The following is a 127,603-nucleotide window of genomic DNA, read 5'->3' on the forward strand; positions in this document are numbered from 1 at the left end:
CTGAGCCTACGTGTGCCCCTCTAGGATTCTTGCTGGTTGTATGTCCCAGCCCACCTCCCTGGGGCCAGGGTATGTAGATTTTAGATGTCTGAAGTCTTCTTAGCTTCAATCTTCCTGAATGGTTTACATCTGCATTTCTATAGAGTTGATTTCTGCTTGGGGGAGGGAGACTTGGGGCTATTAAGAAAAACTGGGCATGCTTTTCTGCCTCTTTATCTTCTTTTTTAGGAAATGTATTTTCCTGCCCTTTTAATATTTCCTTCTCTGGGGAGCTGACTTCCCACAATCTAAACTATAGGTAGAAAAAGGGGGCTGATTTCCTCTCTTTCCTAATATTATCTTATGCACTTTGTAAAATAATGCCTTTTCTTCTTGGCTAATTCCTTTTGTTCCAGAATTGGGTTATTGGGGGAAGAAAAGATTTGGGTGATACGCACTAAAGCAAATGAGGAATGGAGAATGAAACTCTCTGCGCTAAATGACTTTTTTGATGCTGAAATCAGGCTCACTGCTGTTTCTTGTACTTTATTTGAATAAGAAAGGCACGGACAAAAGAAACATGATTATTATGTTTACCTTGGTTAAAGTCACAAACCACGCTTTGACAAAGAGGAAAGGAAGAATTACTCTTTTGAGTCATTTTGCCCTTGCTTGAATGGAGTAGAAAATGGTTTTCTAGAAATATTCATCCATGTTAGTTTGTCATTTCGAGAACAAGAAATGTAACATCTTAAAGAGAGACAAATGTATTATTTCACAAGCTTTCAGATGTGTGACTCTCTTCTCTGCAAAAACACAGTCTGTAATAAATGTGTTGGTCATTAACATTTTATGTGTAACTCATGCTCCAAACTTTCAACCACTCGGTCCGATTCCTGCAATGAACTAAAGCAGGGGTGTCAAACTCAATTTCATTGAGGGCCGCATCAGCATTGCGGTGGGGCCAGGTGGGCATGGCCAGGGTGAGCGTGGCCTCCTGGGTGGGCGTGGCTGGAGTGTGTATGGCCTACTGGCATCATTGGCATCAAGGGTGCTTATGGGGGCCTGGGCAGGAGTGGGACAGATCTGGGGGTCTCTGGCAAAAGGAGGGTCTCTGGGCCAGGGCCAAGGCAGGGGCCGTTCCCTCACTGTTTCCAGGATGGCTTCGGGGGCCACATGAAACCTCTTTGTGGGCTGGATCCGGTCCCCGGGCCTTGTGTTTGACATGTCTGAACTACAGCATCAGATACATTCAATGCATAAAATTAAATGAATAGATACTAGGCTTTCATAAGCCAAGTTCAACTGTCAAGCATATTTTCTGTAGCAAGCACCAGATGCTTCTGTTTTGGTAGATGAGGGATGGTGCTTATTAGTTATTGCACACACAAGTTGGAGTCCTGGAAGGCAAGAAAATGAAGACAAGCTGAATGTCAGCCCAGATTGAAATGGCACGTTAAGAAACTAAGAATTTTAAATGCTGTCTTGGTGCTTATCAGCTGCTCAATGTTGAGTTTGTACATTTGAACATTAACTACCATGGTTGGATGATAGGCTGTTGTGCTAAAATTTGCCCTCTTAAGTTTTCAAACCTTTTTTTTTAACCCCATTCTTAGGATGCTATAGAATTACTTCCAATTTTCTTTTGGTGATTACTTGAGCTGGTTGGAGAATTCTAGGAGTTGAAGTCTACACATATTAAGAGTCGCCATGGGTGAGAAATTCTGCTTTAGAAGTCCACAGTGCTGCAGGATGCTGCAGGCATTATTTATTATGTAAGCTTTCTTGAATCCCCATCTGGGCGGATGTTCCCCAAGGTGTCGTCTCCTGGAATGTGACTGACATCTGGGAAGGTCTCTGTGTTAGTGCATTCTTGTTTAATAAAAAGCATGACTCCAGCTTGATGATCAAGGAGCTGGTGTGCTTTTGGGGAATGCTTCTGGATTGGGCTCTCCTTGATGTCCTGGCAGGAGGCAATGTCGAATAGTACTACTCATTAGTTTTAGATTATAGAATAATTGTAGAATAATCCCTAGATTATTTGTCAAATTCTCTCCAAAAGAAGAGATATACTAATGTGTGGGGTGTGTGTGTGTGTGTGTGTGTGTATTACTAAAAGTTTCATTGTTATGATTTTAAGTGCATGAAACAGTGTATCATAGGGCAATACTTTCTGAACCAAGGTGCATCAAATGTATTTATAAAATATGTCCAAAATCCTGGACCCATGACCCACAAACAAAGGAAATTTGGGAAAGTTGTGGTTACTACTGATTACTGCTGTGCTGCTGGGTTGCTGCTACTGGGTTGCTGCAGTCACGTGATCATTATCTTCAATGTTGTGTGACAGTTTCCCAGGCAGTCTTGCAATCCCTCACTTCTTCCCCCATCCAGCAATAGGGAAGGAAAGGGAGGAGAGGAGAGGGGAGGAAAGAAGAGATCTGATGCCCCATCAAATTTCTATAGGGAAACTCACTGGGGAAGTCAGATGACACTCCTGCTCGTTCTGCTTTTTTTTTTTTTTTGCCTGCCCTTGATCATTCTATTTCTTTGTTTAGGTAAAGAAATATCTCTGAAGCAATGACTCAACAGGGCATAGGTTGTCCAGTTTTCTTTAAAACTTAGTATGTCTTACATCCAGGTCATCTGAGATAATGTCTGTTTCTGAATGATCCTCCCTATTCATCAGGGTCATCTGAGAAGATTTGTTAAGAGGTTAGTGCAAGTTTATCTTGTGGCTGTGATTCAGCATTCTCTGTAAACAGCCCAGGTTTCTGGAATGTACTCCTTGCTGGGTAGAGGGAATAAATCTTTCGTTAGTTTTTTTAAAGTCCTTAATGTGTGCATTTATGCTGGTTTTTCATTTGGTTAAGATGTGACTTTATTTTGAACTTTTGTGGTTTTAACATTATTTCACATTTTTATTGTAAATCATTGAATGACACTGGAAATTGGTGGAGTAAAAAGGGCTGTAAATAAATCAATTATGAAAAGGAAAAATAAAGCAATTGGAGATCATGAGATTTGGTAGTTTCCCACAATACAGTCCTTGCATCAATGTTCAGGCAAGTTGATCTTTAGTTGGCTTGGTGGTTAGTTCAGATGGCCTTTATGGCCTCCTGGTTTCACCTGTGATAAACGGTTCACAGGGGTTACAGAATATAATTAGATCTTCTAGGAAGGAGCAAGAGTCCACACCTGTCCCATAAGATTTTGAAAAGGGTTGCCATTCCATGTAACTCAGACTGGACATTTGTCACACAACTTACGAAGAATCAAGAAAGTGGAATTCCTCTGCAAAATTGGGATAATAAGGGATTTTAACAAAAGCAGCTGTTATAATTTAGAGAGCTCAGCTAATGGTCAGCCCTTTGAGGAAAGCTGGATATATGTGCCATGTATTTTAGACTAACTTTTCTTATTGACTATTAGCAGTTCCCTTACAAATCAGACCTGTAGCAAAATACTTTTGTTCTCAGGCAGATGGATGTTTGAGAATAAAACTCTTCTTCATTCCCGTGAATAGGTCTTTTTCCTAGTAGGTGAGGAATAGATTAATTAACAGGGGTGTCAAACTGCCAGCCCACGGGCCAGACGTGTCATCCAGAAGCTGCGCCCACCCCATTGCTGGCAATGGCAAAACTGTCCGGATATGTTGCGTGGTGTCACGTGACGTTGCAAGTTTGACATGTCTGGATTAATACATTGAATAGATTGAACTGAAGATACGTTCATTCTGCGGCAAAAAGACACATTTCAGAATCCACAGAATATACATTTGTTGCTATTGGTTCCTAACTTTGCTTGAACAATCTGACTGCAATTAGGCCAATGAATATTTTAATTGATAATAAAAATATTCATTGGCCTAATTGGTCCTTCTTAGTCAAGTCTTGACTTGTGCTTAATCTGGTGGCGGAAAACAATTTTTTGTTGTAAGAGAATCAGTTGATTTCAAGTTCATTTTTCTGAATGATCAAAAATGGAGAATGATCAGACTGGACTATTTTAGCACGTATTCCACCACCTCATTAAAAAGTGTTTTTTCCTGATGATTACATTTTAACCTCATTTCAGTTTTAATATGCTCATTAATCTTTTCAAGACCAGCACATTCAAGGTCTACCAGGCTACCACTATGGCTATGCTAGTGTAGGTGCTAGTAATGCAGCAGGGTTTTGGTTCTGCATGTTGTGTATGCTGCTTAGGGTAGGTGACAATAGCTAGTGAGCTAAATGGCTGATTTGGTGGATTTGAGAGAATTTGATCAGCCTCTCTCTAAGTGATGATTTGCAGTATTTCTGTGGACCTAGTAGACATATCTGCCATTGTGAAAAATGAGTCTCTTGTGTTTTTCTTCTACCATAAGTTTGGGCATTATTTTAGAAGCCTTGGGGGGGGGGTTTCCCCAAAACTCTTTTCTACCAGTGTGATAATTTTGTGAAAGGTTTATCCTTCAACCTTCTCTCATTTAGCAAATGAAGACTTCAATAGCAGCAAGATCAGAGGGTTCACATTGTCAAGGTTGTACCCAACCCCACTGATAAATTAAGTACCATCTTGCCGATTCACTGAAGCTTCAAAATTATTCTACACTATCTTGAAACTTGCAAGAAGTGAAGATACATCTGCACAGCAAATACCTGGGGAAAAACATCATAGGGAATTGTTCCAGCTAAAAAGAAATCACTGATATTTTTTGGCTGAGTTAATTTTCCTCCTGTCTTTGTTTTCCAAAGCCAGTGAAACTACAGATTCTCCAGGAATGCATGAAATCCAAAGCCATTACATCATGCAATGAAACCTCTAGGAACATGTCCAGCAAGAGTTGAAAATCTTGTTTTACAAAGATAAAAACAATTGGGTTACTTAGTAAAAATATTTGTTGTGGGATACTTCAGTATGGCTAACATTACAAAAAATTGTATACATGAACTGACAGCTGTTTTATTTTATTCAACAATCTTGTAGCTTTACTTGGTTTAGACAATTTTCAGAAATTAGATATCACAGTGGGGTGGCCATGGATAAATCAAACTACATAGTTTTGCTCTTTAATTGTAGCACAAGCTGTTTTGGTGTAGCATTATAAATCAGATGCAGAATGAGTCTAAGGAAGGCTAATTTAAGGAAGAATTACCACACTAAATAATGCCTTATTGTTGTTAGGACAGCCAACTCCAATGCTGTTGAAGCACGACTCCCATGCAAAGCACATAAATAGCATCAAAATTTCACAAAACAGGTTGTTGAACTCATTTGTCCAATGGGTTTATGCCATCCACTTTATGCTTATTCTGCATGTTTCAGGATAAAAAGTAATTCTATCAACACTTGAGCAGAAGTTTCACAGAGCTGTTCAACTGACAGAATTTTAAAAAATAGCTAAATTTCAGGTGCAGAGGTCATTTCCCACCAATAGTCTTCTACACAGCATCCAGGCATCCCTATAAAGATGGCATAATACCAGTACAGGAAGTCCTTGACTTATGACCACAATTGAGCTCAACATTTCTGTTGCTAAGTGAGACATTTATTAAGTTTTGCCTCATGACCTTTCTTGCCACAGTTAAGTGAATCACTGCAATTGGTAGGCTAGTAACATGGTTCCATTTACTTTGCTTGTCAGAAGGTTGCAAAATGGGATCACCATGACACTGCAACCGTCATAAATGAGTCAGATGCCAAGTGTCTGAATTTTGATCACATGACCAGGGGGATGCTGCAACAGTCATATGAAGAACGGTTGTAAGTCTCTTTTTTTGGTGCTGTTCTAACTTAGAACAGTCACTAAACAAATTGTTGTAGTATGACTACCTGTATTAATAATTTCTAAACATTGTGTAAACATCACTGTACCTTGAATTTTATAATAATGAAATATTTTTAAAAAGTGGTGTAATGCCTATTCCCGTTACTATTACTTCAGCCTCACAGTAGCTAGATTGATGTCTGTGGAAGGCATTCTAAATTATAGTCAGTTATCCCAAATCAAACTTATCACTTATGCAGATACTTTAGGCAGAAATTACACAGGCATCTCCAGATGCTTTGATTATCACTCTGGAATCTTCCTTAGCTTCACCTAATACATTTCCATCATTCACAAATGATGTCTTTTGTCTTTCTGTGGTGGTACACTGGGTGATGGTGAGCTGAAGCATGCCCATCTGTTTAACACTGACCATAATTTGTGCTGCCCTTCAACTAAATTTGGATGTTGTGAGAAAGGTATCTTTCAGATCACCTTTGCAACAACAGATGGCAGAGAAGATGAACCAAAAAGAGACACCTAACTTGATGAAACCAAGCCAATTTTCTGCGGATCTTGTTGATTTTACTAAACACCAGAAAGCAGAATAGAATAGAATATTTGGCCAAGTGTGATTAGACACACAAAGATTTGTCTCCGGTGCATAAGCTCTCAGTGTACATGCAAAACAACAGAATAATCATAATCATAATAATGATACCAATAAGAGAAGGTAGTAGAAAAGATGAGAAGGATAATAGCAATACAGCCATACTACATGGCTAAACATGCTTAGACAGTATTGTGAGAATGAGGTGTTCAGCAGTGGTGGCATGGGAGAAATCACTGTGTCTGTGTTTGGCATGCAATGCCCTGTTGTGGGGTCCCAAGAGGAGGAACTGAAACAGTTTATGTCCAGGATGTGAGGGGTCTGTAGATATTTTCTCAGCCCTCCTTCTGACCTGTGCAATACACAGGTCCTCAATGGAAGGCAGGCTGGTTGCAATTGTTTTTTTGCAGTCCTAACTATCCATTGAAGTCTGTGTCTCTCCTGTTTGGTTGCTGTGCCAAACCAGACAATTATAGAAGAACAAATGACAGACTCAAGAATTCCTCTGTAGAAAAGGAATGTATGTAATGAAAATATACAGTAACATAGTTGATAAAGGTGAAACCAAGCTTAATCAGTACCTTTGATGCAGATATAACATAAATGAATTTTTGTGGAAAAAAATAATTTCAATATTATGTTGAAAAAAATTGATGGTGGAAGAAGACACATTTGTTTAAAATTGCAGGAAGGCTAGGTACAACATAGGAAGTTACGTCATGCTGAGTCAAAGCCCTAGTTCCTTTAACTAAGCAAGGATTTTTCTCTCCACTACTTAGAGGTAGGCGCAGGACTTGAATCATTATTATGTAGAGAATATAACTACAACTAAATCTTGTCTCTTCTCTAAAGAGATTCAAGGTGCTGGTAATGACCTATAAAGCTCTAAATGGCTTGGGTCCGGATTATCTAAGGGAACACCTTCTGCCGGCATCAACTTCCCATCGTCCTGTGCGCTCCCACAGGGAGGGCCTTCTCAGGGTGCCGGCGGTTAAGGAGTGCTGGCGGGTGATCCCCAGAGGGAGGGCATTCTCTGTGGGCGCGCCTGCCCTTTGGAATGATTTACCGGTGGAACTTTGGACCACTCCCGATCTGCGTTCATTTCGCCGGGACCTGAAAACCTGGTTTTTCGATTTATCAGGCCTGGACTGAAGGGGTTTTAGCTTTTAATATTGTTTTAATTATTGGGCTTAATTAATTTAATCTATTTTAATTTTATATTATCTTTATATTGTATTTTATGCTGCCCTGTAAACCGCCCTGAGTCCTTCGGGAATAGGGCGGTATAAAAATTTAAATAAATAAATAAATAAATAAATAAATAAATAAATAAATAAATAAATAAAGAAAGAAAGAAAGAAAGAAAGAAAGAAAGAAAGAAAGACTGGAAGGTGCTTGCAAATCCACTTCCTATGTGGCTACTAGCTAACTAAAATGACAGAAGCACATGCAGCATTTTTTTTCCACTTCTATGCATCCAGAATATGAGGTGGCTACGAATCACTATATGACATGGGCATCCGTCGTTTTAACCATTGCTATGCCAATCTTTTTGCAACACAGACAACAAGGTCTTGTGTTCTTTAGAAAATAAATTGTCTTAAGTTTCTGGCTTCCTGCTCTTCTGTAAAGGATAAGCAGGAAACTACTTGTCTCTTGAAATAGGAGGTGTGGTCAGGGGAAATCAAATTTGGTAAGAAAAAAAAAGGCAGCAGTTTAGCTGTGGAGTTGGAAAGAGTATTACAGGTAGTCCTCAACGTATGACAGCAATTGAGCCCAAAATTGATGTTACTAAATAGGAAATTTGTTAAGTTAGTTTTCCCTCATTTTATGACATTTTTTGCCAGGTTGTTAAGTGAATCACTGCAGTTGTTAAGGTACTAACACAATTGTTACGTGAATCTGGCTTCTCCCTTGATTTTGCTTGTCAGAAGGTCGCTAAAGGAAATCATGTGACCCTGGGACACTGCAAGCGTCATAAATATGAACCAGTGGCCAAGCATCCAAATTTTGATCACATGACCATAGGGGTGCTGCAATGGTTGTGTGAAAAATGATAATGTCACTTTTTTCAATGTGCTGTAACTTCAGTCACTAAACTAACCGTTGTAAATCGAGGACTACCTGTACTGTATATTGAAATAATTAAATGGACCTCTTAAGAACATTTTTTCTAAAGGAGCAGTTAAATGCACTTCTTAAGATGTTTTTTCTTTCTTTTAAATCAGCTAAAAACTGTTGATAAGTAATAACTAAATAAAGGCTATTGACTTGGGACCTCTTGTGGGTCAACCTTGAAACTCACACCTTCAACACTGTCCAGCAGGGGGATACAAACTATCACAGTACTGTAGGGATTTTGGAGTGCTTTCTTCATCCATTGTTTTCTGCTAGCAACAAGAATGACATACTTCAATTCCTAGGCACACCCTTTCCTGGTGCTTAGGAAAAGATTAAGGCTCAAGGCAAGAGTTCAAAATGGGAGCGGTGCCGCTGGGAGAAATAATTACCTACAGATTATTAACATGTGTTGTCTGCTATTATTTTCTTGCTAATTTCAGATTTAAAATTGCATTAATGGAAATTTGCTGCTAATACATTTTTGCTGCATTGTTCTGAGATATTTCTGAGGACAGATCTGAAATTGAAAACAAACTTGTCTTTTCATAGCCAAAAAGGATTTACTTTTAAAATGTTACTTGCCCATAAAAAAGCTTCTGCTTTAGCTTGGAAGCATGCATGGTTAATACAATAATCTACGCAAGATACAATGAGCAATCTCCAATATAGTAGTCACATTTATTTCTTATGGCACAAAAACTGTTTTCTGGGAATACAGCCACATCTTTCAGATTGAAAGTGTAGCCATGGCATTTTATTTTATGAGCACTTCTCAGTGGCAGCTCAAGGAGATGATATTCAGGCTGCAAACCAATATGGGAAGGGCGCTGACTTTAGGATTACTGCCTTCTCCAACCTGCTGATTGATGAGTTTTATGTGGAATCCTTCATGCTCCGAACTTGGTGGTTGGTTATTTGAACCAAGTTCAGAGAGTACCAAGGTCTCCACAGTTCAACTCTAACTACATCTGATGACATCTGATGACTTTTAGTCCAAGTCATCTGGAGAGTATCAGGTTCAGAAAGAATTCTGCCTACTTCTTGGTAGGCCAATGGAAGATAAACTGTCATGGAAATAAACCAGTGGACTAATTGGTATATAATCATACTTGTGGGATTGTGGCTAAAATAGGGTTAATATGCTGGACATACAGGAGCACATTTACACAGTGTCCCTTTCATCTACAGCCATATGCCCACTGAAGGGGAAACTTTACACCAGAATCAAAACTGGTGCTAAGCATTTCTGAATTCAATGGGAAGGAAGAGAAGAAAATTGTTGTCTCCATATTGATGGTGGCAGTATCCATATTGCAAGGACTAAGTTCAGAATACAAAATAACTCAACACAAGTTACTGCATGCATCACTAATATGTACAGCACTGAAGGATGACAATATGTTATGAAAATATGTTATGGCAGAGTTGTATCTCATGTTATGGAGGCTGAAAGGAAACATTGCAGAAAAGGCATTTTGCACACAAAGGTCACTTCCTCACGATGAGTTCCAGTATCTTTTAGCAACATCATACATTGCTAATGCAATACAAGTTCCTATTATATTACTGCAAATATGGTTGGATGACACTAGAAGTTGCTAAAATCATGAGTGAGGAAATGTAAAAAAGAGTCAATATGAATGAAGCAGCTGTACAACAGCATTAAATGCAAGTACATTGGCAGCACTTTTGCGTCTGGAGAACCTTTTCATATACTTTGGCTTAGGAGTTCAGACACTAAACTCCACTCTGGGCACTAGGACATAATACCTCATCTTGGTAAACAATACACTCTTTGCAACATATAACAGTGATTATCATTTTCCAAGTCTCTCTCTTGTTCCTTTCCTTATATGCAAATTTTATGCTTGTACTGTTGGCAGGAATGTCTTTGATGTTGACAGATACAGACAGATGTCTCTTATCCCAGAGTTCCTAACCTTTCTGGCTTTGCAGCCAGGAAGGAAAGGGAGCAGCAGGGAAATGTGCAAACAGGCCGAGCACACCCATGCTGTGCACACTGACACCTGCACGCATGCACAAACAAGCTGCTGGTGCCCATGTGACGCTGGCGGTACTGCTAGCATCCCTGCGCATGCCCAATTGGGGCCACTAGTGCCAGCGTGGGGGTGCTACCATGAGTGGGGTGGGGCTCGCCAGCTATTCCCGGAGCCTGGTGGCCAACTGGCAGACCATAGGTTGGGGACCCCTGTCTTATCCTGAAAGAGCAAATATAACGCTAAGTCATAATGCAGTTTGTCAGAATTGGTGTAGCTGTGTGGATCCAGCCACTCTGATTTAGAAACCACAGTTTATTACTAGCTATGCATCTATGGTTTGTTCACAAGCATACTTTAAAAGCAAACTATTGTCTCTGTATAATATATAAAGTAAGCTATATTGTGGCTGTGCTTCTTAGGTTTCTTGGTTTTTGCCCTCTGCCAGAAAGAAGCTGTACGCAGACTACCCTGTTATGCTTGCACTTTCCTTTTCTTTGTCCCTATCTCAAGAGAGAGAAAAAATCAATCAGAAAGAAAGAGGAAAAAAGAGAGAGAGAGTCATAGGTGCATATATATCATTGTAATTCATCAGAGCCCTGAGGGGGTAGTTTATCTATATCAGAGGCCCCCAACCTTTTGGGCACCAGGGAGAGAGGTTTTTCTGCAGACCAGAGGGGGCCTGGTTTCATGTACTGTCTGCATGCTGTGGATGGGGCTTTGCTTGTTTGCGCGGACCAGTTTCTGGCATGCTGTGGCTGGTGCCGGTCTATGGATGGGGTGGGGGTGGGGAACCCTGATCTATATCATAGATTGCATTTGAGGACTAGGAATGTATCTTTTTTTTCTTACATTGTACTGTTACTATGAGTAGGATAGATAATGCATAAGCAAATCTTTAGCCCGCACCAAATAAAATTACACAGAGAGAATTAAAGGAACAATGGTTCCATGAACGACTTCCAGAGCAAAAGCTGTGTTAAGATGCAAACTGGGGATGGGGAAAGCAAGTTGCGACTGCAACCTAGAACGGAGAAATAGTGCAAAATTGTTCTGATTGCTGTCTTTATGACAGCAACCAACTTGATCTTTTTTTTGAACTTTATTAACTACACTTAAGCATCCACACACCTTCCCCCCCCCCCCCCGCCGCCCCATCGCCTCTCCTTGATGCTAGGAAGATAAGAATGCCACCATTTTATAGTGCAAAATGTGGGGGCTTTTGTGTAGAAAGAACAAAGGTCTTCACCATTTTTTAAAAGGGAACTTCTGAGTCAGAAACTGTTGCAGCTGGTTCAGGGAGAGAGAGAGAGAGAGAGAGAGTGGGTGGAGAAGAAGCCAGGCAGACCCTGACTCATCAAAAGCAGCTTCTCGGAGCTTGGGGGCTCCAAAGGAAATGAAATCACTTCTAGAAGGACGAAGGCGGGGGGGGGGGGAAGCGAGGGTCCAGGAGGCAAAACTCAAGGTGAGGTGTTTTTTTCCCCTCCTTTTCAATAAATAGTTGAGAAGAGGGGAACGGCACAAGTTGAAGAAAACCATACACTTGGGGTGGGGTGGGGAAGCAAGGGGAGGTGGGGGGCCTCCCCCATCGAGAGAAAAGTCGCGCATCAGGCCCGGGACTAAAGGAAGAGCGGGACAAAAGCGGCAGCCCCGATAACCTATCAACGACTCTTGTCCTTTTTCCTTTGGACCGCGGCCCCTTCCTTTCTTTAGAACAAAAAAGCTTTCGTCCAACTCGCCCGCCGAGGAAACGTGAATAGGATCGGGCGCTGCTGCGCTAGCGCGAAGCGCAGCCCAAGGGGACTTTTGCTTCTGCGCCAGGATGCCCAGGCCGCCTCAGCCGCGCTGCCTTCCTAAAGACTCCCGAGACTCGAGAGCGCGCAGGATTCCCCCGCACTTCGGAAGGAGCCAGTTAGGGCAGTAGGGCGAACTCTTTAACAGCCTAAACCAGCGTTTCCCAACCTTAGGAACTTGAAGATGCGTGGACTTCAACTCCCAGAATTCCCCAGCCAGCGTAGCTGGCTGGGGAATTCTGGGAGTTGAAGTCCACGCATCTTCAAGTTCCTAAGGTTGGGAAACGCTGGCCTAAACCAGCGGCGAGCCGGCATCCTTGGAAGAGCGGAAGCTTCGGTCCCGCTCGGCGCGCAATCCCCCGCCCCCATTCCGTCGCCGGCCTCCCCGCTTGCCACATTCCCCGAAGAGTGAGCTCAGCTGTTAGCTCAGCGCAGCCTCTCTCCTTTTATGGTCAAACGCTCGGGCAGGGGGAAGGCTCTTTTCGGCGGGAGCGGGGCTCCAGCGGCTCGGCTTTCCTCCGCCCCCGTCCCCCGCTTCGCTCAACTCCCCTCTTGGCAAGCCCAGGCTGCTTAGCAAAAGTTGCGCTCGGGCCAGCCAGGCAGAGAGACGCCTGGCCACGGGCAGCCGCCGCCGCCGCCGCCGCCAGAGGCTGCGATTTTTTTTTTTCTTCCGTGGAGACGCAGCGCGCGCCTTCTAGTCCCGCCGAATCCCGGAGCGGTCTTCGGCCCCTGGAAGGGTAAGGAGTCGCCTTTGCCCTGCGCCTCGCGCCTCCATCGCTTTGCCTCGCGGCGCTTCCCAACGCCTGCTTTGCCTCGGGCTGGAGGGCGCGAGCGGTCCCCATTTTTTTTTTCCTCGGGGGGCCCTGATTGGTCATTCCCGGGTGGCGCGGGGGAGGGGTGGGTGGGTGGGGGGGGAAAGAGGTGAAGCCGTCCACTTTGCCCTGGATGGCGGCTGTGCGTGCGTGACGTGCGTGCCTCCCCGTCGCGTGCAACAAGCTAGGCGAAGATTCTACGAGAGGTGCGTTTGTGCAGCCCTGGGGGGGGGGGGGAACCGCGAATCCTTGAGAGTTTCGGGGGGGGAGGGCGAGCGCTTTACTCTGAGACCGGCGAGGCTGGTGGGGCCGAAAGAGCAGGGCAGGATTCTCAGGAAAAGCGCCTCCTCTGGGGAAAGGTTGACAAATTGCGGGGCGCCCTCTTTGGACTTTCCTGCGACCCCCTCCCCTGCTATCCCCCGCGGCCGACTCCCCTTCTTTGTCTTGGAAAGTCCCGCCAGTTGGTGAAAGCTGAGCCGCGCGCCGAGAATGGTTGCCTGCTTGAAGCTAAAACAAGCCGGAGGGGGGTGGTTGCAACCCCGCGCCCCCGAGCGCTTTTCCAGATGTGTTAAGATAGCGGAAAGAAGCTGCAAGTTCTTGTCCGGACGGCAGCTCTTGCGTGACTTGTGTGTTCTTCCTAGAAAGACGTGTTATTGTTGGTGCTTGCTGAAGCTTTCCCGGATTGTTTCTTTTATCTTTTTTTGGGTCGAATTTTTACAGCCTTCCCAATGGAAAAAATAATAGTAAAAAAATAAGTTGGGCTGAGTGACTTTATCTACATAAATGGTAAATACTGATATCCTCTGCAGTCTTAATATATAACTTTCGTTTTTGCCCAGAACCATTTTGCAGTCTCTCTCTTTTACATGATGAGCAATGAGAAGAAGTGGAGAGGAGAAAAAGGGAGCAAGCAGATGAAGAATTCAGGCAACATGTTCACAGTGCTATTATTTATTACGACCCTCTTTCCGCTGAGGACCATATGTGACGCTCCGGCTGCTTACATAATTAACACTTTTTATATATCAGAATTGAGAATTCAGATGTACAACTATAATCCTACCTCCACATTTTTCTCATTAATCCTAACTAGATCTACTGACCCTAGATGATCTGGCCTCTGCTATTCCCAAGTTGATTTGAGGCAACAAAGGTCAATTGTTTGATCTCTTCAGGCATACTTCTGGGAACAGCCCAGCCCACAATCTACATATGGCAGAGCGACTCTTAGAGCATTGGTAAACATCCTGCTTGACTGTGTCTGCGACTGTCTGTGTCTACAAGAACCAGAGGTTGGTCATGCATCCAACCAGAGACATAATCCGTGACACATATGGTGTGTTGTGGTTGATAGATCACAGGTTACAATTCTTGTCTAGGAAGCAGACTCCAACCTGGATATGTCTGAGCCCTGAAGGCGTCCTAAATTCTAGTAATGGAATTGGCTTGCATTTCCAGAACTGAACATATTACTTGGGAAGCTGTAGTAATGCCGCTGGGGTGTGTGTGAAAGTCCTAATAATAAGCAGGCATACACAGAATGAAGGCTACTGCTAAGCTTGTAAGCCGCCCTGAGTCTTCGGAGAAGGGCGGGATATAAATGGAATTAAAATAAATAAAAAATAAATACTGTAAATAGAGCTGCTACCGGAAAGGAACTGAAGCTAGGAAGTTGTGCAAAAACATTTCAGCTTTAAAAAAAACAAATCCTTCACCCTTTTCCTAAGCCCTTAGCTAATTGCATATCGAACATTTCCCAATCTAAAGAAAAGCCATGCTATTATTGGTTTTTTAAATACCATTCGTCCTCCCAGAGAAGCCCAGAGCAATGCACAAATTTAAAATGATCCCTAATAAAACATCCCACCGGTGTTAGAAGAACTGTAACGCTACAAAGATCAAAATGAAATGCATTTGTAAAAGTGATATATGCTTGTGTAGCAAGCTATGTGGTAAGACTGTGTAATTCTGGAGCAGTTGTGCAATAAAGGACAACATGATTGTACAAGCAAGTAGGCTATGACTCTTCAAGTGGAGTGGCGGTCAAAAGTAGAATGCTTTTATGTAGCACAGCGTTTCCCAACCTTAGGAACTTGAAGATGCGTGGACTTCAACTCCCAGAATTCTCCAGCCAGCATAGCTGGCTAGGGAATTCTGGGAGTTGAAGTCCACGCATCTTCAAGTTCCTAAGGTTGGGAAACGCTGATGTAGCAGACCCACTGGAAATCTTAACAGTTACTTTATAATATGGAGTTTGGTGAAGATATTAGACTCATTCTTTATATTGGGTGGAGTTGCTTATTATGCGTATGTATTCAGCGGTTGACCACTAGATACTTGAAACTGCACTGAAGCAGGATGGGTGGTCCAATTACTCCTAGCATGGTGTCTTTTGGAGTTTTTCTGACAGTTAACTCCACAGTCCCTTATTACTGGTCATCCTGATTGGGGCTAAAATAAAATCCAACATTTTTGAATGGGGAAGACTGGTATTGCTGAAACATTAAGGACACTTTGCAGTGTCAAATCAATATAAATTTTGGAACTGATGAGACAATGTTTCTAACACTTCATAAGCTGGATATAAAGCCATTTAATATTTAAAGGAGAACTCCCCTGTCAAGATGGTTTTTGCTGTTGCGGTTTTGCTGCTATACTTCCAAAAATGAGAGAAATCCTTTGAACTGAGGATATATTGATATATTTAATTAGAAACTATTTTAACAGTTGTATGCATTTAAAAATTACACAGACTGGCTGCAGGACTCTGTTGGCCCTTCTCACTTTTTCCCCCCTGAATCTTTCTTGCAATTTCACTTTCTTTGCCAACAAATGAAACAAAAGGTATAGGATTAGTAGTGAGCAATTAGCAATGAACATTTGGTGGGAGTGGTGAGGATAGAAGGAAGATAATGTTGTAAGTTACTGAAAAGAAGAATTTGTGTAATATGCTTACAAAGCCAATTAGGGAAAGGGAGGTGTAATGCTATTGTTATATCTTCACTAAGGGCCACTGAGGTTGCCTTTTCCCATAATTTTTGTATATCAGTATTTAGAAAGTTTTTTCTTGTTCAAAGAAGTAGCATTTTGTCTTTACAGCCTACCTAAAGGATCGATATAATTGCAGATATGGTGTACTCCTGATTTACTGGACCTTTGTTTAAAGGGTTTTGGATGCAACACATAAAATTTGTTAATCATTTTATGCATAATGCTATTTTTCACGTGCATAACATCCCATTCACCTTTTAATTCAGATGTAATGGTATCTCTTCCTCCATCACACCACAAAATCAAGGGTAACATAATGACAATGAAAATTAAATAGAGTAGCATTTGTATAGCTTGTATGTTGGACCAACTCTTGTGAAGGGGAATTTTTGTCTGTCTTCTAAGCATTTTGATAGAGTTAGTTTAGTGTAATTCTCCATGGAAGGAATTCTTCAAAGAGGTGGAAACCTTTGAGGATTTATTTTTCATTTACTTTAAAAAAAGGATGAATGGATGATGGAGAGCTTCATTTTTCAATCTTGGCATGATAGGAAGTAATAATATTTTTGCACAAATCCTAAGCAATTTAAAATGAGCTGCACATGCAGTTTGCACTGATTTGAAGGCAGTTTGTATTCCTAAAAAGTACTCAATTGCCTCTCACTCTTTTAAACCCAAAGCTTTAATCTGGTTGACCAAAAGCCATTAGGTAGTCATTGAAAATTTTGTGGCCACCCTGCCAAATAGCTTGTTCTAGAGCCTAGAGATACAGTAACTGGTTGAGACTTGCTCATATGAGAAATATTCTCCCTTGCCTGTTACTTGCCCATATGAACATTATAACTCACTCTTTCCGCTGGCTTTTGTTTGGTTTCTTAAGCACAATTGGACTCCTTCTATCAGTTGACCTTGGAAATGAAGTGTCTCTCGAGAGACAATTGCAAAATGTAGTGTTTGACTTAGTGCTGGTGAAGGCAAGAAAGGGAATAAGATGGGCAGGGCAGCTGCAATTGGAAAGTGGCTTGTTGGCGGGGAGAGCGAAGGAGTTGGAACAGCTGCTCATACCGGGACAGCTGACTCCATAGTCTTTGTATCAATGTTGAGCTTTTCCATTTTTATTTGATCCGATTCCGCCATCTCTTGGAAAAATTGGTCAAATATAGTCAGAAAAGTTGGTAAAGCAGAACCTTGTGTTTGTTTAATGTAACTCAGGAAAAAAACAACAATGTGGACTTTAATAACGAGCTCTTATGTCATGAAGTAGGATGAAGAAGGAAATGTTTACAGGTGAGGAAAAGGCCTTAGGACTTGAAGAGGAACTGCTTCTAATGCCTTTCTTGGCGTTAGACAGGAACTAATATGAGCTACTCAGATACAAAGGCAAAAGCCAGAACAAGCAGGTTCCCATATGTCAAATCCTAGGAAGGACAGTGGAATGGTAACTATTCTGAGTTTTGAAGTCTAATACTCATGATTATAGTCATACGCTTCACCTTTTATATTGCTTTTGGATCAGCCTTGAACCCAGCTGAACCTATAAGAAAAGTCATCTGGCTCAGCATGAGAACTGATCGAATTTGGGTTGGAATATAACAACAGCATCGTTAATATTTTCCTCCATTCTGTATATCTGGAGCAGAGTGTTAAAGATACCTTCTTGCATCTTCATAGGACCTCATATCGATACGGTTCTTGAGGGTCCAGTTCTAATGGTGTGGTAGACTGCATTTTCATCCTTTTGACCAGCTGTACCAGTAAAATGAGAAATCTGCGGTTCTTAATGAATTAAAGTGGTCTCAAATGTGTGTTAATGAAGCCCTTGGTAGCAAGATGTGGTCTGTCTATTTCTGGGTATATTTATTTAACAAATTTATATAGCCATCCTTGCATCAGTGGAATTCTGGATGGCGAATAAAAGATAAAACATAATACACGATCAATCAAAAAAGTGATGTCGGGGCCACAGTAAGAACACCTTACCAAAATGTATTCCCTTCCACACATGCTGGTCTCCATTGACATCTGGAAAGCAAAATATTCACAGCCCATCCAAACCCAGGGGAAAAGTTGCTCCATAAGGCAGGTACCAGGGCAGAGAAGGCATGCCTCCCGCTAGCAGGTGACATTGCTTCACTGAGCTTGTCCCCTCTACTGGATGTAGTGCGATGGACAGAAACTCTTGTGGTTAGACAGTCTTGCAAGTAATCTGGCCCCATGCTATATAAGGCTTTTAGCACTTTGAATTGCATTCCAAAGCCTACTGCAAGAATCAGTGCAGCTCAAGTGTTAACTGCTGCACATGGTGAATTCACTACACATGTAGTAGCATTCTGGACCAGCCCAAACTTCTGAATGCTCTTTAAGGGCAGCCCCATGTAGAGTGCATTGCAGTAGTCCATTTGAGAGGTGATTCAGGTACAAGTGACCCTGAGCAGTGCCTCCCAATCTAGGAATGAATAGAATTGGCACACAAGGTTACAAAGGCTTTCCCAGCCATAGCTGCCCCTTCTCTTTGAGCAGGACCCCCAGCTTATACACCAATTCTGTCTGGAGGAGTGTTACCTATCCAGAGTTAACAGTGAAACGTTACTAAATGAGGCAAAAGACCCACAATCCCACAGCCACTCTTGTCAGGGATCAGGTGAAGGCTGTTCTCCCTCCTCCAGACCTCCACAGCCTCCAGCCACTGGGAGAGCACCTTGATGACATCACCTGGACACTGATATGTATGAACACATAAAACATACTGATAAAAAAAAACTTTTTTTGTTAAGTGCAGGCCTTTAAATAAACACCCTTCCCAGCACAGTTGCTGTGCTTTAAACTGCAGGGGCAAGCATTTAATGTTTTAAAAGAGGATTCGTGTTTTTATTAATTTAAATTGGTCTGGTAAGGCTGTGCTTTAACTGCCTGGGAACAGTTGCCTGGCCTATTGAAAAGCAACCTTTTTTTTTTTTTAAAAAAAAAGAAAACTAAAAAAAAAATATATTACCCCGTGCCAGGGTTGCAGCTGATAATTGGCTGCTCCCCTGTGCGTGCCTTGGCTTCAGCAGCAGAAAAGCCCAACAGCAAGGCGTGCATCCTCTAGGGCAGGGGTCGGCAACCTCGGCTCTTTTATGACTCGTGGACTTCAACTCCCAGAATTCCTGAGCCAGCTATGCTGGCTCAGGAATTCTGGGAGTTGAAGTCCACGAGTCATAAAAGAGCCGAGGTTGCCGACCCCTGCTCTAGGGCAATCTCTGGGCTGCTCAGTCTGGGGCGGGAAGACTTGTGACTCCAGGAACGTATCGGCACGGCTGGCTGGCTGGGTCTAGGAGCTGCTTCCTGTGTGGGCGGGTGGGGGAGTGGCAGCATCGATAGCTGAGAGGCAAGGATGCTGCCCGAGAACACTTGTGACGGGAAGGATCAGGAGGAGGAGGAGGGGGCAACGAGGCTGCTGCCCATGGATATCGGGGGCTCCAGAGGCTGCCTCACAGATGCCAACGCCATGGAGACAGACAGGTTTCCTTTTGTTCTTATCCTATCCGTTGCCAAATTGCCTTTGTGTTAACCAGCGATAGCCAGTGCCTTGAGGTGACGTGAAACAAGGGACAGCAAGCAAGAGAGAAGAGTGTGAAAGGGCATGAAGGAAGATAGCAGGAGGTGGACAATTCTATTATCTGCCTTAAAATGGGTAGAAATTGCAGAGTGTCATCCTCTTCACCCTCTTCCGTAATACACAGATTCCTATTCTCTCAGGCACGTAGCGGCATTGACTGAAGCATGTCTCTTAAGAGTGGAACCTACCCTTTCAGGCATGTGGTTTCTTCTGTGGCATTTATCCATCTTTCCCCATGTGAAAGAGCTTTGGTTGTTCCCAAAATATATGCAGAGAGGAAGTTCAGGCCTGGCTGTTCTCTCACCCTAATCGGCTGAGGCTTATCTACACTTTGGACCTTGTTTATTTGTTCCTTGCATCCTGCTTGCCTCTGCCTTTTCATTTTTAACAGCCCGCCCCCCTTTCCCTTTCCACCTTAAATACTCTCATCCATCCTTCCGTGCACCAGACTCCATGCCACTCCTGCCTTGTTTGTGACTGATGGGAGGGTTTTTCTTTCTTTCCCTCCTTATCTAGGTCCTGTGTCACTCTCAGAAAGATGGCCTCATCCGGTGCCCCAGGAACCCGCATGACCTCTACTGTCAGCATCAACATCTCCACTCCAAGTTTCTACAGCCCTCAGAAGAAATTTGCACCCGTTGTTGCTCCCAAGCCCAAAGTGAACCCTTTCAAGGCTGCTGGATCAATCCCTGAAAATGCTTCAGAGCAGAGGCTGCCCCCGGCTGCAGGAGCATGTGCCCAGATAGGAAAAGTGGGGGAGATCCCCATAGCTGTGACTCTTCCCCCAGCAGAAGGCAAGTTGTCTTTGTTGTCTTTCTTCTATTGGGAAAAGTGAAGGATGCTCAGTCAAAGGACAAGATGGAAAAGTGGCGGTGGTGGGAGGGGTCGTGGCGGTGGCAAGGAGGAAGTGTCTCACAATCACATCAAAGTTGTAGCTGCCGGGTTAGAAGAGGGTGTGGATCTCTCTAAAAAAAAAAGTGGAATAATCTCTCTGAAGGTGTGGCTGCCAGAACTTTGCTGAGTGAAGAATGAGAAAGCAATCTCAAACAGGGCTGACGCTCCATGATTTACCTCTGAATCATCTGGAATATTATATCCCTTAATGGAACAATGCTAGACTTGCGGGAGGAGCATCAGATAACTATCCTGCTGGGGATGAAGGCAACTGTCTTCCTTAGAAATTTAACAAGTGGCCTTGGGCTAGCTGTGGATTCTTAATTTGACTGTCTCTCCTCCTTGCTCGCAGTGGTAATAAATGAATATAGTCAGGGGTGATGTAATGATGAGGCATTTATTGGTAGGAAGAGTTCTACCACAGGTTTCAAAAATTAGTTTAAGATTCTGGTTCTGGAATGCTGCCAAGAGACGCTTGAGTTATAGAAGCCTTCCTACTTCTAGATTGCAACTATTTGGTACAAACTGCTTGTACTTGTAGACAGAGATTAATTACTGCCTAGGTCAGCAGTCTGCCCCATTCCCCAAATCATCAGGACCAAATTGCTAAAATGTGGTTGCAGAACGGTCCTGTAAGCTCTCCCTGTTTAGGGAAAAAGTTAAGCCTTAAAACAGATGTATTAAGGGAGGTTAAATACATCTGTATTTTGGATTTACTTCCCCGAGCCTCCTCAAAAGCCTTTGGGTATACTTTCTTCAGCCTTCAGATGTGGATGCAGTAATGGTGGTAGTGGGAATCTCCCCTGAATTTTTAAATTTATACTTGAAACCAAGTTCATATTTGGAGAGCAAAAGTCCAGAGCCAGTTTTACTTAAATAAGACATTTTAATTTACTGATCCTTTTCTGTTTGTATATCTTCCTCTGTTTTCCTCTGTTATAGGTAGTCCTCAACTTATGACCACAATTGAGCCCAAAATTTCCATTGCTAAGCAAGACCGCTGCTCAGAGAGTTTTGCCCCATTTTACAACCTTTCTTGCCACAATTCTTCAGTGAATCACGGCAGTTGTTAAGTTAGCAACTTAGTTGTTGAGTGAATCTGGCTTCTCCATTGACTTTGCTTGTCAGAGGTTTGCAGAAGGTGATCACGTGACCCTGGGACTCTACAACTGGCATGAATACGTGCCAGTTGCCGAGTGTCTGAATTTTGATCATGTGACCGCTGTAAAACAAAAAGTCACTTTTTTCAGTGCCATTGTGACTTTGGTCACTAAACGAATGGTTGCACGTATTGTTAACTAAGACATTTTCTTTGTTTTCTTTCTTTCCTTCAGTTTAGACAAGGATATTCTTGTCTAACAGAGGGCTTTTTAGTCTGTCTTTGTTTTTTTTTTAAAAAAAAAATACCTTTCAGTAGGATACTGTCTTCATTATTTGGTTTCAGATACCCTTGGAATTCAAGTTGCTTATTTTTGCCCTAGTAAAGTTGGCAGACTCCCAACAGCATGTCCTTGACTCTATAGCTGGGTAGTAGTAAAATTCTTTTCTCAGCTATAAATAAGAAGTATACATAGACTTTCATCTCATCTGAGGGAACCTAAGGAAAACGTGTGTTGAATTGCTTTTGCTTTCTTCCTCAGCTCAGCTGTTGAGAGGCACTTCTGGGGCTCTGAACAGTCTTCAAATACACACATGCACACATACATATACATACATACACATACATAAAACATGGGAATTTTTAAACAAAGTTATAATAGAAAAGACTGGGATGACTTGGTCACAATATATAATTAAGTGTGATCAAAACTAGATTTATCTGAAACTTTTAACTGATTTTTTTCCCTAATGCATTGTGTAATGTTTACAAACATTAAAAGTGGCTTCTTGATTGGCTTCTTCATTATCAAAAATAAATGCCTGATTGCTATTTACTAATATAATTGAATATGCCAGAATAATATTTGATCCTTGAGATGTTACAGCTCTTATGGCTTCTCAGTTAGTGCACCTGCTCCATTTGAAACCCTGGGGCCCTTATCCCAAATCTAGCTTTTGCATAATTTTTGCCTCTTCAACCTAAGGCAGATATAAGTATTGCATGAATATGTTTGTTTTTCTTATTCATACTCTGTTATTGCTGATGGGACTTCTCTGGAAACACATTGACATTTTAATTATAAAATACCCTTGGGATATCTGGATGTGAAAAAAGTCAATAGCCATATTAGTAATTAATGATCTGATTATCTTTCTAATTGGTGAATAGTTGAAATCCAAGGGACAGTTGCTCCTCAGTCCCAATTTTCTTTAATGGGAGTTAGGAAGGGCAGAGAGAAATATTGTCAACTTGGAGCAAGAACAATAGTGCTTTATGGATACAGAACTCGGGCATCTGTGAAGGCTAGAGAAGCAAAGGAAACTAGATACAGAAGTGGTTAATGTTTCCGTAATGGGGATGACCTAGCATTTGCACACAATGATAAGCCAAATAAAGAATCAACCATGGCTTATGAACTTAGCACTACTAAGAGAGTATTATTCATGATTAAGGTATAATTCTGGCTTATAATTACATGAGCAAGAAGACTAGACTTGATAGTTTCCAGGTTAGTAGTAAATTCGCTTCCTAGTCTAGAAATGGTCAAAAATTCATTAGTTTGACTTAGCAGAATCGGTTCTGTTCATTCATGACTAGAAATATTTGGTCCTTAAAAAACATCTGGTTTTGATCCCTGATGGGGGGGGGAGTAAGTAATATAACAACATAATTATATGAATGCTAGAAAGAATACCACTTCTAGTGCAGAAGAGTTAGTTGACGTCTTGAGTCACATTTCAGCCATAGTTTGGATAATCTATAAATTAAATGTTAAACTTCTTGCTGGACTGCAGTGGGAACTTTACAATATTTGAGGGGCTGCCACAAAGAAGAGGGGGTCAACCTATTCTCCAAAGCACCGAAAGGCAAGACAAGAAACAATGGATGGCAACTAACCAAGGAGAGAAACAACCTAGAACTAAGGAAAAGTTTCCTAATGGTGAGAGCAATCAACCAGTGGAACAATATGCCTTCAGAAGTTGTGAGTGCTATCATCACTGGAGGCTTTCAAAAAGAGACTGGGCAATTATTTATCTGAAATGGTATATGTCAGTAAGTGTGAAGAGGTCTCCTTGAACTAACAAGAAGTTGCACAGACAATGAAGGGTACTGAGAGCAGTAATAGTCACACAGTAACCACAAGAGACACTGAGGTGTGATAAACAGAAAAATATTTTACTTTGTGGTTGAAAAACAAAGCACGGTCAAAAATAAACAGTCCAGGTCATACACAATAGTAACAGTCCAAGTAGTAATCCAAATACAAAGTCTTCTTTCCCGTCCAGAGGTCAAAAACACAGTTGTTCAGGTTTAACACAGTAGTAAACCAACAATAGCAGTAACAGAGTAACTAACAGTGAAAAAACAGCGAGAGCAGAGAGAGAGAAGCTACGTTCCTAGCTCCCTCTTATGGCCATCCAAAAACTTACACACCCATTGGCCAATTAGCACCTTAAAGTTACAACATCATGGTTTATATATTTCCAACCCAACTAGATAGGCTATCACCATATGCCTAACATTATAGGGTCTCCTGCTTGAGCAGGGGGGTGGACTAAAAGACCTCCAATGTCCCTTCCAATTCTATTATTCTATATTTCTCTGCTCACTTGCAAGTTACTTGCATTCAGACAATTAGGAGAGTGGAGAAAATTCTATTTTACAGACTCTTATCCTATCTTTGTTTCTAAGCAATTCTAAAATCACTTGGTCCTAAACAAATGCCATGACTTTAGTTCCTGGTCAACTGGCATAGAATTAGGCCATGCAACAGGGTTGATTTTCTATAGCCCATCAGCATTATATTCAAATAGTAGACATGTTAAAAAAAGATATACATAGGCAAACCACATTTTTCAAAAAAAGTATAATTCTAGAAAAAAAAAACCCAACAAGAAGCATCACAATTTAATGAAATAAATACCTACACCTGCCGGAAGAAATTTTGCCCACTACTGGAAAAAAAATACAATTCTGACAATATCTGGTTGGGAATGTGGAGAATATGCAGCAATGGCAAAACTAAGGGTGTATATTCACAACAGAACCTTAACCAAATTTAAGCAAGAATGGTTCCCATACATATAATATACATCATACAGCATGGCAAATACAAACACTTACAGCAGGGGTGTCAAACTCAATTTCATTGAGGGCTGCATCAGCATTGCGATTGCCCTCAAAGGGCCAGGTGTGTATGGCCAGGATGGGCGTGGCCTACTGGGTGGGCGTGGCTAGAGTGCGTATGGCCTACTGGGTGGGCATGGACAGCTCTACAACGTTGGCATCAAGGGTGCCTATGGGGGCCTGGGCAGGAGTGGGACAGATCTGAGGGTCTCTGGCAGAAGGAGGGTCTCTGGGCCAGGGCCAAGGCAGCGGGGGCCGTTCCCTCACTGTTTCCAGGATGGCTTCGCGGGCCACATGAAACCACTTCGCGGGCCGGATCTGGCCCCCGGGCCTTGTGTTTGACATGTCTGACTTACAGTTTAGCTTCTGTTCGGACCATATATTTTATAAAAGCTGTAAATTAGCAGAAGCACAAAAAAGGGGGAAATTAGAAACCAAATAATCTTTTTCTTTTTTTCCTTTCTTTCCCTCCCCCCCCTTTTCTCTTTATCTTCTTTTATCTACTGGCATTTTAATTGTCAAATTTGCTTTGTTTATCTTCATTACATTGGTATGCCACTTGGTTTGGATTTTCGTCCTGCAGAGTGTTGAATTGATTTCATGCAGTATACCTCCTACATCGTTTAGCATTCAGAATAGGCAAATTCATCTTCCTTTGTTCTCAATCCTTTCATCCCTAGAGAACAGATTGGGATTAGTTAATGCCTGGCAACAGGCTGCTTCGGAGGCGCTCGACCGCGTTGTCCCTTTGCGGCCTCTGACCCGGCGCAAGTCCCGACTCGCTCCTTGGTTCTCCAAGGACCTGCGGGAGATGAAGCGCCAGAGAAGGGGCCTAGAGAGCATTTGGAGAGCCAGTCGGTCTGAGTCTGACCGAACACAGTTAAGATCCTTTTCTAGATCCTATCTTGTGGCAATGAGGGTGGCAAAGCGCGCCTACTTCTCCACCCTCATTGCGTCCGCAGATAATCGCCCGGCCGCCCTATTTAGAGTGGTCCGCTCCCTTTTAAGTCAAGAGACGGGAGAGGACCCCCTACATGGACGGGCTGAGGAATTTAGTAAATATCTGGTGGACAAAATTGCTCAGATTCGGGCTGGTCTGGACTCTGACTGGGCAGTATCTAACGAGAGGAAATCGATGAAGTTGGCCAAGTACATCTGGGAAGAGTTCGATCCTGTGACTCCGGATGAAGTGGACAAGATCATGGGGAAACTAAGTGCCGCCACATGTTTGTTGGACCCGTGTCCCTCCTGGCTAGTCTATGCTTCTCGGGAGGTTACACGAGGCTGGCTCCTAGCAGTTATCAATGCCTCACTGAGTGAAGGGTACTTCCCTGCTGCCTTGAAAGAGGCGGTGGTAAGGCCCCTCCTCAAGAAACCGGCACTGGACCCAGCTGTTTTAAACAACTTCCGTCCTGTCTCCAACCTTCGCTTCCTTGCGAAGGTCGTTGAGAGTGTGGTGGCGCGACAGCTCCCTTTGAACCTGGAGGAAGCTGAATATCTAGATCCGTACCAATCGGGTTTCAGACCGGGGCACAGCACGGAGACGGCATTGGTCGCGCTGGTGAATGATCTCTGGCGGGCCCGAGATAGAGGTTATTCTTCTGTCCTGGTCCTATTAGATCTATCAGCGGCTTTTGATACCATCGACCATGGTATCTTACTGCGTCGTCTTGAGGGGCTGGGAGTGGGAGGCACCGTTCTGCGTTGGTTCTCCTCCTACCTCTCGGACCGTTCGCAGACGGTGTTGGCAGGAGGGCAGAGGTCAAGCCCTAGGCCTCTTAATTGTGGAGTGCCTCAGGGTTCGGTGCTCTCGCCCCTCCTGTTCAACATCTATATGAAGCCGCTGGGAGAGATCATCCGTAGCTTCGGGGTGAAATATCATCAATATGCTGATGATACCCAGCTATTCATCTCCACCCCGAACCAACCCAGTGATGCCCTTGATGTGATGTCCCGTTGTCTGGAAGCGGTACAGATTTGGATGGGAGAAAACAGGCTTCGACTCAACCCGGCCAAGACTGAGTGGCTGTACATACCGTCATCTCGTTTAGTCCAAGAGGTTCCATCTCTGACTATAGGAGGAGAGATGTTACCTCCCATTGATAAAGCACGCAATCTGGGCGTCCTCCTAGATTCACGACTCAGTTTTGAAGATCACATTGGAACCGTGGCTAGGGGGGCATTTGCCCAGATTCGTCTTATATACCAATTGCGCCCCTTTTTGGACCGAGATGCCCTACGTACAGTCACCCACGCACTCGTTACCTCCCGTATTGATTACTGTAATGCTCTCTACATGGGGCTGCCCTTGAAGACCACCCGGAGGCTTCAGCTGGTGCAGAATGCAGCTGCACGGGTTGTGATGGGAGCTTCCCGATACTCCCATATTACACCCCTCCTGCGTGAGCTGCATTGGCTACCAGTTGCCCTCCGGGTGAGATTTAAGGTGCTGGTACTTACCTTTAAAGCCCTACATGGCTTAGGTCCGGGATACTTGCAGGACCATCTGCTGCCGGGAACAAATTCCCATCGTCCAGTACGCTCACACAGAGAAGGCCTCCTCAGGGTACCGTCAGCTAGGCAATGTCGGCTGGCGACCCCCAGGGGGAGGGCCTTCTCTGTGGGAGCACCAACCCTATGGAATCAGCTCCCCCCTGAGCTTCGGATAGCCCAAAACCTCCAATCCTTTCGCCGCGGCCTCAAAACACACCTGTTCCACCAAGCTGACCTAGACTGACAGGCATTTCAATTAATTTATATTTAGTATTTTTAATTCATTTTAAAATTCTCTAATTTTTATTGCACTGATGTTCTCAATTTTCATTTTATCTTGATTTATGTGCTTATTATATGTTTTATTGTGAGCCGCCCTGAGTCCTTCAGGAGATAGGGCGGGATATAAATCCCATCAATAAATAAATAAATAAATAAATTAAATCTGGCAATTCAGCATCTGTACTTAATTGCAAGAGTGCCTAGAATTCAGAATTTTTCTTGGCCAGTTTTATTTGAATAGTGGTATTACGGCTGTTCAGAGGATAGGCCTCTCAGCATTTTGGTATCTGAGAATTTATAGAATAGCAGCTACTAAACACGACTGGAAAATAGCTAAACCTTTGAGTTCCTCTTAATACCTTGATCAGAAACTGTGAAAAAAAAAGTATTGTATCCCCTGATATTTGAAGTAGTTTCAGCTTTTCCCTGAGCTTGGTAATATCTTTTCTGTTATTTTGATTTTGGGTGAGGGAGGGGTTATGAAGATAATCAATACAGGCTGTAAGTCTGTGAAAGGCCATCAATTAAATCTTACTTTACTCAACTGCTAAGTAAAAATTGGCCTTGTTGCACTTGTAAATTTGAACATCTGGTTTATTATTTGTGATATTTATAATCTCAGTTCTATCAGATTCTTGTTGAGGTGCACACGTTAATAGAATACTGCCTGCTTTCAAAAAATATTGGGGTGTTCTATTAATTTGTGAGCCCTACCCAGGATTTGTTGGGATTGGAGCAGTTTATAAATGTTGCAAATATTACATGAGGTGGTAAAGGAATCAGAATTGAGACCTGAAGTCACTTGCCCATCGGTAGTGACAAAAAGCATGCACAACCCTAGCAAGAACATTTGTCACTGTGGGTAGATCCAACATAGTTGAAAGCTTCTGTTTGTTTTGATATGGGGACAATTTTGTGCTTTATATGTCAGCAAAAATTTAACTTGCCTAAAAAAGAAACCATATATTGCCTTGTTTCTTCCCAAACAGGAAGAAATGTTGCTTGGGCAAAAAAGTCTTTCTTAGCTCAGTTCTGCAACCTCATTTCCTCCAAAAAGTGAGATAGGCAGCTGGTAACCAACATCTGGAACTTGGACTCTTTTCCTCTGGAGTCATCATTAGTCCTTGTCCTCCTCCTATGCATTGACTTAGCTGTTTTTTCTCCCAGGAGAGACAATGCACAAAATTTCTGTGGTGGGCTCTTCCTTGGCTTTACTTCAGGAAGATAATAATATTATTGCATAATAAATAGGAGAACTACCTTCACTATTGAAGGAAGCAAGAGTTTGTGTGTGGGTTATACATGTGTGCGTGCATGTGTGTGTGCACACGTGCACACACACACACACACACGTATGTACCTACGTATATATGTATGTATCCCACTATTTTATAAATGACTCAAGGTGGCGAACACAGCCAGTACTCCTTCCTCCTCCTGTTTTCCCCACAACAAAAGCCCTGTGAGATGAGTTGGGCCAAGAGAATGTGACTGTCTAAGGCAGACATGTCAAACACAAGGCCCGGGGGCCGCATCCGGCCCGCAAAGTGGTTTCATGCGGCCCGCGAAGCCATCCTGGAAACAGTGAGGGAACGGCCCCCACTGCCTTGGCCCTGGCCCAGAGACCCTCCTCCTGCCAGAGACCCTCAGATCTGTCCCACTCCTGCCCAGGCCCCCCATAGGCACCCTTGATGCGAATGATGTAGAGCTGGCCACGCCCACACAGTAGGCCATACGCACTCTAGCCGCGCCCACACAGTAGGCCACACCCACCCTGGCCACACCCACCCGGCCCCCTGAGGGCAACCGCAATGCTGATGCGGCCCTCAATGAAATTGAGTTTGACACCCCTGGCTCTAAGGTCACCCAATAAGGCGGGACTAGAACTCATAGTCTCCTAGTTTCTAGCTTGGTTCTTTAACGCTCTGCAACTTCTTTGTTTACATAAATGAATATGAATTTGTCTACCCCTCTAATTTTTGCTATCATTAAACTTTAGCCCTATTTTTTAAGCCATTGTTTAAGTTGCCGATGAGGCCTTTCAATAGGAAATATTATGTAAGAAGATGGGAAGGAAAAAATAGCTAAGATAGCACTTAGGACTATAATAATAATAATAATAATAATAATAATAATAATAATAATAATAATAATAATAATAATAATAATAATAATAATAATAATTTTATTTGTATACCGCCCTTCTCCCGAAGGACTCAGGGCGGTGAACAGGGCAATAAATAGTAAAATACAGAAATACAAAAATTAAGAATGGATTAAATAGAGCCCAGTATTTCAGAACAATAAGTTAAAATACATTTAAAACATTAAAACAATAATAAAACCCAAACCCATCAGGCCAGGCCAGCTTGTTCAAACAGGTAGGTCTTTAGATCCCGTCGGAAGGAGCGAATCCCTATACAGTGCTTTACAGCCCTCTCTTAGCGGTTTACAGAGTCAGCATATTGACCCCCAACAATCTGGGTCCTCATTTTACCGACCTTGGAAGGATGGACAGCTGAGTCAACCGTGAGCCGGTGAAAATCAAACTGGCGAACTGCTGGCAGCTGGCAGTCAGCAGAAGAGGCCTGCAGTACTGCATTCTAACCACTACATCACCACTATCTTAAGATAGTATATATTCCTTTTTTTCTAATGAAGATAGACTGCCCATGGCCAGAATCTTTGTATTTGTTCATTCGTATTTACCATTTTCCCACCATTTCTCAAGGGAACTTGCTTTGGTTTGGGGAGATATGTGTGGAAATTGAACCCATCTCAATTGGTAGGTAATAGAAGCGCAACATTTCAGATCTAACTATAGGCCAGTACTTAGAGGATGGCAGAGTTCCACATTTCTGAGATAGCATTGATTAGCATTGACGAGACAACGTTTTGTCTGCATTTTAGAATTTAAAGAGTAGCAGCAGTTCCCTACTAGTTTATATGTCCAACTTAATAAATCATAAATATATATGAGTTTATGGTATTCAGAATATCTAGAAAATAGCAGGTTAGAAAGGCTGGTCTATGGTGTATGTTGCAATTTTCTTTGCAAAAGATGTTAAATGAATCTGGCTTCCCCATTGACCTTGCTTGTCAGAAGGTCACAAAAGATGATCACATGATCCCAGGACACTACAACTATCATACATACAAACCAATTCCCAAGCATCTGAATTTTGATCATGTGACCATGGGGATTTTGCAAGTGTGAAAAATGGTCATGTCACTTTTTGCAGTGAGATTGTAACTTTGAAGAGTCACTAAATGAACTTTTGTAAGTCAAAGCCTACCTGTAATTTTGTTAAGATGCTTAAAAATAGTTGGATTTCAAGCATATGGAAATATAGCACAGTTGCCTAAACCGGGGGTGTCAAACTCGCAATGTCATGTGACATGTCGCCATTGCTGGCAATGGGGTGGCCGCGGTTTTGGTGTGACGCATCTGGCCCATGGGCCGCCAGTTTGACACCCCTGGCCTAAACTAAGTAAAACTGTAACAGAACATAATAATAAAAAAACAAAAATACCTTTATATGAATTAACATTCTTGAAAAATTTGTTTTGAAAGTATAAACCCAGTTTTGGCAAGCATTTGACTTTTTAAATCCTGTAGTACTCTTGTGCTATTGTCAAGATCTGATTTTTCAAAGGAACATAAGTGTACAGTATATCTATGTTCTTTGTGTGTAATATGCTATCAGTTCCGGGATGCAGAAATCCGGATGACATCGATGGCAGTAGAATATTAAAAAAAAAACAACCCAATAACAACTCCTTCTTTATTCCCATCTAGAGGTAATCTGGATTTTTGCAGCTTGCAAATTAATGGTTTTTTTTAAAATCAGAGGTGAATTGCTTTCCTGTTACATATATTTTGTAATTCTGAACTATATTTATAACATTATATTGGTCAAATGTTTCTCAAATAACATATTATTACACGTGAAGATATGGTTCAATATAAAATTGCCGAAAGTGGATCAGCCTTCCCCAGCTATGTACTTTCTAAATCTGCTGGATCAAAACTTCCTGGATAACCTGATCATTTGGAGGGATTGTTTCATAATTATGGGAGTTGAAGTCCAATAGAACTGCTTGACATTCTTTGTTGTTATCACTCTAGGGCAGGGGTAGGCAACCTCGGCTCTTTTATGACTCATGGACTTCAACTCCCAGAATTCCTGAGTCAGCTGACTCAGGAATTCTGGGAGTTGAAGTCCATGAGTCATAAAAGAGCCGAGGTTGCCTACTCCTGCTCTAGGGTATATGCTTCTGCTACCAAGGGGGAATGCAACCCTTTTTGGTGTCACTATGCTAATCCTCCATGATTTTTGTTCTCTACAGAATTTCCTTTGCCACCACCGCCGCCTCCGGGAGAAGAGATAGTGGTGGTCTCAAACAATGCATTCCCTCCCCCACCTCCTCCTTTTGAGGAACCATTTCCCCCTGCTCCAGAAGAAGGGGTCTTTCCTTCCCCTCCTCCTCCTATGCTGGAGGAAGAACCCATGTCTCTGAGTGGCTTGCCTGTTTCTCAGGTGAGTCCTCACGTAAGATAATGGAAAGACATATTGGGGAACTATTTTTCCATAGTTATCTTTGTTCCTACTGTGCTTTAGATATTTGAGCTCCAGTGTGTGCTAGGGCAGAATCTAATAAATGAGGAGAAAGTCCCAAGGATGTCTAAATGGACATGTCTGTTAAAATGAAGTGAGAAAGGAAGGGGATATATTTGTGAGCAAAGCATGTGCTCCTGCCAATATTCCTTGTGTTCTGCCATAATTAAAAGGGAGTTTTAATTGCAATTCTGCATGATTTTTTAAATGTCTTTGGTTAAGTTTGTACGCTGTGCAGATAGACATTCTCTAGTTTATAGTAGTGGTGTGGAGTTTTCTTCAACCACACATATTTCTGAGACTTGTAGGGAAAAGAAAAAAACTTATGTTGAAAGATCGTCTCCCAAGCAGTAGCAGTTGTAATCACCTTTCAAGCATCTGAGATTTCATCTGGTTTTGGCTACGTCCTGCAAGCACGTCTTGAAAACACTGGTGTTTGTCTAAAATGGAGTTTTGACTCTGTGGAAGTGATGTGAATTCAGAATGAATTGTTATTAGGACCCTCCTTGGCAATCTTTCCCTTTTGTTCTGTGGTTGTGTAGTTGTATTGACTAGAATTGACTGACATGGTGGTTTATGGGTTTAGTAACCTCCCTCAACATGTATCTTCTTTTCTTTTCTATACTGGAAGGAGAAGGACCGTGGAAAGATGAGCAGCATTGATCTGGAGATTAATTCTTTGTCTTCAATGCTGGAGGACATGGAGAAGAATGACCCTTTCAAAACCCGGGTGAGCTGCAGTACAGGATGGCTTTTCCAAACGCTTTAAACTGAGCTAGTCAGTGAACAGAGGCCCAGCATGACTAAAGAGTTTTCAAAAAGCATTCTTTAAAAAGGAAAGAAAAGTATTTTAAGGAGAACGTGAGCTAGGGTACTTTGTTTGATAGGCTACCTTTCTGTGTGAATATATTTTTTTATATAATAGAATGTTTATACAAGAGTCATCTGTAATCAGAGATGGCCATGCCATCGCTTGACTAACTCTGTAAAAATTAAGTGCAAGTCCTTGGGTTTTGTGGCAAGCAATGGATCAGGTTTCCTACACTTGACTTTGAGATGAAAAATCTCTGTGAGGGAAAAAAAAGACATTCAAACTAAATCTCAGTCTGGAGTAGCTATACGTATGCTTATTGAGTAGAAAAGAAGACTTGGGCGATAATGTCTGGGCTAGTGTGTGGCTGTCACCCCTTTCTCTGTTCTTCCTCTGGATGCTGAAGCTAGGCTAGACTATCAGAGTCTGAGTGGGATGGAAATGGAGATTATTACGTTGACTTTTTCTCATCATTACCTTTCAGCTATCTTCAGGGCCGATAGTTCCAGCAAATATAGGCTCCGCTTCTAGAAGTTCTTTAGAAACTGTAACTCCAACTAAAGACAGTCCAGTTCCTATTACCCAGGCTGCATCCGGTCCAGGTGGAAACTCTGTGGCCAAACAGCCAGAGGAAACTGTTCCTGTTCCTCTACCGTGGGTAGCCATGAAGCAGCGTAAAGACTTGCCATCATCAGTATCACCCGCTCCTCCCCCAGCTCCATCAGTTCCTAAATTCACTACATCTCTTCCTGCCACGGGTCCAAGATTTGTACCTAAACCAGCTCCTGGGCCTCCTCCAACTTTGCCAAAACAGCCTGCTTCATTTCCTGCACAGTCTCATTTCCCAACCCCTTCGGGCACAGGCTCGGCTCCGAAGCCACAGCTTCCCACTTTCACTTACGCACAGCAGCGAGAAAAACCGCAAGTCCAGGAGAAGCCATATCCTACTGGCCAGCCATCTGCCCCACGAGAAATGGTGAGGATGCAAACCTGTACGTGAGTAAAGAATAGCATACAAAAAAACCCCCAGGATATCCTGTTTTTTCTTACTCCAAATGCATAGGGAATATGGGGCTGATATCACCTGAATTGCATTTTGGAGGCGATTGATTAAGCAAAATAGGTTTATTTAGTTTATTGGAGGTGTAACACATTTATTTTGCTTTATGTCTTAAGGAAAAAAGCCCCCAAGTCCTGATGGTTTACCGCCAAATATTTTTTAGTATAGGTGGGTGGGTTCTGGAAAAAAAATGAGGGGGAATTGACAACCCTTGAACTGTGGATTGTCTGCCTCTGTTTCATACAGAGACCTCAAATCAGACATGCTTTTAAGTACTTTAGCTTTTAAAACAGGAAAAAGAAGCCTTAATCGGATTTCAGAATTTGGCATCAGTGCATTTTTACAGAACCAAGCCTAAATGAGTTCTTTATTCTTGTCTCAATGGCAGGTACATTCCTATACATGATATACCTTATGGATATATACCTTATAGTATTACAGAAAAGCCATTGGCAAGAAGTTTTTTTTAAAAAAAAATCCAGAGAATAACTATGCATATTATACATGCATGTGCATTTATTTCTGTATTTTAGTTTTATATGTTTATAATATAACTTTTCCTTAAAGTATATATTTTCTAGTTTTCGTGGTTAGGAGGTGAAGGAGAATGAATGATTGTTTCCATCGCCATGTCAAAGCTATTTGCATTAGTGGAAATGCAGTCCTAATAATTTTCACCTGAAAATTTACTAATTAAACGCCACTGATCCAATAAAAATAATCTCTCCCTTTTAAAAAACAGCAACAACAAAAAGCTGGTCAATGGCACAGAGAATTTGTTCACTGATCAACAGTGTTAAAGGGAGCATGAATTGATCTTGAATATATGCTCCAGCATGTGAGGCGCTTACAAGTTGGAGATTTGCACTTATCTCAGATTATCTTCTTTATTTGTCCAGCGCAACCCCGTATCTCTTCCAAATGCTGGATCAGATCCACCAAGGAACAGCTCTGCTCTGACCATGAAGGAAGTAGAGGAACTGGAGATGTTAACCCAGAGGCTCATGAAGGACATGGATCATCCACCCCATGCTGAAGCCTCCACTTCTGGTCTGTGGGAGGATGTGAATTTTAGCAGGGGTGGGGGGTGGGTGTAGGAGAGAGCGGGAAAACAATCTATTTGCTCCTTTTCTTTCTTTTAGCAACAGTTTTAATACATTAGAGGTGGGAAATTTTCTAACTTTTGGGTCTCCAGGAAACCTTTCAAAAAAAAGGCCCACTTTTGCAATCATGCAAGAGTAGATAAAGTTTAGACTAGAGGGATGAATACTGTACTTATGTAAATATCTTCTCAGACTCTCCCCTCCCCTTTCTTCCCATTGAAGAATTGTGTGGTTTGTGCAGTAAGGCACTATCTCGGACTCAGCCTGCAGTCAGGGCCTTGGACAAGCTCTTCCACGTCGAATGTTTCACCTGTTTCAAATGTGAGAGACAGTTGCAGGGGCAACAGTTCTACAATGTGGATGAAAAGCCTTTCTGTGAAGAATGTTACGCGGTGAGCAAAAATGGTGGGGGAAGGATAAAGTAGCCCATCATGGAGTCTAGGGACAGGGCAGAATGCTTATTTGTCCTAGCAGCGCGTGGCCTGTTTTCATGGACTCATTTTGAGGAATTATACTGTCGGCTGATGAGAGCCACCTGTGTAAATTGTGTGGTGACCTTTTTTGCTAGCTTGACGCGCCTTGATCGGTTGTTTATTGTTATGAGAGCAAGCATTTTCCAGATAAATAAAAATACAGAGTTTGGCTATGTTGGCTGGAAGTTGTAGTCAGCTTAACTGAAGGACATCAGATTATGAAAAACAGTTTTCACAAAGTTCCTTTGGTATGGCCAGCCAAAGTGATGGAATCTTTGGGCCCAAAAAGTATGTTTGGTGTGAGCTAACTTGAGTACTAATCTGAGAAACTGTCACATTTTTTCCCCTCTGTGCTCCCACTTAGCTCTTAGTTTTAGATATCACAAGATGGGTCACATGAGAAGCTCAACCACAGGGAATGGCCAAGTCTGTGTAAATGTTTAATCTGAATTGTATCTTGTATGTAGTCAAGTACATACAAAGATGTGTGCATGCTCAGGTTAACTCTGAATAACCATTCAATTTCACCTGATAGAAAATTACTTTCACAAGAGGAGGCTATAGGAGAAAATTTCAAGGGAGTTTTTAAATCAGATGAATAAGAAAGTCAGTGCATTGCCCTGGCATATGGGAGATTAACGTTACTAAAATAATCTAAGGTTACGTTGAACTGGGCTTATTTTCTTAACAGTTTCTCTTCTTGACTGTTAATCTGGTTGAATTAAGTTGGCTAATTTTGATGGCTGTGTCCTACCAGAGAAAGAAGTAATGCTGTCAACTGGAGCAGATGTGCTTCCTTTCTGATCTGCTTTTTATTCTTCAGGGCACCCTAGAGAAATGCTGTGTGTGTAAGCAAACAATCACAGACAGGATGTTGCGGGCTACTGGTAATTCCTACCATCCTCAATGTTTCACATGTGTGGTGTGCCACAAACCCTTGGAAGGGGCATCCTTCATTGTGGATAAAGCCAACCAGCCACATTGTGTTGATGATTATCACAGGTATGTCCCTTGAGTTTTATGTTCTCCTCTCTGGCCATGCTGATCCTCTGTGCCCTCAAGCTTGGATTTGACCGAAAGGCTGAAACTGAGCTTCTGAATCTCTTGTACTTTCTCTTATGCACTTGCAGAAAATATGCTCCTCGCTGTTCAGTATGTGCTGAGCCCATCATGCCAGAGCCTGGGAAGGATGAGACTGTTCGTGTGGTGGCCCTGGAGAAGAATTTCCACATGAAATGTTACAAGTGTGAGGTGAGCACCTTTTGCCTTTTCCCTCCCCATTTCTCCTTGACGTTAACATTTTAGTCTGCCTTGCTCATTTCTTTTCCTGTTAACCTTTCAGGATTGTGGGAAGCCCCTGTCCATTGAAGCAGATGACAATGGTTGCTTCCCTCTGGATGGCCATGTGCTGTGTAGGAAATGTCACACCACACGTGTCAAAGCTGCGGCCTGAGGACCTTGAATCAGGAGATGCCCTCAGTGTATTCCTCCCATCCAAAGCAGTAGACCTGATCTTTTGTATGCTTTTTCTTATGACTCCTTCTTAAGATCATGAACGCATGTTGCCTGTCTGGCAGTATCCCTCCCTTTTCACTAAGGGCTCCTCCACTACTACTACTACTACTATTCTTCTTCTTCTTCTTCTTCTTCTTCTTCTTCTTCTTCTTCTTCTTCTTCTTCTTCTTCTTCTTCTTCTTCTTCTTCTTCTTTTTTTTTTTTTTTTTTTAAAAAAAAATGTATCCCTTACAATACAAGGTCTTAAGTCCTCACTTTCTGGCTTGGAAACTTACCTTGCTATAAGCTTTTTGGTCTTACTGAGTAATAAAGTAGTCCTGGAACAAAAGGCTGGATTCTTCCAACCTGCTCTTTCTTTGAGGAGCTTTGCCCTGTCCTCTGTTCAAATGTGGAATGTAAATTACTATTTTATATCTTATTTTAGAGACAGAATATACATTTCACAGCTGGCTTGTTTTCTGTACTGGACTCACTTGCCAAGATGCTTCTCTGTGTCAGCAAGAGAACTTTTTGTTCCTGAGTTAATGGACCAGTTTTCTCCCATGTGTTTCCCAAATCAAGGTGGTCCCTCTTTTTGTGTTTGTTGAACGTGTGATACTTTAGCCTAGTCACTTCTGTAGTGCACACTATTCAAAGGGCTACTTATTTGTTTACAATGGGCTTTTGGGAGTTTATTGTGGAGCTGGCATAGTAATGTAATCAGGAGTTGTCCTTCCCTCAATCATTGTTTTGCATCAATAAAGTTGTGCAGTTTTTTCCCCTGTTGTCATTCAATCATTGATTGATTTATATTCCACCTTTATTATTTTTATACAGTGGCAAATATATCTAATGTTCCTTCTTCCTCCTATTTTCCCCACAACAACAACCCTGTAAGGTGAGTTGGGCAGAGAGAGAGCGACTGGCCCAAAGTCAACCAGAGTTCTTGTGTTAACAATACCAGCCAGTCATCTTTTCTTTCAAACTATCAGTAGTCTTCTGCCTTAAAGATCATGTACAGCAGCAGCCCCCAACCCTTTGGGCACCAGGGACCGGTTCTGTGGAGAAAGGTTTTTCCACATACTGGAGAGGGTGTGGTTTTGCATGCTGCTGTTCTGTACCAGCCTACTACCGGCCCTGCAGATAAGGCAGGGACAACCCCTTTTACAAGAAGGCAAGAGGCTGGAAGTAAGCCTGCCAAATTTATGGACACAAAAGCAAACAGAGCAAAACAAGACATAAACCATGAAACAGGAGCTATTCAAGCAGTTGCCTTCAGCAAAACAGCCCTCCCATGCATTACCCGGCCGCCCTGTTTAGGGCAGATAATCGCCCGGCCGCCCTGTTTAGGGTGATTCGCTCACTTCTTAATCAGGAGGTGAGGGAGGATCCCTTGCAGGGTCGTGCCGAGGAATTTAGTCAACATCTGTCGGATAAAATCGCTCGGATTCGGACCGGTTTGGACTCCAACTGGGCAGAGTCTGGCGATCAGGACACGAGCGGTCTTGTCAATGTTATCTGGGAAGAGTTTGATTCTGTGACCCCTGATGAAGTGGACAGGATTATGGGGAGGCTGAGCTCCTCCACATGTTTGTTGGACCCGTGCACTTCCTGGCTGGTTTATGCAGCTAGGGAGAGGACACGAGGCTGGCTCCAGGCGGTTATATCTGCTTCTTTGAGTGAGGGTTATTTCCCCACCGTCTTGAAGGAGGCGGTGGTGAGACCTCTCCTCAAGAAGCCTGCCTTGGACCCAGCTGTATTGAACAACTTTCGTCCAGTCTCCAACCTTCGCTTTCTTGCGAAGGTTGTTGAGAGTGTGGTGGCGCATCAGCTCCCTTTGGTCCTGGATGAAGCGGATTATTTGGACCCCTACCAATCGGGTTTCAGGCCCGGGTACAGCACGGAGACGGCATTGGTCGCTCTGGTGAATGATCTCTGGAGGGCTCGGGACAGGGGATATTCCTCTGTCCTAGTCCTATTAGACCTCTCGGCGGCTTTCGATACCATCGACCATGGTATCTTGCTGCGGCGTCTCAGGGGATTGGGAGTGGGAGGCACAGTTCTTCGGTGGTTCTCCTCCTATCTCCTGGGACGTTCGCAGTCGGTGTTGGCAGGGGGGCAGAGATCGGCCCCTAGGTCTCTCGTTTGTGGAGTTCCTCAGGGGTCGGTTCTCTCACCTCTCCTGTTCAACATCTATATGAAACCGCTGGGTGAGATCATTCGTGGTTTTGGAGTTGGGTATCATCAATATGCCGATGATACCCAACTTTTCTTTTCGACCCCAAACCACCCCAGTGATGCCCTCGCTGTGATGTCCCGTTGCCTGGAGGCGGTTCGGGTCTGGATGGGGAGGAACAGACTTCAACTCAACCCTGACAAGACTGAGTGGCTGTGCATTCCGGCATCCCGGGACATTCAAAATGTTCCATCTCTTTCTATGGGGGGTGAGCTCTTACCCCCCGTGGATAGGGCTCGCAACTTGGGAGTCCTCCTAGATTCACGGCTTACCCTGGAAGATCATGTGGTGGCCGTGACTAGGGGGGCTTTCGCCCAGGTTCGCCTGGTGCGCCAGTTGCGGCCCTATCTGGACCGGGATGCCCTGTGCACGGTCACTCATGCACTCGTGACCTCTCGCCTTGACTACTGTAATGCTCTCTACATGGGGCTTCCCTTGAAGACCACTCGGAGGCTCCAACTGGTACAGAATGCGGCCGCGAGAGTTGTCTTGGGAGTTTCCCGGTACTCCCATGTTACACCTTTGCTCCGCGAGCTGCATTGGTTACCAGTTGTCTTCCGGGTGAGGTTCAAGGTCTTAGTTATGATCTTTAAGTCCCTACATGGCATGGGTCCGGGTTACCTCGGGGACCACCTGCTGCCGGCTTCAACTCCCCTCCGCCCTGTGCGTTCCCACAGAGAGGGCCTCCTCAGGGTGCCTCCGGTCAGGGAATGCCGACTGGCAGCCCCCAGGGGGAGAGCCTTCTCTGTGGGTGCCCCGGCTTTGTGGAACCAACTGCCGGTGGAGCTCCGGATGGCATCAGACCTCCGAACTTTCCGTCGTGGCCTGAAGACCCATTTATTTGAATTAGCCGGTCTGGCCTGACGGGGGAGCTGGGTTTTAAATTGTTGTTTTAGAATTGTAGTACTGTTTTTTAACTGGGCATTGATTTAATCTTTGTTTTAACTTTTGGATTGTATTGTATTGTTATTTATATGCCCTGTGAACCCCCCTGAGTCCCTAGGGAGAAGGGCGGTATACAAATTAAATAAAACTAAACTAAACTAAACTACCCTTTTAAACAGTTCAGGGCGTGGCTTCTCTCTGCCTCCTTCCGAGGTGCCCCATTGCCTTCCTCTGTTTACTCCTGATTGACTGCCTCCTGCGTCGGGCGTTCTTGAACAGGGCCAGCTGTGGGTCATCTTCATCCACGCTGTCAGGCTCACACAGCTGGGTCTCCGTCGTGACCAGGTGGGAGAGGCCTGGCTGAGGGCTCTCATCAGCAAGCTCTCCAACCCCCTCAGCAACCTCTCCAACACCCCCCTCCTCCTCCTCTGAATCGTCCGACCCAACTGCCAAACCCACAGGCTGACCCTGAATCACAACAGCTGCCTGCATACCACAGCTGGCACTTTGCATGGACCAGTTGCTAGGATGCCGTGGACCAGTGCCGGTCAACGGACCAGGGGTTGGGGACCTGTGATGTAGAAGAAAGAAAGTAGGCTTCCTCTTTTAGTTTTGACTTTGCAGACAGAAGGGCCTATGCATTCACTCTTTGACTTCACTTCTTTTATTCAGTTAGAACAGGAGTGCAAGATACAGTATATTTGGACTTTTCCAGCTTTTCCATGTGATGGAACCTTCACCAATGCATTTCTCTCCGGATGGTATGTTCTGCTTACTCTGGACAGACTGGACATCCACAAAAATTATACACAAAGTCATAAACTTAACCACCAAATAATTTGGTCTTTCAACTTCATGTACTACAGTTTGGGAAGATAGCAGAGTTGGTGGAGGTGCCCAGAAACAACAATTACTGCTGTTGTAGCATTTAGCTTTGGGCGCTATTCTGGATGCATTTTTGAGATCACAGTTCTAATCACAAGACATCCTCAAAAAATTTTGATGGGAAAATATGGGAGGGATTTCAAATAAACAAGAACAATTGGAATTCCATATTTATGAGTGACATTGGTAAGGAAGGCCTCTAGGACTGCATCTGCCTGCTGACTTTTCTCTGGAGCCTTGGGCTTGGAATAGCTATGCAGAAAGAAAGCATGCTTAAATATGTGAGCAGTGTGAATGGAATTAAATAAAAAAACTTCTTACCAATGTCATTGTTTCTTACTGCAAAGCCTTTGTTGAGGAATAGTAAAATGCTTAATCCATATAAGGCCAAAATACAGTATGGGCCAGACTGTCTCCATTTCTTTGCAAATCAGTTTGTATATAAACATGGCTATTAAAAGGCTAGCCATGATGCTATAATTACTTTGAAACTGGCTTGTTTTTTAAGGGCCCAAATCTTAGCAATTTCCCAAAATATAAAATGTTATTTTAGATTCCTGCAGATACCATTTAAGGAAGAAGTTTATGTGCACTGTGGGACTGACAGATATGTTGTTACTCTGCCTTGGCTTGTAGTTCTCAAAAACCTTTTTTTAGTTGTTCACCAGCCTGTGTGAAAAATAATTAGGAGCTGCTGGCTTAGCTTATTGAATATTGCTCTGGCGCAGTATGCACACAACCAATTTTGTTGAAAAATTGAAATTTTGGGGGAGTGTACTCTAATAGTTTTTCGACAGAAAGTTCTGTAGTGTTTTTGTAACCAATGAGAAGCTGCCAAATGTACCAATAATCGGTGTATCTTAGGTTAAAGCTGGATTTTGTACAAATTTGATTTGTACAAATGTAGGCAAGAACATTTGGTTCTTGCCTACATTTCATCCTTACATAATCTTCCTTAGCCCTCTGTTAAAAAAAGTTGAGGTCTTTTTCTTATGTAAAAGAGCCACTTTACAATAAGTACGGAATTTGATCTTCTGAAATGGAAATTACACCAGTGAATCCACAGAAGTATTTTCATGTCCATTTGCTTCTGTATATTTTCTCCCCAGCCTCCAATCACTACTGTTCTTAAAACTCATTCCTTGCATTTTGATCTGATATATATTTTAACTGGCACAACCCACTTAGATTTAAAATCTTTAAAAAAAAAAAGCTTGAGAAGTCCTTCTCAAAGAAGGAGATGGCTACATTAAAGCACCTGATGCTACTAAAACACCTTGTAGAGTTACTGGTGTCCTGTGTATAAATGGCATCTGTATCTGATGGTGCTTTCTCCAACAACTCTTCTTTCACTAGGACTTTGGTGTAGAACCTTGTCTAGGGCTATTCTCTCGGTGCTGCATGCTTGGACTTTCTTTTGATGGAATAGGTGGAAAAGGCCTTGCTGCATCCCTGGCATAGAAGTGAACGTCAGAATCTTTACTGTGACACTTGCGAGTGCAAGTGTGGATATCTCCATGGTTTTGAACTTCACAGAATAAAAAAAAGCTGTGTGTTATAAAGCAAATCACCAGCTTTCAAGATCATCTTGGGTGCTACAGAAACTTTCTTGAAAAATTAAAATGTCAAGTGCCTATACTACAGAGCTTGCTTCGTAAAACTTGCATCTTGCCACAAAAACACAACGGTAAACTTGGGTGGATAATTGCTACCTTGGAGGGTTGTAAAGGGTGATGTGAGCAGTATCTCATTAGTTTCGCTTCCTATAAAGGCAACATTTTGAGATTCGCTGTTCCCACTAAAGGCTGCATGAACATATCTTCCCAATTTCAGCCTTTTTCACTGAACATTCATAGTACGCACACAATCAAAAAGTGTCATTTGACCCCAAAAGGTTGGGGAGCCCTGAGCTAAGAGGACACATCAAAGGTGTTGTAAAGAGTCCATAGTTTGAGCTCATACTGAATTGGATTTTACACTAAAGAGCAGCTGTGATTACTATGAAAACTGAAGCAAAGTGTTGGGACACCACTTCCCTAAATAACAAGTTACCGAAGACAGTAAATGCAACAAGCAAGTTCTCATTATTTTTCCTTTTGCTTCATAGCTTGGTTGATTTTCATTTCCTGCTAAAAGATACTTCTATGTATCCTCCTTCAAATGTTCTCCACTTGCTAACTGTGCTGTTTGTGTAGGGTGTTCATGTGTACCTAAACTACATAGAATCTTTTGACTAACATCTCATCTTGTATTTATGGTTCCAAACAAATCCCTTTATGTGACTCCGATATTCATTAGGTATTCCTATTCTTCCAGCTCTCTGTGTTCCATGCACTGCGTAGAACGTTTACAAAATATTTCTTAACTTTTTTTAACATTTCCTTCTTTCTAATGTGTGCACAAAACTTACTTTTCCTCCTGTGATGCTTTTAACAGCCAACTTTTAAAAATGGAAATGGTCACGTAACAAAAACTCTGATCTGCGTTACTGGTTTATTTACAAAATCATATAGACAACATATGATCAATGCAGGTCTGGGTTTTCTCCCTCATGCCACCCCTTCCTGATATTTTAAATATATAAGCAGGTCCTCAACTTGAGGAAAAAAAAAACCTCCCAAGAGCAAGGGCTGGTCTGCTTTAAACAAGCCTTTTGTTCTCTAAGGAGTAGATTGGAGGGGGGGGAGGAAGCGAGCGAGAGAGAGAGAGAGAGAGAGAAAGAGAGAGAGAGAGAGAGAGAGAGAGAGAGAGAGAGAGAGAGAGAGAGAGAAACTTTACATACAAAGCAACATGAACTTGGAACATAACTATGAAAACTAACCCACTAAATGACAAGGAAGGCGTTTCTGCTCTCTGCAGACAATACTGTAATAGACATCTGGCCACAAACATCTGGAGGCCTAGAGTTTGCAGCAGAAAAGGTCCTTTCCAGGTAGGTATGGTTTTACTTCAGTGTTTCCTTACAGTGGCATGTTACGTCCTCAGTAGATACAGAGTATGTCAAGCAAGAAGCCTCTGCAAGAGTGGAAGAGTGAGAGAAGAGAACGACATCTGCCTTTGACGTATGTGCTGCTTTCTGGCTTCCTGTGCAGGAAGTTCTTTCCTTTTCTAGGCGACTCAGCCCCAGCCTGTTCATTATGTTTCGATTTTGTGCAAGGTGCAGCTGTTTGCCTCTGGCTTCTGATTTTCAGGAGGGCTGCCACTGGGTCACTTCTTCTTTTTTGTGTTCTGCAAAGGGAGACGGCAGCAACTCTTGCTCGGCACCGTATGGCGGCACTTGTCACTCTTTGAATCCCTGGATGCTGCACAGAATTCGCTTCTGGTGGCCAGGAAGAACCACACCCATTTGCTTCAAGTCCCTTAAACCACACAGATAAGGAGAAACATTAGCCACTGCGTTTGCTAGAGAAGAGGGTCCAGTTACAGGAACGGACCATTTCCTAGAGTGGTGGCAACTGTGAAAGGTTGCCCCCCCCCGCCTTTTTCCAGTTAATAAAATAAATAGAAAATGATTTCTCAAGATCCATTCTTCATGAACTTACGTGAAAAATGGAATTTAATTTAATTAAGTTAATCACAATTGCTGGGTCTAGCAATGGGACCTGGCAAACACTTAAGAAGGGAAGACAGAGAATATTTTTTGCAGTAGCTGAAGATTTTATAATGAAACCAAAATGCTTCTTAATATTATTGAAAAGGGAAGTGCGGGTGCAAAGCTTTAAACAGCTAGCTTTATTTCTTGTCTTATAAAAAACAGACCACTGTGTGTCATTGTATTACAACAACATCTAATTTAAATCTATATGGGCAATATTTGTTGCATAAATGTCACGTATCTGTAAAGTCATATTAGATATATGCTAAAAGAATCCTTGTGCAACAATTCCCTAAAAGTGTTATCTGCCAAAAATTTTCTTTCAGGCTGGTGAATTTTGCTATGTTGTTAATATTGATTACTTGCATATGTCCAATATATTCAGGAAACACTGCAGATGTATACCATGTTATAACAAAATAGACATGTTTATTGTTTACATAAATTCTTTTTTTGTCCTGTGACTTTTTCATACTCCTATTCATAGTATCCTCTTTTGGGTGGCAGGGGTTTTCTTTTAGTGTTATAAAAGCTTTCATTTGGCATTCTGTACCCTATTTCTGTCATTGATTAAAGAGTTCTTGCAAATTTTTGAAGTACTATAAAAGCCTAGAAAGCTATTTTGGCCAGAAACATCACAGTGCTAGTGGAAATTGGCAAACGGCTCATGGATTTGTATGTCCTTGCCATGCTACTTCTCACTCTTTGAAACCCCAAAGAAATGTTTTCCTTTACCCTCGCTAACTGCTCATTTACAAAATGAAGCCAAAATAGAGTTGGCTGTAGCTTCTTACCCATTACCAGTTCCTCAAAGGAACAGTATTGCTATGGCTATGTGCTTGTTGCTATACAGATCCAAGCAACTACTTGGATTTTAGCTACTTTACTCTTTTTGAGATATATCCTGAAAGTTAATATGTGGAATTAGCATCTTTCTTTCTATCAGGAAAAATACTGTCCATGCTAGTTGGGTGGAGGAACAATGATAGCAATCCTAAAATCTACAATGGTACTTCCAAAGGTTCACTGCCAAAAAAGAGAGAACAAATATTTAAAGGGCTGAACTTTAGCTGATGTATAGTTCACCAAGTTTTTTTCAAACAGATGGAGGATGATGCAAGGATGTGGAAGCATGAGGATGCTACAATATCTTTGTTGTGTTATGAATTTAGTGGACTGCAAGTGACCTGCAAAAGCTATAAAGTTCTTTGTACTCAAGTAAAAATGTAATAGATACTCTGGCATTTAACTGTATCTCATGCTTACCAGCCTTCTTCTACCCTAGATCAAAACCCACAGCCCTGATACCCAAGGCTTACTCAGCAGACAGATCCAGGACAGATTCCATGGTGTTCAGGCCAGCAGTATGGAAGTTGAGGATGTAGCGTTTCATGCGGATGGATTCCAACCACTCGGGGATAGTCCGATAAGGAATCCCATCAGACCCACTGCAGCTTGGAAGTCGAAGAGTCACCCTATAAATTGATAGATATATTCAGAACAATTATGAAATTTAAAACTGTAAAACGGGAGAACAGGATCCTACTTTGATAAGCTAGAAACCATTTTAATGGCTGAGAAGCTCCTAACTTTGTATGGAGAATTTCACTTTTCACTCTTTGCCTTGCATGGAAACTAGCCTTGCATAGTCAGTGCTTGTTTTTCCATAATAGGGACAAGGAAGATGATTTTGCACATTGTCTAGAAAGAGCACCCTAAATGAATACATGTGGGATATAAATGTGCAGGTGCACCAAACAGAGCTTTATATAGAGAGTTTATCTCCTCATAAACAAGTATAATTAACCCTGGTGGTAAAATTCAGCTTTTGTTTCCTGAAGAATTATTTTTAGGGAGAATCTCCCAAAGTGTTCTAAAGGAACTGCTTATCTCTTACCGAGGATCAAAATCAGCCACAGTTCGAAGCAAATGTGGGCTGGAAAGGAAGTGCTCTAGCTGAGCCTGGATCTCCCGGAAACGTGGCCTCCGTGTCCGATCATATGACCAACACACTTTCATCAGATCATAAAGGATAGAGGGACAGTCCACTGGTGGGGGGAGTCGGTACCCATCCTCTATGCTTTTCATCACCTACCCAGGAAAAGAGACGATCAATCATGTTGTCTGTGCAAAATTCCTTCAACAATGTAGCAGAAATATGACGGGTTCTGGGCATTTCTTGATCTTAGATCTAAGCACTGGAATCGTTTGGAATTAGAATCATAAGTTTTCAGACATTTAGATTATTTTTTGAACCATGGATGCCAGATTAAATAACCTCATGATTAGATCAATGTATTTTAAAAGCATTAAATATTTATTTTAAAAAGTGCAAAGTACTATCAGGGCAAGGCCCCTCTGAAGATTATGTGATTATGATGTGAATGAGTCATTTCAAACAAAAAGGAGTGTACTTCTTTGTTTTTCAAAGCATTGGGTGTCAACCTCCGGCTGAAAAGCCAACCAAAGCAAAACACAGAGCCACTGCATTCTCTAATGCAGGGGTCTGCAACCTTGGCAACTTTTAAGACCTGTGGACTTCAATTCCCAGAATTCCCCAGCCAGCATGGCTGGCTGGAGAATTCTGGGAATTGAAGTCCACAACTCTTTAAGTTGCCAAGGTTGCAGACCCCTGCACTAATGTATACTTTATTGAGCAGATACAAACCAGCAGTTTTAAAGGAAAGCTAGCTCTGAGGAAATGGTGGGAAGCAGTTAATTAAAAATATGCAACTTTCCATCCCCTCTCTCACAGGTTCAGTTCACATTGCCCAATACATCGTTCAGTAATTATTATGAGAAGAAATTTTAGTTGCCAAAACAACCTTTCAACAGCTCCAGCTCTCACACTGACAAGAACCCCTATGGATTCAAAATTCTCCCCTCTCTTCCTCCCACACTGTTGGCAAGTTAAAAGCATGTAACGGTCCTAAAGACTGTAGGGTTTGTAGCTTGACATTGAGCTGAATTCAGCAATAGCACAATTCTTCTAGTAATTTTTCCCCACTTGCAATAAAAGAAAGAAAATTCTTAGTTGATCGCTTGTCTACTATAGTAAACAAAATCTGCCCCCACCCAAGATCTGTACGAAGTGAGGAACCTCTGAGGCAATTGATGGCAAAGGAACAAAAGTATCTTTTCTTCTTCTGCTTTCTACCAGTGGAAATGTTTTATGTGAAATTCAGAGTTCTCCCACTGGTAGGATAAACATTTCTGACCCTGGAGTATATACTATATGTTGGCACAAATTTCACGATTTATTAACAACAATTTCTTCAACAGAACAGCCTATTTATGACTGAACAAAAAAAATGGAGACCTAACCAAACCATTTTTCCCCTCTAGGTTCTTTGCTCCAATATTTGCTTGTTCAGAGGGTGGTTTGACTAACAATCCCTGTTTCTCCTTTCCCTCTTACCTCCTGATTGGACATATCCCCATAGGGCTTGTCTCCGTATGAAAACACCTCCCACATGACGATGCCAAAACTCCAGATATCGCTGGCAGAGGTGAAGATTCGATTCGCAATGGCCTCTGGAGCTGTCCATCGAATAGGGATCTTTCCACCCTGTTCAACGAGATTGCAACGGAAACTGATCCTCAGCTTTTGCAAGCCCTAAGGGCTGACATTCTCTGTGAAGTTAAACTTTTGATTGTCTTATGCTTACTAATAAACAGCAAAGCACAATTGTTGCTTTGGGCATAGATGCATTTGCATTCTGTAATATAACAGAAAAACAGTATGGCTTTGACAGCTCTATGGCTCTTTGAATGGGAATATATTCTTTGCAGACATTTTTTTTTTAATATTGTGGGGCATAAATGCATGTAAGTATTTCCTACCCTCAGTGAGGAGCAGGGCTTTTTTTCCTCATAGAACGCTCAGAACGGAGTTCCGGCACCTTTTTTGGATGGAACCTTGTAGGGTAGGCAAGGCAGGTTGTATGACATGTGTGAGTTCCGGCACCTTTTTCTTTTACAAAAAAAGCATTGGTGAGGAGTACCCCCTAATAGCTTCGGTTCTGCATTACCTTTGTTTCATATGTTCCTTCCACATCGTTTTCCAGGATTCGAGAAAGCCCAAAATCTGAGACTTTGCACTGAAGGGTGTTTGATACCAAGATGTTGCGGGCAGCTAGATCACGATGTACATAGTTGCGGTCTGAGAGATAGGTCATCCCTGAGGCAATGCCCTGCAGCATCGTCACTAACTGCACCGAACTAAACTTGTCGATGTTCTCCTGAAGTGCACACAAGAGACACTGATGAATCCTTGCATTCTGTTCATCTGTTTGCTTCACAGCAAGGAAAGGGGGCTACATTTATCCTAGTTAAGAGGAACTAAGTTTCCATTCCCAGCTGAAAACCTTCACTTTGGGGATATATTCAAATAGTTCATCAGACCATCAGGATGCTTCTACAACATAGGATTCACTCAATCAAAACAAGCTATGGATTTTGCTAGGTAGTATTTACTTATACTCCTAAAAAGCAAGCAGAGGTTGGAGGTTTCCAGAACCACTGAGTACCACCCTATGGCTATGCAGCCTGGGGGAATGAACATAACTTAGGTAGACAGAGTTCCAAAGCTTTAAATGGATGAAAAAAAATTAACAAAGTTTGCATCAGCTAAATCAGTATTTCTCAGCCACAGCAACTGTAAGATGTGAGGACTTCAGTGCCCCCAAATCCACATATTTACCTTGCTAAAGTAGAGAAACACTGAACTAAATGGCCACTGGATCATGTGTACAGCAGCTGTGGCACTATCACACTGAAAGAACCATGTCTAAGAATGAGAATACTGAGTTAAGAGCTGGCTGTATTTCCTGCTGCCAAACTGTAAAGATCTCATTGCATGTGTAGAAGATGACCAGTCTGAGCTTGAGGGAGGGGTCAAGCACTTTAGTTTAGAGTCCCTTCACACCTGCAAGAGACCTAAGTCCATCTCTCCTTGAATTCCGTTGACACTTATCTACAGCCAATTCACCTTGACCATAGTAGTTCAGATTCTTCTTTGGAGGTACCATGAAATAAACTTGTATTCATTTTGGACCTAACCCTAGCTCTGATTTCTTATGCCTGAGAGCATGTTGTGTAGACTAAGACTAATCCAAGGAGCCTATGTCCCTCCATTTTCTAAACAAGTTTTCCCTGAGGAGGTAAACCCATAGCTGAGCTGAATTACCATTAAGTCAGATGATATCATGATTACAAACACACACACAAAAATTGTCCGAAAAACATATTAATCTACTGTTCTCTCTCATCTTCTTTATCTATGTGGGAAGATATTCCATGCTGACTGAGAGACTGATTAATGTCATTTTATCAGTTCAACCTTATTTCCAGTGTGAAATGTTACAGCTCAGACACACATTCACAGGTTTAAATCCATGTAGTCACCAAGCTCTTAGATTAAACCATTCTCCAGTTTCTTACCCTTAAAAAGGTGTCTAGGGCCCCATTTTCCATGTATTCTGTAATAATCATCATTGGATTCCCTGTGAGGGGGGAAAAGAAGAAAAAATACTAATGTTATTTTCTTATTATCCCCATATCTTCACCTTCCTTCCCATTTCTTTGGCCAACTACACAGATTTTATTTCAGTCCAAGAGGTCTGATAAATATACTTTTGGAGGAGCTAAAGGCTACTATCCACATAATCAGTCCTTTCCCCTGTCTAGCTCACTACTGCTTATTCAAACTAGCAACAGCTACCCCAAATGAAACACAACCTTTCAAGAGCATTTTACACATCAAAAAACTTTTGTGCACAAAACCTGTGTTCTTCCAGGGAACCACAGCAACTTCACATCCGACCAACTTACCCCTTCTGGGGAATCCCAGTTACACAAATCTATCTATCTCACAACCATCACTGTGTGTGTATATGTCCCACTGCCATTACAACTCTGAATTCTTACGTTTTGTGACAACTCCCTCTAGCCGGACAATGTTGGGATGGTTGAATTGGCCCATGATAGTTGCTTCACGGAGAAAATTCCACCAGGTTGAATCTGAATAAGTTGACTTCAAGGTCTTGATGGCCACAACAATACGTTCTTTCCCTGGGAAGTGCAGGGCACCACAATAGACCTCCCCAAATTCTCCTATGGAACGTCCAAAGAGAAGGCAGAGCATAAAGAAAATGGAGAAATGTTATCAGGAGAAGCAGAGACAATCAGACCTAATGAAACTTACCTTCACCAATAACTGTGTCAATGGAGACAATAGATGGGTCAAGTTCCTTTGTGAATTCTAAGACACCCATTCTGGGATCCTCATATGGTTGGAGATCTACATAAGGTTTCAACCACATTTCATCTGTAATAAAAGCTGACAATATAAACTAGTTTCTCTCAAAAGATTCAGACAGCAAGGGAAAAATCAATTTCATTGACTTGATGAGAAATAGGGTCCTCACACACTGCAGTCCTAAACATATTGGATAAGAAGTAAATTGTGCTGGACTACATAAACCCTACTTTCATCACTAAACACCAGGCTGCTGAAAACTTCCTCATTCAGAAAAATCTCCCAACAATATGATCCATCATGGTACTTCTCTGAGATGTGTGAACAGTGATGCCCTGGGAGCTGAGTGTGAATGAAGAAATGCTAAAAGAAGATGACTGTTACACTTCTCATAAATCATTTCTCCATATTAATTCTCCTTTAGTGTTTTTCCCCCCTTTGCTCAAAAAATATGCTTCAGGAGGGTGCATTTGGGGAAAAAGTGGTCAGAAAAGGTTGGCCAACAATCTACTAAAACTTACCTATTCCGATTACCCCTATCTGGTTACTTGAATGCCCCCTGATTACTATATAACAGTCTTTACTATATCTGGCATTCCGCAGATACATTCTCTGCAATGCCAATTGCCCCTCTACCCATGTCATGAAACTTCTGAAGGTTCCAAAGGCTGGAGAAGGCCACTGTGCTTGAATTCCAGAATGCAGTCCTTTGTCATCTGCCTTACAAAAAAAAAAAGCCTGAAGCCTCACCTCGGTTGTAGCCATTGTGGCATGGTCGTGCTCGGTGATGATGAGCTCGTCTGAAGAATAAGAATAAACATAAATAGAGGCCGTAAGCAAGCAGAGAATAGAACAGAGCAAACTCCTGTCTTTGATGACAATCCTTACACCCATCGCCTCTTGCCCTTGGAAACTGCTGCCTTTACCTTCGATGGCAGATTATGAGCCCTGTGATCAGCCCAATGAACAACAGGATTCCAAATATAATTGACACAATCACACCTCCAGGAAGCATACCGGTGTCTGCAAGATCAAAGGACGTATTTCAGACATCACTTCACTGGAACAAGAAAAGCTATTTACAAATAAATATTGAAACTCTTTTATTCAAATAAGAATTAGGATCAGGTACTGAATGTCAACAAGGAAGTGGTCATAATGCACCATTAAAACTGCAAAAATGCTCCATATGGTTACCTCCTGTTTTGTAAAGTATGGACTCTGAATTATTGGAGCTATGTATACATTTATTTTTTTTTAAATGTTAATCCATATTTCCATATCACTTGATGTTACATATATTTTTGCATGATACGCTTTGTGCTTTAATACGCTTACAGAAATAGTTTAAAGCACAATATATCAAATTGGTTGCACTATTTAGCAATCAGTTCTGGTTTATTTATAAATTCCTGATGCATCAGGTTATTAGAGGAAATGATGGAAATAAACAGTGATGATGTCTATGCCCAAAATAGAAATGCTAAATTTATCTGAAAATTGTATATTCAGGAGGGATATTGAAGCTTTTATAAGTGGGTAGTTTGACCAGATTTCAAATAATGCTCTTAGCAATGATTGCCTTATGGGTAAATTCTTCCTGTATGTTGTTCTCCTAATTCCATTTACAGAAACAATATTTCGTGGTTTCCACCATGCTTGTTCCTCTGACATTGCTTAAATTGCCATAAAGGGAACCACATGGATGTTAGGGGAGTTTCATACTGCAACTGTGTTCAGCATAGGCAGCTACAGTGATGGACCACAGGGAGAATGTATATGTGTGGAAAAAATTGGAACAATCCCAAGTGCATGGTCAACTGGCATCAAGAAGCCATATAATCAAGGCTCGTAGGTTTTTATTTGCTCTTCATATTTTATTGCAGAAACTGGCACGATTCCCTGTCGATGACAAACATAGCTGCTGTGTAAATTATGCAGCATATCTGTTGCCGAAAGTAAAGTGTTTTCATTAAGAGACTTTTTAGCTGCCATTACGTCCTCTCTCCAATCTCTCCAAAGTGCTTTGAAACCATCTGTGATTGCCCTAACTTCTGCTGACTCAGAAAAATGTTTTTTAAAAAATCACTCTTCTAACTTGTGTGGCATGGAGCCTGGTGGAACAAAAGTCTCATCTCCAAAAAGTCTGGCTCTTTGCATGCTGTTTGGCAACTGATACAAAAAGAGCAAAACAGCTATAATCTCCAATCCCTTTCACTGGCCTGGGTTATTGAGGAGAGCTGCAAAGCCAACATGGTATAGAATGCAGCTGCGAGAGTTGTGTTGGGAGTTTCCCGACACTCCCATGTTACACCTCTGCTCCGCGAGCTGCATTGGCTTCCAGTTGTCTTCCGGGCAAGATTCAAGGTGTTGGTAATGACCTACAAAGCCCTACATGGCATGGGTCCGGAATACCTTGGGGAGCACCTGCGGCCGGCATCAACTTCCCTCCACCCAGTTCGCTCCCACAGAGAGGGCCTCCTCAGGATGCCACCGGTCAAAGAATGTCGACTGGTGGCCCCCAGGGGGAGGGCGTTCTCTGGGTGCGCCGGATTTATGGAACCATCTTCCGGTCGAGCTCCAGATGGCACCTGACCTCCGCTCCTTCCTGCGCGATCTCAAAACCTACCTTTTTGAACAAGCTGGCCTGGCCTGATGGGATGGGGCTGGGTTTTATAAATCTGTTTTAACTTTTTTAATGTGTATTAACTTATTCATGGGCATTGTTGTTTAATCGCTTTTAATTTTTGTATCTTGTTTTTTAATATGTATTGCCCTGTTCACCGCCCTGAGTCCTTTGGGAGAAGGGCGGTATACAAATTAAATTAATAAATAATAAATAAATAATAACATTCCACTTAGAAGACCAGTTAGGGCAGATGTACCTCAGGGGTCAGGAGGAGGGGGGGGAAACAAGAATTCTCTCCAATGGTGAAATGGTTTGTCCCTAAATTTTGCAGAGCTCCAAGGTTCCTGTTGCAGCCAGCTTTACAGCATTTCTTTGGCATAACAGTTCATTGAAAATTGGCTCAGCTGCCCCAAAAGAAATAACAAGGGCTCACCAAATCATGGAGCTGAGCTGAAAGTATCTAGCACAGGGATCCTTTCAGTCTTGCTTTTCGAATTGTGTTTATTCGTTCATTTTGCTCTTTATTTAATGGCATTTTAAAGAACGTCATCCAGGACGAAGTCAAATTATATTTGGAAACTCCACATTGTGATCACATCCTTTAAAAAAGCAGCGGTCGTGAAGTTAATGTATCTTTGCTCATGATGGCAACACTGCAGGCAGTGTCTTTAAATAACACTTCAATCATAATAGTACGCTGTTCCATTTGGATATAGTAAAGGTAAAGGTAAAGGTTCCCCCGCACATGCGTGCTAGTCGTTTCCAGCTCTAGGGGCCGGTGCTCATCTCCGTTTCAAAGCCGAAGAGCCAGCGCTTGTCCGAGGACGTCTCCGTGGTCATGTGGCCGGCATGACTAGACGCCAAAGGCGCACGGAACGCTGTTACCTTCCCACCGCAGTGGTCCCTATTTTCCTACTTGCATTTTTACGTGCTTTCGAACTGCTAGGTTGCCAGAAGCTGGGACGAGTAACAGGCGCTCACTCTGCTACACGGCACTCGGGATTTGACCCGCCAAACTGCCGACCATCTGATCGACAAGCTCAGCGTCCTAACCCACTGAGCCACCGCGTCCCTTCCATTTGGATATAGGAGGGTGCAACAGAGAGACCCTGGTAAATGAGAGGCAATTGCATTTGCCCCTTTCTTTTATTGCACAAGGGCAACATGACTTATCATCCTTTGGCTGGTTCTTTGCTTTTAAAACTGGTATTAACTCCACAACATGAAGCAAAGTTTACAGTAGTTCATGCATTTCCTTATTAAACATTAATCTGGCACTCTAAACACCAGTATAGCTTATTCAGACCCACTAAAGATAGTTCTTGACTTACAATCCTTCATTTAGTGAGCGTTCGAAGTTATAACAGCACTGAAGAGAGTGACTTTCAGCCAGTCTTCACATTTATGACTGTTGCAGCATCCTCATGTTGGTCAAATGATTAAAATTTGGGTGCTTGGCAGCTGGCATGTATTTACGACAGCTGTAGCATCCTGAGGCCATGTGACTGTCATTTGCAACCTTCCCAGCCAGCTTCCAACAAGCAAAGTCAATGGGGGGAATTCATTTATTGAACATTTGTTTCACTTAATGACCATGGTGATTTGCCTAACAACCACGACAATGAAATTGGGTAATGAAATTGGGTATATCTCACTTAACAACCACCTGCTGCTACTGCTAAGCTTGTAAGCCGCCCTGAGTCTTTGGAGAAGGGCGGGATATAAATGGAATTAAAATAAAATAAATAAAAAATAAAAAACCACCTTGCTAAGCAATGGAAATTCTGGTCTCCATTGTGGTCATAAATCAAGGACTACCCGTATTTCTTCTTTTTAGAAATTCTTATAGAAAACAAGGTGGAAATTATGCGCATCTTCTTGGTAAGATGGAAAGATTCTGGTCTGGATCCTGGAAACACTGCCAGACTTGTTAGGTGCACGTCTTGTCCTTTGGATCTCCTTTTTAAAGAGGACAATTAATAGCACTCAATCATCTCAGAGGAGTTCAGGAGTCGGGAGCTCCTCAGCATTATATAGGGCAAAGAGGTGGATATGGAAGGCAAAATGCTAAATTAGAGACAATCCAGGATAATATTCTGAGGGAAATTCTGAGTCTTCCTTGGGATATTCTTGCTGATCCAGGTAAAACAGAAACAGGATAGCCCTCAATCTCCACTAGAGTTCATTTAAAAATGAATGCTAAGATATTTCAAGAAAGTTGATAGCTCCTGGATGACTATTTGATTAAATCTTGCATTAGGCACAACCATGAGAGAGTCCATGGGTAACGCCAGTAAAAAAACACACTTTCAGGCATTTTGTGGCTGCATTCTCTGACTTTATTGCAGAATCTTAATCTTTGGGACAATGGGATGCCTTCTAAGATGAATGATGATGATGGAATTCAATTCAGTCTTCCACGTTTACCTCTTTCTTTTACCTTGTTAAAAGATACCTTGTTACAAGAAAGACGGGGCCTTTTCTTGATATTTATCTGTTCTTATGAGTATACACCCAAGGAGGGTATTTACTCATTCATGTTTGCAAACCCTGCCTTCAGCACTCCTTCAGGGAAAAATTCTCTAAATCTCCAGTGAAACAAGGCCTTTGCCCCTTTAGTCAGGGTCAAGTGGAGAATATTAAACACTGTGTTTTATATTGACACTTTATGGAACGATGAGAACAAAAAAAGGCTGGGTCAGAGTCCTGGGTGATTAATTTCTGTAAGAGAGAATATTTCTTATACTAGTAATCAAGTAGCTATTTTTACCTCATAGTCTGTTAACTCTAGAAAGAAAATTGTTATTATTATAATTGCTGATTCCTGATTATCATTAAATAGAAATGATGTTATGCCATTATTTTATGTTGTTGTACAAATATAATACAGAATTGAATTAATATAATGTTTAGAAAAAAAAATACAGAATGTGCACGAGCATTTATACTGGTTTCTCTCCAGAACCCTCTGCAGCAATGCATGGCTCATAAGTTGTCACTAGTTGGTTTATTTATTTCAAGTGATTTGGCAGAGACAGCTGCTGGTGTTAAGAAAGAAACAAAACTATAAAAATATCTGTGGCTTGTTTTGAGATCATTTTCCTTTTTACTGGCTGTCCAGTGCCATGAAAATGGCAAAATAAACTCTAAAGAAGCCAGTAATGGCCATTGGTAATATCTGATACGGAGCTGGCATGCACAACTGGATACATCTGCAGTAAATCCAGAGTACTTAATTTGTACATTAAGCTAACTTATGAATGGGCCTTCTCCAATTCATTTTGTGGAGACCTAGTGGGGTATAGTGGTTAAGGCATCAGACTAGAAACTGGGAGACTGTGAGTTCTAGTCCTGCCTTAAATACAAAGTCAGCTGGATGACCTTGGGCCAGTCCCTCTCTTTCTATCCTGTGAAGAAGGCAAGAACAAGCCATTTCTGAAATCTTCCCAAGACAACGGCAGGGACAAATCCAGGCAGTTGAAATACAATTCACTTCAGTGCCAAAAGCAGCCTCACATATTTAATTCTTGGTACATACACGTTGCTTTCTTTAGTGCAATGAATCAGAAGCTTTATGGCTATATATTTGATTGCACAAGACCACAGACAACCTGATCAACTTCAGTAAGTCCGCTACTGTAATAGTCAGTACTGAAGCTTTTAAAATGGTTATTAATTAAATAACTAGATTGACCGTTTAGTTGGAGTTATTCTTAGCAACCACATAAATAATTTTCTCCAGGAATCCTATTAACACTGAGACTGTTTTCACCGTTGGGGAAATAAGGACGTACATGGGAAGGAGGGAAATTTATACCCTCCCCATAGGAAAAGTGTGTCTATCAACAACTGTTTTTGATCTGGCTATAAAACGTGAATTAAGTTGTAATTATAAAATTTTGTAATAAAAGAATTATAATTAAAATAGTAAACAAAAATTCTTTTGAGACAAATATTAATTTTGAGAAATAGTTTATAATAAAACCATTATGAAGGGAGAATGCACACCCACACCCACAGTGCACTTCCAGTTTGGATTGTCCCTTGCCTCAGAATTGGCTTCTAAATCACTGAACTACAAACGTCCTACAACGCAGAAGTAGGATTTGAAAAGACAACCTTGCGGCAGAGTGCGGAATTCCTTCTCCTGGGAATATGGTCCAGGTCCTAACGGTGTGATGGATCGCACACGCAGCAGGTAGGCTGTGTCAGGCTGCAGGTTGGCCAGGGTTACTTGAGGCTTCTGAAGATGATGGACAGTGTAGTGTTTTTCTTCTCCCTGTGGAATTCAACAATCAGAACAGTTTTCTAAGAGCCAAAATGAGATGCAGAGCTACACAACAAGGGGACTGTCTTATAGATTTTCTAGGAGGACAATGGAGGAGCACATTTCACCTTCACAAAGTATAGAACCTCATAGTTCACAGAGCTCTGGCTGCGATGACGGGAAGGGAGCCAAGTCACAGAGAGGCTGCTTTCATTCTGCTTATCCAAAATGATATTGGTCACCACAACTGGAGCTGCATGGAAGGAGAAACAAGATGGTCCCTTTACAGCTGAAGGCAATGCCAAACCCATTTATAGTTTATATTTCTCAGCATTGGGTTACCTTGCTCTATGGATGTAATAACAGCTGGGATAAATTGCGCAGATAAGGGGCCTGCTATGAAAGAGCACCGAGCAAGTGAAGCCAATCTCACCTATGAAATCCAATTTGCCAACATCCTTTGCATATCCTTTTCAAACTCTTTGACTTTTCGAGCCAGTTCCTCTACAAGCAGTTAGTTTGGCATCTCGCTCCATGGTACATTTTGATTAGTGATTCTAGCTCCCAGAATGTACCCTGCATATATGATGGTCCAAGACATTTCTGTCCTGGAGCCGGAAGATCCCAAAGACTCTCCTGTTCTTACGCACATCCACATACCAACAACAGGACACAAACTTTTACTATAGGCATCATTGCCCATTTAAATTTTATTAAAAGAAACAGGTATTATATTGAACTTGGCGGAAGCTCCTACAATGACATATGCTTACTATATAAATATGCTCACTATACAAGAATGTGATAGAATTTCTAGCTTGGTTCACTATACAAGAATGTGATAGAATCTCTAGTTTGCTTTGCTTTGCTATGGTTTTATCGATTTTTTTCTCAAATGTTGTTTTTTATCAATGCTTTATTGGTACTTATTTTACATTAGTGCCATCCATCCTCAGATATTGTCAGTAAAAGCAGGATACCAATCAAATAAGTAAAAATAAAACAATTAACTTTAAAAGGAAGACCTAAAAAGATGCTCCCTATTAAATATTGGAATACTATGAATCAAAGCAGTGCTTTACACTCATTTAGATCATTATTTGCTCATGGTTTATTTGTCAAGTCACTGCTATTATTAAAACTATTTATTTAAAAATATTCTTCCTTTATTGTTAATTGCAATTATTAACCTAATCCCATAAATACGTTAACATCACGTACCATTCAGAAGAATTATAATGTAGGATAGACTTTTATACATCAGCCTAAGATCTAGGAAAAAAAGATGTGATAAAGACTGGAAAATCTTGTTTCCAGAAGCAACTGGTAGGCAAGGTAACTCATTTTCATAATGAGGAAAGTGGAGAGGTGGAACTGAAATCCAAATAATTAGAAAGGTGATGAGAGACCCAGCTGTGCTTGGAAGTGGCTCCTATTGACATGGCCTGCAACTTGGACTAAGGAGGCAGAAGAGGGATAGGTAGGATACCAAATTAGAGTCTTTGAGCCTTTAAAAGAGTTCAAAGTTCCTGATTATATGTGTTTCTAATGCAGTCACAATAGATGTCTCTGCTAAGGAAATGACTTGCATAAGTCCTTTTCTTGCTGTCTACTTAGATATGTTCTGGCTTGTCTGGTTCTCCATGAATGATCAAATAAGTCATTTCTGTAGCATAACAAAATGACTTCTCAAAGTCAGACTGGGAATCATTTAAGTGTTTATCATGGAAATATGTTGCTCAATATGTTTTAGCACCAGCATAATCCTAGATTAAAGAAGTAGAATTTTCTTCTGATACCACGTCATCAGGATTGAGAACTTTAAAAATCAAATATATTTGTGTTAGTGGCCTCTGGTGGAGCTTTGAACACATAGCAGCAATTTACAAATTGATTTTTGGATGAGCTAAAATAAACTTCAGGTTTTATTCTCCAGAATTCTGAATTTCAAGAATCAAACAGAAAGGTATAAGAGAATTGAAAGGGCATCTGTATTATCAACACATTTAATTTACCAAATTAATCTGATCTAGTTCTTAGTGGTCTCTGTTAGCATAAATGTTACTATGCTGGCTAACATTTCAATGGAAAATTGTTTTTTTCCCCTTACACATTTAACAGTTGTGGTTTAAGCTCTAAGGAAATATTATATTCCTCAAAGGAAATGCTCCTTTCAAGAATGATACCATTCGCCTTATCATTTATATGACTTCTTCAGTGTTTTCAATCCTTTTATAAAGTTCTCCATAATATTTCCATCAGCCTGCACAGCAGGTTGGCATGGTGACCTCCGGTAGACCTGAAGAGGTAAGTCTGATAGTGAATGGCTTCCTTTGGCAGATCTGGAGGGAAGCCAGGGCCTTCTCCATATCACTATTTGTCCTAGTTCTAATTGTCCGTGTGGATTTGCCATGCTGTCTGGGACGGATGAAAGTTGGCATCCAAAATGAAGCTCTCCACTCCTAACTGAATATAATTTACGGTTGACACTAGTACTGAGTCAGAGAATCACTTTTAACTATTACAGCATGCCTTCATCTTATGAACTACATGTACACAGCTGTCTGTCCCAAAGGTGCCTTTTCCAAAAGGCAACTGGACTTTCTTGTTTTTTTCTTTTCTTTTCTTTGAAAACATTTCACTTTCTCATCCAAGGAGCTTCTTCAGCCATGACCTGGATGATTGAGAATCTCCATAAACACAGCGGGCTGCTTTTAGCTAGCAAAAGGAACACAACAAGAACCAGGGCTTTTTTCTCATAGAACGCCCAGAACGGAGTTCCGGCACCTTTTTTGGATGGAACCTTGTAGGGTAGGCAAGGCAGGTTGTATGACGTGTGAGTTCCAGCACCTTTTTCTTTTACAAAAAAAGCACTGACAAGAACCATACAGTAGTTCAACTCTACTACAGCTTTGGTTGCTCACTTCCTGAGGGTGCAACATCTTTCCTCCTTACCCATTGCAGTAACTCACCTGCATGGCCCACAGACACCCAGACGGGGGAACTGGTACTGTTATGTGAGGCAAGGCTGAGCCCGGATACTCCATTATGAGCCCGTACAGTGAAGCTATAATTGGTGTAAGCTTCCAAACCATCCACAACCACACTTGGCTTGAGAAGGCCTAAAGCACTGGGGGAAAACGTCACACTACTTTCACAAGGTTCGCACACCAGAAAATGGCAAATTTGGCAGGCAACATTGTAAGTGAGATCCTGGCGTCCACCCCGATCAAGGGGAGGTTGCCACCAAAGGGAAATCTGTGTCCCTACAAGGGAGAAGTTGAGATGGCGTGGAGCAGAAGGAGGGCCTGGAAAATCAAAGAGAAGAAAGGGTGTTAATCATTCCATCCTACAAAATCCTGTTTCACAGTTTTTAGACTTTTCTTAGTTTATATATATTCCATGCATAATGAGATTTTGCAGTGGTGCCCATCTTTATATTATGAGTTCTTTCCACTGGGCACAGTTTACCTGCAAGCACTGGGCAGAATATGTTCAGTGGATTTCAACATAAATAGGGATGATGGGATCCTTAGCCTAAAATACCAAAGGAAAGGGAATCTATTGCATTTCTGTGCCTTGGACACACCTCTTCATCTTACAATATATCCCCAAAGCATTGAGACCTCCACTGGGAGAGAAATGGAAGTAGGTAAAACAGACAGATATCAATACAGTAGTACAGCTCCACTACATTTTCATCTTCATTTTACAAGAGATGTGAGGTCTTCATTCTCCCAAGGACCATCTTCCCTGCCTAGAAGCAGGTTCTTCCTTCTTGGAGCACTTACTTGTGCAGGCCACAGTTTGGTCCTCAGTGGATGTCCTAAAGAAGCCTTGGATGCAGGGGCAGCTTGTAGCGGAAGGAGAGTGGGAGATGCTCTTGGGAGGACATTTCAGGCACCGTTCCATTTCTAGAGAGTGACGATACATCCCAGGCTGGCAGGCTGTGCAAAAGACAAGTACCTCATGAGTATTTCCAAGGGAAATAGCTGTACCCAAATTAACCTTCAAACTGCATAGTCATATACACGATAGAAATAATCTCTTATCCAAACTCACAGAATCTTATTTTAGAACTGGAAAGCAGGTTAATAATTAGCTGTTTTTACATTTTAAGTCATGGGGAATTTCACTTAGAAAATTAGTGTTATTGAATTAGGTATGATAAACAATAATTTAGCTTCTACAAGTTCCATAGACAGGGTATACAATTTCTGTTGGCTCAAGGATCACACTAGGACTTGAACAATATATCAAGCATTATGGTTGAAAAATCAGTGGCTTCAGGACCCAAAATGGATAGCAGGAGCACAATTTATTATTTACTTTATTTTCATTTTTGTATTATGTTAATTTTAATTTTAGTTCCATTGTTTATTGTATTGCTTTTTTGGGAGATAGCAAAATTCCAACACAAAAAATACAGATTTTTTTCATCATCAAAGAATATTATAAAATTGAGAACTAAATTATTTTAATATAATTTGAATTATATGAATACTATTTGTATTTGTACTATCATTTCCTGGCTATCCCCATGTCTTAGATCTTCAGATTATGTTTCTTTCCTAGTGGATTTTATATTATCATGATATCTATTTTCTGGATGTGTAGAACACAAAATTGTAACCCAAGCTGCTAAGTCTTACTGTTTCTATCTGGAAGCTAGGCACCAACTTAAGCTAAGTAGAAAATGGTTGCACTTATACCAAATATTAAAGTTCCTTGCTCCCGGTATTACTGTAAACTGTTATAAGGTATGGGTGACATTGAATTGCTTCTTTGCATTTTGGTATGGAGTTGTAATAAAGATTTATCTATTCATTCATATTGTACATATACATTGGATGATAATCATGGGGTCCAATTTGGATGAGAAACATATTTACATCTAAGTTTCTACCAATGCTCTGTTGGAATGCAGAATAAGCCTAGGCCAGGGGTGTCAAACTTGCAACATCACGTGACGTGTCACAACGTATCACAACTTTTTTTCCATTGCCGGCAATGGGGTGGGCACAGTTTCACCATGACACATCCGACCCATGGCCCGGCAGTTTGACACCCCTGGCCTAGGCTATTTATTGGTTTCAACTGAGGACTAACTTAGATATAAAATTTGTCATGAGGTTAGCCCTGGCATTCTGTCTGGATCAGAACTTGTGCACCAGGAGAGGGAGGGTTTAATCATTTGTTTTTGCTGCATTCTAAGTCAGAAACTGGTTCATCTTTTCCCAAGAGAAAATGTCCAATTCCTATGAATGCAATAATAATAATAATAATTTTCAAACTCTGCAGGCAACAGTCCTGCTAAAGGCTCAGAAACTTGGGAGTCATTTGTAGTGGTGTGAAGGGATTCAATTTGAAGCCCCATGTGGGGACTATCTAGACAGGGACTGATCCAGGCAATGATCAAACCAGATACTGTATTATTCTCAGCCACTTTCACACGACCATCCCTTCCCATTAACTGAAAAGCTAATGACAAGTGACCTGCAATCCAGAGACTCTGAGAATAAGCTGGAAAAAAATCATTGCTCTTGATCCTGAAGTAACAAAAATACCCCCATTGCCACTCTACCCATAAAGTGAGGGAGGAAGGAAATGAAATAAAAAATCCCTAAGAAGTCTGGAATCTTGTAATAGTTTGGCAATTGCCTAAGAGAATGGGAAACTGACAGGCTTTTGTCAGTTTTCACACTTGCTATCTTTGTCTGAGCATATGGGTGGGCAGGCGGGGGTGGGGTGGGGGAGCTACCAAGCTGTCAAACCAGAATTCCCCTTATCTGATCTGTGGAAGCTGCTGAAGCTCAGGAGCTGAGAGGAAGGCAAAGTTTCCTTCAATGAGGAATCAACAGCTCTGGTGATTTCCACTGAAAACCAGCTTCAGAATGGTTAAGTTAGAAATCGGCTTAACAGTTGGAACCACTTTTTGCGAAAGTGGCAGCAATCCACGAATCTTGTTTTAGTATTCTTCTCCTTCTTTCTCCCTTGAGCTGAGTTTCACATCTCAATGCCCCACCTTAAAAAAAAAAATCAGCTGCTCCTAATGGCTCCATGGAGAAAGAAAGAAGCAGAAAAATGAAGATTGTTGCCAATTCTTTTGTCCCCACCCAAAACTTCCCCAGTGGTTTTCCCAGACCCACCAGTGTCAAAAGGCATCATGGCATCAATGTCTGAGAAATGAGTTGTCTGAGCCTTTCCCCTCAGCCCTTCCTACGTGCCCTGATGTCCTTTGTTGCATATTATGCAAGAGTTGCCATAACATATTTGGCTGTATTATTTCTGCAGACACAAAATAGAGGAGAATTGTTACGTGGGTGGCAGTCAAGGGAGCGCTGGAGACCTGTGGAAGGAGGCAGCAAAGGTGGCAAAGGGAAATCAATAACAGGTTCCAGCTGGGTTATGACACCAGAGGGAGGGAAAGGAATTTGAAGCTAGGGAAGGTTACACCACACATGCCTTTGCAGGATAAATAAAAACAGCAGGTGGCAGCACCTGCCACAGGAAGGTAGATTTTCCTTTATAGATATTATAGTCCAATATAAATATATTGGATTTTCCCCCCCAAACTAAGTCCATTAACTTGTTTAAAGTTTTCATAATGGTTATTAAGATTACTTTCCAACACTTTCCAACACTGACACACAGTGTGGTCCAAATAAAACTGTATATAACGAGGCCAAGTATTCTCACTGAAAGGGCCTAAAGGAATCTGATACCGTATTTTCAGCCTAAGAAATCCTATTAAGAGGTACAAGCTTTTGAGAGCTATAGGCTCACTTCATCATATGTATTATGGAGTTGTATGAGATTCCTTGTAATTGTTGGTTACTATAGTCTAACTTGGCTCTCTTATAGTTTTCCCAAAGGGGAAAAAACTGTACCTTTAAAATGCAAATGTGACTCCAAAGAATTGAATTATGTTTTCTTCAAGAGAAACAGCAGATCAATTCATTTTAATGAAATTAATTTTTCTTTCTTATATTTAAAGTCTTCCGCAAGCTCTCAGTCACTTGTTCCACAGCAATGTTTGTGGCTTAAAATTGGTGGGTATGGATGGACTGACAAGGCCTACAACTTTTTAATGTGTGTTGGATGCATTACACAAACATTAAAAAGGGGCAGGGCTTTGTTCGCTTGATCACAGCGGCCATTTTGAAGCCAGTGACTACTGTTGCAGATGGCCTTGTCTGAGGATCACCTAGATATGTTCATAATGTCCAGATAACAATTCTGACAATAGTAATGAAGGGATTTACCTCTGTCTTGTTACAAGATTTTTTCCCCTCAATTTCCAGCATTGTGCTAGGATAGAGGGCAGCAAGGACCATTCTTGTTTTTCATTCTTCTGTACAGAAAGTCTTCCTCCTTTCCTAGATTATCAAGCATGAAAACTGTTCAACAAGAAGTTATTCATGAGGGGTCCTTGCTGCTCCCTAAGCTTGCTTGTTTTCTCGCAGATGTTTCATTACCCAAACTAGGTAACATCATCAGTGCTAGTAAGGAGTGCATTTTGCTGTCAGTTTATATTCTAGTCGCAGGAGTCCCCAACCTTAGCAACTTTAAGACCTGTGGACTTCAACTTCCAGAATTCCCCAGCCAGCCATGCTGGCTGGGGAATTCTGGGAGTTGAAGTCCACAGGTCTTAAAGTTGCCAAGGTTGGGGACCCCTGTTCTAGTGGCTTGCCTGTCAGGGTTGGTGGGGATGGGGTCTTAGAGATTCTTTGGTTGGGCTGTTTGCTGTTGGCTTCTTGGGCAGTTTCTTGATTGGGGTATTATTTACTTGATGGTTAGTCTGATGTTAACCTTGGATTTACGCTATGCTGATCTGGGTGGTAATTGCGGATGGAGAAGTGTTTGGTCTTTTTGTTCCTTTTTGGGCTGGGTGATAGTTTCTTTTGCATAGTCTATAGATGTTGTTAATGTCTGTGTATCTACTGTTGGCTGACTTGTCAGAGTGATAGACTTCTAGAAATTCCCTGGCATTTTTGAACTTGGCTTGGTCTACGATGGTCACATTTCCCCAACTGAAACTATGGTTAAATCTGTCTATATGTTGTGAAATTTTTAAAAAAATCATGTCTTCTGACTGTTAGTTGATGTTCATGGATGCGTTCTGCTAGTTTTCTACCTGTTTGTCCTACACAGAGGTTGTTGCTGCCCTTACATTGTATGTTATAGATGACGCCTGTTTTTTCTTCTGGGTCTTTTGGTCTGCTTAGGATGTTTTGACTGATCCTATATGGTTGTAGTAGTCTGTTGGTGTTTTCTGAGATATTATTGATGAATGGCTGTATAATACTTTTTAGAATTTGTTTTGGTTGGGCTGTAGTTGTGTGGATATCCATTTTGTTGGAATATGTTGTATAGATGCTCTACTTCCTTTTTCTGCTGTTCTGGGTTGCTTTAGTGTAGTGCAGAAGACGCCAGATCATGCCAAGTCCAAAAATGCCAGGGAATTTCTAGAAGCCTGGCATTCTGACAAATCAGCCATTAATAGACATATAGACATTAACAACATCTATAGACTATGCAAAAGAGACTTACACCCAATCCAAAAAGGCACAAAAAGACCCAAGCACCTCTCACTAGCAATCACCACCCAGATCAGCATAGATTAATTCCAAGGTTAACATCAGATCATCAAGTAAACAATACCACAATTAAGAAACTGCCCAAGAAGCCAACAACAAACAACCCAATCAAAGTATCTCTAAGACCACCCCCATCAATGCTGACAGGCAAGCCACTAGAATACAAAAGGACAGCAAAATGACAGTACTGATGATGTTACCTAGTTTAGGTAATGAAATGTCTGCAAGAAAAAAAGCAAGCTTAGAGAGCACCAAGGACCCCTCATTTCAACCCTGAGCTAGAAATATTCTTTATTAGAAATATTCTTTATTAGAGAAGTTATTCATTTCACATATGCAATGGGTTCAGGTGATTACATCACACTTTGGGCCTGTTGCAGAAGCTGAAATGAATCAGATGCAATAAATCACTTGTCTTTCAGCCCCTCCTCCAATTGTCCTCCATTTTCCTGGATTGGGGCTCTTGTCAACCAGGATTAATTATTTCTGATATGAATAGGCAAGGACTAATTCAGAGCAGACAGTCTGATTTCCTTGAAGGAAGGCATAAATTGATGGGTGTTGTGCTGATGCTGAACCACTAAGATGAGTAATGCCTCTTTATAAATACTCCTCACTGGTTTGGTTGAACATAATATCGTAACATGGCTCTCCCACACTATACATTCAGTGACAGCCAATGTAGAATCTTGCTTGATGCATATTTTGCAAATATGTTAGTCACAGTCATGTTTTCATATTTTCAAAAGTACATCAAATAAATCCATAAACAAATGTTTGAAGGGAGGCTCCTTCAGCAGAAGATTGGAAATTTAACCGCCAGAATTTTCACGGGATACAGCGTGAGTTATCTCAGGGCTTTTCTGGATTCACACTTTGATAGCCACTATATTTCTTACTGACTTTGGAGTAGCGAATAAACACCTGGGCCTTATCCTGTAAGAGGCAGGAAGATCCATTTCCTCTGTTCTGAGACAGGCAGCAGGAAAGTAGGCAGACAGAGGGGAATCTGGTTGCAATTTGGCAAGGGAAAATAACAGGCAGTGAGACACCCCTCCCCTTTGTGGGGGAGGCAGACAGTGGCACCAGTTCAACTGCTACCACCACCCAGCAATTATTTTAACAAGCTTGTATGGGCTCATTAAATTGAAGGGAGAGGAAGGCGCTGCCACCCCAGTTCAGCCAAAGCCAAAAAAGTTTCACTATTAGTGAGATAAGCCAACCAGCCAGTCAGAATTGTCCCTGTGAAATAACCCTGTGGTCTCTGTCCCCTCACAGCAGCCAAATGCCCTTTTCAGCTTAGGTGTGTTTGGGGAAGAAAACAGGTGCAATATGGCAGAAACTAATCCCTGACCTATGTTGTGACTTGAAAGTTGTTAATCCTTACAACCTGGTCTACATCTCAGCCTGATTTATGTCTCATATGGGAGATTCTTCAGTTGAAGCTTTCTGAACTTCCCTACAAAAGGTCAAGAAGAAATGTGAGGGAAGATCAAGAAGAAATGGAATGATATATCATTTCTCCCTTTCCTCAGTTCATGGACTAAGCAACATTCACAGCAAATGACCTGCTCCCTTGATCTTCTAGAACTCCCAGAAGAATTTCTCATTCATTTAATGTCATGCCAGGGAAGGTAGAAAACTTGAGCCAATCTTCTTTCTTCCAAGTGAAATACGCAAATGACTCTGACTCAAGCCCTTGCTATCTATACCACAGGAAATGTCCCAGGTGAGGTTGTAAATATTTTGTGCCAAAGTTCTAAATCGAGCTAATAGTTGGGCCGGTTCAAGAACTTTGTTTGATTTTAAGCAAAAGAGGTTGATCTGCCCTTCCTGGGTTCATAGGTCAAGCTCTTTCAGTACAAACAAATATCTGGATTGCATGATACAGGTCTGGGCTCAAAAGAAAAGGACAAAAATGTGAATTTTAGTCCACTTACAAAAGTGCCTATCTGAGGGAAATTGTGTACAAATAAGATGTTATATTAAAAAAAAAAGACAAGTTGTACTGATTTTTTTCCTGTGGGTAGAAAGCAAACAAATGCAGTTTTGTTGTAACTTCGAATGATTACTAAATGAATGGTTACTAAATGAGGACTACCTGTACCTCTGGAAGTAAAATCAAGATTTTTAATAAAATAAAAACTGAATGTTCATTATGTCATAAAGTCAAATTGAAAGCATGGATGGGCTATCTTGCCCAATTCATCATTCACCCTATATAATGCAGGAATTTTGTCAGTATTTTTAAAGACTAAAGAGGCCCTAAATACTCTTGAAAAGGTAACAAATAGTTTATAGGAGAAGACTTGTGACAGTCTATGACAGCCACAATTCATGGAAGTTTTTATTAAATTAGTCCCAAAAGATGCTACCAGACTCCTCCTGATTCTTTGTGCTTCTCAGTACCATCGGCCCTCTTTCTAGTCAGACTACTCCACAAAATATCCTGTGTATTTCAGTTTCTGCCTTGTCCTTTGCCCACAGAGATAATGAACTCAATGTAGGGCAGAATCTGGATCATGAAGGCCACAAATGTCTGCTCAATATTTGGCTGCAAGTACTGAAAAGAATAATGATCTATTTTAATCACAATACATGTATCGTGTCTGACTAACCCATACAACTTCCCTCTCCTAGCAAGATGAAGAATAAGCTGTCCTCTCTCAACTGCAATGCATGTTAAAGTTCAAGCATGCCTCTTCCCTAACCCTTTCCTTCTTTCATGCAGATGGAACAAAGATCAGAGCTATATGGCTGTCCCCTTTAGCCTTTTATTTATCCTATTTGAAGATGACCCCACCCTGATCTTTGAACAAAGGCCAAAATGTATATCCCTGGCATGCTCCCAACACCGGGTGAGTCTGTTAAAGTTTGGATTAAGCCCTGACTTTGAGAGAAATTTAGTTCAAATTTATTTTATTTTCATCCATAACCAGCATCAGGTAATATTTAAAACTGTGGGACTACGAATGCATCCAAAGATAGGTAGACAAAACCAAGAATGCTTTCTGGGGAAAAAAAAGAGGCATTTCCTGCCATGTTGGACATGGACAGCTTCTTGAAAATTCCAGTGTGCACACAAACAACAGCTGTGATTCTGCTGGAAGGCTGCAGTGTGTAGATGTCTAGCTGTCAGTAGACCACACAAAAATAATTTGACAACATAGACTGAGGCATTTTGCACCTTGCCACTAAAACTTTGATTTGTACCCATGTCAGGATTGCCTTGAGCCAACAGCAGCTATATCCTTTGATCAGGAAAAAAATAAAGGAGAACAACGTATGAAGCTTAAATGTCTCCCCAGTCCCCATCACCCTGCTAACTAGGGCCCAAACACTATGGAAATGGCACTTCTCTCATAAAACACAGACAACCGATTCACTTGATGAATTCCAGTTAGATGTTTGTACAGTAGCTATAAAGGAAATGCTTCTCATTATTACATTGGCTCAGTCTTATGCTAGCAAGGGCTATTATTCTAGTGATGACTTTTTCTCCTAAAACATTACCCTAAACTCGCCTCATTCTTTTGACTGTGGTTGGAAGACATCTTTTTCATTATTTATACGTAACATCGCTAAGGAGCCACAGCATGCCAGCTACAGCTTGGTAAGTGCAGTCAGAGAGGACCTGCCCGGGCAGGATGGATTCTCTATCCCATTCCAGCAGACTATTCACAACCCAGGAGGGCGGGGAGAAAGCAGTCATAGCAGCAGCTAAGTGGAAAAACTGGCTGAGCTGTGGAAGAGGAACGGGGAGGGGAAAATCCTACGCTGGAAAAAATTCTCACCTCTTCTTCTGGTCCCAAGGGCACGGAGGCAAATTAGACCAAGGAACATGGATCTTTAGTAGTTGCCCAGGAACTTCCAAGATTTGTACGTTAGCCTCTAGAGGGAGGCAATGCTGTAAAACAATCTAAAAGGAAGCACCTTGGGAAGTTGCACTATGGGCGTATCATCTATACATCTCTTCAGTGCATGAGAATATGATCATTAGAGCAACTACTGTATATCAGATAAAACTTTTCTAGTCTAGCATTTTGACCATGCAGTGGTCCTATGAGCTCACCAACAAACAGGCTCTTTCTGCTCCCATTTTCCATGGTTCAGAGGCACGCTTTCTTTGATTTTACCAAAAATAGAGAGGGCCATCGTTGTGGCACAATGGTTAGAATGCAGTATTGCAGGCTAACTCTGCCCATAGCCAGGAGTTCAATCCTGACCGGCTCAAGTATGACTCAGCCTTCTATCCTTTTGAGGTTGGTAAAATGAGACCCAGATTGTTGGCGGCTACATGCTGACACACTGTAAAGCTCTCAGAGAGAGTTGTAAAGCCGTGGTTCCCAACCTTTGTGGCTTGGTGGCCCAGGGGGGAGGAGAATTGGGCTGTATGAGTGGTGGGCTGGTGCACATGCACACATGCATGCAGCTTGACTTGTGTAGACGTGTGCCAGTCCATTGCTCGTGCAAGCTGAGCGGCACACACACATGTGAGCACCGGCCTGCCACTCGTGCAGCCTGATTGTGAATAGGCCATGGCCCGGTAGTGGGCCATGTGTTGGGGGTTGAGGACTTCTGCTGTAAAGCACTATGGAGGGGTGTGTAAGTCTAAGTGCTATTGCTATTGCTATCCTCGCAATAATGTTTGTAAATTTTATTCTCTAGAATTTTGTTTAAGCTTCTTTTATGGGCATTGCTATACCAGGTGAAATTCCGTAAATTCTTGTGTGCTTTAGGGGTACTTTCTTTCATCTGCTTTCAATGCAACACAATTCACCTTTACATGATGATCCTAGTTCTAGTATTGTAACACAGACACTTGCTTTTTTCAAATATATGTTCCAAAGTCCTTCAGTAACCTTTTTTTTCATAGGGTACTCTTTTTTTCCATCTTTCCCATTTGCAGATCTGAAATTGCATTATTGGAAACCTTGAACAGGAATATTTTTCTACCACCAAAGAGGAACTCCCTGAGACTAAACCAAGCAACCTGTCTCTCCAGTCCAGTGGCTGTCCAGAGTCCCAAGGTTTTTTTAATACACCTGTCTTGCAAAGGTGATGAAAGCAAGGGAGGAGTAGAGACTACTTTAAATTACCTTTCAGAAGTGTTGTTCTGAATTTTAATATTTATTAGCAAAGCAGTAGAGGAAGTCCTCGACTTACGACTACAAGTGAGCCCAATGTTTCTCTTACTAAATGAGACAGCTATTAAGTGACCTTTCTTGTCACAGTTGTTAAGTGAATGACTGCAGGTGTTAAGTTAGGAACACATTTGTTAAGGGAATCTGGCTTCCCCAGTGACTTTGCATGTCAGAAGATCGCAAAAGGTGATCACATGATCCTGGGACACTGCAACAGTCATAAATATGAATCAGTTGCCAAGCATCTGAATTTTGATCACAGGACCACAGGGATGCTGCAATGGTCATAAGTGTAAGAAACTTTTTTCAGTGCCGTTGTAACTTCAAACAGTCACTAAATGAATTGTTCTAAGACGAGGTTTACCTGTACTGAAATAATAATGGCCTTCTTTTAAGGGCTTGAAGTTCTGAAGACAACTTTGTATGACTTTTTAAAAGAAATTAGGTTTTTTTTTAAATGTACTATCACTCAGAAGGATTTTTTTTAAAGAAAGAGGCTTTAGGGTGGGGGTGGGCAGGTCATGAAATTCAACTGACATGATCCTGATGAAGACTTTTCCTTCAGTACCGGTAATTTTAATCCCAATGCAGAGACACTGTAATTCTCAGAATTTCAGCCAGGATAGTCCTTAGTTGCTGAGAATCCTGGGATTTACAGTCCCAGATCCATCAGGAACAGATAAGACCAAACAGGATGACTCTTCTAGCTAAGATGTCTCCTTCTATGTATTGTAATTCATTGTGTCTTATTCATAAAATATCTTCCAATTGATTAACATTTAATTACGGCCATAATCCTTGTGGAATACATTTGTTGGACAAGTAGTTATGCACTCTGATACCCTAGAAACTGTTCCCAAGCCTTGCAGGAAATTAAGAAGGAGCGGAAGGGCAAAATATCAAATTAGTTTACCGTCAGATGTAGAATGAAACAAAAAGGAATAAGGAAATCTGATGCATTAAGAACTAGGAGATAATGTACCCCAGTCATGTCATGAGTAACTTCCCACATCTTCTATTTGTAAAATGATGTATTTTCCAACCTAGAAAATGGAAAATCCTCCAAATCCACCCCAGGGCTTGCTCCTTTGGGTACTTACCCACACATCTTCCTTTGACCTCTTCAAAACCAATGACGCATATGCACCTGCCCACTGGCACCAACCATTCCCCATTGGGACTGCAGTGCATCTTGGGTGAAACACCCGTCTCCTCTGTTGCATTCTTCAGACAGACACCAGACACTACTGTTAGACCCTCAGCACCTGCAAGCGTCTCTGGAAAATGGGCCAATCCACTAATGGTATCTGAGCAGGTCTTGTAATAAACTCTCACTGAGACCAAGGCCACACACGCTCCTGAGTTCTGGAAAGCCAGATAAAAACCACGCTGCTGTAGCTTCCCAATGGAGCATACTTCCATGTTCAACTTCAGTGAGCCGACCTCAACATCTCGAGCTGTGAAAATATTGTCACCTGCTACAGTGTTGATCTGAAATGTAAAAAGGATTTAAGTCAGTTGAGCCACTTGTTTAAACCAAACACACTCCCTTTCTGAAACGTAGTGGTTCTGTCATAAGTAAATTAAGTATATTTGAATCCTCACCAATATTCAGAACTCCTTGCATATTTTAAGCATGTGAGGAGAGGAGTTTAATTTAGCTTTCTCTAAAATGCAGGTTATTTTTTTAAATATATAGATATTTTCCTTTTTAAAAAAAAAATCCTAATTCATGTATGCAATGTATCCCTACCCACCTTCTTTTCGATCAATTCGGGATACAATTTGAATATATATAGCAGAAATCAGATATAGTATACACTGGCTGTTGGAACGAAATATTCAGCAGTAAAAGAGACATTCAAAAACCGCAAAATCAACATTTTCTTAGCTATTTGGAAAACAAAGAATTTGGCATAACAGATCCATCATGATAGCCTAGGCTGAGCTAGGGTAACAAAGCCAAGCATATTGTATTCAACAATAAAGCTCTGGATAATACAAAAATGTAAAATTAATCCCTTAAGACTACAGCATGTTAAAAGGTTGCGCAACAGTATTGAAACAGAATTAGTCACTTGACACAGAGAGCAGACATCATAAGAGAAAGCTCAGAACCAATTTAGGTTACTTATAATCCAAGCAGTTTGCATTAGTTATAGGAACTCTTTCTTGCAATGCTAAAAGATACTAAATTGATTTGAAAAATATACATCAGAGAATAAAATGGTTTGAACTGAATAAGGAGACCAATGTAGAATACCACTAATAAGCAGAGAATAGATATGGGCTACATGATACTGTGTTGTGCAAAGAAATCAAGAAAGGACATAAAAGAAAATGGCTTGTCAGCCCTTGGCTGGCAGGTTCTGACAAGTACTTTTATTTAAATGATGGAAAGATTTAGAAGAAAATACCAATGGGATATCTCCAGAGGAGTTACTTGACCATACTTGTTTTACCTGGGCTTTATTGGTCAAAATCCAGAGGCCATGATGCCCAGCTTTTACCTGCAACAAGGGCTAGAATCCAGATGTACCTCAAGAACAAGCGTTCAGGAAAACATTGGTTATAAATATAGACACTCCCTTTTGAGAAGCTGACTAATAGCCCTTGAGAATGCATAATGTTTAATCCCATGAAAACAAGTAAAATTAAACATAGGGCTACTGTTTTGACAGGAGGTTTGTCTGGGCAGGAGCCTAATGCTCTGACAATATACTAATACCATTAGCCGGTCAGAGGGTGTGAGCAAACTCATTTCTGAAAAGCTGATGAAGAATAGAAAAGTGAAAGGCAGCTGTGGGAGCTCTTGTGGTCTTATTTCCTTTTTTAGTTGGTTGGTTTGGAAAAAAACCCAGCAGAAGAGACAAGTAAGCAAAAGTGCAGGGAGGTTCTAGTACTTTTCCCATCTGAAAGTAATTCAATATTCAATATCTAGTGATGCTTTTGAGATGTTACTGTTCTTTTACATGTGGGAGTTAATGATAACAAGATAATAACAATTATCAATAGTTACTTGAAAGTGGCTCCTACTGATATTTCTGAACCACACTTTCAAAAGTCAAGACAAAAATATGAATTATTAATTCCACTTACTTGAATTAAAATTAAATGTTGCTAAGATGATTGTTATTTATTTGTGTATTAAAGTTATACACTGCCCATCTTGCCTAGAGGTGATTCTAGGCATCTTACAACCAATAAAAACAACAAGATAAAACATTAAACTAATAAATATTAACATTCAAATTGACTTAAAAATGAACAAAGATGGCAGGGAAAGAGAATAAACTATCATTCTCCACTCAGAATGCCTGCCCCATTAAAACATAAAATTTAACAGCTGGGTTTTACAGGCCCTGGGGTGGGCTGTGGTGTCAGGTTGTGTATCTAATTCATTATATTAATGAAAACATTAATTCAATGAAACAAAAATTCATTGCTCCAATGATTCAGAAGGTTGCACAACATGTTCAATGAGGCGTAAGATGGAGAACTTCTGAGTAGGTTTCTACTCTGAATTAGTACATTATTATGAAACATTAAATTAAAGCATTAAACAATTCTATGAAAAGCTGCTACCAAATTTGGATTCCTACATGCTTTGTTCAGTTCGGCACTCTGCCAGTCATGTGTGCAATAGAGTGACCCCCTCTTCATTTACAGCTAATCATATTATACACAAATACAACGATCCAGGAACTATGTTTAAAAGACTGAACACAATGCCAAGGGTCACTCAAAATGACGTCATATGCAAACATGCAGAGGGCCAAATATTAAAATTGTTTTAAAATAGATATGGTTACTGTAAGGCAGAGATAAGACAGAAGGACATCTGCTTCTAATGCAGAGAGAAATGATCATGTGAATATTTTTAAATAACTGCTTTCATCTCTCTTTGGATGGTGTTTGATTGGGTCAGTCGAGGTGGAAGGTGATCCCTGTGTCTTGACTACCACATCTGAAATCTGAAAAGAGTCTCACCAAGTTGATCTTCATAGAATTTCCTCAGAGTAAGAAATACTAAAGAATCAGTGATCACAATTACATGGGGAGAAATCCTTGCATGTATTTTTTATGCCTGAGAGATCTTATTCTTCATGAAGGAATGTAAATTATATACATATAAATCCATTCTCCTCTCAATACATATTCAGGTGACTATCACCATGCCAGCCCAAGCTTTAATTCTCAGGATATGAAGCAACATCAAGATTCCACCCTCTAGACAGAGCAGCGTTTCTCAATCCTGTCAACTTCAAGATGGGTGGACTTCAAAACCTACAATTCTCCATGTTGGCTAGGGAATTCTGGGAGTTGAAGTCCACCCATCTTAAAGTTGTCAAGATTAATAAATCTGCACTAGAGAGCAGGAAATTGAGTTATCCTTCTTTTTTTCCTCCATGTAACCTAATATTTCTCAACCATTTTTTAATTATAGTTCCCCCCCCCCTGCATCAAAAGGATGCTTTTTGGATAGTTTTTCCTTAATCAATCCCCGGAAATTTTAATATCACATATATATTGCATATCAGTACGTATGTAGCATATAAAACTATTTTAAATTAAGGGTTAAGAATGGCTAATTTTTAAATTAAAAGTTCGATTAAAAATTAAAAAACAATTAAATTTAATTTGACTTTCTAATATTTGTTGAGTTACTTTAAATATAATTTATTTATATAAATTGTAATGTATTAAACTACAGAAGCAAATTAGCAATGTATATAAATACATATAGATATAAGCATTTTAAATCATTCAAAAGTTTTACTTTTCAAGCAAAAATAAAACAACAGAAAAAAACTGAATTCTTAAAAATTATTTTTAGTGAATTTAATTTTTAACTTAACTACTTTATGACGGATAGTTATCTATCCAAGAATGATTCTGTGGGCTTGCTGAATCTGATTTTGTTTTCATTAAAAGTTCAATGTTTGGTGTGATGCTAGTAAGTTTAATGCTAATTTTCCCCCTGACGATATATCATTTTTTTTCTTTGTTAATATATTTTGTTAATATATTTTGTTAATATATTTATTTACTAAACTAAAACTACTTTCCATCATATAAGACATTGAAAAACAAACATCATCCACAATGTTAGCCAACAGAAACATACAGCCTATTTCTTGCAATATGATTTTGAGCAGTGGTGGGATTCAAATATGTGAACAACCAGTTCTCTGTGTGGATGCCACTTCCAGAAGTCCATTCTGGGCCTGGGCAACAAAAAATTAGCTACTGGTTCTGCCGAAGTGGTGCGAACCAGCTGAATCCCACCACTGATTTTGAGACTGAGCAATCAATTGAAAGGAAGTTCTCTAATTACAGCCATTTATTTGCCATAGTAATGGTTGCTAAACAAGGCAGTCAGTAAGTAGACTCCTTATACTGAATGTAATTTCTACAGCAGAACACTTTTATTCTTTATCTACAAAGATAGATTGATTAGAATTACCTCATGATACTATTTTATAAAAGACATTTTTGGCTTTGTAAAATCTCTGAAAATCTTCGACCATGGCAAAACTACAGGCCGCCATACAAATGCATAGCATTCAGCTTCTAAACCAAGTTATTGTTCATGTCAATTATATTCTTCCTGACTGAAAATTATCTGCATCTAATGTCTGAAGAACAAAGTAGTGCATGTATCTATGATTACAAGCTGGTCGTTACAAGTTTCTGATCATTCTGCCATTTTTTAAAAATTTCTGAATACTTCTGCATTCTGAATGAATAGGAAATCTGGCTAATCTCCAAGGCAATCTGAAATTGAGGCGTTTCATCAGTGATGAGGAATTGAAAAACTTTGCTAAAGATCATGTATATTGTACTTAAAAAATTAAACAGCTTCATATGTATAACTTTGGGTATACGCATGGGTATTGGTTTATTCCCTTCACACTCCTATGGATAATCTGTGTCTTTTTCAGTCTCAGGGCCTCTACCAGAGGCCGGAAGTTTGAAGGTTTAGGACAGGATCTTAGCTGTTCCCAGCACTGTAGTCTTCTGGGCAGAGTGCTCTTACATCGCTCCTTAGACTTGTTGGAGCCACTCTCCCAGCTTAGATGTCACAGCCATAAGTGCTCCTACCATCATTGGGGCCACTTTGGCCTTGACTTCCTACATCCTCTCCAGTTCCTCATTCAGGCCCTGACATTTTCTTTCACCTCTTTCTTTCTTAAGCCTGGTTGTTACCAATGTAGACATTTATTGCATTTGCCTTGTTTGTGTTAGCCTTATTTCTTCTTCCCCTGTGTTGACATTCTGGACCTTTCTTCTCCTGCTTATGAAATTGGACACAGAAGATACTATATAAAAGATTAACTACCATCTTGTAAACCTTTCTGCAGTACTTGCCCTTCAGTGGGGTCTTCCTGGGGTCACAGGTCCTGCTTAATGAGCAGGTGGCAGCTCACAACCAGGAAGGCCTTTGCATAATTATATGTGCCCTTTCCTAGAGTGGAAAGCTCTTCAGACAGTCACTCACTTTTGGTCTCTTTGTGGCTTGACTATTGTAATGTGTGCTGTATTTGGGTCTACCCTCGAGGACAACTTGGAAACTTCAATTGTTCCAGAACCCAGCTGCACAGGCAATGATGGGCATGCCTCAGTGTGCCCATGTAACATCCCTGCTTCACAAACTGCACTGGTGGCCAGTTTGCTTCTGGATGCAATTGAAGGTGCTGGTTGTTATCTATAAATCCCTACATGGCATAGGGCCTAATCACTTGAGGGACCGCCTGTTTCTTATAGTATTGGGCTGATTTGATCCAATGAGTTGTCATGCTGCAGATTAGGATGCTATCTTTTGGAAGACTGGAATCACGTTTTCTTTGTTGCCACACCTGCCCTCTGAAATAAAATTCACCCGGAGCTCTGGTGGTTTCCACCCTTCTGTGTTTCACAGGGCCTTGAACACCTGGCTATTCACCCAGGCTTTTGGCAAGGGTTAGGGTCAGAAGCCCTTTCTGACTAGTGTCTGGATGTTTTTCATTGTTCTCTGTTTTTGCCATCTTTTTCCTCCTTTATCTTTACTGTTACATGGATTATCTTTGTAAACTTGCCCTCGTCCCTGGGAGTCAGGCAGCGTACACCTTAAATTAATAAGCAGACAAACAAAGCTTACTTTATTGAAGAGGGGACGGCGGAACTGGATGCCCACATCTTGCTCTGATTCCATGTAGTAGAGGTTGAATGTCTCCTTGCAGCTCACCATTTCTCCTCTGAAACTCTTGCAGTCTCGAATGGTGAATTTCAGCTCCACAAAGATGCGAGAAGAGACCTCCCCTCGGAAGATCCAGTTTGTGCGGAGCCAGTGGTCAGTGTCTCCTTCAGAGAGGACGCTGCAGTCCTGGTACATATATACAGGAGTCCCATTGATCATCTGCTGCCCCTCACTCCACTGCATATGAGAAGGAGAGAAGATTGAAGACATTGAACTCAGTTCTCGACAGGTTATTATCAAAGAAGCATAGCGTTGTTGTTGTTGGCATGATAATGGAAATAATAATAATAAAACCTATCCCAGCTCCTTGGGAAGGACTCAACAGGGGGATAAAAGTGCCAAATCCAGTCTAAACATCTGGCTCACTGTGTGATCAACCTTAATAATAAATTGGTATCCCATCCTTTGCCCACAGGGCAGATGGATAGGTGGATAGTTGTAGGTGTTTTTAAAAGACAAATATGCATAAGCTGCCACTCATGAAAAAAAAATCTTCCAGTGTTTGTTTTCACCTGTATGTTATCTGGATCCGCCTAACTTCTCTTGCTTTCTTTTTCTCTGTCTCATCAAAACTTAGGCTGTAAATCTGGTTGTCACATGCTTTTTTTGTGCTCAGGTTCATATTTTTTATTTCAATGACACATTACACAGCAGATCAGATTTCTCTTTTGTTTGCTTTTCTTCAAAGCAGCTGCAATGAAGGGCACCTATCTGTTTGATCAGCAAATGACTCTGGGGTGGGCCTGTTCAACCTCGTGTACCATTTTATTGACCTAAAATGCCCTGCTGAAGTGACTGCCACAGGGACGTGGTTATTTCAATGTGCCTTGTACAGTACACACTGTGCTTTTGCTCCTCTCTATCTCATGAAGGACCAGTTCTGTCTCCAATCTTTGCAGAGGCACCACTAAAAGAATTTGCAGTACTTAATGCTATTATTTATTCAATTTATATTCCATTTCATTTGGAGCTCAGGGTGGCATATAGAGTGCTCTCTCCCCCACAAGAACCCTGTCAAATAAATTAGGCTCAGAGACAGTGATTGGTTGATGTCCCCTCATGAGTTTCCATTGCTGAAGGTAGACTAGATGTCAGGCCCCATTTGTCATTCAAATCCACTATATCTCTCTGGCCCTCAAAGGACCACCTGAGAATTTAATAGGGCGGAAGTTAATCTGAATCATTCTCAAAAGTTAATTGTAAAACATGGAGGAGCATCCATCCATTGCAAACACTTTTCCAGTGCATGCCTACTCAAAAGTTAGCAAGGCCAGAATAAATTGTTATCCAGTCTCTCAGTAAACCCCACTTCTTATTAGCACTGATCATGTTACCTAGTTTGGTAACATCATCAGTCTGCAAGAAAACAACCAAGCTCAGAGAGCACCAAGAACCTCTCAAATTGTTATCTGCACTGTGTAATTAGATACAATTTTATTTAGATGGCAGTCCAAATGAGTTTTTAGTGAGACTTATTCCCAGGGATTCCAGAGGATAATCACTTTGCAGCCTTCTTCAGTATAATTAAACAATACATAAAGAGAATTTGACAGCACAGATTGTTTCTGTAAGTTTGCAGCAGTTTCTGAACAAAATTCCTTCACCTTCACCTCTCTCTCCTCACCTTCTGAACAATGGTGCTGCATGAGATAGGGGAAGGAAAAACATACTTGTAATTTTTATCTCATGCTGTAGGCTCTAGAATTTTCCCCCCAAACAAAGCCAAAATCATTGACAAATTTATTTACAGTATTTTGCTCCTAGACACAGCTTAAGTGAATTCCTGCAGTCTTGGATAGGCAAGGAATGGCTAAGTTTTAGAAGAGAGACAGAAGCAATGCTTTCCTTTGGGGACCAGGTTTGCTCACTGGGTTTGCTCATACAAATTTGTTCGAATAAGTGCAGTGATCTGGGGCTGAAGTAGTGTCTCAAAATAAAATGTTGTTATAATTATTCAACTTTTAATGGATCTCCAGACAGATTACAAATCCTACTGTTATCTCTCCTTCTTCAGGCCTCTTCTTTTTTATTTCTCTAATGCCTTTCTGCAATGCAGGAACTCTATATTTTTGTCTCTCGGGATCCTGGCTTAAAGTGATTTTTGCTGGTTCGCCAGCCAAGATGGCAAGTCCAAGTTACATAAAATGAAGTGATAGCTACATTGCAGCCAAGTAAGTGTTCCCTCAGTATATACAGTGCTTTTAATCTGAGGACATTGCATGCAGATGCACATATATATGTATGCACACATGTCTACCTTTAACAGCTCTTCTATAGACCCAGATATAACACTGATGTTTGGAAGGAAGTTCCATAGATATCTCTGTTCATAAAGCAAAAAGTCCATAAAGCAAAAAGTCTTCTATAAAAGCAGTTTTTCCCGCTCCCTAATCAAACAAGTCAATTTAGCCCTGTATTGAGGTTACACCACGTTACATGTCAGGGAAAAATAGGCTTGAACCAGTTTTTATGGAGATCATTGTTTTATTGTATTACTGTGAGCTCCTTGTAGGTTCAGATTTGAATTATATCTTTAGTAAGCTCTGAAACGCAGTTGGAAGGTATGATCATAAGAGGAAAAATATTATGTGGAACATCAACACAGGAATTCTGAAGAATTATTTTATGGATAGCAGCCAAAAAAAATATTTCATCTGAAGTGCTTCTGTCCAACCTGGAAATATGACCCTGGGACCATCTACAGGAGAAAAACCCTTTTTCTATATACCTCACATGCTAATTTGGGCAGGCTGAAAAAGTGATTTGAAAACATTGCTTTGGACCTGGGAAGAGTGTGATTGCTCACTGCTGCTCATTAAAGCAGGCCATCTTTAACAGGCACTTCCATGAGCCTGAAAAAGAAATGCTGCTGCTTTCACGAGAAGCCTGTCTTCCAAATCAGTTTCAAAGGGAGAATAGCCATACTCTATATGATCTGTGACAATTTGAGCTAAGCTCTTGTCAATAGATGGTGGCGCCTGGAATGGCTGCGGCTGCATTGGCTCTTGAAGGCGAATAGTTTTGGGAGGGATAGTAAGGGCTATAGGCCACATGATCAGGAAGATTTTAATGTGTTTGAGCAACATGGTGGAACTAAGGTAACATACGACATACGACCGACAATCTTTGCTGGCCTGGCGAGTTTCTAGTTGTTTTGGAACTGTTGGTGAGACCATTAAAAGTCGTTGGCGCTGTTTGAATTTGTTCTGCCAGCAGCAAGATCTGACTGCTGGCCCAGTGATGGATTCTATTGCAAATCAGGGCTGTTTCCAGAGGAGGCAGAGGAGGAGACGACCTGGAGCTTATGGAGCGAAGGAACTGGATGAGGCTGTCGGCAGGCCCAGAGGAAGAGAGAGAGGCTTTTGGAGGAGTTGGTAGCGGCGGCAGCATGCTCCAGAGGCGAAAAGAAGCAAGGCCTCTTTAAGGAAAAGGTGGAAGAGTCAGGATCAGAAAAAGGAAAGAAGGCGAGGTTGTCGGAATACAAGCGAATTTGAGGGCTAATCCACATGGTGTTGTGACTCAGGGCCAGCCTGTGGGTCCGACAGTCGGCTCCGATGTATCGGATGACTCAGATGAGGGGGAGGAGGGAAACGAACCGGCTGATGATGGTTTGGAGGCTTTGCAGAGCCCTCAGCCGGGGACCTCTTCTCAGCTGCGTGAGCCCGAGAGTGCGGAGGAAGATGACCCACAGCTGGCCCTGTTCAAGGACGCCCGACGCAGGAGGCAGTCGAGCAGGAACAAACAAAGAAAGACTGCGGGACTCCTCGGGAGGAGGCACAGGGAGACCACGCCCTGAGCTCTCTATAAAAGGAGTGTTTGGGGAGGGGCTGGTTGCTGAAAGCAACTTTTCCGCTTGAGAAGACAAGCTCTAGTGTTTTTGTTAACTGCGTAATAAATCTTGGCAGATGCCTTTTAGCCTTGGACGCTCTCCAGTCTCTTCTTTCTGAATAGGGGTTTGCCTTATTACAAGGCCAGAAGAGGGCTGGTTCAGAACAGTTTGCTTTCAGCCACCCACCCCTTATTACTACGATGGAGCAGCTTCTTGCCGAGAATGCCCAGCTCACCCAGCAACTCACTTTGCTGGCAGCTCAGGTGGCTCAACTGCAAGCTCAGGTACATGCTGCACCCCCACCCAGGAGGAAATGTCAGATAGCTATGCCGGATAAATTTGCTGGTAATCCAGAACTGTTTCCTGCCTTCCTGGGACAATGCCAGCTTTTTATCAGCGTGAGAGCAGCTGATTTCCCCACTGACCGAGATAAGGTGGGATTCGTGTTGAGCTTTCTGTCGGGAGATGCAGCTCGTTGGGGCACGCCTCTGTTGGCACAGCCTAGCCCTTTGTTGGATAACTTTGGGGGGTTTTGTGACCATATGCGCCTCATGTACGAGGACCCGATTAAGGCGCAGACTGCCACCCGACGCCTGAAAGCTTTGAGGCAGGGTCAGCGCCCTCTACAGGCCTATATCAGCGATTTCCGGCTGCTTAGCCAGGATTCCGCCTGGAATGAGGCTGCGCTCGTGGATGCCTTTCAGGATGGCTTGTCAGAGGAGATGTTGGATGAGCTGGCCCGCGTGGACATTCCCTCAGATCTGAATGGGCTGATCCATCTTTGTCTGCGGATCGATGCCCGGCTGCAGCAGCGAATGAGTCGCCGTGCCACCCCACAGACCCCTGCCGCCCCTGTTGTGCGTGAGCCCCCAGTCCAGAGGGAGGAGCCAATGGAGCTGGGTGCCGCCAGGTCCCGTCTATCGGTGACGGAAATGGACAGACGACGATCGGAGGGGTTGTGTTTTTACTGTGGGGACCCTGGACATTTGGCTGCTTCTTGTCCAAAGAAGCGTCAGCGGGCATCAGTGACCAAGCCGGCCCCGAGAAAGTCCCCTGCTTTGCTGTCGGGAAACGGCCCGAGCCCGATCTAGACGGTGTGATAGATCGGACGACCCACCACGACCACGCCGAGCGACGCCATTCCGATGGTGCCTGTGAACCTCCACGGCATTTGATTTTGGAGGCACGACTGATCCTTCCTGGCAAGCCAGAGGGGATTCCGGTCCATGCCTTAATTGACTCTGGGGCTACCACTAACTTTATGGACTCGGCCTTCGTGGCCAAATGGGCTGTTCCTCAGTGTCCGGTGGATCCGCCCATGCTAGTGGAGACTATTGATGGTCGAGTGCTCCTGTCCGGGCCTATTACGGCCGCCACGCAACCAGTGAGTATGGCTATCAGTTCCCATGTGGAGGCCATTCAGTTCTACATCACTTCGGATCTGCACTTCCCCGTGGTCCTGGGACTGGCGTGGCTCCGGGCGCATGATCCACAGATCTATTGGTCTCAGAACTTAGTCACCTTCCCAAGTTTGCAGTGCGTGGACCACACCCGCCATATCTGTGCCGGCCAGGTGGAGGGCTCCTCAGGAGTTTCTTTGCCTCCCGAACTGTCCGACTTTGCTGATGTGTTCAGCGAGTCAGAGGCGGACCAATTACCCCCGCACAGGCCCTATGACTGTTCCATTGATCTAGTTCCTGATGCGCCTCTCCCAGTGGGGCGTTTGTATTCCATGTCGGAGCCCGAGTTGGCTGCATTGCGGGACTTCTTGACAAAGAATTTGGCTCGTGGTTTCATCCGGCCCTCGTCCTCGCCAGTGTCTGCGCCCGTGCTCTTCGTCAAAAAGAAGTCGGGCGAGTTACGGCTCTGCTGTGACTACCGGAAACTCAACGCCATCACGGTGCGTAACCGCTACCCGCTGCCCCTCATCCCCGAGCTCTTGGACCGACTCCGGGAGGCTAAGATCTTCACGAAACTGGACCTGCGTGGAGCTTACAACCTCGTCAGGGTTCGGCCGGGTGATGAGTGGAAGACGGCGTTTGGTACTCGCTATGGACATTTCGAGTACACGGTGATGCCGTTTGGCTTGACCAACGCCCCCGCTGTGTTTCAGCATTTTATGAACGACATCTTTCGAGATTTGTTGGACCAGTTTGTCGTGATTTACCTGGACGACATCCTGATTTACTCCCCGTCGCGTGAAGCGCATCATCAGCATCTCCGTCAGGTCCTGCAGCGCCTCCGGAAACATCGGCTGTTTGCCAAGTTGGAGAAGTGCCAGTTTTACCAGGTGACCATCGATTTCTTGGGTCACCGCATTTCTCCTGAGGGCATCGCCATGGAACCGAGTAAAGTTGAGTCGTTGCAGAGTTGGCAACCCCCACGTCGCGTGAAGGATGTTCAGCGACTTCTTGGATTTGCCAACTACTATCGAACATTCATTCCTGGCTTTGCTGCCCTGACAGCCCCCCTTACCCGGCTCCTGCAGAAGAAGACTCGGTTCCAGTGGAACGCCCCCGAACAACAGGCGTTCCAAGCTTTGAAGGACGCCTTCATGAAGGAGCCCATCTTGAAGCATCCTGACCCGCAACGGCCGTTTGTCGTGGAGGCGGACGCCTCCGACATTGCCATTGGGGCCGTGTTACTCCAGGCAGCGACGCCCAACGGTACCCTTTTCCCTTGCGCGTATCACTCTCGGAAATTGAACCCCTCGGAGCGCAACTATACCATCTGGGAGAAGGAGCTGCTGGCCATCAAGGCGGCGTTCGAGGCTTGGAGGCACCATCTGGAGGGGGCGCGGCATCAAATCGAGGTCCGGACGGACCACAAGAATCTGGAAAGCCTGCAGACCGCTCGGAATTTGAACCAACGCCAGATCCGGTGGTCCCTCTTCTTTGCGAGGTTTGACTTCCGGGTGCGGTACATACCAAGCGGGCACAACCAGAGAGCGGATGCTCTGTCCAGGAAGCCCGAGTACACCCGAGTGGAAGACAAGCTTCCGCCCAGGACAGTGATCCCCGTCGAGTCTTTTGCTGCGGTGCGGGAGCCGGTGGATATACGGGCTCGGATCCGGGAGGCGCAGCAGCAGGAGGCGTGGGTGGCTCAGCGGAAGGAAGAGGTGAGGCCAGATTCGCCTTGGTCGGTCACGGATGGACTCCTGTATTATCGTGACCGGCTCTATGTTCCAGGAGGGCCACTCAGGGGACTCGTCCTCAGCCAGTGTCATGATAACCCGGCTGCGGGGCATTTTGGCCTGTTCAAGACTCTGAACCTGGTCTCCCGTACATTCTGGTGGCCCCGAGTCCGACACGATGTCCAGTCTTATGTCACCTCCTGCGTCCCATGCAGGCAGGCCAAGTCAGCGACAGGGGCCCCGCCTGGTTTACTGCAGCCTTTGCCAACGCCCAAGAGACCCTGGGGGGCTGTGTCTATGGACTTTCTGACGGATCTACCCCCATCCTCCGGCTTCACGACAGTGTTTGTGGTGGTGGACATGTTGACCAAGATGGTGCACTTCATCCCCTGTCGCGGCTTACCGTCAGCTCGCGCCACTAGTCGCATGTTCATCCAACAGGTGTTCCGGCTGCACGGCCTTCCCGATAGGGTCGTCTCCGATAGGGGGGCCCAGTTTACAGCCCGCTTCTGGCAGGAGTTGATGCGGGCGTTGGACATTAAGGTTTGCCTCTCGTCCGCGCATCATCCTCAGACCGACGGGGGTACCGAGAAGGTCATCGGCATCTTAGAGCAGTATCTGCGCTGCTATGTTAACCTGCAGCAGGACAATTGGGTGGACTATTTGGCCATAGCCGAGTTTGCCTTTAACAACTCGCAGCACACCTCCACGCAGATGACACCGTTCTTGGCCAACGTGGGTTATCACCCCAGGTTTTTCCCCCTTTCTCCCGTGGACTCACCGGAGCCGGCAGCGAACGAATTCATGGCGGAATTACAGGCGATCCATCGGTTGGTGCGACGGCAGCTGGAGAAGGCCAAGGCCGACTACAAGAGGTTCGCCGATCGGTCGAGAAGGGATACGCCTCCATTATCGGTGGGGGATCGGGTCTGGCTGTCCACCAGGAACCTACCATCCACTCGGCCGGCGAGGAAGCTGGACCACCGTTACCTTGGACCGTTCCCAGTCGAGGCCGTCATCAACCCGGTCGCCTATCGCTTAACTCTGCCACGTTCCCTGCGCGTGCACCCCGTCTTCCATCGGTCCTTGTTGGTCCCCGAACAACCGGCTTGTCCACTTCGCCAAGCGGAACCTCCCCCATCAGGACCTGGTGATGGCGACAGCACCCCCGAGTACGAGGTCGCCAGCATCAGGGATTCCCGCTGGCTGAAAGGTCGCTTCCAGTACCTGATCGAGTGGAAAGGGTACGGGCCGGAGGACTTCACATGGGAAGACACGACTGCCGTTCATGCCCCTGCGTTGGTGACTGCTTTTCACGAACAGTTCCCATCCCGACCGCATCCGGATCGGCAGACCCGGGGGAAGGGCCCTGCGGTGCGGGATAGTGTTGTGACTCAGGGCCAGCCTGTGGGTCCGACAGTCGGCTCCGATGTATCGGATGACTCAGATGAGGGGGAGGAGGGAAACGAACCGGCTGATGATGGTTTGGAGGCTTTGCAGAGCCCTCAGCCGGGGACCTCTTCTCAGCTGCGTGAGCCCGAGAGTGCGGAGGAAGATGACCCACAGCTGGCCCTGTTCAAGGACGCCCGACGCAGGAGGCAGTCGAGCAGGAACAAACAAAGAAAGACTGCGGGACTCCTCGGGAGGAGGCACAGGGAGACCACGCCCTGAGCTCTCTATAAAAGGAGTGTTTGGGGAGGGGCTGGTTGCTGAAAGCAACTTTTCCGCTTGAGAAGACAAGCTCTAGTGTTTTTGTTAACTGCGTAATAAATCTTGGCAGATGCCTTTTAGCCTTGGACGCTCTCCAGTCTCTTCTTTCTGAATAGGGGTTTGCCTTATTACAAGGCCAGAAGAGGGCTGGTTCAGAACACATGGAGCCCCATTTCCATCTGTCCTGCCATCGTTCACTCCCTAGAGTCTAAAATGGACAATGTGAAATTTGAGCGGGCCACGAACAAGGAGTATATATCGGAGGTGGTGACCCTTTGAGAGCTGTATGCAACGAAATTTCATTTTGATGTATGCCGATTGGTGTACATTCAAAGTGACAATAAAGTTAAAGTTATCATCATCAATAGCATACAAAATAATATATCTTCCCCTTCTGATAAACAGGATTGCTAGTCATCCAGCCTGCCCTGAGGGAATTAATAAGCTGAAAATAACCAGTTTTCCCTTAACCTAGTCAATCACAAGTTCCTGAACAAAGTTCAGAAAACATAAGTTCACATCAGGACATGCAAAAGAGTATGTGTTATGTCAGTGTGTCTGCAAATGTGTGGATATTACAGTATGTATACGAGTGAGACGCAGCAAAAAGAAAATCATCTTTAAATACTAAATACACATTGTACAAAGTAAGTACAATGGACAAATACAAACAATAAGCAATATACTATTAAATATACAAAGCAGTTTGCTAGCGGCCTTTGCTCTGTGGAGACCAATAGCATTGTTGAATAAATAAAACAAAGCAAATAAATACATACAGAAACAATTGTCTTTATCTTATTACTGTCAGTGTATCTGGGTATCAAAGGAACATACTGATTAGTACTTAAAGTACTATTAAATCAAAGGGTTAACATAGTATCGTAATTCTGTCTTGGGGAGGGGTGGCACAGACTGGTTGTTATTGCTAATGGCAGCCGCCCATGTGGGAGAAAAATGTTCTTTAAATGCCATTGTAGGAGGGAAAGGCACTGTAATAATATCACAGCAGATTTATTTCCTGGGTGCTAACTTATGAAAATTGGCTCCCATTAGAGACAAACAAGAGTGGTTTTTAAAAAAATTCAAATTAGAATTTCTAGGCCATTATCCTTGACAGAATGAGGAAATAGGATTCTGGGACTTATTGACATTGTAAAATTATATTGGATGTTATAAAACAATCATGGTATCTTCAAGGCATCTTAGTAATTGTAGTTTTGGATAGGTAAAGATACTTCTGTTAAATACCAGTGGATACTCTCAAATAAATAAAACAGAAATATATGTCTGCTGTGTATTCTTTGTAATAATACCTCAACACAAGGCCACCTGCCATATTAAAACCTTGTATTCTTTGGAAGACCCTGAAGTCTTCCTTCCCTCTCTTCCTCGCTCCCTCCCTCCCCTTTGACTTAGATTTTTTTTTCTCCCTCAGAATGTTCCTTCCTTTCCCACCCTCATGGGTATATTGCCCATCAGAAAGTTTGTAATTTTGACTTGGGTTCCAATTTTTTTTTAGTCTTTTTTTAAAAAATCGGGTAGTTTTAAAAAGTCATCTACATGCAGGGACAGAAATTACTTTATTACTTTATTCTGGTCAGTGTGTTTTTGTGTGTGCATGCCCGTGTGTGTCTGTGTGTGCATGCACTGTGGTGATACTTGCTATGAAAAATAAGAAATAAATTGTGCGAATTGGCCACAGCTAGTTTCAAGCATTACAACCTGTGGCTTTTCTTCTTCATTGACCCTCAAATGTGTCTTTGAGAGAGATGCTGTATTCTCCGGAGGACCCAAAACCAAATTTTATGTTTCATAGTTAATTGTTTGTTTCTGTTTCATGGCTTGTTCTTTTTAACTGTTTTAATTTGGTTTAAATGGCTTTGTTGTTACTGTTTGCCTATTTACTTGTGTGTGTTTTGCTTTCTTCTTATTTTTTTCACTGAGTGAGCCACCCAGTATCACAAATGTGAACTGAGAGGCTATATACCGTAAAATGGAACAAATAAATACGTAAATACAATGATAATCAATATGGTTGCAGGTCAAGGCAAGAGGTTTTTATTGGCGACATAACAAGTACAACAGCAGAAAGATTTGTTATTCCTCTAAATCCCAAACTCTTGGCTAAATTTTATCCTAGAGAAAGACATTTCACCCTTCCCTAGCTTAGGGAAATACCATCAAATTGGTTAATGCCAGGATGCCCAAGAAGGGAGGGTCAATAATCTGGCAACAGAGCACGCCTTTTCCATGTAGATGGCATCAGATTAAATTTCTGACATTTCCAGGTAGAATATTTTAGCAAGGAGGCAGGTAAATATTTTTGCTAGATGTCCTGCATTTACAAAGTACAAGGTTAAGTAAGCAATGTTTCTAGAAAAAAAATGTAAAGTTCAATTTATTTAAAGTACTCTTTATTATTTAATACCAATCAGCAGAATCTATTCAAAGGCCATGGAACAAGAAAATAAAAATTATGTCAAAAATACTGGGAAAGTAATATGTATTTTCTGGAAACTGAAACACAACAGACATTGGGTAGGTAGGTACTAAATAGCATAATTCCACAAAGAAAGTGAAACATGTAGAAGAGAGGTGGGGATTTGATTGTGTGTCTGCATCTATTGTGTGTCTTGATATTTTGACCCTCACCCCCCCCACCCAAAGCCCTTGGTCTGATAGTGACTGGTCTTACATTATGGCAAAGGGGCACCCACGTAAACTTCAAACACAGCATTCTAAATTGGAATTAGAACACCCTTAGAAACACATTTATCTATTATTTGTTACATTCATATCCTGCCTTTAATTAATGAACTCAAGGTACTTTAGATAGAGGTCCTTCCTCCTATCCTGCCCACCTTCCTCCCTTTTCCCCACCAGCAACAACTCCGTGGTGTAGTTTATGCTGAGCAGAGACTGAATGTGTAATGGGAAGAGGGAATAACCTTGCAGAACGGAAGACAGAGTTGCAGCCAAGACAGCAGTGAAATCAAAGAAATCTGAGTTTGGGGCTGAAATGTAACATGAGAAAGTATCTCAGACATGACCCTCCATAATTTTCATTAAGATAAAGGCAGGAGGTGCATTCAGATTTAAAAGATTCTGTTATTGTAACCTTATAATAAAAGTACTATTAGCTTGCGTGTCTTTGATTTCCAAGTTTGGTCTCCTTTAAATGACTGACAGGGTGGCCCAAAGTCACCCAAAGAGCATCTGTGGTTCATGGTGGTCTTGAATCTGTGCATTGCTGGTGCCAATTCAACCCTTTATTGATACCCCCTCTTACCTATTTAATATATGACCATATTATAATGTCACATTCTATACTGTTTCTGAACAAAAACAGCCCTACATGGCAAGCTAAACTGACGATTAAGAGTGAATAAGAATAACTGAGGTCAAGTTATTTCAGCTGGTATGTTGGCATATGCTGCTAAAAAACAACCTGTGCTCTGAAATCTATGTCAGAACTATTGATAAATACGCATCAAGAGCAACTCTAATTGTGCTCTTTCACAGGGCGGGTTGTATGGTCTACTACAAGATGAGCACAATTTCCTGGGGCAGCATTATCTATCTGAAGTGTCCAAATCTTCCAGACAAAAAAAAAATATTGATTTGAATTTAGCCAATTTGAATATGAATTTTTAGAAAACTGATAATGTCAATTGAAATCTTGGTGCTGCAATTAGTACCCTATTTATTAAAGGTCTCAGATATTTGTGATCTGATTTAGCACTAGTACTGTCCAAAGCTGGTCCACAAGTGACTCAATGTAGCCAAACAACCTAGTTACTGTATGTGATGGCGTCTATTAGCCTAACTCATTATAGAAATCATATTCTCACTTTTTGTACTAGACATGCAATACTTAGAATATTATAACTGGCAGTTGATCATACTCTTTTTTAATTATTTTAGCAAGGAGCACTGTGTGAACACTTCCACATTGCTGTTTGTATTACAACAGTACACTCCAAAGATCTTTGAAGACAGTCTGCAGTCATCTTCTCTTCCATCTTCCTCACAAACTGACACAATACCTGCAGCTGATCGAGAATGTAGCAGCGCAGGTATTTAGGGGTCCACCTTCGTTGCAGTTATGTAACATTGCTACTTAGCAAGTCACACTAATTGCCAGTGGGCTTCTGCATACCGATTCTCACATTTAAAGCCCTTCATGCTACAGGACTTGGTTATTTGTAAGACCATCTATCACTGATTATCTCTGCCCCATCAGACAAGATGGTCACGCTCTCAGTTCCATCTCTTAAATAAGGTCATCTTCTGGAAACCAAGATGTGCCTTTTTTGATGTTCACCTGCCTTATGGAATAGCATTCCCTCCAAGTCTTGCAGGCCTTGGACCTGTCTGCCTTTCATAAAAAAACCTCTGAAGATCTGTCTGTCCCCTCAGGCATTGGGTCAGCAGCATTCCGGATGATTGTTTTGATTATTGAATTGCCTTTGGCGCAATTGATTTTAATGTTCCATGATCTTTTAGGATGTGTACATTTCACATTGTTGTTTTAATTGGGCGCTGCCCTGGGTTGTTCCTAAGATGATGCCAGTATAATTGGACCTGATAAATGCTCAGAAGTGATGAAGATTATCCCATACAGGTAGCCCTCAACTTACAACCATTTGTTTAGTGACTGTTCAAAGTTACAACAGCACTGGAAAAAGTGATTTATGACTGCTTTTCACACTTATGACTGTTGCAGTACCCCCATGGTCACATGATCAAAATTCAGATGCTTGGCAACTGGTTCATATTTACGACGGCGGCAGTGTCCTGGGGTCATGTGATCACGTTTTGCAACCTTCAAACAAGCAAAGTCAATAGGGGGACCAAGATTCACTTAACAACCGCGTTACTAATTTAACAACTGCGGTGATTCGCTTAACAACTGTGCAAGAAAGCTCGTAAAATGGGGCAAAATTCACTTAACAAGTATATCACTTAGCAACAGAAATTTTGAGCTCACTTGTGGTCATAAGTCGAGGATTAATTTGACTGAACTATGACAGGTCCTGGAGTAACCCAAATCCCCTCACCCAGCCATCCCTCACAAAAGGGGAAGATGTCATTCTCCATGCCCTTATTTTAAATTGTGTGCACCCGCCTGGTTCTAGGCAAAACCTTTCAGCACTTCCTGGGTTCAAATCTATCAAGCTACCTTCCCCCTTGAAAGACCTGCTAGGGCAGCCGAAACCCCAAAGCCAAGAATTGGGTGAGGCAAATATTCCTTTAGCCAAAAAGGTGCTGAACCTCCCACAAGCTTCATCGAACTGTAAGAGGTCAAAGAAAGCAGGTTTTACTGAAGTCTGAACTTTACGACAGCAAAGCCAGAAAGAAATCCTCTCCCTGAGTGGACACTGCTGATATTGTGGGATCACGAAGAGTCTGGCGGTGGCTTTCAATATAGTCCTCATGTGGAAAGATGAGAGAAGCTCCCCGATTCTTTCCAATTGCTTTTATAACAACTTGTGGAGGTCTGGGAGGCTCTAGTTTCCATTCAGCCATTCCGCAAACCAGGGAAACTTGAGATTACAGCCAAGTGAAATGCTCCAATTAGAAATGCCCCTAATGATAGTTTTCCATGATCATCCTTCGCCTGTAGTGCAGAAAGAGCATTGGAAACATCCTAGAAGAAGCAATATTTTTATGAGGTTAAGAAAGGCGCTTAAAGAGTCGGTTGAGGGGGAGGGAACAGACCTCAGTAACAAGTAACCCAAATTCTCTGCAATTCACATAAGTTTCTTGCCAGAAAAAAGGTAAAGGATTCCCCTGCTCAATTGTATCTGAATCCAGGATATGGTGCTCATCTGGCGAGGTTGTCAGAATACAAGCGAATTTGAGGGCTAATCCACATGGAGCCCCATTTCCATCTGTCCTGTTTGCCATCGTTCACTCCCTAGAGACTAAAATGGACAATGTGAAATTTGAGCGGGCCACGAACAAGGAGTATATATCGGAGGTGGTGACCCTTTGAGAGCTGTATGCAACGAAATTTCATTTTGATGTATGCCGATTGGTGTACATTCAAAGTGACAATAAAGTTATCATGTTTGTCCTTTTCTTGGCCAAGGGAGCCAGCACTGTCCAATGACGCTTCCATAGTCATGTGGCCGGCATGAATACAGGTAGCCCGCCACTTACAATAGTTTGTTTACTGACCGTTCAAAGTTACAGTGGCACTGAAAAAGGGACTTATGACCATTTTTCATAGTTGCGACCTTTGCATCATTCCCCATGATCATGTGATCAAAATTCAGATGCTTGGCAACTGGTTCATATCTATGTCCGTTGCAGTGTCCCAAGGTCATGTGATCACCTTTTTTGACCTTCTAACAAACAAAGTCAATGGGAAATCAAGATTCGCTTAACAACCGGGTTGCTAACTTATCAACTGCTGTGATTCACTTAACAACTGTGGCAAGAAAGTTCATAAAATGGGCCAAAACTCACTTAACAAATGTCTCACTGAATTAACAGAAGTTTGGGACTCAGTTGTGGTCCTACTTTGAGGATTACCTGTACACCAAGTTGCACAGAAGGCTATTACCTTCCCATCAAAGTGGTACCTATGTATGCTTTCGAGCTGCTAGGTTGGCAGGAGCAGGCGTAGGAAAGGGACCTCACCCGTCCTGCGGTGCTCGGGTCTCAAATTGCCAACCTTCCAATTGACCGCCCAATGTCTTAATTGCTAAGGAAATGATGAGAAAACTCAGCTCTCTATTTTTCAGATGGCCAATTTTGATCCATTTTTCTTTCTCTTTCCCTAAATGGTGACTGGAATTCAGCTGTAACCTACCCACTTATACTGGATGAGGTGATCAACTAATGATTTAAGCAAGACAAAGTCAAGGGGGACGATTTATTCTGGAATTGGCCATTCATAAATTGAAGAATTTTGAGGAAATTGGATTCAAACAGTCTCCATGGTGAATCTCAGATGTTTGAAAAACCTCTGAACCTAGACAGACTACAAAAAATATACTTTTAACTTCATGTATCAGAGAAGAGACATTAAAAGAGGAGGAGTTCAGAGTGTGAAATGTGGGTGGTTTTCTTCTAATTTTTGGTCTAAATCTCCCTCATCCCTTTATTGGCAATAAAAGAATAATGAAACCCGCTTATAGAACTCTGGCAGGCATTTCCGAGATGAAGATCAGGATGTGAAAGGCTTTAAACATGCTAACTGCTGTATAAACATAATAATATTTTTACATAATTAAAAACAGAGCTGCTATTTTAGGTGCAGGGATAATTGGGTTACAAGATTTAATCAGTTCAATTGGCAGATTATCAACTGAATACTTGGTTAGTGAGTGCGAACTCATTTATCTCAGGGGAGGACACGTTAATTAGTGGCCCTTAACATTTGAGGTTTTTTGTTTTTTGTTAAGTATTAAGATAGCCCTCCAAATGTTACTTACTGAGTGAGATCTCTGGGATTTGTAGTTTGGCAAATTCTGGAGATTCCCAATGTAATCTTGATCTAGAGTCTGCTAGGGTCTTAGCATTTCAAATATTAAGGTATAAGTTTGTTTTCATAATGAACTCTTGATCATTCGGCTGTCTGGTCTCACTTATATTTATTCCAGTATCTCCGAAGATAGGGAGATGTTCCTAATGAGTATTTTAAAATGCTCTGATTATTTACAGTGGAGATTAACAGCAGGTGACAATCCCTGTCAACCTTCTAAGGCAGGGGTGTCAAACTGTTGGCACACGGGCCGGATGCGTCACACCAAAACTACGCCCACCCCATTGCTGGCAATGGGAAAAAAGTCACGATACATCGCGACACGTCACGTGACGTTGCAGGTTTGACATCCGTGTTCTAAGGGTTAGAAGCTGGATTGCGTTGGGTCTGATGAGTAATTGGATAGAAACCATTAGGAAATAGTGGGGCTCTGAGCAGGGCTGAAAGTAAAAAAAAAAATCCCCCAAAATGCAAGGCCAAACCATTTCTACACTATGGCCAAGAAAATTGCATGGTTGTTATGTAGTCACCAGAAGTTTATGTTGACTCAAAGTAGGTTCACCTTTTTCACAGTCCACATAGTTTTTTCTTAATGGCACATTATGTGTACATATTAAAATATATGCTTATACTTGAAGTCAGCTTAATACCCATCACTATCAATGGCATTAGGAAGTCAAAAATACAACCACACAGAAAATATTGTCCCACGATGTGAGCATCAGATTGGTGTAGCAATTAAGGTTTTGGATTAGAAAAGAAGACCCAGATTCAAGTTTACTCTCAGCCACAAAAGCTCACTGAGTGACTTTGTGCCAGTCAAGTTCTTGTGGCTCATCCTATTTTGTTTTGGTGCATAAAAACTGAAGAAGGAAGTGTTAAAATAATACCATGAGCTCCTGGAGGAAAGTAGGGATATAAATGGAAATATCATTAGCTGCATTAACTAGTATTCAAAATTACTGTGCATTCATGACCTGAAATGGTAATTTATTTATTCATTTGATTTAGATCCTACCTTGATTTATACATATTTATTATACAACTCAAGGTGGCAAATACAGTGCTCTATTAATTGACATGGGAATAGTTAATAGGTGTAGTCTTCATTTAGGGACATGGTGGCTCAGTGGGTTAGGACGCTGAGCTTGTCAATCAGATGGTCAGCAGTTTGGCGGGTCAAATCCCGAGTGCCGCGTAACAGAGTGAACGCCTGTTACTCGTCCCAGCTTCTGCCAACCTAGCAGTTCGAAAGCATGTAAAAATGCAAGTAGAAAAATAGGGACCACTACGGTGGGAAGGTAACAGCACTCTGTGCGCCTTTGGCATCTAGTCATGCCGGCCACATGACCATGGAGACGCCCTCGGACAAGCGCTGGCTCTTCGGCTTTGAAACGGAGATGAGCACCGGCCCCTAGAGTTGGAAACGACTAGCACGCATGTGCGGGGGAACCTTTACCTTCACCTAGTCTTCATTTGCTTTCTGTTTTGAAGCAATTGGTTGCTATTTAAAATGTACAAATTGTGTTATTTTCACCATTTTTGAAATGTATAATCAACTTGAAGAAAGTAGGCAATTTAAAAAAAAATTCAGTTTCTTTCAATCAGTTTCAGTAACATAAGAATGTATATAGTTACAGCACAGGATTATTGTTGTGAGAAGAATTGGACAAGTGCTATATTTGCTATTCTTGAGCTGGTGAAGGAAAGATGGAGTATAAATCTAACAAGGGAAGGATGATCTTTGATGAATCAAATGACCGAAGACTTGTTTATAGATGTTCATTGCAAGTCTCAAATTAATTGCCTGCAGCTGGTACATCTCATTAGAGTTTAAAAATTTCATTGTGTAAATGGCACAAGTCCAACCAAAACTACTGTTGGATCACATAAATTAACAGTGAATTCATGAGATGGGGAACTCCTAACCTGGCTGGGGAAGTGGATGCTATGGCATGAAACCACCTTACAGGAGGAATGTTGAGGTAGCCACCTCACCAAATGTTAATTAGATCTCTGAGTTTGCTATGAAACTATGTTAGAGTAAGAAGCCTGCTGAATAATTGCATTGCAGAACTTGCTGATTTGGTCTCCTAACTTTAATACTGTGGGTGAGGTTTGTTTTGTTTATTTAAAGGACCAGCCTTTCCAGCTTTCCAAGAGTACAAAGAACCATAGCAGCCAATCCTGCTGTGCTGTCAACGCTTAGAGCAGTTAAACCAAATAACAATTATATGCTCTGAAAACATACTAGGTTATTAAACTTCTACCTTAATGTGATGACAAACTAATCAGTCTCACTACTCAATTGGAACCATAGCTCTTGGCCTATTCCCTGGACACATCCTGTCTATAATGCTGATGTAGTTTCTGCTCATCTGGTGGAGCCAGGTTTTCTGTTTCAGTTGGTTCATGTCTCCTGCAGTGGGATTTCCCTACCAGATAGAAAGGAACAGCTGCACTTTCTGGAGATGAGTATATATGGATGGATGGATGGATGGATGGATGGATGGCAGGCAGGTACACATTTTTTTATACTCATAAGAATTTGTGAAGCAATTAGCTATAAAGTTTGCTAAATGCTCTTGGACCAATACTTTTCTCTCATCCTTATATAAACCCTGTCCCAACTTGCAGTTAACCAAAGTACAAACATGCCCTGCAACTTTTCTTTCCTATCCTATGATGTTGCCTTCATGTCATCACCAACTCATGAATGAGACAGCCTTAAGTGATCCTTAACTATATTAAAGATGTTCAAGCAGTGGCTTCCACTTTTATATATATATTATTCAAAGGAATCTGTCACCCATTATCTTAGAAGGATGCCAGATGACTGCAATGACTTGAAACAGAGACCCGATAGGAATCAGCACTAGGGGCTTCAAACTTCATGCTTCTGCTGTATTGCTACCATTAGTATTTTGCTGATGTTAACTAGGTGATAGTGAAGAAAGGCCTATAGTGAGTTGTTGAAACAATGAAGTAGATTGGGAGTCCTGTGTAGTATGAATGCACATGTAATAAATAAACAATGGTCCCAAGATCAGGCTTCAGCCTAAAACAGATCTTAAGCTAAAGCATAGGGAAAGATATTTCCCAAAGCGCTTAGACAGCCATCATCAGTTACAGTAGCTGGGACTGGGTCAGATGTACAAATGATCTGACTCATTCAAAATTGCGTCACAAGTTGAAAATGAAACACTCCCATTAATAATTACAACAACACATTGTGTAAAAATACTGGGAACTATCTTAAGGAACCAAATCACCATATATAGCACCATTGTATATGTAACCTTTGTATACGTAACCCAGGTTATTGGATTAATAAAGAAAAGTTTCAAATGCTGACAACGAATTTGGTAGGGGAAGAAAAACAGTACCTACATGTAGCAATGGAGTTTAACATTACTGGAAAAGAGATTAAATATATAAGAAAGAATCTGATGAAAATAATATTTATTCAGTAAATTTATTGAGCTGGACAAGCACAAGAGCAGGCAGTATATTTCTATATACAACTAGGAGAAACTGCAGCAGTTAAAATGAAGATGCCTCCAAGAGTTGATCTTTTTCAGATGAGTCTAATACGTGTTGAAAATAAAATATTAAGTGATTGGCATAAATAAATACAGAGCTACTTATGGTCCAAAAAGCTTTGAAATTGTATTACCATGCTTAGTTGCTTAACATATATCTCAGAGTAAACTGTATTTTCTTTGGCCCATCTGCTTCAATGGAAGGGGCAGGACTTTCAGATAGCCTGCCCAAATATCTTTGGGTTGATAAAAAATAAATAATATATAAAGGTTTGCATAAAGGTTATTGGATGTCTAGAACAAATACAGCAAAAGATTAAATCCAAATTCCATTCTTCCTCTACTTCATTATTAAATATCTACTTTATGAGGAAGACAATATTGAAATTAGTTCAGTGGAAAGTTAATAACTGGTTTTGATTGCAATATTTAATTATCAATAATATTTATTATATTAATTTATATAGCTACACATTTTGCAATAGTGACTCTGGATGACATTAATAATTTTAAAAATGAAGATATAATCTTTTTTGGGATGTTCATTTTACAATGGTCCAGTTTTCCTGCTTGGTTTCAGTATGTTCAAATTAGTAGTATAGCACTACAAGAATTATAGAAACAAGGAAGAATATTGAGAAAGTCGACTACATTTAAAAATCTTGCAACAGACAATTTGGAACAATTTTTAGGCTTCATTTATAATTTTGTAGTAAAGTTTAAGGTGGAATCCAAACAAGTCAAAATTTGCATGATTAAATGGATGCAGAATTCGAATGCAGTAACGGAGACACAACAGCGGGAATCTCAGTGGAAGGAGAATATTCAATTGACTCTGAATATTAGAGAAAATTGATATACATGTTTTCTCATAGATATATCACCCCAGTTTTGATAGTTAAAATACATAACTCATTTTAAAAAAAATAGTTGGAAATGCAATGAGCAGGTTGGATTATTTTTCACATTTGGTGACAATGCTCAACAGTTCTTGAAAACGATTTCTACTAGAAGGAAATCGATTTTAAAAGTTGAGTTATTTCAACCTGCAATATTCACACTCAAATTTACTGAATCAGATTTTCTGAGTATATTGAATTAGTTTTATACATGCTGACTGCTGCAAGGATATTATGTATATATTTCTTATTGGAAAGGATGTCTGATTGCCTCTTGGAAGAATGAAATTTCATATAGGGAAAAAAACATTGGTGCCCTCCTCCAGCTACTAGTTATGAAAATATGGATGATGATAGTGATGATCATGGTGTTGTTGTTGATGATGTTTTATTTGGCAGAAAATGGGCCAGACTGAAATAATGACATTCTTCTACTGAAGATCTGAGGAAACTACGTCAAATACTGACATGTTCTAACTCTTTCCATAGTAATGTTGGCCCTATATGCAGAACCTTGAAGATACCCTCTTCCAACTTCACATGCATATATTCCGCCTAGAGTCAAAGGCCTCACAAATTAAAGTACTCCTGCATTTGATCAGAGACAAGTAGCTGTCAACTTTCTTTTCTATTTCTCTGACAAAAGCCCTTTGCAGAAAACTTACTAGTAATGTCCTGGGGGGAACAAAGCTCTACAATGTCTTGCTTTGCTTGAAATGCTAATGGTCTGAGGAAACTGAGAATCGATGGGCAGGAAGTCATTCATCACCTCATTCATTGCCTCCTGATTCTCCCCTTCAATTGCCTCCTTGCGCTTTCTAAAACTGCTTCCCCCCCAGCTGAGCTAAGAAACTGTAGGTTTTGTAGAAGTGAAAAGAGAGGGAAGCTAGGGTCATATTCTCTGTCCCGTTTACAATGACTTTCCTATGAACCACCCCTTGCCCCGTAATGTTCTCTTAGCCAACATGGATTTAGTTAGTTTGCTGACGAATCCATAAACTTCAAAGAACTTTGAACAGATTTTTCAAGGAAAAGGCAAGGAATGGGTTACTAATGTAACAAGCTGTATGCATAGCCAGAAAAGACAGAAATTTGAAAAAAAAATATGTTTTTGTGAAGGTCATCTGAAATAGTCCTTGATGGATGTGTGATACTAGGAATTACATCTCCCCCCCACCTCTGTGTGTGTACAAGTGCATTTATGCATGATGAAGGAAGCTGGTCTGTCTTCTAGGGTCCTTCTTCCTTATTAATTCAGGTGAGAAGATCATATGTGGAGTTTCTCACTAATGCATCAAGACACTCGCTGTGGCACATTATCCAGAAATGCTGCAGTTCTGTCTGCCTGCATTCATTCTTTTTTGATTGCAAATTCCTTGGAGAGAGGTACATCTCTCTTTCTCTCCCTCTCCATCTTTATATACAGTATATATATATATATATATATATATATATATATATATATATATATATATATATATATATATATATATATATATTTCTGAGGTCTTCGCGGCTTATATTTGTGTAAATTATATATATATGTAAATATATATATGTAAATTTTTTGGATTGCTAAAAAAGAATTAAAGGCCATTTCAAACTCATTTGTTCTCATCAGTTAGCCATACCCTTCTGAGATTCGAACCTGGGCCGATCGCACATTAGGCAGTTGTTTAACCTCTAGGCCACAGGCTTTCTTGCTTTGTTAGCTGAGAGGCAAAGGAGATATGTGTTAAGTATTTGTTAAGTATTTCAGAATACCTTGCAAGGCCCAAATAAGATTTGGCCCATATTTGGGCCTTGTAAGGTAGTCTAAAATACTTAACAAATACATACATACACACACACATATACATACATACATACACATACATATATACATATACATATACATACATATATGTAATTACTTACGTTTCAGTAATGTTTACAATGGCATGGTATGGTTAGAATAACTAATAAGTAATTCTGTACTAACTGCCAGCTGCAGTAAACCCTCATCAACATCTCCCACAGCTTGTCAAGGCAATTGTTCCTTGCAAAAATGAACCAGGGGACCAAATATTTGCATCTAAATGTGACAAGCTGGGAGCAAGTTTTCTCATGCAAGCATGCATGTGCCCTCCCCCACTTGAAACTGCCAGTCAGCCAGTTATTTCTGCACGGTCAGTTCACACCAGGAGGTCCTAAATTAAAGGCTTGCTGAGTTGTTTGGTGGCTTGCCCCACACAATTGCTCTGAAATACATTAATCGTCAATGGCTGAATAAGATGAAGGAAAGAGATAGAAGAGGAAGTAGTGATTAAACCTGCATGCATAACAGGAATGTGAATTACTTATGGAGACTGGATCTTAGTCCATGATTTTGCGATCAAGACTTTGACATCATGTAGCCATTTGCTCACTAAGCTAGATATTAGATTCTTGAACACTCCTACATATATTTTTTTACATATTTTACTGTATTGTGGCTTCGGTTACAACATATATTTGAACTACATCCACAGAAGAATATAGAAGATTTCAGCAAAATATATGCAGACTTTCTTCCTTCAGCTATAATTGCTTGGAATAAGGCTGTGCATTATGCTTCTCCTCTATGAATCTTGTTTTCACTATATAGATCTCTAATCACATTACACTTAATATAGAATTAAGATCTGTGGGATGCAGGAATGTATTCCTGTATTCACTGGCTGGGAAAATCCATTGGAAACGTATGTATGTGTGAACTCCCTACCTAGTTTTCCCTCAGTCTTTGCAAAACAGTAAAGGGAAATATATATGTTTAACCATCAGGGAGACACAAGCAGTGTTGAAAAACTCAATCCAAAGGGGTTTTTTTGGTGTGTGTTTTTTTTGCAGTAAATAAGAGTATAACAAAGGCTTTGTGTTTTTTTCCTATCTCATGAAGTTGCAATCTTTTCAGACTTATTTGGGGATGTGAAAATAATTTGTTTAGCTTTATGCAGGTTTAGCTAATTTGCACTTCCTGCACAGTATATAAACCAACTTGCATATATGTGCAATTACTTCGTTTTCCAAAGCCTGTGATCAACTTTGCAGTTATTGTTATTATTCGATATTTAGCCCAGCTTTTAAAAACATAGTTGGTCAACTCAAAGCAACGAACATATCTCATTCTGTACTCCTGCCTCCTATTTTCACCACAACCACCACCATGTGAGGTCGGTTAGGATAAATCAAAAGCTTATACAAAAATACATACTATAGTAGCAGATTTCCCCAAATTTGTATATCCTATATAGAGAAGTGCAAACAAAATATACCAGGAGCAATCACTTGCAAGTTCTCTATGTTCAGAATAAATAAGAAAATGCATATAAATTTTTACATAGACAAAACAGCAAACTAATAGGAAGATAGAATGAATTGGCTGGAGAAAAGAGCCAGAAAGATGAGTATTATTGAACTTGACAAATTAGCCCTTTTCAAATCTAAACCTTCCTCCTATCAAAATAATTAAGGCAGGATATAAATAAATACATACATAATAGACTTTTTCATTTTTTTCATTTTCATTTATGTATATTTTCTTATTTTTACAAAAAACACAAGGCACCAAACAGATCCAACAGACTTTCCTCCTATTTTCCCCTCAACAACAATCCTGCAAGGATATTCATCCTCAAGAAAAGTAAAAAGGCTGAATTTATCAACATTGTTTCTAGTTATGTATATTAGTGAGATTATGATCTAACAATTGTGATCTCTTTCTCTCTCTCTCTCACTCACACACAATCATTTGCTCCAATATGCATAATTATATATTTTCTTGCACTGAACTATTTATTGTTTTAATACACATCCAACTAATTCTTTCTTATGCTCTTCCTGGTGCCTGAAGCTTCCTGATAATCTCAAAAATTCTAGGTGATTAATTAACTAGGACCTTCCTATGCAGAAGGCATGCTAATTCTTCTTCAGAGGACTTACCCTTCTACACACTTAACATTTTATCTTTAATAATCAACATCATTTTGTGCTTGCTTCAACAGCACATATACTTACTTGGAACAATACAGGGAAGTTAAGGATCTTATCTTTAACAATGCTTTTTACCGTTTACATAGAACAGGTGGAGATAGTTCTCCACCTACGGATCAGTGAAGTTACAACAGACTCCCACAAAGATGCTTACACCCCATATATAAAGTTCCAATAGCTGTTCCCACTCTTTGCAGCCATCTGGTCACACACCTGCTTAATGATTGACATGACTTACAACTACGGTATAATGGCAAGCTCAATTACAGTTGTTAGTTGAGGGTACTACCTGTAACTAGCTTGTAAAAAAGCAATATTAGATACTAATGTTTAAAAGACAGCATTTTTGGAAAGACAGAAGTCAAATATTTAATATTTGCATTTGTATACCGCCCTATTCCCTATATCTCTGTGGATTGCTAACTGTAGGACAAATAGTGATACATTAAAGCAAAACCCTATTTTCCCAATTCACATTACTAATAGGGATCACTGCTTAATCACAGAATATGCAGTTTACTTATACAGTAGATCACCTGGTTCAAAGGTTGGCCTATAAAGCAGGGATTACTCTGCTTGTCTAAAGAGCCAGCTGGACATGTCTATATATTAAACAGAAGATAGAATGGCTTATTTCTCTGGAGCTCCTTTATGTAGCACTGCCTTTAAAGTATCTAATATAGCATTAAGAACTCCTGCTTAATCCACAGCAGTTGTGGGAGGAAAGTAATACATTTGTATAACAATGGGCAGCCAGAGGGTTCAAAAGAATTGCTGTGAAATTCTTAAAGACAAGATTTTTAGTGGATGATCTAGCAATCTTCCTTGGTGTCTTAGTCAAAGTTAAAGGCTCTGGGTAAGACAAAGCAATTGTTGATTACAAGAGATAAAGCTCAGAAATAAATATCCAGAAAGATACAGTATAAACATTTTTTCCTGACCCAAAAGCTGATTTGTACAGCTTCCCTTTTCTATTTCACATGAAAAACTATAAGAAGCTCATGGAAACATTAAATTCCAAAAAGTCTCCACCAGTGAAAAATAAAAGGTGCTTGTTAGCTTCTTCCCTGGTTTTCTTCCTAGGACCATCTTTAGATTGTTTAATAATAAGACTGGGGCTAAGGGATACAGCCTACCTGGGATCTCCCCCTAACTTCAGAGCAGTCAATATTACCTGTAGCAGTCTACTGCTAGGAACAATGCAATTTCCACATGCTCAGAAGAACATGCTGTTGTCCATGAACGGACTCTGGATTTCTGAGGCTGAGCTAATACCAACGAATTGTTGAGACATGCATGCTCCAATGGAAGATAATCCAAATGAGCTACATGTTGCCATGTAGAACTGAACAGACAGATCCAAATGCTTTGAGGATGTAATTCAGCCTGGCCTAATGGGGGCAGGCAGTTCTAAAGTGATGTGCAGCCAAAATCAGTCATAATTTCACTCTGAATGTAGGTGTCTATGTATGTGTTGATCAGTGAACCACTGAGAAGGAGAACTTCCCCACAGAATTCCAAGACGTTACATCGCAGGCATTATGGTCAACATTTAGGTAAACAAACAGGGAGATCCAAATAATATATCAAACCAATTGAAAAATCAGAACTCACTGGCAAATTTGAAACCGTAGCTTTTGGTTTCAACAACAGTGGCTGGAATTTTTTTAATTCAACCAAAAGTTACTCAGAACTTTTATGAGTTTACCGATCTCATTATACCACTTTATCAAGAGTAGCTAAGGACTGGAAATGAGTCATGACCACACCAATTAGACCTTGCCCTTTTATTACATTCTGTTTTAATATAAATTCAGCATAAGGTTGACATGCACACATCTACCACTTGGGCTATTTGTTCTCTTGGTCTCATCTTTTAGGGAACATTTTTTTCTCTTTCTGCACTCAGAAAAAGAAGTGCATGAATGAAAGGATCGCTGTAGTGTATGTTTACAGATAAATATATATTGATAGGTGTCTTCCCATCCAGAGATGACTATTTATAATGATAAAGAGCACTTTGACCCCCAGAGGTTTATGCTAGACTACAAGAGTTGGACTGAATCAGAAATTATGGAGCTGTCTTCACATACAGTATCTACAATGTCAGCATTAGCAAAACCATCCACTGGAAGATTTACCAATGTAGAAATGGAGGAAAATGCAATTAACCACGTGGCAACCAAAATGTGAGAAGCCCCAATCAGCACAAGGTGCTTGCCTCAGGTTGAATTAAGGGAATTCTATACAAGCTTCTTTCAACACCCAATTTATTTAAATGATGAACACAATGTCTTTTACTGCATTGTGACATGGAAAAAAAGGCTTTGATACTGCAAGGAATCCTGTGGGGTGTTTAAAGAAACTGTATTTTCTGCATATTCTTTCTCTCACTTGTGTTAGAAAAGCAGAGATCTGCACATTGTGAGGAATACAACACAGAACTGCAATGCAACATTGGAAGTTTTTAAGAAGAGATTAGACAATCATTTGTCTGAAATGGTAGGGTTTCCTGCTTGAGCAGCGGGTTGGACTATAAGACCTCCAAGATCCCTTCCATCTCTGTTCTTCTATTATTCTGCTTAAAAAGATGGTGGACAGATTAGGAAGAAAGCATGCATGAGTTACCTAGAAGGATGTAAGTAAGAGTGGAAAAAACCCCAATGCATCTCTTAATTAATCTGCAGAGCTTGTCTGCAATTGTCAGGAACACAAATTTAAGAAACTGGAATATAGTGGCTGAGCTCCACGTCGTAACAGCTTTGTACCTGTACGAAACTTCTTATAAATTTGCATCATCACAAAATTATTTGGTGCTTTCTCCCCTCTTTATTGTTTAAATGTTTTATTTCTGAAAAAGTAATCTGAAAAAGACAGATTACTTTATGATTGTACATTGTATACTTCACTTTTTTACTAAAAAATGGAGATGAGCAATTTTTAAAAGTAGAATAATGAAGAATACACCAATAAATATAAATATAAATACACCAATAAACTGTATCCTATGGATTCAGGACCAATGCCTACTGTTATGCCTAAATACGAAATAAAAATGGGTTTTGCTTCCAACCAAAAGATAACAGACAGGAAATGAGCTTCATCCCCTTCAGAGAGAATTCCAAAAGTGGGGAGCAATCGCACAGGTTTCCTTGAGTTCCTAGCAAAACATACCTTTGATGGGAGAAGGATAACAAATGAAGCTCTTCCTAAGCTCATAATGCTAGGACAGTTCATAAGGACAAATGCCAACTGGTGAAATGGCTATAGAAAGCCCATTTTCTAGCAATTACTCTCTTTTCAGCCCTATGAAACACTTAACATTCATGAGAAATAAGGGCAAAACCACACAGTTCTTTTAAATGTCTACCATTTTATGAAGCAGGTGGGAAAGGAATATGAATCATGCCAAGAAAAAGAGGAAAAAATGAAATTCTGTTTCCCAATCTCCTGTTCTACTTTAGTTACAAACTGGGAGGAAGACTACAAAGACCACCAAACCTTTCTCCTTCAGGGTAGCCAGTATGTTGCAATTACTTTTTGGCTCCACTCTGAAAGGACAGCATTGAATGACTCAACAGCTACCCAACAGCTTGCCAAGGTCAGAAGACATATAAATAAGCATGCAGGCCTAGCAGTATCACAGTCTGGTGTCAGGACACAGATGGTAGATCTTTGGCTTCAAGGAAATAATTGACAACATTTGTGACTGAGACATGCCTTGGGCTCGACTAGAAAAACAGGCAAAGATGAACATTGCACAATATTTGTTGGGGCCGTTGCCTAGCAGCACTATCCAGCAATTATAAGAATCTCAGGATTCTGACCCTGTTCAGCTGTCAGTTGTACCCTGACACAAAAGAATGTTTGGTGTTCATTAACCACAATGCGATGAGATATCCTCATCTATTCACAAGACATATATGCCTTGCCATTATTATAGAAGCTCCCGCAAATCCAAGAGGCTACTATATTACGCTGGGCATAACAACATTTGGGAACCTTGATGGACTCAGGTGGTGTATTATTATTAATAGCTGATATTAAGTGGGCAATCTTCCCTGGACTCGGAAGCTAAGCAGGGCCAGGTTAATACTTGGTTAATACTTGGATGGGAGACTCCAGCAAGTGTTGTAATGTTGGAAGATTGAAAAGTCATGCCAGAAGAGGACATTAGTAAATCATTTCTATGTTGCTGCCAAAAAAAATTATACAGATATGTCCACAAAATTGCAGGGAATTAAATTTCATTTGAAAAATACCAGCAATATAATCCAACCTAAAAGCGTAGGTGCGGCTTTCACAGCCTATTTGTTTCACATTTAAAATGCTGATATTATATTTCAACCCTCATCTGTCCTGGGCAAGATCACTCAAGAAAGGACACCTTTAAATCAGACACCTTTAAATCAGAAATAAAATGGGTCCTTAAAAGAAACACAGCCTTTTCCAAGATGGCAAGTCATATGGAAATTTCTTCTTAGTTTCTTTGTGGCATCCCAAAAATGGGATGATTTTTCCTCTCTCTACACCAGCGGTTCCCAGTTTTTTAGAGACTGTTATCTGCAAAGTTCCTGGTAATATCCATTTTCAATTGTACCCTCCTTATCTGAAAGTTTTTCGCCTAGGCATCAGATTGGCCCAACTTTGTTGGTTTTTAGGAAGTCCATAAAATCATGGCCATCTGACCATGAGGGCTAGAATAATATATCTCCTTCAGATGAAGAAGGCCATAATGAATAGCATGCCAATTGTATGTTTCCTTTTTTTACATTTATTTTTTTACTATGGATTTGTCTATATTGCTAAATTCAATGTTTTGTATTTAATCTGAATTTATGAAGGTGAAAACTGTATGCTATTCAGACTCAGTTTCAATTGGAGCAGCTAATAAGCCTTTGTAAATTAATGAGTAAATAATTTTGTCTATTATGATCATTTTTCTGCTGTTCATTGGCCTTAATTGGCAATTGCACTGTGCTAGTTCATCAAAAGGGACCCCAAAGTGGGATAAAAATTTGTTAAATTATATCCAAGCAATGCTAAACATAATTCCTTGTGGAATGAATGCCACAAGTGCCATAAATTGCTCTTCCCCTTCTCAAAGTTAATATTGGCCTCAGCTCATCTTGTGTCCTTGCATTGTGGTAGTACAACTTAAGAAAAAAAGGTGACTATCATAACCTTATTTAGCCCCAAAAAGCAAAAATGATCACATAGCCTCTCTATGTAGAATAAACATTGGATATTCAGCAGATACTCCAATATTGCAAAAGCCTCAACTACAAGTATTTTTATTTAGGAATTAGTGAGTAAGTTTTATTTCATATTTTTATATCTAAATACGGCAGAAGTCCTGTTTTCCCCCCTCCAGAATGACAAGCCTATGAGGTTGGTAGGGCTGAGAAAGAACAACTGCTCAAGGACACCTGGTGAGCTTCCTAGCTAAGAGTGGTCACTAGTACTTGTGTTTTCTTGCTCTGAGTCTAACCTCTTAGCCATTGCACCATAAAGGCTGCCTGTTTTGGATGGGAAATAGGCATAACTTAGAACAGACATGTCAAACACAAGGCCCGGGGGCCAGATCCGGCCCGTGAAGTGGTTTCATGCGGCCCGCGAAGCCATCCTGGAAACAGTGAGGGAACGGCCCCCACTGCCTTGGCCCTGGCCCAGAGACCCTCCTCCTGCCAGAGACCCTCAGATCTGTCCCCACTCCTGCCCAGGCCCCCATAGGCACCCTTGATGTGAACGATATAAAGCTGGCCATGCCCACCCAGTAGGCCATATGCACTTTAGCCACACCCACCCAGTAGGCCATGCCCACCCAGGCCACACCTACCTGGCCCCCCGAGGGCAACCGCAATGCTGATGCGGCCCTCAATGAAATTGAGTTTGATACCCCTGACTTAGAAGTTAACTTAATTACACCCTTAGCACTAATGTGACTGGCTTTTTTAAAAAAAAGAAAATAGGAGCTGAATTAGTGGGCAAAAAGGATTTGGATCAGGGTAATCCAAACGGAGAAGGAGGCTGTACTTGCTACAAGACAGCCACTTTGGTGAATGGGTTAAAGTATAGGGGTTAAGGTTAAGACAAGAAACTGGGAGACTGCGAGTTCAGGTTCCACCATTGGCACAAAGTCATCTGAGTGACTTTTGGTTACTCAGCTTGTCTCACCTCTGGGAAGGAGGCAATGGCAAACCACTTCCGAAAAACCTTACCAAGAAAACCGCAGGGACTTGTCCAAGCAATCTCTGAGAGTCAAACACGATTAAATGAAAAAAAGAAAAATGGAGCAAAAGCTTTCATTGTTCCTTATAGACCCTCTTCCTCCTGAAGAAAGATCAGAGAGGATGGGAACAAGTAGAATAAGAACAGAGGCTTCCTCTTGCACATTAGTGCAAAGTACTGATTGTGGCATATATATGATACAGAGTAGGCTCAACTTGTTTGCAAGACCATTAGTACTGAGTTGTATCAATGTCTACCTCTTAGAATTCAGAAGGACACCTTGTGTCGGGGAGGGGCAAATATGCCCTAGATGTATTTAGCATCAGTAGTTAGTCCCACCATTTCCACGGTATGCCTTCTACTCTGGAACAATTTCTTGTTGAAAAGACCATCCCTCTTCTAACTACAGTTAGAAAGGGGATTGAAATACATTTTAGGCTTCTTGTAGTGTTTTTAATGATTTTTCATTTGACTTATTTTACAACTACAAAATGAAAATGGATAATGTAAAAGATGTTCAATTGATCAATTAGAAATTCTGGAATTATGATTTCAGGAAACAGTCTCTGTAAACCTTTTCTCGTTGATTCATTGATTCATTGATTCATTGATTCATTCATTCATTCATTCATTCATTCATTCATTCATTCATTCATTCATTCATTCATTCATTCATTCAGTTTATATAGCCACCCATCTCACTACCATGCCTCTAGGCTGCTTACAAAGTTAAAAATCCATACCTAATCTGCCAAAAATGAACACCCAAAATAGTTTAAAACGTTAAACAATAAAACTATTAAAAACATAAAAACACAAAAACAGTACAGCAGCATTCATTTTCCTAAGATGGAAAAAAACCCCTATTCTTTTGTATGGATGGGGGCAGGGAGAATTTCTCCCATAAACTGGAGGCAAATGGCAGAAATTCAGAATATTTAAAGCTCTACAGGAAGATCAAAAAAGCTGACATGTGTGACAGTTCCCCAGAGGCAACTGAAATGTACAGTGCATTCCGAAGAATTGCAAAGTACAGCAAGGTAGTCTTCCACAAAGCCATAAAGGAAGAGAGAGAGGTGGGGGGAGGGGGGGAGGGAGGGAGAGAGTATGGTCTGATCAAGAGTCTCATTTAGGAAAATGTCTTAAATACTGATGACCCATTCCAGAATTAGAAACTTTAGTACTGCAACATAAGAGATTTTGCACCAAGAAATAAAGTTTGGTCAGTTAATACATAGTTCATAAATGGGCTTGTTGTTGAAACAGGATAAAAAATAAACCAGTAAGCAAAGCTAGATAAGAAGGAAGGGAACAAAAAGAAAAAAAAACAATAATAGAAGGAAAAGAATATCAGAAAACCAGATATCAGAAAACCAGCAAAATCTATCCAAGAAACAACCTATGGATTATCTCATAGATTAGAACACCGGACAGAAAGTAATGTGCATTAACAAAATTACACTCAAATCATTTTTCAGCAAAAATGTTTGCCTCTCGAGGTGAAGTGTTAAAAAATGGGAGATTCTTGGTGACAGATCTTTTTGCCCATTTTCCGAGTGTTTTTATTGCCATCTTCACCTCTAAATCTTGGCTTTTGTTTTTTCTTCTGGAGTATGCCCTTTTAAAATCATTTAAAACAGGGGTGTCAAACTCAACTTCATTGAGGGCCACATCAGCATTGCGGTTGCCCTCAGGGAGCCGGGTGGGTATGGCCAGGGTGGGCGTGGCCTACTGGGTAGGCGTGGCTAGAGTGTGTATGGCCTACTGGGTGGGCGTGGCCAGCTCTACCTCATTCGCATCAAGGGTGCCTATGGGGGCCTGGGCAGGAGTGGGACAGATCTGAGGGTCTCTGGCAGAAGGAGGGTCTCTGGGCCAGGGCCAAGGCAGTGGGGGCCGTTCCCTCACTGTTTCCAGGATGGCTTCGTGGGCCACATGAAACCACTTCGCGGGCCGGATCCGTCCCCCGGGCCTTGTGTTTGACATGTCTGATTTAAAATGTCTGGCTTTTGGGCACCCTTTACTGTCTTTTCAATCCCTATTCAACTTTTCCAAGGCCTCCGCTTCCCTTGACCCTCATTTGTCAGGCTACTTTGCCCTTTCTAGAAGCCAAGCATCAGAGCAACATAGACAGCTAGGTCTCCCTCTTTTGACATTAAGTAAACCAGCTAATCTCTAGCAGAGATTTCCTAGCTGCCACTGAAAATTCAGCTCTATACTGCAAGAACTACTGCATTATAGTTTTTGTGATTTCTACTTACCCCTGAATCTGGAGGGTCTGGCAACCAGCCTAGCTCATTCTGAGAAGTGCTTGTGTCCAGAAGGTTAACTGAAAAGAAGAATAAGAAAAAAAATTGAGTCAGCCATCAAAAACTTGAAACTCATACCAACCTCAACTGAAACAAGTAATGAAGAATCACACCAAAAGCCTACATGGTCCAGGGGTCTCTTCTCTCCAGAGATCAAAGAGATGCTTTCAAAGAAGTCCATAACCATTATGTGGGGGTAAAGTAACCCTACTGCTTGAGTTCCCCATTGATTGCTATTCAGAGGCAATCCTGGAAACAAAATATAGCTTTAGGATAGGGGTAGGCAACTTTGGCTCTTTTATGACTTGTGGACTTCAACTCCCAGAATTCCTGAGCTAGCTATTGAATTCTGGGAGTTGAAGTCCATGAGTCATAAAAGAACTAAGGTTGCCTACCCCTGAGTTTGGTCAGCATGATCCTTAGGATCTTTTAAGAGGTGACAGGCCTCTTAAGCACCAGAGGGCAGGGCAGGACAAGAAGAAATGGGTGGAAGCTTGTTAAAGAGAGATCCAATCTAGAGGTAAAGAGAAATTTTCTGTCAGGAAGAACAGTTTATCAACGGAATAGCTTGCATCCTGGAATTGTGGGTGCTCCATCACTGGAGGTGTTCAAAAATAGACTGGACAGCCATTTGTCCAGAATAAAGTCTCCTGCCTTGAACAGAGGGTTGGACTAGAAGACCTCCAAGGTCCCTTATAGCCCTATGATTCTGTGTTCTATTTGTTTCTATAACATTTGCAATTGTAGATAGTGCAGACCTAATGATTATGTTAATAAAATGTAATTATATAGTCAAACATCTGCAAATAAACCCAAATAGTTGCAACGGCAAAGGCAGCTATCATGTAATATGCTCTGATAGTGACTAATTAGTAGGGCAAGGGGGGATAAAACTAAATCTGGTGCTTCAAAAAGCAAAGCAGATTAAGGGTTGTTCAAGTAATTATCATGTCCTTGGTATCCATTATTAAGGGCTAATCCTCAATTTACCACTGGATGCTTAGCAACTGTTCAAAATTACAACAGATTCCCCCCAAAATGTACTTAGGACCTGACTTTGTAGTTCTGATGTTGCCCCCTCCCCTTTGGGTTCATTTTGGGCGCTCAAAAATTGGTCCGCATTTATGGCAGCCCCATAGCGAACAATGGGTTTGCTTAAAACTGTTGCACTCACTCAATGACCACCACGTTTGCTTAACAACCTCCACGTTCACTTAATGTTCTCCTAACAATTATCACATTCGCTTAATGACCATTGTGAAAAAGTTTTAAAGTTGGGTCTGGTCATGTGGTCACTTGCTTTGTGGCTAACCTGGCTTGGGACCATCATTGCCTGGCTCAGTTAGGGTTGTAACTTGAGGACTACCTGTACAATGGAAACTGGGACATGTCTGTTAGCCACTAAGAATATTGGAAGTCAATATTTGTGATAAACAGATCAAGAATGTTTCCTGTTTGGCAATACACGTGCAGAAACCAAGCCAAAGGCTTAAACATGGCAATTCTGAGCTTAAGGCAGGTGCAATGGTAGCTCTCTTCTCTAATATAATACAGTACACCACAAGATATATGCCTATCATCTACATTTGGGAGGAAAAAAAACAGCCTCTAGGCCAGCGTTTCCCAACCTTAGGAACTTGAAGATGCGTGGACTTCAATTCCCAGGGGAATTCTGGGAGTTGAAGTCCACACATCTTCAAGTTCCTAAAGGTTGGGAAACGCTGCTCTATGCAACAAAAGAATAAATTTAGACATCTGAAGAATGGAATGGGAAAAAAATAGAGATATCTTATTCCAAATTTGAATTAAACCCCCAATCCATAGCGGCAAGGCCACCTAATGGAGTAAGTCTTTAGCTTTAAATGTCTGTGCAGAAACTGAAATAAACTCTCCAACCTTGATAAGAAAAAAAAAGAGTAATGGCCTCGACAATAGTAGGAATGAATTGAGAACTGCATAAATTCTATAGGCAACCCAGGAAAAAGAACATTATTAAATATATTGAATTGAAATTATTCTCACATAATTCCCAAATCTTTGAATGGTTGATTTTGTTCCGTGGGCTGTTCTCTAATGAACCTTTTATACAAACATATGCTTATTTTTTAAATGAAAAAAAAACCTCCACATTATTTTAAATTTACTGGGGGATACTTGGTGCTTGGTGCTAATGTATCCCCTCATTTCAGTCCTGAGCTATAAATATTCTCCTTTATTTTAGATTCACTGAAATTATCAGTAAAACATATACTGGAATAATAACCCATGAATGCACGTAGTATATCCCTTCAGGTATATATTTGTTAAAGAAAGAAGGGAAGTAATATTTGCGCATTGGAACAATGGAAGTCTAAATGTTACAGCTTTATGTTTTCCAATTTTGGAGAAAGGAAATCTGGGGTAAAAATTACTGGCCAAATGAAGCCCTTTTCTGGCAAACACAGGGTGAATCAAATTATCTTCTTTTCATAACTTACTCTAATAGTAGATTCTAGATAAAGAGATATAATTAAATAGAGAAGTCTTGGAAGTAATGGAAGTAATGCTAAATTTAAGCCCAAATTCCCTTGAGAGAGAATAAAAGAATTTTGGCCGTGAGATGCTATGTGTTTTTCTGCCAGAGATCTAACAGTAGTCGACTGTTGAACTGTTTGTCCTAATCCAACTTGCTTGGGCCTAGCACATTTTTGACATTCAGCCAAGAAACCAAATTCCCATTAAGATACGGTAACTAATGTATAAATTACCAGCCACAGATAGAACTATAACTGGAAGGATCTAACCAAATATCTTTTTAATAAAGTGGTCTAAAAGTTGCTTGAGACCATCCATCCTCTTTGTTAATTTGAGAAAACTAAACTGTTAAAGAAAGCCATTCTTCACATTATTTGACATCTGATGACTCTGCATCTCCCGCACTGTAATACTATAACTAATATTTGAGGGCATTTGACAGCTGATGAAATCAATATTTGCAGAATATTCTATGGAGTTATAAAGGAGGAGTAGGAAGGGAGGGAGGGAGGGAGGGGTAGAGCTTTGATACTTTTTTTTGCTGTTGTTTCAATTTATTTTGTTGAGTTTTCCTCCCAATGAAGGATGCAAGGACCAGTTTTGTTTTACTGCATTTTAAGAAAGTTTGGATCACGGAGATTCATCTCCTCCCTTTCCCTCCTTAGCCTCTTCTTTGTCACTTGGTTAAAATTCAAACCAAGAATAACAACCATGAATCTTGGGCAGCTCATCTTCCCTTGCTTGCAGGGAACTATTTCCTTGGGGCTATTAGGTTACAGCTGATTTATTAGATTTCATAATCTAACATCTTTCAAAATCGAGGCAGTTCCAGGGATTCGTGCATCATAAATCTTAGTAATTAAAAAAAGAAACCAACAACCACCTGTTTAGATTTTGCATTCTAAAAATGAACACTGTGTTGCTATTTATTTCATTTTAAGCTAGCAAAAAGCATGAAAAGGGACAAGAGTGCCAGTTAATTAGTACAGGTTCAGGAAACTAAACTAAAAGCAGACTTGATCAGCTAGTAGGCTGTAAGGAAAAAAAAATGCTCCTATAAGTCAAAGAAAGTCTGTACACTCATAGATGTTTTTGTCTTAAATCTAGGCAACAAATAACTGAATTGTTTGTTCTGCTACACAGGTAAAAAAAATTGAGTATGAATCAAACTTAAATCCAAGAAGCTTCCTGGTGTTTAAGAGAGTTTCAAACTTAGAACATAGTCCTTGCTTTCCTTCTGCTCCCTTCTGACCTTGAGTGATGGAATTCTCACGTTCAATTTCGGGACTCTGCATATTCTGCATACCCAAAATCAAACCAATCCATCTATAAATAGCAGAGAGTTTGCAAAGTTGAATTTGGGATTAATATAAAACATACTTTAAACATTGTAATAGGGACCACCCTTCTACACCCTTCTATTCCATGGAATAGCTGCATCTAAAAAACATACAAATAGGTCTTTGCAACTTCAGGTGACTTTTCTCAGGACTCATCTTTATATTCCATGCTGTATTGGTCATGGGGAAAGAGAAGCCCATACTGTTGGGCTTAACTTCTTAGTTCTTACTCCATCTTCTATTTTCCTCTTTAAATCAACTCTGCTCTAGTTTCTTTCTTCTACACCCAGCATTCTCCTCTCCTCTTCCTGGCACCAACAAGGGGTAGGAGAGACATCTCCCCTCCCCTTTACTCCACAGAAACAATATAATGTTTGAGCTGCTGTCACAGTCCAATTATTAAGGAAATTAAGGAAGGAATGGGACAGATCAGGAGTTGGAATGAGAACATGGAAAGACGAAAGAAAGACTCAGTGGTTCATGGTGAGTTTCAATTAACTTTTAAAATTCTTTATTTACTGTATGTATTCAAACCCCAAATATTCTAGGTTTTTTACAAGTCTACCAATGATGATAAAAATAATCCGTTAATGTTTTTCCACATTTCCAACATAAATTTGGAATATCTTTATACATTCTAGAAAATCTTAAAATCAATCTTATGCTAAGCATTAGAACTATGTAGTACAGTACTATGCACCCAGTTTTTTAAAAAGTGCTTTGGAGTGCATGAGGTTGCATATGCAGTGCTTTAAGTAACTGTTCAAGCAACTGCATCTATTCCTGGGATTGTGAGGCAGCAGGGATCTCTTTAAAGCAGTTGTATCAGTGTACCATCCCAGGAAAAAAATGCAGTTGCTTTAATTTATGCCCTTGTGTGGCCTGAAACATTTTAAAAATTAACAGTAACAGCATAAAGGCATTATTATATTATTTGTACATGCTCTCATTTTTGCTTTTACTTCCCTGCTTCCTCATTCCTCTCTAAGACCCACTTTTCCATCAGGAATTTCAGTCATGAAATATTTCCACAAGTGAGTGAAGGCTTTAAAATGAGAACATGCTGTGAAGGCATGACAGAAGTATTAATTCCCTCCAGTCTCTCAGCTGCTGTCATGTCTCTCTGAAGACTATCTTATCTTCCTATTGTGAAAACCAAAGGTAATCATAATTTTTTTAAAAGGTTGGAACATCTATACATCAATGACATGTCATAGATAATAAAGAGGCATCCTAAGCACTAACCAATATTATCTCACCAAGGATCTCCAACAGACTTCTCAGTGTTACATGTTACTATGGATCCTTCTGTGTAGCTATACCAGAGTCTGCCCTATGCTTGATTGTTAAGATGACAATATAGGTCCTTCTAGTTAAAGATATATTAGAAAAACTTAATTACCTTGGGAAACTTTATTTTCTTAAGTAATTCAGACTGGACATCATCAACCAATGAATGTGAAAAAATCTTTTCATTGCATGGGACTCCTTCATATGTTGGGTAGCATACAAATTTAATAAAAAATACACACAGGGAGTCACTAACTGTACTGAAATAATGCTAATAACATTTTCAAGTAGCATTTCTAAAGAATAAAAATGACTAAAATGTTAGTTATAAATCCCAAATCTGAAAAAAAATCTTATGTTGGAATACAATACTTAAATTCAGCCTCTTAACTATAGCAATTCATGTGGATACAAGTTTGGATTGCAGCCCTACTGTACAAATTCTTGTAACTGGATATGAATGCTAGGAATGAAACTAAAACTTAAATTATGCAATACCTATGCTAAGAATGTGAAAGAAATTCATCCTGGATTCCCTCCAAGTGAAACAATGCATTCTGTGAAATAATATATCAAGGCACAAATAGACACATAAATTCAGAGTTTGCTAATGCCTATATTTCTTGGCTTAAAATTTATAGATAAAAATGTCTCTTATAGAAAGCTGCATTCAAAAATGCTCACAAATATGATCCATTAGGGAAAGGTAGACACAAGAATACTTTGAGAGCTCTTTTCTAATTGTACAATGAGTAAAACCTCAGGATAAGAGACGAATGACTGAATACACACTGATTGGATAAAGATTGCTCTGGACAGATGGAGGTGGCAGAAGAGAATAGTAGCAAATCTGCTTTGAAATGATTAATTGATGCAAGTTATTTTCTTAAAAGTAGAATATCTAGTTCCTTCCATTTTTGTGCTATGAAATTTAAAACCAAAGAATGGATACTAGAGAGAGGGAAGTATGCAACTTGGCAGGAAGAATTGGGGGTCTGGCCCTATGTCCCTTTACTCGCACAGTACCTCTTTAGATGTGAGCAAGGGAACTCAATTCCTTAAGTCCTGAGCAGGTAACACCCTTACCAAAGTGTCTGCAGGTAAGCTGGTATGCAGGTGCCAAGAGAGAACATCAGGTCAAATTATATAATTTTCTTAATTATGGCCAGATGAGGAGTTTCAGGACAATTACCCTTTAATTTGAGAGAAATAAAAGGTCATATTGTGAACTCATGATTTGTCAGTGTCATCAATACGCTAAGTTCTGCAAGGAGAAAGTGTCATCTAATCAGAAGTTGAGACTACATAAAAAGGCATTATAATGGAAAAGATTTTCCTGGAATATGAGACATTATTGAAAGGACTAGAATTTTAAACTCTGTTGTTTTTAAAAAAATATAACTTATGAACCTTGAATCTGCTTGTGGCATATGTTCATTCACTTCAGACATTTATAACTGGCTGCTATATTTAAACCTAGAGGAGATCAACCCTGACTGCTCTTTAGAAGGCCAGATCCTGAAGCTAAAACTCAAATACTTTGGCCACCTAATGAGAAGGAAGGAGTCACTGGAGAAGAGCCTAATGCTGGGAAAGATTGAGGGCAATAGAAGAAGGGGACGACAGAGAATGAGGTGGCTGGATGGAGTCATTGAAGCAGTAGGCGTAAGCTTAGATGGACTCCAGAAGTTGGTAGAGGATAGGAAGGCCTGGAGGAACATTGTCCATAGGGTCGCAATGGGTCGGACACGACTTTGCAACTAACAACAACAATATTTAAACCTAGGATTCTACCCCAGGTCATTGTTGGTCTTTCAATAATTGGAGGTTAAAGGCCATTCCTGTCCATTCTGTTGTTTACCTAAAGTTACAGTGTCAAGCTCAACCAAGCACATAAACTACTTAAACCAAAGTATTCTAAGTAAAATTATTCTAATCAGGCATGGTGATTAATGGAATTGGTTACTAGTAAGATGTTGCAGGTTGCTTTTCTAGTTATCATGTGTGAAATCTCTGAACCAATACAATATTTAACTTTATTATGGGAGTCACTACATTAGGTCTGAGCTGGTTTATGCAGCTAGGGAGCAAACAAATAGAAGGACTCTCTTAAAAAAATTTCAGTATGTTAAGTCATCCATGAGCTATCATTACAGAAATGCAAAAAGCATCACAATTCATTTGCAGTAGTCCATTTGCAAGACATGCGTGTTTTCCATCCCAGTTTGCAGCCATTAGCTCTGTTTTTAACACAGAAAATGTAAAGTCAGGTGCTCGTAAGTAAGGGTAAGAAGCTAGGTAGAAAGGGATTCTGCAATAATTTAGAACACAGGTGTCCTATCTTGGCAACTTTGAGACTTGCAGACATCAACTCCCAGAATTCCCCAGACAGCATGGCTGTTTAGCCTGGGAGTGGAAATCCACATGTCTTAAACTTACCAAGGTTGGACACCCCTGAGTTTGAAGCAGCCTTGGGGTTTGGTGACCAGAGTTATTTGAAGTTTGGGTATTGGACTGTATATCCATTGCAAAGAAGGAATTTACTCATGTTCTACAACAACGAAGGTATTTTTAACTTCTGCTAACACTATGTATTATTAGTAATTTCTTTTTGCAGGAGCTAATTCAGACAAGCCTAATTTCACTTCTATTAATTATAGATAATGTGTCCAGAGAGTCTTATGGATACCATTACAAAAATTACATGCCTGCTGTACTGTATCAGGAGAGGGGGTGGAGGTGTGCAATTGGGAACCAACCCCCAACAGAGAAATTACGAGTTACAGCCCAACCATGCCTGCTAAAGACAAGCCGAAAATACCCGATTCCTGTTTCTATTAAGATGTTAATGTAATGAACTTTATAAAGTTCATTTGACTCATCGCATTATTGCTTGCTTACCAGGAGATTTTAGTTACCAAATAATCTCATTAAAAAAAATCCTTTGAAAACAACCTTATGATCCGGAAACCAACCCAAGCTTCCCTGAAATCCAGAGCTCCAGGGCTACTATGTGCCACCTGCAAAGATTTTCCAGCTATTGGAAGTGCCAGGGCCCACTTTCATCCTGCTTTTCAGCAGGGTAGTTAGCCTCACAGTGAGCAAAGATGGAGCGTGAAGTAATTTCTTGTCAGGCTCCTCATTGTCTTCCAAAGCTAGGGCTGTTTCATACATCGAGAGAGCAGCAAATCCAGGCTGATCATTGGATGCTGCAAGTGATCCCAAGCTGCCAAAAAGCAAACCTTAAGTAAGTAAAGTTTGGCAGATTCAGGCTTTGTGGAAAAAATATCTGAGGACAACGTTTCCCAATTCCCGAGCCCTCCTTCCCAAACTTTAACATTTGTGCAAGCTGTCACTTTGTATGTTTTTTCAAGGTAACAGGTCCTCCTTGCAAATTAGGTTTTAGGTCCTTTTGTTTGGCATTTTCAGCTTTCTGAGTCTAAAACTTCCCTCTTGCAACGTTCCAAGAATGTTGTGCAGCCCCCCCCCCCAATTTTGAAACCTGGTTATCTTTCCCTTCTCCCCAGCTGCCCTTACCTTCTTTAGCAGGTATCCCTTGCAGAAAGGAAACAGAGACCAGAAACAGCAGCTCCAAAGACAGAGCAGCTTTTCTGCCAAGGAATCTCAGCTCCATTTCCCGTGGAGGCAATCCTGCACCCAGACCCTGGCTCTGAGGCTCAGTGCCGTCACTCGACAGGTCTCTCAGCTTGGTGGCCACAGGCCTGAGACATTGAGGCGCTCGCCGGGTGCCCTTGATGTGAGACTTTCACCAGAACCAAAGGACTGAGGGAGATTCCTGCATTGCAAAAGCTACCTGCCTGGCCCTGACTTATGATGAAAGAGTACGGCAGAGAAGTGGTGAAACCAGTTCTCTCCCAATCAACTGCTTGCTACTAGCTTTAAAGGGGTTGGGCCAGCTACAAGCAGATAGGCTCACCTTAAAGGTAGTTGCCACTTTTCCTGGGAAGTTCCTCCCCATCCCACCTCCGCACTCTGTCAGGCTCCATGGATGGCTCCACAGGGCCACCTAGTGGGCTCATGGTGACAATTTTTCAGACCTATGCCCAATGGGCTTTCCTCCTCACAACAGGGTAGTGTGAAACATAGTAGGGTAGATGACTATGGAGATTCTCAATCATCCAGATCATGGTTGTCCCAAAGGTGTTTTCCAAAAGGCAACTGGACTTTCTTGGCTTTTTCCTTGAAAAGATTTCACTTCTCATCCAAGAGGTTTCTTCATTCAGTTCAGAAGCTTCTTGGATGAGAAGTGAAAAAGTTTCAAGGAAGAAACCCCAAGAAAATCCAGTTGCCTTTGGAAATGCAACGTTGGCACATAGCAGGATAGAATACAGAAAATCTTGGCCTTCATGCAGAGAAACATGCTTACCTGCATTCATATGTCTAGGTAACGTATTCAAAAGGTCTGCTCCTTTTTTAATAGAAATTCAAATATTCCAAACGATGCTTTTGAGTAATAGTTAAGCATCAGTCTAGAAACCAGAAGACACCCGGTTTTAGACCTGCCTTAAGCACAAAGCCAGCTGGATGACTTTGGGCCTGTCATTTTCTCTTAGCCCCAGGAAGGAGGCAGTAGAAAGCCACTTCTGAAAATGTTGCCAAGAAAACTGGAGGGATTAGTTCAGGAAGTCACCAGGAGTCAAGCCTGATTCAAAGTCTCAAATCAGGATTGATCTATCATGCCAGATTTTTAGCAACAATCTCCAAAAGGTTTGCCTTTCTCTTCTTGAGATGTTTTGGGGTTTCTCAGTGCAGCCTATGAATCCTTGGATTTCCTGGCGCACAGACTCATCCAAAGAATAAGCTAGCTTGATCCTGCTTAACACTTTTTTTAAAAGAATAGTCAAAGTTAGGAGTTGACACCTACTAACTTCCCTAACAGAAATAACAGTGTTAAATAGAACAGTATTTAAGCTGTTCCTCAAATTCTTCAGTCTCTTTGGAAGGATGACATGAAGAAAAGACAGGGATATTCACGGAGGGATCAGAGAAGTCAAGATAGTGAACACAACCAATTGACGAAAGTCCCTTTTAAACATGCATCATGTGTATATTAAAGATGTGGGCTTTCAACTGCATGGTTATAACCGCCATCTTCCCCCTTTTTTGATCCTCCTTTTGGGTGCCCCACATGAGCTCCTGCAATTTGTCAACAACTCAGGGATATCTGCCTCCAGCAAAACTACCAAAGTTCATCAGAAAAGCTAACCCATCCTATTGTGTAGTGGGTCCGACGCAAGAGGGACGCCAGCCGGTGTGTGAGTTCAGCTCTTTATTGGAAGGGGAAGTGAACTGAGGAATGAGGGCTACCTGACCTCCTTATATACCTGGCCAGGTAAGCTAACAGCCAATGGGGTTGGCCCTAGGTTTCCCACCAAAACTGTCCAGGCCAACGCCCCCTGAGGGCTGTTGCTATGCAGATGCCTGCATACATAACACCCCTCCCCCCTTAGAGAAGACCCACATAACAACAACAACATGCAACTACTATAACTATGAGTATATATATAAAAAAAACCAGTGGTGTCCTTGTGTGAGGATCACTTGCACACATAGTCCGACAGGTAGGCTGGTGTCCTGTGTGGACGGGTGGATCGTCTGGGTGTGCTTGGCCCCTGGACTTGGACCGTGGGTTCCTGAGGCCTTTGTGCAGGGCTGCAAGGAGCCGGCATCAGGAAGTCCTCCTCCTCTGGTCCCTGCCCTGTGACGTCCTCAGCTGGGTTGACCCCTCCTGGAGTGTGGTCCTCCTGTTGATCGTGTGCGTTGAGTTCAGGGACGTGTGTGACGCGCTCAGGGGCATGTGTGACATGCTCAGGGACTCTTCCTCTGAGCTGATCGATGTGTCGCCTTATGCGTCTGTCCCCCTCCACCCTTACAATGTACGAAAGGGGTCCTGTTTTCCCGACCACTGTCCCCGGAACCCAAGGATGTCCAGCCCCATAGTTCCTTGCCCAGACCAGGTCCCCCAGGTTGAGGACCCTGTGTGTGGATGATGATGGCAATGGTGATGGTAGTGATGCTGGTGGTGATGGTGATGATGGTGATGATGGTGATGTTGCCCTACCGGTTTCGGCTGCTACCCGGTCTGGGTGTAGGCGGTCCAGCTTGGTGATGAGGCGCCGTCCCCATCGCAGTTCTGCTGGGCTCTTGCCGGTAGCCACGCATGGTGTTGTGTGTTGGGCTAGTAAAAATTTGGCCAGTCTGTGGTGCCAGTCCCCGCTGATGATGCGCCGGAGTGCGTCTTTGGTCGTCCTTACCATCCGTTCGGCCTGCCCGTTGGTAGATGGATGGAAAGGTGCAGAGGTGGCGTGCCTAATCCTGTTCGCCTTCAAGAACGCCTGGAAATCCGCAGCAGTAAACTGAGGCCCATTATCAGACACAATTACATCGGGGCCTGTGTGTGGCAAAGAGAGCTCTGAGCACCTGGATTGTCCTCCCCGAGGTCATGTTGGGGACAGGGACTACCTCTAACCACTTGGAGTGACTGTCCACTACTACTAAAAATAGTTGACCCTGGAATGGCCCCGCATAGTCAATGTGAATGCGGGACCATGGTGTGTGTGTGGCCTCCCACCGGTGTACTGGTGCATGTGGCACTTCTGGCCTGGATCTCTGGCACGTATAACAGGCCTTGACCCGATCCTCAATCTCCTTGTCCAACCCGGGCCACCAGAGGTAGCTCCTAGCCAGTGCCTTCATCCTGACCACCCCCGGGTGCCCTTCGTGTAAGGAGTCCAATACCCTGGCGCGTAGTGCTGGTGGAATGATGACCCTGCTACCCCAAAGGAGGCACCCTTTGTGTGTGGAGATTTCATCGCATCTAATGAAATAGGCCTGAAACTCTGGTCCCGGGGATTTGTCCTGCTACCCTGTGCAAACCCATGAGTGCACCCTGCCCATGATGTTGTCTGTGGCTGTGTGGCTGGCAATGTCCTTGGCAAGAACTGGGCACTCGGGTAGTTCCTGCAGGGCTAGGATCTGTGTGGCTGGTGCTGGGTCTGGATCGTGTGTGTCTAGGGGGAGCCTACTTAGACCGTCTGCGTGGCCCATCTCCTTCCCTGGCTTGTGTACCAGCTTGCAATTGTATGCTGCAAGGAAGATGGACCACCGGAGCATCCTGGGGACAGAATCTGGGGGGTTTGCCTGTCTGTGGTGAACAGGCCCAGGAGTGGTTTGTGGTCCGTGAAGACAGTGAACTCCCTGCCATATAAGTAATCGTGGAATTTCTTGATTCCTGCTACGATTGCCAGGGCTTCTTTGTCTATTTGGGCGTAGTTTCTTTCTGCTCCAGACAGTGTCCTAGAATAGTATGCTATGGGGACTTGTGCCCCGTTGGGCTCAAGGTGGCTTAGGACAGCGCCCACACCATAAGGGGATGCATCGCAGGCGATACAAATGGGCTTGGACTCGATGAAATGGGTTACTGTGGACTTGTCCGACAGCAATGCCTTCAGGGCCTTGAAGCTCTGATCATGGGTGGCTGTCCAGGCCCATGTTGCCTGTTTGTCTAGCAGCCTGTGGAGCGGTTCAGCGATGGCTGCCTTGTGTGGGAGGAATGTATGGTAGAAATTCAGCAGACCCAGGAATGCCTGAAGCTCTGCTTTGTTCTTGGGTGTGGGTGCTAGTTTGATGGCCCTCACCTTGGATTCTGTGGGGTGGATTCCCTTGGCGTCTACTCTGAACCCCAAAAATTCTGTGAAAGGAACGCCTATGCTGCATTTTTCCTTTTTGAGTTTGAGGCCAGCTGTGCACAGCCTTGCCAGCACTTCCCTAAGCCTCCCTGCCAGTTCCTCTGCTGATGCTCCTGCGATCAGGATGTCATCAAAATAGGGGCAGACTCCTGGAATGCCCTTGAGTGTCTTTTCCATAACCTCCTGGAAAATGCCGGGAGCAACGCTGACTCCAAACTGCAGCCTGTTCACCCGGAACGCCCCCCTATGGGTTACTATGGTTTGGATGTCAGCTGTTTCCCTAGTGAGTTGCTGGTACGCCTGTGCAAGATCGAGCCTTGCAAAAATGGCGCCACCTTGGAGGGAAGCGAGAACGTGGCTGACTGCGGGAACCGGGTAAGCGTGCGGGTTTAGGGCGCGGTTCACCGAGCACTTATAGTCAGCGCAGATCCTTATTTCCCCGTTGGATTTGAGGGGGGTCATGATGGGGGTTTCCCACTCCCCTCCATCTACAGGCTCTAAGATTCCCTGGGCCACCAACTTGTCTAGTTCGCGCTCGATTTTGTGTTTGAGCGCTAACGGGACTCGCCGCGGCCGGACCCTAACGGGGGAGACGTTCGAGTTAAGCTTGAACGATATGGGGGCCCCGGTGTACTTGCCTAATGACCCGTCGAAGACGTTGGCAAACTCCCGGCAAACGGCCTCAACGGAGTCCCCCTGGATCCGATGGATCCCGGATACTGAGATTCCCAGGGCCTCAAACCAGTCCAGCCCGACCAGGCTGGTTCTGCGGCCCTCTACCACTAAAACATCCAGGTGCCCTTCGCAACCCTTAAACCCCACTGAAATGGTGGCCTCCCCCTTCACCTTGACCGGTGAATTCTGAAAATCGGTCAGGGTTAATTTAGTAGGCCGTAATTTAATCCGTTGCTTGCTCCGGCTAATTATGTGGTTAAGGGTCTCGTCCGAAATAATCGAGACCGCTGATCCGGAGTCAAGCTCCATGCTGCAAGGGACACCTTGCAAACCGATTGTTAATCTAATTTTGGGTTTGAGCAGCCGGCGGCTACCCGTATGGTTAATGGCCAGCCGGCTCTCGACATAGCCAATTTTTGTTTTGGTGGGGGCCCTAGTACCTTCGAATGGTGGTTCCTCCGGCTGCAGCTCGTGGATCTCCTCTCGGGGGCGGCGGCTACGGCAGACGGCGGCTATGTGGCCTGTTTTGTTGCAGGCCCGGCACGTGGCGGACCGGAACTTGCAGAGGCTGCGCATGTGGTTCCCACCACACCCTGTGCACCTCTGGGGAATGGCAGTGTTGCTGGGAGGCCTGGGCCTGTCTGGGCGTCTGGCTCACTGGTCGGGGGTTGACTTCCGCTGGAGGAGGTTGATGCTCAGGTCGTCCTCCTCTGTGGCCCCTTGCCGGTGGACGCTGGTTGCCTGGTTGCCGGGCCGGGTTCCCTGGCAGGCTTGGACGGCCCCGCAGGCCGCTTCGTGGGCTAGGATGGCGTCCTCGGCTTCCTGGAGAGAGACCTCCTCTCTTTCGAACAGGCGCTCCTGCAACCGCCTGTCGTGTAGGCCGCAAATCAGCCGGTCCCGTAGTTGCTCCTCCAAATTTGTGAACCTGCAAGCGACGGCAGCTTCCCGTAGGGCGGCGAGGAAGTCGGCGCCGGTCTCGTCGGGGCGCTGGTCCCTTTTCTCAAATTGTGACCGTGCGGCCACCTTGGAGCGCCGGGGCCTGAAATGTGCATTGAGCCTGGCCACGAGGTCTCGGTACGCGACGGTGTTGATGGCCTCCTGGGGGAACAGGTTCGCGGCGACTTCCAGCAGCACTGGTCCCCCAAGGCAGAGCAGGGCGGCCGCCTTTGCACCGTCCTCCGATATCTGATTGAACCGCATGTACAGTTCAACGTGAGCCAGGTAACGGGTCCAGGTTTCGGGGCGGTGGGTCTCGAATTCGCGGGGTTGTCAGGCTCTAGCCATGGCGGCAGTTGGTCGTGGATGTGGCGCTTGACGTTGCCGGTTCGGCTGGCGGTCGTGAGGAGAAGAAGGAAAAATGCCTTTCCCTTCAGCTCGCGGAGCGTTTCCCCAGTGACTTCAGCTCTTGGTCGGCAGCAATCCCACCTTCGTTGCCACTATTGTGTAGTGGGTCCGACGCAAGAGAGACGCCAGCCGGTGTGTGAGTTCAGCTCTTTATTGGAAGGGGAAGTGAACTGAGGAATGAGGGCTACCTGGCCTCCTTATATACCTGGCCAGGTAAGCTAACAGCCAATGGGGTTGGCCCTAGGTTTCCCGCCAAAACTGTCCAGGCCAACGCCCCCTGAGGGCTGTTGCTATGCAGATGCCTGCATACATAACACATCCAAGTGAGGACATGCTCACAGTAACCTGAAATAGATTAAGAGCTCTTCAGAAGTTACATAAAATATTTGATGAAGTCTGTAGTATATTATCTAGCACTGGAAAAATACTAGTTAATCAAGCCTTTTTTCATCTCTCACTATGCTATTCTGAATACCAGGTTTTGGTTAATGCTAATATTACATTATAAAACCTTTGAAGTAAAAATATTTATTTATTTGTTTATTATTGGGATTTATATGCCGCCCTATGTCCCGAAGGATTCAGGGCGGCTAACAACAATAACATACAATAATACAGAAGTTAAAAGAAAAATTAAATTAATGGCCCTGTAGAATAAATTAAAATTAAAATAAGTTAAAAATTAAAGTTAAAAATTAAAAACATAATTAAAATCCCTGTCA

The 127,603-nt window shown here is 41.9% G+C and overlaps 2 protein-coding genes across 4 annotated transcripts; one reads left to right on the forward strand and one right to left on the reverse strand.

Moving 5' to 3' along the window:
- The first annotated feature begins 12,723 nt into the window (after positions 1 to 12,723).
- On the forward strand, positions 12,724 to 37,890 carry ZYX (zyxin). 2 transcript variants are annotated; one of them, XM_083355500.1, is made up of 10 exons: positions 12,724 to 12,989; positions 20,170 to 20,447; positions 31,901 to 32,091; positions 32,801 to 32,899; positions 33,465 to 33,956; positions 34,940 to 35,090; positions 35,366 to 35,535; positions 36,440 to 36,618; positions 36,747 to 36,867; positions 36,959 to 37,890. In XM_083355500.1, the coding sequence occupies exons 2-10, from the start codon at positions 20,192 to 20,194 to the stop codon at positions 37,067 to 37,069; spliced, it is 1,770 nt and encodes a 589-aa protein (XP_083211626.1). In that variant the 5' UTR covers positions 12,724 to 12,989; positions 20,170 to 20,191; the 3' UTR covers positions 37,070 to 37,890. The 2 variants fall into 2 exon arrangements, with proteins under 2 accessions (XP_083211626.1, XP_083211627.1); XM_083355501.1 differs by lacking the exon at positions 12,724 to 12,989 and adding an exon at positions 19,471 to 19,556.
- Positions 37,891 to 43,406: 5,516 nt separating this feature from the next.
- Positions 43,407 to 120,936, reverse strand: EPHA1 (EPH receptor A1). 2 transcript variants are annotated; one of them, XM_083352839.1, is made up of 18 exons: positions 120,691 to 120,936; positions 111,962 to 112,029; positions 78,752 to 79,027; positions 72,711 to 73,101; positions 61,658 to 61,813; positions 60,839 to 61,174; positions 57,995 to 58,119; positions 57,719 to 57,878; positions 51,897 to 51,993; positions 51,721 to 51,770; positions 50,917 to 51,012; positions 50,640 to 50,825; positions 50,154 to 50,215; positions 48,743 to 48,952; positions 48,130 to 48,279; positions 46,609 to 46,802; positions 46,031 to 46,186; positions 43,407 to 44,475 (listed from the first exon to the last, which is right to left on the reverse strand). In XM_083352839.1, exons 1-18 carry the CDS (start codon positions 120,785 to 120,787, stop codon positions 44,397 to 44,399), a joined length of 2,889 nt encoding a protein of 962 aa, XP_083208965.1. In that variant the 5' UTR covers positions 120,788 to 120,936; the 3' UTR covers positions 43,407 to 44,396. The 2 variants fall into 2 exon arrangements, with proteins under 2 accessions (XP_083208965.1, XP_083208964.1); XM_083352838.1 differs by having other exon boundaries at positions 50,917 to 51,039.
- Between the last annotated feature and the right edge of the window lie 6,667 nt (positions 120,937 to 127,603).

This window comes from Vipera ursinii, assembly GCF_947247035.1.
Source record: "Vipera ursinii genome assembly, chromosome: 2".
In the NCBI taxonomy this organism is placed as follows: Eukaryota; Metazoa; Chordata; class Lepidosauria; order Squamata; family Viperidae; genus Vipera; species Vipera ursinii.

Bases quoted from the DNA above. Each gene is read 5' to 3' on its own strand.
- EPHA1 (XM_083352838.1), bottom strand. From the start codon at position 120,787: ATGGAGCTGAGATTCCTTGGCAGAAAAGCTGCTCTGTCTTTGGAGCTG. The intron at 73,102-78,751 runs GTAAGCTTTGTT...TTTACATTTCAG, and splicing joins GCCGTCCCCTCTTCAATAAA to ATCAACACTGTAGCAGGTGA. The intron at 46,803-48,129 runs GTAAGAGGGAAA...TTTCCTGGGTAG, and splicing joins GGGATATGTCCAATCAGGAG to GTGATGAAAAGCATAGAGGA.
- ZYX (XM_083355501.1), top strand. From the start codon at position 19,498: ATGGATATCGGGGGCTCCAGAGGCTGCCTCACAGATGCCAACGCCATG. The intron at 35,536-36,439 runs GTGAGCAAAAAT...TTTATTCTTCAG, and splicing joins TCTGTGAAGAATGTTACGCG to GGCACCCTAGAGAAATGCTG. The intron at 36,619-36,746 runs GTATGTCCCTTG...ATGCACTTGCAG, and splicing joins TGTGTTGATGATTATCACAG to AAAATATGCTCCTCGCTGTT.